Here is a 144,179-nt window from a genome sequence, read left to right as displayed (position 1 = left end):
CCTTCTTATATCTTTCAGTGTTGTGAATTGTCCTACTTCTGATTATATTTCCATCTGTGGGATGCCTACAGCAGACTCTGCAGTGGCCTCTCTGTATTCATGTTTGCTCCTTTAGTTCACCCTCCAAACAACATCCAAAACACCCATCTCCATGGTTATCTGCCTCCTAACCCCCCTCTGCTTCTCCAGTCTCAGAGAAACAGTCTCTTGTCTGTTTTCTGTGCTCCAGGCAGTGAACTTGATGATCCTCACAGTTAAACATGCAGCCATATCCCACCAGCATGCTGATCACTGCCCTACATTTCATGCTACCTCGAGTCTTTGTGGGACTGTATCTTGGCAAGAAAAGAAACTGTTATGTCTAACATTTCGAACGATTCCCAGCAAATTATGGCTCTTAGTAAAGGTGTTGAATATCACACTCTTTTAAAATAGACTTGTAAATAAGATCCCCTCTTCTCTTTGCTCAGACAAAAACGTGACTGAGTCTTCTGCCTTGGTTAATGCCCCCTTCACTAACTACTCCTTCCAGCAGAAAGCTGTTGTAATATGAGCACAGAATCATTGGCTCCTATCCTTTAGAGCACAGTAATGTGCCCTGGAAAACAATAACGGGAAACATCAGTAGAAACAAGAACTAGAAACAGCCACTGAAAATCCGTAGTTTTGTTACTGCTCTGGCTCTACAGACAATGATCCATTTTCAGAATGCTGCTGAATTTGATTCAAACATCTCCTTTTAGGAAAAGTGTCGCTACTATTGACAGTAAGTTAGCAACATACTCAGAGAAAGTAGGGATGGAAGATGCTTTTCCTAAGTGCCTCCAGACAGTTAGTATTATATACAAATACGTTGGGCGAATACTAACAAACACTAAATAATAAAATGTTTTATCATCTGGTCCACTAAAAATGGACCTCCCCTTCTAAAGTAACCTTACAGCAAGTACTTCATAATTATCTCATAAACATGATTTTATTATTCTCCATGGAATAAACCATCTGCCAGAAACTCTAAAGCTAGAAGATAGGCAAAGTGTGGGGTTTTATCTCAGAATCCACAGCCACTCTCCAGTATTGCATGATCTCCCAGTCCAGCATGTCATTGGGATGGTAGGCTGGTTCAGGAACTGTTACAGTAAGAAAGAAAAAAGGCTCAGGAACAGAACACAGTTTTTGTTGTTTTATATGCCATTATTTGACTTCAAGCTATAGTTAAGAGGTGGATAATACCAATTCCGGTTAGTAAGAAAGACAGATCTCTTGAACATTCTCTCTTCATAGTACATTCCACCTTCAATCTAAAATTTAAAGTTCAGCATATCATATGAATATTGCAGGATTTGCAACAAGAGTGTTTGTCTGTTTTCTGAAATGGTAATGCTGTTTTAGAGCACAACTCATCTATCTTTTATCTTAATCACAGTATTAATCAACATTGTATAATGGATTTGAGGGGCATCATGATCACAGTCAGTATTTATGGAAGCTTGAAACTCCTTCAAGTTAATCTTCACAATTGACATCACTTATTTTTAAAGAAAACATTGGATGTGTTAGCTACAATAGTTAAGCAATATCTAATAAATAAAGGAAAAAATGAGGAAAACATAAAATAAGATATGCAACAGATACCCTAAATTTTATAGCAAACAAAAATGAAACAACACACATCCTGTTTCACATGTATAATCACAATAATTGGGTACCATGTTATATTTTCAAAAATAATTACTAGAAATCAAAAATATTGCATTCATCTCAAATGAAGGTTTAAGCATGAGTCATGGAATGTTTTAATTTAAAAAGGAGCTACAAAATGTCATTAAATTGCGGCAATAAGAAAACCTTGTAAAGAATAGAAGTACATATCAGGATTTTAAAAAACATTCCTTGCATTGTCCTCAGTTGTTCTGCAGAGAATACTGGGTTTGGAAAACTTTCTACCACATGAAGTCAATGAATTTCAATATATGAAAAGTAAAGAGAATAGTGTTGTGTATTGGGGTCTATCAAAACAGCAGATGTTTAAAAATAGCAATTGGTGATGATATTGATGGAATGGCTTGTCCTCTGAGGGAATTCATAGGCAACTGCTTCCATAGTTACAACATCAAAGTCCATTAATAATGTTTTAGAGCGTAATTTTTAGAAAAATATCCAATAGCCATGAAGAAACAAAGAAATTTCTCAAAATTTTATTTTAAACATTTTTAAGTGTGAAACAAACATGCCATAAGATAGGTTGTATACTTAAAAGGATCTTTGATAAAATAAAATAGAATATCTTAACCTTTCATCAAGTCTCTTAGTTTAAAAAATGGTATTAAAATACAGTAGCATTTTTAGCAAAAAAAAATGAACATGTAGATGACTAAGAATTTCTGTATGATTGTCTTTATTCATTTGATAACTATTTTTATACATAATAACAAGATGACTTTAAAGTTAAGAAGATAGAAATGCAAACACACATACAGACACATATACATATAGATATATACATCTATTGCTGAGAATCAACCTCAGGGTCTCATGCAGTCCAGGCAAGAGCTCTGCCACTTATTTATTTATTTAAGAATAAATCAAAGTGGTGAAATAGTTGTTTTAAAAGTCAAGCTTCATGCTGGGTGGTGGTGGCAGTGCACGCCTTTAATCCCAGCAGTCAGAAGGCACAGGCAGATGGATCTATGTGAGTTCAAGGCCAGTCTGGTCTACAGAACAAGTTTTAGGACAGCCACAGATGTTATATAGAGAAGCCCTGTCTCATAAAACAAAAACAAAACAAAACAACGACAGCAAAATCAAGTTTCATAAAAGTAGTAACCTGCCCTAGCTTATATAACAAGGAAAAGATGTAGCCTGTTGTTTAGAGCATGCCCATCTGACTCTATTTTCTCCTTGCTCCAGCTCATAATTCTGTATGGTATCCCATTGCAAAGAGAATATGTCAACCGGCATTCTTATGTAATATTTCATCATATGTTTAGTGCCTACATTACAGTGTATTCTGCCAACTTGGCTCTCAGGTATGTTTTAATTTGCCAGAGGAGTTATATTCTTCACCTCAGTCATGTACCTCATCTTGACTGCAATTGAGGTGCAACCTCTGAGACAATACAGCCTATATTTAAAATAACGCTGAAAGTCTTTTCCTCCTTTTGAAAACCCAAATCATAAAAAAGAAAAAGCTTAGCAAGAAGTACAGTGTCTACTATAGGTGTAGAAGGATCCACAGGAAAGCCTAAAGAATTCACCAAGAAAGACAACACAGTGCATGGAAGAGCATCAGCTCTGACTTAGAATCCTATTCAGGTGCTCTGGGTAAGTAACTGCATTCTATGTTTTCTGAGCTGGGGAGAGATCTCGGTGGGTAAAGGGGTTGCTGTGCAAGTGTGAAGACCTTGGTTTCCTCTCACCACCCACATAAAATCTTAGTAGCAACACTAGTCTGTGTCTCCAGATCTGGAGGAAGCAGAGACAGGCAGAACCCAGGGACTCACCAGCTAGCCAGTCCATCTAAAAATAAGCTAAAAAATATGGTGGGTAAACAATCAAGTAAAGACATCCAGACATGAGCCTCTGGACTCCATATGTGCCTGCACGAGTGGGTGTACCTGTACATACAAGTCATACACATGCATAGCCCCCTACCCTCAACACACCCTTCCCAAGTTTTGTGCTTATAAACAAAAGAGATTAGGGGCTGGAGAGACAGAAAATTGTTTTTGAAAATTGGAATTGGCTGGCTGTTCACCTAGAGAACTGTCCATTTGCTGAGTCAAACAGGAAAGGTAGCATGAGAGCATAAATCCAGTACAAAAGGGGGGGGATCACAAGGATGACAGAGACTAGAGAAGGTACAGTATCTCTATAACAACCCACTTTCTCAAAATTAACCAGAGTCCTATAGGAAATGCATTAATCTTTTCCAAAGACCAGTAGGTCAAATGTCTTACTGATGTTATACTAGGCCCTACCTCTTAATGATCCCTCCACATTATCATCATCACACTAGGAACCACGATTCCCCTCAAATAAACCTTTAGGGGTACAAATCATACCTTAACCATAGCAACTCCTAAAGCTACCTGAGCCTAAGTTTCACAATCTAATAAGTGAATTATTACCATTCTTGACTGGTGTCATGGTATTTAAATTCTTCTGATAAATCCTGCTATATAGTACATGTCATTGAACAAAGTGTATTGGTTAGTTTTATGTCAACTTGACACAAGTTATAGTCACCTGAGAGATGGGAACCTCAGTTGAGAAAAATGCCTTCATAAATTTGGGATGTTAGGCATTTTCTTAATTAGTGATTGATACCAGAGTGTCCTGTCCATTCTGGGTGGGCCCATCCCTAAGTTGGTAGTCCTGGGTTCTATAAGAAAGCAGGCTGAACAAGCCACGGAAAGCAAACTACTAAGCAGCACTCTTTCATGGCCTCTGCATCAGCTCCTGCCTCCAGGTTCCTGCCCTGTTTGAGTTCCTGTTTCAACTTCCTTCAGTGATGAACAGTGATGCAGAACTATAAGCCAAATAAACCCTTTCCTCCCCAATTTGCTTTTGGTCAAGATGTTTCATCACAGCAATAGTATCCCTAACTAAGGCACAGAGTCTCAATAAAATTAAATTTTTATCATTAGCAATAGAGGATATAGTTGATAATATGTGAAGAAATGAGGTCAGTGGGTAAAGTAATAAAGATTCCTTCTCTTTGTCTAGGTTACAATGCTGCCCACAATTGTGAATAAAAATTAAGAGTTTAATTAAATTGAAGAGTAAGATCAGTACAGTTTTGAGTGCAATAAAAAGGAAATCAGTGTTTAACCATATTTTAATTATAAAAATGAATATAATGAGTAATAGAAATAACATTACACATCCCTTGACCCAAATTCCAATGACACCATAGAAATAATTGCTGCTGGTTATGGCTATGATCTTATCATTTTGGTTTAGAGTTTTATAATATATAAATGTATCAGTATTACCATTTTATGTATCAATTTACATAAAAAGATCAAGCCTATAATCTTTATTTACATAAACATAAGTAAATCTAAACAAAGGATACCACATATACCGTGGGAACTAATTAGAGGCAGACATCTTCTACATCGTTTTCTAGGACACAGAAATTTTATTTCTGTAGGTTCTGAATGGTTTTGTTATATTAAATTTGATAACTCTTCCTGTTATTTGTCCTTATGTGTTATCACACATTAATATTTTAATTGCATATAAAATTTTCAGACTGTGTAATAATTCAGGGCTTTGTTCTCTTGTGTCTTCTAGGTAGAATCAGAATATATAACAATAATGATAATTTTAGCTCCTTTTCCTAGTTTTAATGCTTATTTCCCTTATCTAATTATAATGATTAGTAGATAGACATATCCTTAACATAGAAGAAATTTTCTTTTCTAGTTTTTATATCTATTTTCCTTTTCTTCTAATCACATCTGATGTTTTGGGAAAACTTTGAATATGCTGCTCCCTACCTCCAAAAGCTGCCTTTCTTCCTGAGCTCAGTACTGGATGGGGAGGTGGAATATCCTGGGGACGGCTTCCTCAGAGCTCCTTGCTTTTCAGCCCATGCCACTGCTGTGTGATATGTGCTTCTTCTCACTGCCACAGCCACCACCCACAGTCCCACCACTGCTGGGACCAGCACAGGGAACACTAAGCCCCTCCTGCCACAGAAGTTGCAGCGCTAGAGTGCACAGTGGAAAGGACTCAATGGCAAGAGGAAACATTCTGCACACTTCATTCTCCTAGCACCCTTTCCATTACAAAGGAGCCATGGGCAGGCACCCTACCTGAAACTGCAGTGCACATCACATGCACTTGAGTTGCTAGATTTCACTGCCCTTACTTGGCCCTCAGAGAAAGATCTTACATGACCAGCACCATGGCAGAAACAATTGATTAAGCTGAAGCAGATATAGAGGGACTGCATTGTTGCTCACAAATGTAAGCAAAGACACTGGAGGCAAGTAAAGTGACACATGAAGATGTATCTTCAGAAGGGTTCTACAGCAGAGGCCGGCTTGTGAAACTGGTAGACAAGCTGCCCCATGTGCAGATATCAACACAAGGAATACTTAAAAAGGAAGGCATGATGCTTCATACTTATTCCTAGCATTTGGGAAGAAGAGGATAGAGGATTTCCCTGAGGTCAAGGACATCCTAGGCTACCTAGTGAATGCCCAGCCACCTTAGAGTGAGTGAGATCCTGCCTCAACAAACAAACAGCAAGGTAACATAATGTTTACTAAGGAACACAATACCCTCCTGCAGCAGACACTTAAAAGAAGATTGTGGAGTTGGGAATTGTAGCTCAGCTGGCAGACTTTGTCCAGCACCCAGGAAGCCCTGGGTTCAATTCCCAGGTTACGGTAGCAAGCATGCATTTCAGCATCCTGGAGGTGACAGTAGGAGGATCCAAAGTCAAGGTCTACCTCCAGCAAGCAGGTTTGAGGCAACCCTGGGTTACATGAGACCCTGTCTCAAAGACGCCCTTGGGGGCTGTGCTAGTTTAGGTCACTGTGGCAAATACAAGAAAGAGACAATGAAAAGGAGGGGAAAGGATTTAGTTTGACACAGTGTCTCAGAGTTTTCAATCGATCATTGATTGTTTCCGGGCCATGCTGAGGCAGAACAGCAGGGCAAGCTCATTTACTTCATACCAGGCCAAGAGAGTGAAAGAGTCGGGTAAGGAGGGGCAGGCCAAGATATGGTTCCAAGAACATATCCATTATAGACTATTTTCACCAGCTAGGTTGTGATGATATTGTATCCCCAATATATTATGCACTCTAATAAACTCATCTGGGGTCAGAGAACAGAACAGCCACTAGATAGACATAGAGGCCAGAAAATGGTGGCACTCACTTATTTAATCCTAGTATTCTAGAGGCAGAGATCCATCTCTGAGAGTTCAAAGCCACACTGGAAATAGCCAGGCATGGTGACACATGCTTTTAATCCCAGGAAGTGATAGCAGGAAGCAGAAAGGTATATTAAGGTGTGAAGACCAGGAACTACAGTCCTTTTTAAGCTTTTAAGCTTTTAGCAGCAGTATAGCTGAGATCCATTCAGATGAGGACTCAGAGGCTTTCAGTCTGAGGAAACAAGATCAGCTGAGAAGTAGGCAAGACTAGGTCTTGTCTCCTAAGCTTCCAGAAACTCAAAACAATGCCACAAGCTGTTTACCAAACCACGAATATATGAGCCTATGGGGGATGGTTCATATCCAGTCCATTACAAGAATATTAAAATGCCTGAAAGCAAGTTCAACAGATACCATGCTTTATTTTGTTTTCAAACACTGGAAGTAGATTTCTGTGCATGTATGTGGGGCACTAGAAAAGAAACAATAAGAGAGAAGACTCCTTCATTAGGAAGGTAGATAAGTAAGGAAAGAGAGGGCAATGGAATGCATGTGAATCAGAGCAGGGTAGGGGACACTACTGGGGGGAGGGGAGGAAGGGGAGCGGCACCGGGAAAATGTGGTGTCAGCGTGGGAGGGGCAAAGAACAAAGTACACATGAAAATTCTGTAACAGACACCACGACATGGCATGCAAAGATAGGGTGACTTAAATATTAAAATTCAAAAGAACAAGTACAGAGAAACTCAGTGAAAAGTAAATAAGATAGGTGACTCACTAGTATTAGGAAAAGGATTGGTGCTGTGGAGATGAAATCCAGGGAAGAGAATGTGATCATGAGAATGACTCATACAGAAGTGACTCGGCATGACACACGCGACATAACAGTTCAACGCATAAACAACAGACCTGCTCCAGGCAAAGAAAGAAGTTTGAAATTGGTCCTATCAATACAGGCCTGTAATTCCAGCTGTTCTTGAGACAGGCAGGAGGATCGCCAGTTCAAGCCCAGCCTGGGCTATAGAAAAAGCTTAAAGACAGCCTGGGTAATTTGATGAAATGCTGTCTCAAAAAAAAAAAAAAAAAAAAAAAAAAAAGTTTAGAAAAGATGAGGATTTAGCTCAGTGATAGAGCACTATCCAGCATGCACAAGGCAGTAGATACAACCCTGAGAAAAGAGGGAAGGGGAGAAAATTTAAAAAAATACGTCACATCATAAAAGAAGCACGTGCTTGAAATTTAGAACTCTAAGAGAAAGGAAAGGCGTGAATAAAACTGTTTTAATCAAGTAACAGCTGGAAACTTCCTGTTCTTAGGGAAAGATGAATATTCATGTATAGGAAGCTCACGTGATCCCAGATAAACCAGAAAAGATCCCTAATGTATCATATCATTATCAGGCAGACATAAATACAAAATAGAATTCTAAAATCTTTCTCCAGCAGGAAAAAAAAAATCCAACTTACTTTTTAAGGAACTCTATCAGATTAATGGCAGATTTTTTCAACAGAAATCTCTCAAGAAAAATCTCAAAATATTTCAACCAAAATCTTACCGAAGTTATGGAAGAAAATGACTACAAGTGAAGAAATGAAAGAGAGACAAAGAATCTTCAAGGCAAGGAAAACTCAAAGGAATTCATTATCAGCAGATTGCTCTTACAGAAGATGCTCAGGGAGCGCTAGATCTTGAACTGTAACACACATAGCCAACACCACATGAACATATGGAAGGATAAAGCCCACTAGGGATGCAGACCTGCAACTGCATGTACCCCTAACACAGAGGAACAGAGGCAGCAGAATTATAAGTCTGATCCTGGCTCCAGGGCAAGATCAAGAAGAGGAAAACAATGATGAGGATCAGGATGAGGAAGACAGGACCAAGAGAACAAGGAGGAGGAAATACTTAGAAAAGGAGGAGAAAATAGCAATATTTATTTATTATTACAGACCACCATTACCATGAATATAATCAATAAGAGAAAAGCAAACAAACAAAAAACAGTTTGTATTCCAAAGAGAAGAAACTAACAAAATGGCGGGTGTGAGATCTTTACAACTGAGTACTAACATTCAATAGAATCAAATTACATTCTGTCACTTAAAAGACTGGATTAAGAACAGGACCAAACAATATGCTGCCCACAAGAAACACAGTTGATCAGTAAAAAACACACATTAAATCAAAGTGAAATATGGAAATATGAAACAGAAAGTAAGCATGGGTGAGTTATATTGATACCAGAAAGTATAGACTTTAAGACAAATTCCATATAATTCTCAAGGAATAACTTAAACAGGAAAACACAAACAATGATAAATATATATGCACCTAATGCTGGAGCAATCCATTTTACTATTATTAGCATTTATTATTATTATTATTAAAACATTTTAAATTTAAATTTATGTTGATCATATTCTTCCCCTCTCCCATCTTTCCAGATCCTTGCCGCTTCTCCACCCTTCCAACTTTAAGTTCTTTCCCCAAAAGATAAACAAAACCACAATGTAACAATGAACACTCCCCCAAACCAAGAAAACAAAATAAAACATCACCCAAAATGAAACAAACACCACCACCAAACTGTAACCCAATAAAAGCATGCACAACAAAACTGAAGAGTCCATTTTATGCTGATCAAGTACTCCTGAACTTGAGGTCTGTCCTAGAGTGACTGATACTCCCAATGTCAGTCCATTGGAAAAAGTTGACTTTCCCTCTCTCAGCAGACATAAATGATAGTTCAGTTGTTAACCTTTACCCTAGTGGCTAGGTTTTCATCTATCCATTCATTTAAAAATATATGTAACAAAATAAGATAAAGCCAAAAAACCATCACATCAAAGTTGGACAAGACCAATCAAGAAAAGGAAAAGAACTATAAGAGATAACACAGGAATCAGAGACTCACTTGTTCGCATATTCAGGAATCCCACAAAACCATTAAAGCCAAAGTCATAATATATGCATAGAGGACCTGGTGCAGACCCATGGCCCTGTGTATACTGCTTCAGTGTCTGTGAGTTTATATGAGCTTTGTTTATGTTAATTAAGAGGGCCTTGTTTTCTTGGTGTCCTCCATTCCTGCTGTCTCATACACTCTTTCTGCCTCCTCTTCCCTGAGTGTGTGTTAGGGGACAGGAGAGTTAGGCCAGGAAGATCTGTGGGATCTACTAGAGATCCAATAAAGGAAAGGTTTTCTGCTTTGAAGCTAGAGATGAGACTAGGGGATTGGGTCTGAAGGAAAAGATCTGCAGTCAGCCTTCTGTGGGTTATCTCCCAGGAAAGACTGCTCAGACATGGGTTTAATTGAGCAGAGAGTCTTTATTAACCTGCCGTTGAACTACCCTGGGTGTCTGGGATCCCAGTGCAACCCCAAGCCTTTCTCAGGGTGAGCTTTTAAGCACAAAAAACCATATTCTGTATTGACATACTTTAATTAACAAGAACAGTTCGCCAGAGACAGAACTACAGAAGCCAAAAAAACAAAGTTAATATGTATGGAGACTTTGGACTTTGATAAATTAAGTCTTTGTTTTTATTTTGACATAAGGTGGTGTCAGCATGCTGAGTTTTACAGCCTCAATGGCACTTCCACGATGGAGTCAGTTGTGCTAAGGTCTGGGGCCTGTTACAAGCCTACATCCTTTCCTGGCTAGAGTGAAGCAATAAATTTTATAAAACAACTATGATTAAGGAAAAGATGGATTCAGTTAAAGGGCTTCAATACCTGACTTTTGGTAATGTGTGCATAATCAGCATTAAATGAATCAAATAGCTAAATATAAGACCTGAAACTCTAAAACAATAACCAAAAAACCAAAAAGCACTGATGTAGGATGAGATATTTTGAGTAAGACCCCAAAAGCAACATCAACAAAGGCAAAAACAGACATATGGGAATACTTCCAACTAGAATCTTCTGCATAGCAAAAAGAAACAATGAACAAAGTAAAGAGACCATCTACAGAAAGCAGTGGTCAAAATGAAAAGTCCACCAGTCAACATGAAAACAAAGACTTAATGCATTGAAGTTCAAAGTCTCTATATGTACTAACCTCGCTTTTTTGTTTCTGTAGTTCTGTCTCTGGCTAACTGTTCTTGTTAACTGAAGTGTGTCAAACCACGATATGGTTTCTGGAATTAAAAGCTCACCTTGAGAAAGGCTTGGGATTACACTGGAATCCCAGACACCAAGGGTGGTTCACTGGCTGGCTAATAAAGACTTTCTGTTGGCTTAAATCCAGGTCTGAGCTGCCTTCCCTGGTAGATACCCACAATAGGCTGACTACAGATTTTCACCTTTCCCTCTGTTCCTTCACATCCAACCCCCTCGTCTTATCCCCAGCTTCAAAGTGAAAACATTTTGCATCCCCTCTAATGGATCCCTAGTGGATCTCACAGAGGATGTTTGCCAATTATTTTGCCTTACAAAATATCGGTGTGCAAAATCATTACTCAAAAGCACAAAAAACACAACTCAGGAGTTGGCAAATGATGTAAACACACATTTCTAATAAGAACTACAAATAGCACACACAAATAATTAACATCATTATCAATCAAGGAAATGAAGGTCAAAATTACCAAGAAATATTGTCTCACCCTAGTAAGGTGGCTGTTATCAAAAACTAAAAAATAGTAAGTGTTAGAAAGGATGTCATAAAATGGAGTTCATGAACTTTTGGGGGGGATATATGTTTTTTTAAAAAAATAGGTATAATATAAGATCTACCTAATTCATATATATCCATCATATCTATCATATATATGTGATATACATATGATCCATCAAATATAATTCTAGTTATGTATGTAAAACTACTAAGCCTCATTGCAGTGAAATATCTGTAATCCCATTTGATTATGGGAGTACACCCATAATAATCAGAGTATGGAATCAACCTCTGTCTCCAACAATAAGATAGTAGGTAAAGAATATGAACATGGGGGCTAGAGAGATGGTTCAATGGGTAAGAGCAATGGTTGCTCCTCCAGAGGACTGAGGTTTAATCCCCGCCATCCACAGGTTGCATACAACTATCTATAACTCTAATTTCAGGGGATCCAGTGTCCTCTTCTGGCCTTTGAAGGCACCAGGCATGCATGTGGTAGAAGAGAATACATATGTTTGTGTGTACACATAAATACAATGGAATATCATTCTATTACACACACACACACACACACACACACACACACACACACACACAAATAGTAACCTTTCCTTCACAGAAAAATGGTTGGATATTACATCAAGTGAAATAAAACAGACAATGAAAGACAAATACCACATTTTCTTTTCACAAGGAAGCCAAAATACTTGATAAGAATATAGAATAATAATTAGCAGAGATTAGGAAAGGAGAAGGGGCAGTAGGAAGTTGGATAATATATGCCAATACACAAGATTTAGTGAATAAATCCTAGGTTGCTTTCTACACAATGTAGTGACTAGTTCACAGTAAGTTTTACATATTTTGTGAAGACTTGAAAGCAAGGAGCTCAGTTTCCAAAAATAAAATAGTAAGTAAATAAATGGACATGTTAAGTACCTGATCTGGTACACAAGCATTGTAAGCATGCACTGTAACGCATATATATTTTATCTCATAATTTGTACAATTATTATGTACTGCTTAGAAATCAAAAGAAAAATATCAAAAGAAATGGAAATACTAACTACTCTGTGTCAGAACACATCAAAAGAATGACCCATGGTGAACAATACCTTGGGGAGCTGTAAGAGGCACTCCAGGAAAAAGGGCAGAGGGCTTTTGGCCTAAGCTGCACTTTGTGCCTTGGATTGTTCTTGGATGTGATCTCATGCCTCCTGGGACAAACACTGATATTTAATTCATAAGACATGTTTATTATTGTTGGATGTCAGAGCATAGGCATAGAACCCAATCTGGTCAGTGTGCCCCAAGTCTAGATAAGGCCTTCTGCTTTGCTTTCATGTTTTCCCAGATATAATCTGTAGTACCAGGTAACTGTGTTTTAGCTGGTCCATCCAGAGAAAGTTCTGGGAAAGGGCTGCTCTGTTAATATTTAGTATGTCTTTATTGAACTTTATATACACATTTTTCTGGTCATTTTTTTTTATCTTAAGCAATGTTCCTTGAGCAATGTTCTTTGTTTCATTGCTGTTTAAAAGCACACTAAAACTGAAGCAAGATTGTCTACAGCATTAGGCTGTAGTCCACCCCATTCTTTCAAGTTCTTAGATCCCAGGTCCAGCAGACAAGATCTGCACAGGTCAACCAAAAAGTCAACAACCCTGATTTGATCATCACATACTGTACTGATATATTAAGTCATTACACAGTATCCCACAGTTATCACTTTATGAAACTAAACGTATTTTTAATTAAATACAGTAATTAGAATTGCTATATTCTGAAGCTCTGGTCCTCAATTCTCTCGCCCCTGCTGTTTCAGCATTGAGCATATGGACTTTAACTCGCTATACAATTTAAAATGTTATCATATTCACTATTTCTAGTTTAGTAAGAGTTTTTTCTTACAAGTAAGTGCCAAATTTTATCACATACATCTCACTGGTTTTTGTTAGTGCTAATGTTTTCTTCTTTGAATGTTAATGCCTGTATCTATATACAGATTTTGTATTAAACTATAATTCTATTCTACAAAATTCAATTTCCTTTTTTTATAGTTATTCTTCTCTCATGCATTACATCCTGACCACAGTTTCCCCTCCCTCCACTCCTCAAAGTCCAAACTCCCACCTCCTCCAGATCCAACCCTTCTCTCTTTCCCTTCAGAAAAATAGCAGGGTTTCCATGGGGATCAACTGAATACAACATAACAAATTACAATACGACTAGGTACAAACCCTAATATCGAGGCTGGACGAGGCAATCCAGTAAGAGAAAGAGGGCTCTAAGAGCAGGTGAAAGTATCAGAGATATCCCTCACTCCTATTGTTAGGAGTCCCACAAGAATACCAACCTACATAACCAAAATTTATATGCAGAGAACCTAGCAGAGTCAATGGCTGCCTCTCCAGTCTCTGTGAGCCCTTTTGAGCCCTGATTAAGTGATTCTGTGGCCTGTGTTTTTGTGATATTCTTGACCCCTCTGGCTCCTGCACTCCTTCCTCGCTGTCTCCCTTGGAGTTCCCCAAGCTCTGCTTAATGTTTGGCTGTGAGTCCCTGCACCTCCTCCCATCAGTTGCTGAATGAAGCCTCTCTGATGACAGTTGGGCTGCGCACCTGTCTATGAGTATAGTAGAAGATCATTAGGAATCATTTCATTGACCTTTTTTGGTCTTTGTCTTTATTTGTTTGCCAGTTGTGTTTGGTTCTGTCCCAGGTCTCTGGGATACCCAGTTTCTGGTTCCTGGTCACCCCAGCAGTGTTGGACATGGGCTCCCTCTTGTGGCACGGGCTTCAAGTTGGACCAGCCATTGGTTGGCCACTCCCACAATTTGTGAACCACCATTACTCAGAAAACTCTGCAGGTAGGGCAAATTGTAGGTTGAAGGCTGTGTGGCTAGGTTGGTGTCCCAGCCCCATCTCTAGGAGCCTTGCCTGGTTACAGAAGATGGCAGGTTCCGACTCCATATCTCTACTACTAGAAGTTTTCACTAGGGTCACCCTCTCAGATTCCAGGAAGTTTCTACTGAGCTAGGTTTCCACACTACCTCTCAAAGCCCCCCAATTCTGTCACCTCTCTGTACTCTCTCCCACCACCCCCATACCTCCTGTTCTCATCCCCACCTGCCCCCAGTCCAACTGCAAAGACTATCTCTATTTCCCTTTCCAGGGAGACTCATGAGTTTCCCCCCTTGAGCCCTCCTTTTGGTTTAGCTTCTCTGTGTCTGTGGATATAGTGTGATTATCTTTTACTTAAGAGCTAATATCCACAGTGAAGTGAGTACATACCATGTCTGTCTTTATGAGTTTTGGTTACCTCACTCAGGGTGGTTTTATTTTTTTTCTAGTTCCTTCCATTTGTCTGAAAATTTCATGATGTCCTTCATTTTAAAAGCTGACTAATACTCCGTAAATGTATCACATTTTCTTTATTCATTTTTTGGTTGAATGACATCTAAGTTGTCTCCAAGTTCTGGCTATTACAAATAAAGCTGTTATGAATATAATTCACCAAGTGACCTTATGATAGGATGGCGCTTCCTTTGGGTATGTGCCTAAGGGTGCTATAGTTGGGTCCTGAGGTAGATTCCTAATTTTCTAAAGAAACACCATATTGATTTCCATAGTGGCTGTACAAGTTTGCATTCCCATTAACAATAGAGGAAAGTTCTCCTTGCTCCACATCTTTGACAGCATGAGCTGTCACTTGTGTTTTTGATTTTAGTCGTTCAGATAGTTGTCAGATGGATTCTCAAAGTAGTTTTGATTTCCACTTCCCTGATGGTTAAGGATATTGACCATTTTTTCAAGTGTTTCTCAGACATTTGAGATTCCTGTATTAAGAATTCTTTGTTTAGATATGTACCCCACATTTTTAGTGGATTATTTGTTTTGTTGATGTCTAGTTTCTTTATTTATTTTGGCTATTAGCTCTATGTCAGATGTGGAGTAAGTGAAAATCTTTTCTCATTCAGTAGGCTGCCATTTTACTGACCAGTTTCCCTTATAGGCATACCTGCAAAAATACTCAATAAAATACTTGCAAACAAAATCCAAGAACACACCAAAAAGACCATCTACCATGATCAAGTAGGCTTTATCCCAGAGATGCAAGTATGGTTTAACATATAAAAATCAGTAAATGTAATCCACCAAATCAACAAACTGAAAGGAAAAAAGAAACACATGATCATCTCATTCGATGTTTAGAAAGACTTTGACAAAATCTAACATCCCTTCATGATAAAAGTATTGGAGAAATTAAGGACACAAGGGACATACCTAAACATAATAAAGACAATTTATGGTAAGCCTATAGTCAATATCAAAGTAAATAGAGAGAACCTCAAAGCAATTCCACTAAAATTATGAACAAGACAAGGCTGTTTACGCTCTCCATATCAATTAAATATAGTACTTGGAGTTCTAGCTACAGCAACAAGACAACTGAAGGAGAGCAAGGGGATACAAATTGGAAAAGAAGAAGTCAAAAGTATCATTATTTGCAAATGTGATAGTATGCAAAAGTGGCCCTAAAAATTCAACCAGGGAACTCCTACAGCTGATAAACACTTGTGGTTGGATACAAGATTAACTCAAAAAATCAGTAGCCCTCCTATATACAAAGACAAATGGGCTGAGAAAGAAATCAGGGAAACAACTCTCACAATAGCCACATACAATATAAAATATCTGTGGTAACTCTAACCAAGGAAATAAAACTTTTATGACAAAAACTTCCAGTCTTTGAAGAAATAAATTGAAGATATCAAAAGATTGAGCTATGTCCCATGCCCATATATCAGTAGTATTAATGTAGTAAGAATGGCCACCGTACCAAAAGCAGTCTACAGATTCAATATCCCCATCAAATTTCCAGCACAATTCTACCCAGATCTTGAAGGGAAAATACTGAACTTCATGTGGAAACAAAAAACCCAGGATAGCTAAAACAATCCTGTACACCATCCCTGATTTCAAGATGTACTACAGAGTTATAGTAATAAAAAACCATATGATTTTGGCATAAAAACAGACACACTGATCAATGGCATCAAATAAAAAAACCCAGACATAAATCCACACACCCATGGACACCTGGTTTTTGATAAAGAGTCCAGAAATACACAAAGGAAAAGAGAAAGTATCTTCAATAAATGGTGCTAGTCTAACTGAATGTCTGCTTGTAGAAAAAATGCAAATAGGTAGATATTTATCACCCGGCACAAAACTCAAGTCCAAGTGGATAAAAGACTTCAACATAAAGCCAGGTACACTGAACCTGATACGATAGAAAGAGGGAAATAGCTTTGAATGCATTAGCACAGGAGACAGCTTCCTGAACAGAACACTGATTAACCCAGGCATTAGTACCAACAATCAATAAATGGGACCTTATGAAACTGAAAAGCTTCTGTAAGGCAAAGACATTCATAATACAACAATTCATTATTTTTATTGAGAGATAATTAGAAAGAAGTGGAAAAAGGAGAGATATCAAAACTGTAGAAGCCAAAGGTATGTATATGTATTTCTTTCTTGATTTTTAAATAGACCTAGTCAATTTTATCTGTGCTGCATGGTATTATAGTTAAAACATAATTTTAAAAAGAAATGAAAAAATTTAAGTTGGAAAAAGAAAAGTAAAAAACCAAGAACAAACTTTTTTTCTTTAAATAATTAGCAATTTGATTAGGTTCGTGGTAAAAAATTTCAACCACTAATTTGTGAAGATAAATTCCATGTATTAGCTCAAACATGGAGTGTGGTAACCTCATTGCTGAAGAATACCTTGGCTTTTTCATGTGACCAAATCTTATTGTTCCAGCTTGTATTACTCTCTAATCCCTTGTTTCTTTCCTTGGGGTCAAAGTTATGACCCATTTTCTTGCTTTCCCATGAAGTTAAGAGTCAGTGAAGAGTTTGGGAAATTTTTCTATATCATTGGTATGAGGTTGGGTTTTTTGTTTGTTTGTTTGGTTGGTTTTTGGTTTTGTTTTTTTTTTTTTTTTTTTGAGATGGCAATGACAAATTTCTTATATTCTGTACAATGAAACTTGACAGAGCGTAGTGATTTGAATAAGATGTCTCTCATGTACTCAGGCATTTGAATTGTCCCTAGTTGGTGACACTGTTGGGAGGCTTAGGAGGTAGATGACCATGCTGGATGAAGTGTGTTAAATAGGGCACAGTTTGAGGTTTTGAAGTCACATGCCATGCCTAGTCCTCTTTCTTTGTGTCTTCCTTGTGGTTCAAGGTGTCAGCATGGACCAAGGACCTCAGCATAGTCTCCTGTGGCAGTACAGACCATGAATATCAACATGGCCCTCTGCTGCTGCACAGGCAACAAGACACCATCACAGCCCTCAGTGGTAATACTGGCCCTGAACATCACCATGACCTCAGATGGCAATGTAGGCCACCCACATCAACTTACCCCCTGGTGGCAACACAGCCCATGGACATCAACACAGTTTCAGGCAGCAATGCAGATGACTCACACTAATATGGCCCCTGGCTGCAAGGGTCATAGACATCAACATTGCTTCAGGCATCAGCTCAGACCAGGGATAGCTGCATAACCTTCTGTGGCAACACAGGCCACAGACATCAACACAGACCCTGGCTGCAGTAGGACCAGGAACAGATATGACCCTTGGGGGCAGTGTGGACACAGGCCTCTCCATGGCCTCAGGTGGCAATACAGTCTTCTGACATCTTTTAATAACCTTCAGGGGTAATGCAGCCCACAGACATCAACACACATCCTGGCTGCAGTAGGACCATGAACGAAGACATAGCCACAAATAAATTCTTAACAATACAGAAAGAAATAACAAAGGAGGAGGTGGAGAGATGGCTCAATGGTTAAGAGCATTTATTGTGCTTTCTTGAGGCCTGGATCCAATTTCTATGCCATATGTCATCATATAACCATCTGTAACTCCAGATCCAGGGGATCTCATGCCTTGTTCTGTTCCCTGTGAGCTCCTAAACACATGTGGTAGACATACACTCACACTAACACTCAGGAAGAAACATAAAAGAAATTTTTAAAAAGGGATAAGTTAGAATTTTCTTTCAAAAAAAAAAGAAAGAAAAAAAAGAAAATTAGTATACTTACTAGAGGCAAAATCAGAGTTAGAGAAAATAAGAGCCTGACATGGAAATCATACAGAATATATAAAATAATAACAAAAGAAGACAGAAAGTCTAATTTAAAATAAAAGTGAGGAAGATAATTGTTGTGATTTGGATTGGAATGGCACCCATAGAGTCATGTGTTTGAATGCTTGGCCCATAAGAAATGGCACTATTAGGAGGTATGGCCTTGTTGGACTAGGTATGGCCTTGTTAGAGGAAGTGTGTTATTGTGAAGGTGAGTTTTGAGTTCTCATGTGGCTCAATTAATGCCCAGTGTGACAGTTCACTACCCCTTGCATGCAGATCAAGATTTAGAACTCTCAGCTCCTTCTCCAGGACCATGTCTGCCTGCATAATACCACCATGCTCCCAAACATGGCAACAATGACTAAGCCTCTGAATCTGTAAGCCAGCCCCAATTACATATTTTATTTTATAAAAGTTGGTATGGTCATGGTATCTTTTCACAGCAATAAAACCCTAATTAAGACAATAATCAAATGGTCAATAAATTTAAAAACACATATAAAAGTCAATTAACCCACCCAACTTCATTTCCCTCTTTCCTATCCTCACTCCAAACCCTTCCATATACCCCTTCTTGCTCTCTTCCAAATCTATGGCCTCTATATAAACATACATTCCTAAATACATAAATAAAAATATTTTGCATTAAAATTAAATGTACATTGTACCTGATAAATATTTGAGGGTATCATAACAAAACAATGAAACTGAGGAAGGAACATTATATAAACACAATCATTTCACTTATGAAAAGCTGATATTTCAGTCTAATCAAAAAAGGAAAGACAATTGTATATAGGGGCTGAGGGAAATTAGCTATCCATTACATACTTAGACCATTACTTCTTATCACATCACAGGGAAAAATAGGCCCTAGGTTCATTAACTGACTGTGTATAAAACTAAAATTGTTAAAAAAAAATAAATTAAATTGATATTAACCTCAAAGAAAGCTTTCTTGTATAAAACAAAAGAAAAACTTACTGGGTTTTAAATTGAAACAAAAAAGAAAACTTTTAAATTTAAATTTAACTGGTTTCTACATAACATACAAAAGGGACAATTGGGAATATTGGTGACAGTCTTGAGTTCAGCACTTAGAAGGCCAAAGAAGAAGGGTTACAAATTGGATGCTGTCCTCTGCTATATTACGAACTGTCTCAAATAGGAGGAAGGGGAATGCTTCCTGGTTGCAGCCTTAATGGGTTGTTTCATGCTACCATGTCTTCCCACCATGATGCACTCAACATTTTTATCACCTCTTTTATCTTTTTGGGATTATAACATAACTACATTATTTCTCCCTTCCCTTTCCTCCCTCCAAACTCTTCCACATACCACTCTGTATGTTCTTTCAAATTCTTGGCCTCTTTTTTTCAATTAATCATTGTTACATGCATATATTTTTATAGGTATATACATCTATATTCCTAAATACAACCTGTTTAGTCTGTACATTACTCATATGTATGTTTTCAGGGCTGACCATTTGGTATTTGGTAAGCAATTGGTGTGCTCTTCTCTGGTGAAGACTGCATCCTTTCTTAAACTCTAAACAAAAATGAAATAGTTTTTCTCTTAAAAAATGGTGTGGGTAGAGTAAAGACAAATGACAGTCTAGAAAGAAAAGAAATTAATCTGTAACAGAGAACAATATCTATACTTCATGAAAAGGACTTGCTAAAAGTCCACAAAAATGACCCCACTTAAAATAGACAAAAAAAGAATAATAAATGATCAGAAAATGAAATTTAAATGAACTTTAAAATTATAAAAATGTGCTCAAATGTGTTAATAGTAGCAAAATGCATATTTAAGCATATAAAGATGCACAATTTGTTATTGATCATTTAGCAAATTTTAGAAGATACATGAGAGGGTAGGGAAGTGTTTCAGTTAATCGTGTTTGCTAAGCAAACATCCACACAGTGAGCAGGGCGCCATGTGTGGTTCTGTAATCCAGGTACTGGGGATGCTACCCAAGCCAGCTAATCAGTGAGTTCCAGGTTCAGTGAGAGACCTTTCCACAATAGAGTAAGGTGGAGAGCAGTTGAGAAAGAAAACTAATACCAGCTCCCACCTACACAGGCACACACACACACACACACACACACACACACACACTCAGGATGCATTCACCAGTACCTCACAGATCCAGTGACTTGATACATTTGGGAATTCAATACATTGATTTCAAATGACATGATCAATCAGAATTTTTAAATGTTTTACTATTTTGAATTTTAAGTTTCAGTTTCTGAATCTGGCCACAAGAAATACTGGCATGTGTACTAAAAGTGTATGATTGGCAATGACAAAATTAGAACAAACCCAACACATTAATAAATCATGTATAGCATTGTCATAGAATATCTCCATCCATTAAAAGTAATGATGAGGTAATATATATGGAGAGCTGACAGACACATTGTAATAGCCCATTTTGTGTTCCTATAACAAAATGCCTTAGAGCAGATAACTCACAAAGAACAGATGTTTTCCTTCCTCTGCTCTGACAGGAAAGAAATCCAAAACCAAGATGGTAGCACATGGTGAGGGCGTTCTTGCCATGGCCTCAGCTGGAAGAACGCAGACCAATAAAACAGGCCCAGTTCCCACTGCCAAGCCCCTTGAGAAAAAGCATACAATTCTATTCAAGGAGTGGTGTTCCCATGGCCTATTCAATGTTAAAGGCTCCAGTTCTTAGCTGGTAGCATCTAAATTTTGGAAAAGACATGATAAAACTACAGTATCTAAAACATGGTTGACATCAAAGAGCAAAGGCAATTAGCCACATTTCCAATTGTGAACTTTTACTGAAAAGAGCTGAGTAAATGCACATTAAATCAATCCTGGCTCTGTTTTAGCAATCTGTTTTAGGAATAGGAAAGAATGGGGGAAAATTTTTTTGAATTCTCATTACTTGACTGATTTATAGCTATCATGTAGTCACATAAAATAATTTGTCATTTAAAAACCGCAAAAGCTTCCTGTAATCACAGCTACATGGGAAGCAGAGGCTTTGATACATTTTGAGACATCTGAGCAACACAGTGAAGTCTCATCGCAAGCAAACAAACAACCAAACAAAAAGATTAAAGAACTTAATGTAGAAAATACGCAACTTGTCAAATGAAGTGATAGAAAGAAGCAAATCCTAGCAAGTAAAGACTTAGTGACCATGGTGTGACACATGCAGCCTTTCAGAAGAGCAAGAAGACATCCAGCAACCTCTGTGACTCAGTCTTCACCGTGTGTAGCCAACTTCTTCAAAAGGCACCACCCTACAGGCAACAAATTCATTTATTTACATGAATAAAGGGCCAAGAGCCATTAGAACTAGGTGGGTTTGAGGTTAAGTAGTATTTAAAATTCCAATAGCAGAAGAAAGAGCAATGGCAGTTGGAGGAAAGATTATGTTGTACCTAGAGGAAGTTTTGATAAAGGAAAAGGCTCCCGTTAAAGAGTCTGTAGAATACTGGACTACAGATTCACTCCAAACGTACCTGATATTTTTAGCTCCCAGGTTCAGAAAGGCCAGTGTGGAGCAGCTAGGCAGGTCATCAGCATTGAGACCCAGGTTTCTGTCTGGCAGCCTTGTCATGGGGTTTTCTGCAGGATTCCTCCACAAGTACCCCTCTGCTTTCAGTTAGTCCAAGCAAGCTTAAGTTGGCTTAAGAACATTGAGGCACAAAATGGCAAGAATGATAGGAAAAGGGTAGTGTTGATTTCTGGAGCACTACTTCAAGCACATAGTTCCCTCTCCAGTGGGCTGTCCTTAGTGACTAACACAAACAGCCACAAGCCAAGTCTCCAGTAATGGAAGACTGGCAGTGTTCGAAACTGTAACTCATTGAACATCCATGACATTTCCCCGAAATACCTGTGCTGCACATTCATAAGAAGTGTCAGTGGAATGCTTGCTGTGATAAACAACTTAAAAATCAAGTTTCCAAAGGATACTTCTGACATTCATTTCAGAGATGGATTCTAAATATCCAAGGGGTAAAATCTGATTTTAAATATGCTATAAAATTAAGCCAGAAATATATAAAATCAAACATACACAAAATTATTTAACCAACAGATATAACATTTCATTGTCTCCAGTAGAGAAAACTAAATGAGAAATTTTCCCTCCTGTGCCAGTCAATGAAAGCCAGCAGTAGCTTAATATAACCCTCTGTGTGAGGCCTTCATGAGCAAGGCCATTTTAACTTTCAAATTTTATCTTAATTATTTCCCCACCAGCCATGATCCTACACTTTAAAAATCACAATTATAATAGCCATGGCAGCCACCACATTGCCTCCTTTGGTGTGTGGCACTGTGAAAGCATGTGTCAAGTACAGCCATCACCACGGACCACTCCCTGGACTCTAGTAAAGCAAAGCTGAGAGCACAGAGTAAGCAGATCTTCCCGCAAACAGGGTAATTAGAGTCATAAAGGTGAGCCCAGACACAGAAGCAGCATTCAGCAGCTAACTCTTTAACCCTTAGCCTCCCCACCACTCTGCCTAACCAAATCACTTAAGGTTCCTTTATTGTGTTGTTAGTTCATTGTCAACCACCAGGACAGTGCACTTCTGTAACTTAGCTTGCATTTGGAAGCAGAATTAAAAATGCATGTTCTAAGAGGTAGGCATTACAGGCAGCCCATGGGAGTATGGGTGTTGAAATGAAACTGTCGGTTTCGACTCATACGTCTACCACATCTAGGTGTAGAATCTTTTGTACATGTTACTACAGCTCTTACCAGCCTTGATGACCAGGTTGATGCTGAACTAAGTAAGATAATATATGCTAAGAAATGAATCTAAAGTCTGGCTTTGGATTTCTGTCCTCTAGAGCAGATTCTGTCACTGGGATCTAACAGTTCTTGCCACAATGGTGATGCCACATGGACTATGGTAAAGTCATAACACCATGGAGAGATCAACTTTGAACTACAAACTGATCAGGACAATTCAAGATGACTGGCTGAGATGATCCAGCCTGACAGACTACTTGAACAAGGACTTGAAACAAGCCCTGCACTTTCTCATTATGCAGCGGCTGACAAATGATACAGGACTTGACAATTAACCCAAAAATAGAGTTGAGGTTTTTAAAAAAAAAAAAGAAAGAAAGAAAAAGAAGAATATAGATATGAGGTAGATCAGTGAATCTACTCTGAGAAAAAAGATAAAGAAATAATAGGATAAATGGGTAGATCATTGAATCTACTCTAAAAAGAGAAAGAGAAAGATGACAAAAGGTAGATTATTGAATCTATTATGAAAAGAGAGAATGTGGATATGATAAGATAAAAAGGGAGATTATGGAATCTACTTTTTAAAAAAGGAACTATTTGTTTTAAATAGCATAAGTAATGAAATTTTTTTGTCTGAGTTTATCAAATGTTACTGGTCTGGACATTGTTAATATATATAATGGAGTTTTTATCTGAATTTGTCAAATGTTAATGGACTAGACATTGTTAATGTAATTCTTGACTGTATATATTGTATATACTTATTGGATAGTTTTTCTTGTATTAGTTATAACCTTTTTTTAAATTTTAGACAAAAATGGGAAATGTGGTGGGTATTGTGTTCCCTGAAATATTATGTATTCCCTGAAATAAACATATCTGCATTCAGAGAACAGACAGCCACTAGAACAAAGCGAAAAATGGTGGCTAGAAAATGGAAAGAGTAAGTCATAACAGAAGTTGGGTGGTGGTGATGCACGCCTTTAATCCCAGCACTTGGGAGGCAGAGCTAGCTGGATCTCTGAGTTCAAGGCCACTTTAGAAACCGCTAAGCATGGTGATCCATGCCTTTAATCCCAGAAACCCAACCTTTAATCCCAGGGAGTTGGGGGCAGGAAGAGAAAGGTATATAAGGCCTGAGGACCAGGAACTAGAGGAGTAAAAGCATGTAGTTAGTTAAGCATTTGGTTGGTTAAGCATTCAGGCTTTGGAGCAACACAGTTCAGCTGAGATTCATGTGGAGGAGGACTCAGAAGCTTCCAGCCTGAGGAAAAAGGATCACCCGAGGAACTAGCAAGGTGAGGTAGCCGTGGCTTGTTCTGTGTCTCTGATCTTCCAGCATTCACCCCAATAACTGGCCTCAGGCTTGATTTCATTAATAAGACCTTTTAAGATTCCTACTACACATATACATCAAGTCACTATTCATTGTTCTTATATTAACACCAGAAAATCACAGGAAACTCAAGTATTATTCTATATAAGTGAAACACCATAACCCTTGGGGTGTAAATTAGAGCTAGTGAAGACTTTTGTATTCCAATGAATTTACAAAAGTAGATAGGAAGAGGAATACAAATTGTTATTCCTCATGGAGCCCCAGGGGACATTTAGTAAAGGAAACCCAGATCTGGGATCAAAATGAGGACAGATATGCAGTTCTATCTTGAGCTAATTTCATATGCAATCCTTCAAGTGTTAAATTGGTCCTTTAGACTTATTCCTAGAAAGCCAGAACACACTACTGTCTCTGTGTACTTGTCTCACATGTCTTTGAATCATTTAGTCAACCAGTGTAACATTCTGACGGTCACAGAGGTGAGACCTCAACAGGCAGTTGATATTTAGAGTACAACCCAGGATGCCACAGCCCCCAAACCACTGATTGCATTCCACACAGCCTAAAATCTGCAGCCTCTGCCCTGGTCATTAACTGCAATCCACCACCACCACCCACAATTTGGCACTCAGGGATATTCTATACCCTTCTTTATCTTCTGAGGTTTATCCAGCTGATCCCTCTCTTTCTCCTCAGCAGAGATTTTCAAACACTCAGAATGCAACCCTATCAAATCAAGTAAACCAAACTTCATACTTACATAAAGAGGTTTCTAAATTTGAGCATTCAATAAAATGGATGTTTCAAAAAAAATAATTCCCCCAAACATGACTTAAATTATCTTTAAACAGAACATAGCTTTAAAATATATAAACACATGGGTTGGCAGGATGGCTTAGTAGATTAAAGCACTTGCCTTGCCTAGTTACCTAGTTCTAAATCCCAGATCCCAGGGTGGAATGTGAGAGAGCTAACTTCTGAAAGTTGTCCTGTGACCACACACACACACACACACACACACACACACGCACACGCACACGCACATGCACACGCACATGCACACACTTTTAAAAATGCACAAACTTGGGCTGAAGAGGTAGTTAATTGGTTATGAGTGCTGGCTGCTTTTACAGAAGACCTGGGTTCAATTCCCAGAACCCACATGATGGTATGTATAATCAACCATCAGTAACTTCAGTTTCAGAGTCTACTACACCTTCTTCTGGTCTTTCACGGTCACCAAGCACAGATGTGATACATAACTATACATATAGACAAAATATCCATATACATAAAAAAATAATAATTAAAATATTTTAAAATTTACAAATGTGAAATTATGGGGAAGGTTATTTTATAAATCACTGCAACTACTCTTAAACATATATGAATGCAAATTATTTTACAAATTAAATAAAATTCATAAAAATCCATGTAGCTGGAGAGCTTCTCTCCAGGTGCCACCAAGCCCCTGCAGGCCCACAACCCATGTATAAAATAAACACACAAGATGTTTATATTATTTAAACTGCTTGGCCATTACCTCAGGCCTACCATTGTCTAGCTCTTACTCTTATATTTAGCCCATTTCTATTAATCTATACTTTGCCATGTGGCTCGTGACTTAGTGGTACCTTACATCTTCCTCATCCTGGAGGCCGCTGGCAGTGTCCCCTCCTCCCTTCCTGTTTTCTCAAATCCCCTCTCTGTTAGTCCTGCCTATACTTCCTGCTGGCTATTGGCCAATCAGTGTTTTATTTATGCATAGTGATATCCACAGCAAATCCAATTTAAATTAATATAATGGGGTAAATGTTATTTCCCTGAAAATAGGGTGTTTTCAGTGTGAAACACAGCACTGACTGCTTCAAAACTGGTGGCCTTAGAGACTTCCACACCCTAATCTTCACTGACAGCTGGATTCTGCCACCTCTCTAATTATGAAAACTTTTACATAGGGTATGACACTTTACTTCATTGATATAAGAAGGGTTTTTTTTTTTTTTAATCTTTAAGTGTGGAAGAAAGCACATCAAACAAAATCATAACAGGAAAAGTTAAATTTGGTGGGTGATGGGAAAACATATAGAAAAGGGATTATACCATTTTTGGAAAAATCATATTGGAAAAAACCTACTTCTGTAAGAATCTTATACACATACACATATATGAGACAAGTTTAATGGAGTAACCATCTAATGGGGCATAATACCCTTATTAGACACAGACTAACAAATAAAAAAAAAAACTAGCTCTAAGAGTTGCCTCTTTTTGAGTTTTTGGCTGAAGAGGCCACATAGACACCCAAACAATACAGGCTATTGACATTGCTCTTAGTTACTCTCTAGAACCTGTTGGTAAGACACAATTGCTGAAGACATCATGTGCTCAAGTCAGAGGACATGGAAAGATCAAGCTGGTATTGGTCTGGAAGTTTCATCTTCATTGGCTTGTTTTCACAGGGCTGGGAGTGCTACCCATACTACCAGAGGAGAAAGTTAATCATCAGTCTTCCTCAGCTGTGGATCTTGAGAACTACACTAATGACCTGCATGGAAAGATAGGCCCTCTCATACAATAGTGGCAAGAATGTCATGGGAGAATCCAAACACTTTCTGATTGGATTTAAGGTCCAAACCACAAGGTCACAAAAGTCAGTGGGGTCAAGGACCAGTGACTAGAAAAGTGATAGGCGCCAGAGAAGAACCTGCTATTACTTTTCTGCTAAATGGACATATTCTTAAACCCATTCCTAATGATTTATCACTATACCTATAACTTAGTATAACTCTTAACCTTCATCAGACAAATTAATTTTTGTGGTAGATGGTGATTAAAATAGACCCACAACTGTTTATAATGTAGAAAACAAGAGACTGTTGTGTTCTCAGTCCTAAACAGGGCACACATATCATACCTTCTTCTCTAAGACTCAGAGATCATCATGGAAAAGGAGGTAGAATAATTCTAAAAGCCAAAGGTGGTGGGTGGCTACAAGGAAACTATCCAGGACACAATGCAGCCATTGGAAGAGGAAGAGTCAGCGTTCTTTAACAGTGTGATGACTGGTGTGTCAATCACATACTAGAAAATAGTTCTATACCCAAGCATATTTGAGCAGCACAAGTTTTAGTAGGTAAATTAAAAAAGAAAAACAAAAACAAAAAAACAGAAGTTGTTAGTGAATAGAGAAGTGGGGGAGAACTTGGGAGGAGTTGGGGGAGGGAGTGAATGTGACCAAAATACACTGTATGAAAGTCTCAAAGAACAAAAGTATTACTTTGAATTTTTATTTTGTTTGGTGTGTGTGTGTAGACATGCAGGAATAAAGGTGTATTTCTCGAGGTCCGAGGATGATTTAAGGATTTAACTTTTTCCTTCTATCTCATTCCATCACATAGGTGCTGGAGCTCAAACTCAGGCCTAGTAGCTTTATCATCACACCAGCCTATTGTTTTTATATTGACTCAACAAATAAAACAGTTTGGCAATACTGAATTTATATTATAAGCCTCATCTGGATGGCTCATGACTAAACCGGCATATAGTTGTCACTGAATTAAAAGAAAAATAAAAACCAGAGCTTCCATCACTAATTCACACACCACTGAGAACAGTTCAATGGTTGAATTGAATCCACAGGCATCCACTTGATACCTTATAAACTGTCTTCAAAATATTGACAACTAAGCAAGAATCCTATACAGGCTTGAATATATATGAGGCCAAAGATAGTACCACAAGTTAACTAGCTCGGGAGCAATCCCTAGGAGTAGACCTGTGGAAAACTGGCAAGAATATGATATACCTAAAGGAATCAATGGCAACCCATGGTGGTACAGGGTGACCGTTTAAGAACTATGACATCTTCTGCTTTAGCAAAGAATTAGAAATTGGTCTAATATTTTATGTGAATTATTCTAACTTATAAACTTGTTTTTAAAAAAAATTAAATGTAGTTTTATGTGATTTGAGAGTCACACTTTCTAATGTCCAGAAAGTAACTGCTGCTAACTGTCTGCCATCCACAAACTATTCTTCCCACCCAGGGATACAGCTGACCCTGTGAACCACAAAGGAGAGGACCCCACAGGAAAGTTGTATCTTTAAAGTAATGGCTTTGGAATAAGTGGAACTAAAAGGAGGCACCCTGGGACTCAGACAAGTATGGGACATCAAGCTGGTGAGAACTTGAGCTGAGAAGAGCCTCTGGGAGCTGCTTCTATAAGTAGCCTTCTCAGGCAAAGGATAAGTGGCCAGTGCTGCCAGGAAAGACAATCTGCTGTTAGTAGTCACAGGTAGGAGGGGTAGGGAGGGAAATTACATCCCCAGACTGAGGATAGGTTGTCGGCCCCCTCGTGTGTTATACCCAGACTAGCTTCAGCATTTCAAAATGAGAAGCTCACACATGACTGCTAACAGCATTGTCATTTTCAATATATAACTCCCTGGAGTCAATCTACTTTTCACAGGAAAACAGATAGTATAAGGCTACTTGGACTTACAAAGAAGCCTTAATAACTAGACTTTCAGTTTGGTTAGCTTAGCCAAAGAGAAGGGAGCTATAATAAAATAATAAATTGTACTTTAAATAAAATCTTTTGCAAGTGGCCCAGCAGAACATTCCCCATAAGAAAGTAACACTATAATCCTCAAAGAAACGAAGAACAACCAACATTCCTAGATCTATTTATGGAACAAGGTTTAAGAAACGATCCATGGAATGAGATTTAAGAAATGCAACCCTCAGACACTTTGCTTGAGAAGTTTGCTGTAAGGGGTGTGTAGACTCCAGCTGTGTCCACCATTTGTGGACCAAGAAATACAGAATGTTACATATCATATTTCTGTGCTGTTATGAGAAAACACGACAAAAATTAAAATTTACCAATTCAGTGGTATATGTTGGAAAACTGTGTCACTGTTTCTATTCCCCAAATTAACATTCACTGTGAATGAGAATTAACTGATAATTATCCCATAAAGTTACAAAACTGAAAAAAATGCTTTATTAGCATTTTTATCAGATAATGATAGAACCAAGTCCTCTGGCCAGGGAGTACCAGGTAATCACTGCAATGAAGCTCTTACAAGCAGGTCTCAAAGGTTTTTAAATACTACCAGAGAACTCTAAGTTGTAAAATGACTCACTTTGTTCCCATATGATTTTAAGATTTAGGTTTCCTGACCTTGTAGCACACACTCTAAACTATGAATGAAAGGTATCCATTCTTGTCTTGACTAGAGATGATTTTTACTAGAATCTATTCATTCCCAAACATATCAAAATACATGTACATTTGTGTTTCACTGAAATTTATTTCATGACAAAAAACAGGTACTCAAGTAGAATGTAAAGTTAATGCTATGCTGACACCTTCTTCAGGACTGTCAAGGGTCAATGCACAGTTTAGGGGTTTTGGTTTGTTTTGTCTTGTCTCTCCAACAAAGGAACACTGTCTCTCAGCACCACAGAAAATAACAGGGCATGGGCAACTGGGGGAAGGTCCTCAGGGTCACGAGGGTAACTATTGACACTGATCTAATCTGATCAGCAATTGAATCATTTTCTTATTGATGTGATCTCTGACTTTTTTAAATGTAAATTTTTAATTTTTCTCCATTTAGGAGAAGTATTCTGTGTTGTCCAATAAAACAGCTTCAAAACTTTTGTTCTATCTCAATATCTAAATCAGAACAGTTATAAGCCATTTTTGAGGCTCCCTCAGAGAAAAATAATCCAAATAAAAAAGACCACTAGAGCTAAAATCTAAAATTATATTGGTCTGAGTTATTTATATTACAGGATAACTTAAAGGAAACCTATCTGAGTATCTGATAACTATTTACATTTTTATTTGTGTACACATTTAAGCTTGGAATCCCAAAGGTCTACTCTGGTACCCATTAATCTTTCTATAAATGCTATTATTAACTGTTTTTACTTTCTTCTCCAGAAAAAGAAACAAATGCAGTCCAGAATCTCCAGAGATAACTTTGATAATGCTCAAATGCAAGTGCCAGTCCATCCCGACAGCCCATCTCATCATTTTGCCATGTGTAAAAGCTCTGAAAAGAGAGAGAGAGAGAGGGAGGGAGGAAGGGAGGAAGGAAGGAAGGAAGGAAGGAAGGAAGGAAGGAAGGAAGGAAGGAAGGAAGGAAGGAAGGAAAGAAGGGAGATGTAACTGCTTATACCCCAGAGCTAATGTGCTTCTGTTTTTTAGGCTGAGTTCAAATTTCAAAATTCTCATTAAAAAACTTCAGACAATTGGCTTGGGGTGGGAGAAGAAACCTAATGTGTCTGCTGGCACCACTCCAGCCTCTGTGTCATTGGTCTACACTCCTAGAGCATCTCCATTAGCTAAAGGTAAAAAGCTAAAGCATAGCATAAACCAAAGTGATTAGAAAGGAAGAAAAACACTAGACATGCAAAATAACAGGGGAACATTAATCAGGATCACCAGTCATCCATTAGCACCACAAGTTCCATGTGTAGATCCAAAAGGAATTTAGATACCCTAATGAAAACCAGGGAAGAATGTTTTAAAAGGTAGAATCTCTCTCAACAATAGAATAATGTCCATTACTTTTCTTACAGAATCCAATGTATGTCTACAGATACCTTCCAAAATCAACTCTGAAAAGTTAAAAGTATGCTCTTCACTTTTCAATCTAGTGCAAAATGAAGACTAGAAGGAACTACAGGCATCTGAGGGTAACTGTAACCTTGCCAGGGAGAAGTATGCAATCTTAGTTTTCAAAATTGCTTTCTGATGTGTCCCTACAAATTTAAGTCCGAGCCGCCATCTCTTTGAGTGAAGATGACGACCACAGTGCTGAGTATCTATAAGCCATTATGAGGCACAGGAAAGAAATTAAAAGCATAGCAGTATGGTAAATTATTTGGGGCTCCTCCATGTCTCATCTAGTAACTGATTCTTCTATATTTTTGAGCAGGTCAGACTAGTCAATACAAAAAGAAACAGACACATTATAAACTTAAAAGAAAAAAATTCCTGAATAGCAATTCGTTGTCTAATTTTTAAAGGCTTTTCCATCTCTATCCCAAAGATATAACTCCAAATCACTTGAGAACAAATAAGCAAGCCTGACAACTTACATCTTAGGCACAATCCTTCCCCAGGCACCTTCCTCATAGGCACACTGTGTATACTCAGAAGCTCCTAGAAAAAGAATGAATTGATTTAATCAAATATTTAATGCCTCTATCAAATTTCCCAGAGAATCCACAGCCTTCTAATACTGCCAAACAGAGAAAGTGATTTTACTGAGCTTTTAGCCTCAAAGGTAGGGTGTGTACAGTAAAGGAGCCTATTAAGGGAAAGGGCTAGGCAGCACTTATCTGCTCTTTTGAATATGGTTCCTCCTCTGCTGCTATTAACTGCTGCATTGCATTTCTTTGTCAGACATCTCAGCAACTTGTAAGTGGAGGTCAAAGGACTTTACAAGAAATTTAATTACCAAGGGCATTCAGGAAAGATAAAGAGTGGGCGATACAGTTTTGACTGGCCCTCACCAATACATGCTTTTCAGAGTACTATCAAGACATCAGTGGAAAGAAAATGGTACACAAGTCTAGACATGCTACTTATACGTGAAATGAGAGAACTACTAAAATCGAGTGGCTAAATTAAGCATATCCTGTATGGACCCATTCAACTAACAATCATTTACAGAAAATCCAATTGATTTCTACAGAAAAAATGGGGGATGATTTCCTCAGATAAGTGGTCTGTAATTTACTTGCACTTTTTAAAAAACCTGCTGATTAAACACAATATAAAGAATTTACCCAGCAGGTTAATAAATATGGTCTCAAGGATAAGATTTTTGGGCATGATAATAGTTGCCTGACTGAGAGTAAGGAAGGGGCTCAGCCTGTAGGCTGACCTGGCAAATGTCACAAGCCACAAGATAGAAGGCACTTCACTTATTTGCCTGAAAGATTAAAGTCTTAAAGAAGAAAGGTGAAAAAGTGATGACATTTCTGATATAAAGCTAAAGAACTCTCAGACTGAGGTCTCGGGAAGATGAAAGGGGATGAAAATCATGCTTTCTAGAGCATACCCCACCCATAACCGAAACCTCACAAGGTACAGGGAGCATGGTACAAACGTTGTAAATAAGATGAACCCAGGAAACTCAGATGCAAGAATGAAACAAAAATGTCCATCAAGTCTCTTTAGAGGTCTCAGAAAGCCTCCAGACCCCAGATCCCTCCTGCTTGGTGAAAACAAAGCTGTCCAAAGGAAGTTTTTGCCTCAAACATCTAAGTTGAATACAAGGCAATCAAGAACTATTATCCTCTGCATGCTAAACCATCTTTTACACAGAAAATTCTAACATATTTCAAAGAACTATCTCAATTTTTCTACATAAAAGAAGAACTCATAGGTAGAATGAAGTGATTATACAGGTCTAGATGGAATTTGAACATTAATTAAAAATATCATTCATGCTAAAATATAAAAGGGAACTCCGACATAATAAAATGTTGTTTATGGGAGACCAACTCCCAGCTCCCGTTTGCCCCGGAACTCCCATCTGGACCAGAGGTGAGTGCCAGGGGTTATAGTCAGAGAGGCAACTGCCCCTGGGTACCACCGCAGGACACAGGCCAACCAGGGAGGACCTGACCAACTTGGCCCCAGTTTCCTGCCAATCTGCGGGCACTGCGGGAAGGCTCCCCTTTTCCAAGACTGCAGGCAGACCCTGCAGTCTCCACACCCTGCCCCCACACCCATCTGCCAGAGATCCCAGCCATTTCCTGAGAATCAGAGACCATTCCCAAGCTTCCATCCTGCCCTGGAACTCCCATCTGGACCAGAGACCAGAGGAACTCCCATCTGGACAAGATAAGAAGACCCCAGGGTCTTCCTGAGACTCAAAGTCCATCCCCCCAGCTCCTATCCGGCCAGCACTCTCATCTGGAACAGAGCTTCCATCTGGACCAGAGAGAGGCTCCCTAAATCTATCAGCTCTCTCTGGAACAAGTACACTGATAAGATGAAGAACGAATCCAAGAGGAGATGGGCAGACATCAAGGCAGAAGTACATACAACAAAATAAAGAGCAATACAGCATCACCAGAACCTAGCCCTTCTCCAGCAGCTAGACCTGAACATCACAGAATGGAAGAAGAAGAAGAAGAAGAAGAAGAAGAAGAAGAAGAAGAAGAAGAAGAAGAAGAAAACAACCTTATAAGTAACATCATGAAGAGGCTAGAGCCTTATATAGAAGAAATCAAAAATAAAGTAGAACAGACAAACAAAAGCAATGGGAAGAACGATATAAAAAAACTAGAGGAAAGGACAATTAAAGCAGAAGAAAACAATAAATCCTTCAAAGAAAATCATGAAAAAGCAAGGGAGACAATCCAAGACCTAAAGAGGGAAATAGAAAAAATGAAGAAGACACTAGCAGAAGGAATGTTGGAAATAGAAAATCTGAGTAAACAAACAGGAACTTCAGAGGCAAGTATAACCAACAGAATGCAAGAGATGGAAGAGAGGATCTCTGGTGTTGAAGATACGGTAGAAGAAATAGATTCATCAGTCAAAGAAAACGCTAAAACCAAGAAAGCCATGACCCAAATTGTCCAAGAAATTTGGGACACCATGAAAAGACCAAACCTATGAATAATAGGGAGAGGAAGGAGAAAAATACCAACTCAAAGGCGCAGAAAATATATTTAACAAGATCATAGAAGAAAACTTTCCCAACTTAAAGAAGGAAATGCCTATGAAGATACAAGAAGCCTATAGAACACCAAACAGACTAGACCCCCCAAAAAAGTCCCCTTGCCACATAATAAACATACAGAATAAAGAAAGAATATTAAGGGCATCAAAGGAAAGAAGCTGTAGTGGATAGCCATCCCAGCATTGGCCTGGAAGTTCCAACCTCCATTGAGGCTTCAGTAATGATCACGCCCACAAGGCGGGGCAGAGGAGGGAGCAGAAGACCTAGGAGCAGGAGGAGGTGGCTGTCTTGGTTCCGGGACGCGGGACGCAGGTAGAGACCGAGCAGAGTTCTCCAGAGAACACCGCCGGACTGCCCTATACCTTTGCCAGACCCTGCAACCTACCCCTTCATTTGTAAGTTACCCCACAAAATAAACCTCCCTTTTAACTACGTGGAGTGGCCTTAATAATTTCACCAATATCTGGCGCCCAACGTGGGGCAAATTCCAAAGACCCAGGTGGCCCCTCCCTCAGCCTCCTCCCGGCTGGCAGCTGGCGGGCACCTAAACCCACCTGCAAAGTTCCATTTAACCAGGGGACACCTACACGCTCCCATTCCCGAAAAAGGGAACAGCTAATCCGGTCTCAGTTCCCCAGCTTAGCCCCTAGACCAGCGAAAACCGCTGTGAGTGAGGCATTCCCACTCCTCCCTGAGTGCCGGCTCCCTGCCATCTTGGCTCCTGCCTTCAGCTGCCGCCAGCCAAGGTCGCTAGCAGGCCTTGCTTTGGAGCTATACCAACGCCTCCTGCTGGCTGAAAAGTGCTACTGCATCCCCCAAAACCACGGAAAGGTAAGCTTCTTTCAAGTAAAAGTACTTGATAATTTTACACCTTAAAACTGACTAACAAATTTTGAGTAATTCTTGTAATATGGCTGACAACATTACCTCACAAGAATTTAAAAACCTTTTTGCCTGTATGATGAATGACATTTTCCTGAAAATATACGACCTCCCTAAGACATATATGGCCTGTACCATTTTGACATTCATTGTAATAATTCACACAGTGTTCAAACACTGGTTTAATAGTAAGAACAAAGATGAGTCATTATTGGGACTGATACAGGCTTTAAAAGTAGCAATGAAGGCTTACAGAAAAAGATTCTGTCTATGGAATCTGCTGACCAGGACTTACATAAAAAGATTCTCTTTATGGAATCTGCTAACCAGGAATTACAGGTTTTAAAAGATAGCAATGAGGACTTACATAAAAAGATTCTCTCTCTGGAATCTGCTAACCAGAATTTACAAAACAAGCTTGTACCCAAAATTGCTTTTATTGATAATAAATATGAATATTTAATGGATAGAACACTAACTCTCCAGAATGAAGTTGTAGCTACTCAGACACTATATAAGAAAGAAAAATTATCATTACTTGATAAGATAAGGTCCATGGAATCATATGTTTCAGAAGAACATAAAAACTTCCATGATTCCATTAAAAAAAGTTCAAAAATAGATATACGAGGCAACCCTTTACTGGTGGGAAACGCCTCAGGGGGCCTCTTGCAGGCCCCCAAATCAAATGTGGTAAGAACATTCCCGGCCACTGTGGAAGACATTCCTCTCCAGGACAACTGAATAAACCAATGCCTATTGTAAAAACCAATACTGCAATGGATGATAAAACAGCTCTGATAGATGAATCACAGTTTACAAAGAACACAATAAAACAAATGTTTTGGCAGACTTCCATAAATAAACAAAGACCAAAGCTTAGAATTCGAATTAATGGCTTGGTTCTGGAGGGCCTGGTAGACACAGATACAGATGTGACTATAATTACACCAAAATCATGGCATCCAAATTGGCCTCTTCAAGAGGTAGATGTCCAACTTTTAGGAATTGGCACCCTATCTCAGATAAAACAGAGTTCGAGATGGGTTGAATGCATAGGGCCAGAAGAACAGAGAGGAAGGCTGAAGCCATATGTAGCAAATATAACAGTAAATCTATGGGGCCGAGATCTGTTACAACAATGGAATACCCAGATTAAAATTCCTACACTCTCAGAAAAGGAATACAGGCCAATGCATGTTTCTAGAAATAATATCATAACATGCTATAAAAACCAGTCACCAACCATTCAGGCTGTACACAAACAAAACACAACTGCTGTTAAACTCTCAGAAGTACCAACTGCCTTACCTTTAAAATGGCTAACTAATAAACCTGTCTGGGTTGGACAATGGCCTTTGACAAAAGAAAAGCTACAAGCTTTAGAACAGCTGATTCAAGAACAGTTAAATGCTCAACACATTTAAGAATCTACCAGCCCTTGGAATTCTCCTGTATTTGTTATTTTAAAAAGTCTGGTAATTGGAGAATGCTGACAGATCTGAGAGCTATTAATAAACTAATTCAGCCAATGGGCCCCCTACAGACTGGGATGCCCTTGCCCTCTCTGCTACCCAAAGAATGGCCTATAATAGTTATTGACTTAAAAGACTGTTTCTTTACCATACCATTACAAGAAAATGATAAAAAAAAATTTGCCTTCACAGTTCCTAATTATAACAATTCTCAGCCAGTCAAGAGATATCAATGGAAGGTCCTCCCACAGGGAATGTTAAACAGCCCTACCTTATGCCAATACTTTGTGCAAAAACCATTGGAGATAATTCGTATAAAGTTTCCACAATCCATAATTTATCACTATATGGATGATATCCTATTAGCTGATCCAAAGTTAGACACATTAGAAAGCATGTTTGAAGAAGTAAAAAAAGTTTTGCCTCGCTGGGGACTGCAAATTGCTCCTGAAAAAATACAAAGAGGAGATTCTATTAATTACTTAGGATATAAGATAGAGTTACAAAAAATTAGACCCCAAAAGGTACAACTGAGGAGAGATCGATTAAAGACTCTTAATGATTTTCAAAAGTTGTTAGGAAGCATTTCCAACTTATTGGGTATCATGGGAATACCCAAAGATGGACTACAAAATTTGGCTAATACTCTAGAAGGGGACAAAGAATTAAATAGTCCTAGAGAATTATCAGCCGAAGCTGAGAAGGAATTGGCTCTAGTAGAAAAGACAATTCGAGAAGCACATATGGATCGTGTGGATCCAGAACTTAAATGTATTTTTGTCATATTCCCTTCCAGACATTCCCCCACAGGTATTTTGATGCAGAGGGAAGATATTATATTGGAATGGATATTCCTACCACGTAAACCAAATAAGAAATTAAAGACTTATATAGAAAAGATCTCTGATTTGATTCAAAAAGGTAAATTAAGACTTCGTCAGTTGACAGGAATGGACCCAGCAGAAATTGTAGTACCTTTAACTAATGAAAAAATTTCATCACTATGAAAAGATAATAAATACTGACAGAGAGCCTACAATAACTTTTTGGGAGAGATTAACAACCATTATCCCAAAAGCAAGAGGATAGAATTCATAAAAAAGACTGAATGGGTCCTTCCTCACATTGTACGACATAAGCCAATTTCTGGAGTCCTCACATTCTATACTGATACAAATAAATCAGGGAAAGCAGGATACAAATCAGGAGACTTAAGTAAAGTGGTACAAAGTCCATACATCTCTGTACAAAAGACAGAACTGTATGCCATTCTTATGGTACTGATGGACTTCACAGAACCCCTCAATATAGTCACTGACTCTCAATATGCAGAGAGAGTTGTTTTACACATTGAAACTGCTAAATTTATTCCTGATAATACAGAATTAACTTCATTATTCATACAACTGCAGGAAATCATCAAAATAAGAGAACATCCTATATATATAACACATATCAGATCCCATACAGGTCTGCCAGGACCTCTAGCACAAGGTAATGATGAGATTGACCAGTTACTAATAGATAATGTGCTAAAAGCCTCAGAATTTCATAAGAAACACCATGTAAATAACAAAGGTTTAAAGAAGGATTTCTCCATTACTTGGCAACAAGCTAAGGATATTGTGAAAAAATGTCCTACTTGTTCCTTCTATAACCAAACTCCATTACCTGCAGGGAGCAATCCAAAAGGTATACAAAGAAATAAAATTTGGCAGATGGATGTGTTTCATTTTGCAGAATTTGGAAGATTAAAGTATGTACACCATACCATTGACACCTATTCAGGATTTCAGTGGGCAACTCCTATGAGTTCTGAAAAGGCTGATTCTGTGATTACACACCTATTAGAAGTTATGGCCATCATGTGAATACCTGTACAAATCAAGACAGATAATGCCCCAGCATATGTCTCCAATAAAATGAGACAGTTCTTTGCTTATTACAATATAAAGCATGTTACAGGTATACCACACAATCCCACAGGCCAAGCAGTCATAGAAAGATCTAATCAAACTTTAAAGGATATGCTAAATAAACAGCAACAGGTAACAATGACTCCTAGAAATAGACTGCATAGTGCTTTATTAACCTTGAATTTTCTCAATGCTGATGAGAAAGGAACAACAGCTGCGGAGAGACATTGGACGACAAACAAAACTCCTGAGCTAAACCAACCGGTTTATTACAAAGATGTGTTGACCTCAGAATGGAAACCTGGATATGTCCTACATTGGGGAAGGGGTTTTGCTTTTGTTTCCACAGGAGAAGAAAAGCTATGGATACCAACAAAATTAATAAAAATTCGATTTGAACAGGAGAAACCCCTTGATGAGGAGAAATAAAAGATCATCCACCAATGTGACATCTCCTCAGGTTGTAAGAAAAATTTAACAAAGGTTGGGGTAGGCTTCTGTTTTGTCTTTCCAGGATAATGGAAATACCCATCTTCCAGAAATCATAAGGCCTTGGATATCCGGATGTTTACAGCAGAAAGAAAGAATCTATTGGTACCAATCTACACAGGCAATCTCTAAAGTCTCCAGAAGGAAGATGGGGCCCCAACAACAACAACAACTCTACTCAATCCAGAATGATACCATGGTAATCATCATCATACTACACTTCTTGCCAGAATTTCAGACAATCTTACCCATTACTCTAAGAGTTGCTGCAGAATCTACAGTTAGTCTAACTGAGATTTAACTATCTGAGCTTTCTCACAATACCCAACAGAGATACCATCGCCCCCTAAACAGCAGGAAGCAATTCTAAGAAAACGACGCCCCTTATCCCTTAGGTTTCATATTTCTCAGGGTTATGGATAATGGTTCTAGGGTTGGGGGTAGAAAAAATGGTCAAACTCAGTGCTCTCCTTAAGGAAAGAAAATATGTCTCAAAAAAAAAAGGGAAAAGAAGAAATGGAATGGATATGTATAAGATATTATGGTAGACTATCACATACATTAGTAAACAAATTTAGTAATATAGCAGCCTTTGTACTGTTATGAATTCTTATATGTTGATACAAATATAAACTTTTTATATTCCTATTTAAGATAATTTGTATATTGATACAAATACAGAACTATGTTTGTTATATTGTACACATATTTTTAGTCTTATTTGAAATATTTGAATATTGATACAAATGTGAATTTATGTCTGTCATACTGTATGTATGTTCTACTTCTGTTTAAGATATTCTGTATACTGATATATATTTAGGATTATTATCATATTGCATATTGCACTATACATTCCTACCTCTGTTAAAGATATTTTGTGTATTGTCACAATTTGAAGTCATTGTCCTTTTACTGTACAATTGCTTACAGACTGTTTGCCTAATTTATAGGAAGCCTTAGTCCTTAGGTTGTTTAGGTAGATGAGACTTACAGAGTTATTGTCACCTATGCTTGTCACCTCTATAATTATGTTAGTTAGGTTATCCAGATTTATAAATACATAGGTCAGATGGACAGGTAATCTTCAACCACTTCATGGACCTAGAGAATATGGCATTTAAATAATTTAGAATTCTGTTGACGTGAGACACAATTGCTCCTGGCAGCACCAATTTGATCCCGAGAGAATGTTGGGCTTCTAAGACATTTCCATTTGGAAGTTTGTCTTCTTGGCACAAAATGGCCTACTGGGAAAGAACTGCCCTTGCCTCAACTGCTGACAGTACAAATGCTGTCCTTTCTGGACAAGCGGGACACAATGAAAGCAACTACCATATTTTGCCAAGACAGGGTAAGATGGTCTTTCAGAATTCCTGCTTCTAAAATGGTCTGTCAGATACTCTAGGCCTGTAGCCAATTTGAATGCACCAACGATACTGAGAAACGTTAGGTGACTGTCCAGCCTGCTAGCTGTCTCTGTCTACTCTTGCAAGACTCCTGAAAGTTACTTGCGTCCTTCTCCCATTTCTCAGGTATTATTATATTCCTTCTCAGGTCTTTGATGAGGTTGGAGATTAGCAGTTATAGTTACAACTTAGTATATATACATATATAATATCTTAGATAGAATATATTATGTATTAGACTCAGGTTCTTTAGGATAGGATACCTTTTGGAATGATCTTTGTAACATGCCACCTACCCACGCTCTAGACTTCCCTGGATTTTACTATGTGTTTTTTACTTGATATTGTTTGCACTTGTTGTAATTCCAATTTATCTAAGTCATTATCCCTCATTACTCCTGGACAATATTTGATAACCATCTCTTTGTGTATAGTCTTGTATTAGGTTAGAACTTTCTTATTTAGACAAAAGGGGGAGATGTAGTGGATAGTCATCCCAGCATTGGCCTGGAAGTTCCAACCTCCATTGAGGCTTCAGTAATGATCACGCCCACAAGGCGGGGCAGAGGAGGGAGCAGAAGACCTAGGAGCAGGAGGAGGTGGCTGTCTTGGTTCCGGGACGCGGGACGCAGGAAGAGACCGAGCAGAGTTCTCCAGAGAACACCGCCGGACTGCCCTATACCTTTGCCAGACATTGCAACCTACCCCTTCATTTGTAAGTTACCCCACAAAATAAACCTCCCTTTTAACTACGTGGAATGGCCTTAATAATTTCACCAATAAGAGGCCAAGTGACTTATAAAGGCAAACCCATCAGAATAACACCCAATTTCTCAATGGAGACTTTGAAAGCCAGAAGGACCTGGACAGATGTAATGCAGACACTAAGAGACAATGGATGCCAGCCTAGACTAATATACCCAGCAAAACTTTCAATCATCATAGAAGGAGTGAACAAGACCTTCCAAGACAAAACCAGATTTAAACAATAACAGCCCTACAGAAATCACTAGACAATTTCAACCTAAGGAAGGCAGATACACCCATGAAAACACAGGCAATAGATAACACCACAGCAGTAAACCCCAACAGAGACATAATGGACTTAACTGATGTTATGGCTCAAATGGAATTAATCGATATCTACAGAACATTCCACCCAAACAAAAAAGAATATACCTTCTTCTCAGCACCCCATGGAACCTTCTCTAAAATCTACCATATGCTTGGCCACAAAGCAAATCTCAACAGATACAAAACAATTGGAATAACCTCCTGTGTTCTATCAGACCACCATGGTTTGAAGTTAGATTTCAACAACAGAAAAAACTACAGAAATCTTACAATCTCATGGCAACTGAATAATGCTCAACTGAATCACCAAGGGGTTAAGGAAGAAATAAAGAAAGAAATTAAAGACTTCTTAGAGATCAATGAAAATGAATACACCACATACCCAAACTTATGGGATACTATGAAAGCAGTGATAAGAGGGAAATTCATAGCACTGAATGCACACATAAAGGAGCTGGAGAAATCTCACACTAGTGACTTGACAGAACACCTGAAAGCCCTTGAACAGGAAGAAGCAAAGTCTCCCAGGAGGAACAGATGACAGAAAATTATCAAATTGAGAGCTGAAATCAATAAAATAGAAATGAAGAGAACAATACAAAGGATTAATGAAACAAAGAGTTGGTTCTTTGAGACCATCAACAAAATAGACAAGCCCTTATCCAAACTAACCAAAAGACACAGAGAGAGCATCCAAATTAACAAAACCAGAAATGAAAAGGGGGACATAACAACAGACAATGAGGAAATCCAGAAAATCATCAGGTCATACTTCAAAAACCTCTACTCCACAAAACTGGAAAATCTAAAAGAAATGGATAATTTTCTGGGTAGGTACTACATACCTAAGTTAAATCAAGAACAGATAAACGATTTAAATAGTCCAATAACCCCTAAGGAAATAGAATCAGTCATTAAAAGTCTCCCAACCAAATAAAGCCCTGGACCTGATGGTTTCACTGCAGAATTCTACGAGATGTTCAAAGAAGACTTAATACCAATACTCTTTAAATTGTTCCACACAATAGAATCAGAAGGTATATTACTAAACTCCTTCTATGAGGCTACAATTATCCTGATTCCTAAACCAAACAAAGATGCAACAAAGAAAGAGAACTACAGACCAATCTCCCTCATGAACACTGATGCAAAAATACTCAATAAAATTCTGACAAACAGACTCCAAGAACACATCAAAACAATTATTCACCATGATCAAGTAGGCTTCATCCCAGGAATATAAGGGTGTTTCAACATATGAAAGTCCGTCAATGTAATAAAACATATAAACAAACTCAAAGAGAAAAACTACATGATTATCTCACTAGATGCAGAAAAGACATTTGACAAAATCCAACACCCCTTCATGATAAAGGTATTTGAGTGATCAGGAAACAGGAAACATACCTAAACATAATAGAGGCAATCTACAACAAGCCAACAGCCAACATCAAATTAAATGGAGAGAAACTCAAAGCAATACCACTAAAATCAGGAACAAGGCAAGGCTGTCCCCTCTCCCCATACTTATTCAATATAGTACTTGAAGTTCTAGCCAGAGCTATAAGACAACAAAAAGAAATTAAGGGGATACAAATTGGAAAGGAAGAACTCAAGCTCTCCCTATTTGCAGATGACATGTTAGTATACATGAGTGACCCCAAAAATTCAACCAAGGAACTGATACAGCTAATAAAAACCTTCAGCAACATTGCAGGATACAAGATCAACTCAAAAAAATCAGTAGCCCTCCTATATACAATAGACAAACAGGCTGAGAAGGAAATCAGAGATACATCACCCATTACAATAGCCACAAATGATATAAAATACCTTGGCGTTACTCTAACTAAGCATGTGAAGGACCTATATGATGAGAATTATAAGTCCCTGAAAAAAGAAATTGAAGAAGATGTCAGAAAATGGAAAGATCTCCCATGCTCATGGATAGGCAGGATTAACATAGTAAAAATGGCGATCTTACCAAAAGAAATCTACAGATTCAATACAATTCCCATCAAATTACCAACACAATTCTTCACAGATCAGGAAAGAATAATACTCAACTTCATATGAAAAAACAAAAAATCCAGGATAGCCAAAAGAATCCTGTACAATAAAACAACCTCTGGAGGCATCACCATCTCTGACTTCAAGCTCTATTATAGAGCTACAGTAATAAAAAACAGCTTGGTACTGGCATAAAAGCTGACATGTAGACCAATGGAGTAGAACTGAAGACCCTGACATTAGCCCGCACACCTATGAATATATATTTTTGACAAAGAAGCCAAAAATGTACAATGGAAAAAAGAAAGCATCTTCAACAAATGGTGCTGGCATAACTGGATGTCAATGTGTAGAAAGCTACAAATAGACCCACATCTGTCACCATGCGTAAAACTTAAGTCCAAGTGGATCAAAGACCTCAACATAAATCCAGTTACTCTGAACCTGATAGAAGACAAAGTAGGAAGTACTCTTGAATGCATTGGCACCAGAGATCACTTTCTAAATATAACACCAGTAGCACAGACACTGAGAGAAACAATCAATCAATGGGACCTGTTGAAACTGAGACTCTTTTGTAGAGCAAAGGACATGGTCAACAAGACAAAGCAACAGCCTACAGAATGGGAAAAGTTCTTCACCAACTCCACATCTGACAGAGGGCTGATATCCAGAATATATAAAGAACTCAAGAAATTAGACATCAAAATGCCTAACAGTCCAATTAAGAAATGAGCTATAGAACTAAACAGAGAATTCTCAACAGAGGAAGTTCAAATGGCTGAAAGACATTTAAGGAATGGCTCAACATCCCTAATTATCCAGGAAATGCAAATCAAAATGACTCTGAGATACCACATTACACCTGTCAGAATGGCTACGATCAAAAACACAGAAGACAGCTTATGCTGGAGAGGATGTGGAGCAAGGGGAACTCTCCTCCACTGCTGGTGGGAATGCAAGCTTGTACAGCCACTTTGGAAATCAATATGGCGCTTCCTTAGAAAATTGGGAATCCATCTCCCCCAAGACCCAGCTGGAGCATTCTTGGGCATATACCCAAGGAATGCTCAATCATACCACAAGGGGATTTGCTCAGCTATGTTCATATCAGCTTTGTTTGTAATAGCCAGAACATGGAAACAACCTAGATGCCCTTCAACTGAAGAATGGAAAATATGAAGAAAATATGGTACATATACACAATGGAATACTACTCAGCAGAGAAAAACAATGACATCATGAGGTTTGCAGGCAAATGGATGGATCTAGAAAAAAATCATCCTGAGTGAGGTAACCCAGACTCAGAAGGACAAACATGGTATGTACTCACTCATAGGAGGATACTAGATGTAAAACAAAGATGACTAGACTGCTACTCACAACTCCAGGGAAGCTACCTAGAAAACGGAACCCTAGGAAAGACACAGGGATCACCCAATGACAGAGAAATGGATGAGATCTACATGAACAACCCGGACGACAGTCGGAGTAATGAAGGGCAAGGTTTGAAGGAAAGAAAGCTTAGGGGAGCAGGAGATCCCAGCTGGATCAAGAACAGAAAGGGAGAATGAGGAATAACAGACCATGATAAATGAAGACCACATGAGAACAGGAATAGGCAGAGTGCTCAAGAGGTCCCCAGAAATCCACAATGATATATTCTCTGTAGACTGTTGGCAATGGTCGAGAGAAAGCCTGATCTGACCTAGTCTGGTGATCAGATGACTAAACACCCTAACAGTCGTCTTGGAACTCTCATCCAATAACTGATGGACGTGGATGCACAGATCCTCAGCCAGGCCCCAGGTGGAGCTCCAGGTGTCCAGGTGTCGAGAAAGAGGAGGGACTGCAAGAGTGTGAATTGTTGAATCCAAGATTGAAAAAAGCACAGGGACAAATAGCCAATCCAATGGAAGCACATGAATTATGAACCAATGGCTAAGGAGCCTCCAGCTAGATCAGGCCCTCTGGATAAGTGAGACAATTGAATAGCTTGATCTGTTTGGGAGGCACCTAGTCTGTGGGACCAGGACCTGTCCTTAGTGCATGAGCTGGCTGTTTGGAACCTTGGGCTTACACAGGGACACTTTGCTCAGTCTGGAAGGAGGGGACAGGACCTGCCTGTACTGAATCCACCAGGTTTAAATGAATCCCCAGGGGTGTCTTGGTCCTGGAGGTCATGGGAATGGAGGGGAGGGGCTGGGGTAAAGGTGGGGGTGGGGTTGGGAGGGGGGAGGACAGGGGAACTGATGGCTGATGTATAAAATTAAAACACATAATAATAAAAAAAATCCTCAAAAAAATACTGTTTATGTATTGTTTTTAGGCAGGGTGGTAGAAAACAAACGTATTTGCTTATTATCTAAGTGACTGACTTCAGCTCCCAGTAATTTAAAAATAAAGGTAAAACCCAAGTTTTTGCCCAAAATACAAATTTATATGTGAACATCTATGTTATTACAGAGCAGTTGATTCTTTGTTACTAGCTTAATAACATGCCATGCATTACCATGTACCACTAATCAAATCACAAATGTTTCTGCTGATATTTAAATATATATGCTTATATTCATATATATATATGAATATATATATATATATGAATATATATATATAAAGCATTTTTAAAAGACTGGGTAAGACTTTCATTAAAAGCAGGCTTATTAAATATATTTCCTTCTTGTTTCTTTTACTTAATCAAACTCTTTATTACAGTTCACATGAACTAGGGATGCTATTCTAAGTAATCAAACAAAAGATAATAAGATTTATAGTTTTAGAACATTATTATCTCAGTTATTTTCTGATGTACATGTTTGAGATAAATCTAGGATCCTCTTCCTGTTTTAAATTAGTTCCTTGGTGTGCTATGGTCATATTTACCTGTCAAACCAGTCTGTCCCCTTCCCTATCCACCCACCTTTGTGTTCTTTAAAATAGCAAGCTCACTTATGCTTTTGACATAGAAGCATACGTAATTGGGTTGAAGAGATTACTCAGCAGGGAAGAGCAATCACTGGCTGTACTTCCAAAGGACCTGGGTTTCATTCTGACCACCCATGTGGCAGATTAGGACTGTGGTTGCTTATGACTGTAACTCCAGATTCAGAGGATCTGATGCTTGATGCTTTATTCTGGTGCCTATCAGCACCAGGCACACATGTAAGAAGACATACAGACAAACACTCATACACAAAAGGAGATGGAGATGGAGATGGAGATGGAGAGGGAGAGGGAGGGAGGGAGAGAGAGAGAGAGAGAGAGAGAGAGAGAGAGAGAGAGAGAGAGAGAGAGAAGAAGAAGAAGAAGAAGAGGAGGAGGAGGAGGAGGAGGAGGAGGAGGAGGAGGAGGAGGAGGAGGAGGAGGACGAGGAGGAGGACGAGGAGGAGGACGAGGAGGAGGAGGAGGACGAGGAGGATGAGGAGGACAAGGACAAGGAGGACGAGGAGGACGAGGAGGACGAGGAGGAGGACGAGGAGGATGAGGACAAAGAGGAGGAAAAGGAAGATGAGGAGGAATTTCAAAGTTTACCAAAGTACAAGACGTATTTTTGTTTATTCCTCTTGTCTAGAATATGATCTTGCAGGTCACTTCCTCAAAGTTACTTCTTCAAAAACAGCTAGCATTTTAATAAATAAAGCATACAATTAAGATTATTTTTCCTGGCCTAGAATTCTACCAGAAACATACTCATACTTTCTATTTCCTTTTTGCATTCTATCCTTCAGCAACTCTAAGTTGCTCAGTATTCTGTTTTACATTACTGCCTGGGAACATTGCTAGGAATTATATAAACCACAGTGAACAACTTGAATGAGCAGTCTCTGTTGAAACCTTGTCATCCTATAACTGGCCATAATTATGCTTAGGCTATGTTTAGAAATAATGAATTTTAAATTTCTCAGGTTTTCAAATTATTTTACATGAGCCAACTAAATATGCACATTTATTTCAAGATTCCCTAATAAATCTGTCAGAATATAATATGTAGAAAATGGATCATGCAGAATTTTTCATCAACTTGTTTTAGATAAATCTCTACAAAGTCAGAACTATCTTTTATCATTGCCCTTAAATCCTACTAAATTCATAAAAAACTTGGATTTGAATATATCACATAACAGAAAGCTAAGTTTTTACCAAGTACAATAGAAGACATCTCAGCGGGAGGGCACAAGTTGTTACTATATTTAAGAGGGACTAGGTATGCCTGAACAAACATTAATAAAATAGCCATAATAAATACACCATGTCAACTCTCACCCACAATAACAACACTTTTGTCCATTCTTGGAATCATACTATGAGGCTGCTGAAATGATGTGATCAATTCACCCAAACCACCCTGTCTCCATTCCCTCAATTTGGGATTTTCATCTCCACTAAGCATTACAGCTTTAGATATTCCCCTACCAACATGAGTAACCACCTCCCTCTTTCTTCCCTCTACCAGGTTGGCACTACAAATTCCCCAGCACCTTCAACTTCTGCAACCAGATTTATCTATCAAGAAACCCAAGCAAGTGTTAAATAATCATTACTACCATGATGGATTTGAGAATTCAAAATTTTGATGGCCCATCCAAACTTTCATTCACATTTCCTTCTGGCAAATTCCAGTCTCAACAATCCCAGTGATGAACATTCCAAACTTTTACCACTTTTTTCAAGTACTTAATCCAATATTTTCAAATTTATGCCAGCCAATATCATGACCTGCTTTAAATAAATAAATAAATAGATAGATAGATAGATAAATAAATAAATAAATAAATAAATAAATAAATAAATAAATAAATAAATAAATAAATTTTAAAAAGCAGAAGTGATCTGCCAATTCAGGCTTGAAAATCTTCAATATATCCTAACCTGAGGTAAAACAGATGTCTGTCCATATTATTCCCTCTGACTACTCCCACTTGTGTCTCAGAATTCTTCACTGCTTCACACCAAGACCCCTCTTTTTAATCACATCTTAATTAGTTCAGTATGTTGCTACAATTAGTTAATTAGTACTTAACGCATCGCTATTAACTGAGTCCACGCTTCATTCAGTGTGCCGTAGTTTTTATGACCGCCCTCCTTTTCTGAGGACTAGGCTAATTGGTGATACCATCTTTCATTGAGTCATCATTGTTCCATAAGACCTACTCAACTATGACAATTTCAGACTTTTCTTGTCTTTTATGATTTTGGTAGTTTTTATAAGTGCTACTAAAGAACTGGGATTCATCTGATATTTTTCTCATGATTAGACTGGAATTATGAAGCAGAGGAAAGAAGATCAAAGGCAAAATGTCATTTTTACCAGATCATGTCAAGAACGACCACACTTAGCTGACCTGATTTCTCAGACTTCTCTAACTATAAAGTTGCTCTTTTATTCTATCGTCATATTTGGCAACAGGCCTTTACATAAATTCACGCTTAAGGAAGACAAACCTGTGGGGTTTTTTTTCTTCTTACATAGATTTTAGAATTAGATTGTTGGTATCTATGAAATACTGTGCTATGATTTTGATTAAGATTACACCAAATCTGGAGATCAAGATGAAAAACTATGATATCTTAACAATATTGAATTCACCAATCAGAGAAAATGGAACATTTTTCTGCTTGTTTTAATCTTTGATTTTTATAATTTGTATGTTATACTTTTCCCTATATTTGTCTTTTTTTTTTTTTTTTTTTTTTTTTGAGCTGAGGATCAAACCCAGGGCCTTGCGCTTGCTAGGCAAGTGCTCTACCACTGAGCTAAATCCCCAACCCCTACATTGGTCTTTTATTTTGCTTAATTTATATATAAGTATTTAAATTTTTGGTACTCTCAACAGATATTTGAAATTTCAAATGCCTTGTATTCTGATGTAGCAATCGTCATATCTTGGGTTACATTCTATGTCCTTACTATAATTGTTCATTACTCCCAGAGTTTTAGAGATTTGCTACACATGCAATTATATCTTCTTCAAATATCGTGCTGTTATTTCTTCCTCTCCTGTCCTCATAGTTTTCATTTGTTTTTCTGGTTTTATTGTATTATCTAGAACTTTCACTAAAACACTGAATAGGGGGAGTGGGAGACTAATTGAATGACTATCCCCAAGCTTAAACTGGTATGTCCCTCAAAACTAAGTATATTATCTTGGGGCATTTATAGTTGCTCGTAATCATGATGGCTTTTATTATTCCTACTCTTAGTGTGCTGTTTGACATGAATTTTGTGTTCTATTTTGTTAAATACTTTTTCTGTATCAATTGGTGAAATCATATATTTCATTGTTTAGTTTAAGAGGAGACTCTAGTGTGCACAGTCTGAAATGGGGTGGACACTTCACACTCTTCCCAAATGGAGCAGAACACTTTATGGAAGAGGGGCCTGAAAGATGGTAAGAACCAGAAGCGGAAAATGACTTCCAGAAAAGCATTTTCTGGATACCTCAGGGCAATTGCACATACAACAAACTCATAGCAATTTTGAGAGCTTACACAAGTCTTGTGCAAGCTCAAGTCAGAAAAAATCTTACCATGGGTTACACTGCTAGATTTGTGAGAGTTATGCCATTTGAATTTGTGAGATAAAACTCATTTATATATGATCTGTTATTCTTACTCATTGTTGGATTTGATTTTCTAATATCGTATGAGAAATATTGGTCTATAGCATTCCTCATACAATATCTTTTTCTTGTTTTTCTATTGATGGGATTCTGACACCATAGAATGAGTTAGAAAGTGTTCATCCCCTCATCCTCCACTTGCACAATGTGATTCCTGACAAATTTTATCCGTGAAACCAAATTGCCAACATTCTTTTTAAGAGAAAAAAATTGCTCCCTTTAATTGGTAAAGGGCTATTCAGGTTACCTAAAGGAGGTGTTTGAATGAAAATGTCCCCATAGGCTCAAATATTTGAGCACTTGGTGCCCAGTTAGTGGGGCAGTTGGGGAAGTTTTGGAAGTGTGGCCTTAATGGAGAAAGCGTAAAAACTTGGGTTGGATTTTGATTCTCTATGGTCTCGCCTCACATCCAGTCCATTTTCCTTCTACTTTGTGCTTGTGGTTAAAGACGTGAGTCCACAGCTTCGTGCTCCTGCTGTCAAGACTGCCTCTTGTTGCTATGCTTTCTGCCATAACGGATTCTTATCCCCTTGGAACCACAATCCCCAATAAACTTTTCCCTCTATAAGTTGCCTTGGCCATGGTGATTTATCACCACAACAGAAGAATACCTAATGCAATTAGCTCTGCTCATGTGGCTTTGAATAGTTTGTCTCCTTAAAAGAATTAGTATTATTTAAGTTATCAAACTACATCCGAACACTTTTTGTTTTGTTTTGGTTTGGTTTTGATTTTGTTTTGTTTTGTTTTGATTTTGAGACAGTGTTTCTCTGTGTAGTTTTGGTGCATGTCCTGGATCTCACTCAGTAGATCTGAACTCGAACTCACAGAGATCTGCCTGGCTCTGCCTCCCGAGTGCTGGGATTAAAGACATGCACTACCACTGCCTGGCCTCCAAATTTTTTTCTTGATATCTCTTTGTGTATATTGAACCTATTGTAATAATGTTTTGTTTTTATATGGAAAAATTTATGTTTCCTGATGTTTTTCCTGATTAATATAATTAACATTTAATCAACTTTACTCACAATTTAATAAAACAATTTTACTTTTCACAGTTTTCCTGTTTTTAATTTTATGATTTTGACCCTAGTACTTAATATTGTTTAATTATGCTTACTTGAAACCTACATTACTTCCATTTATGTTTCTCTATCTCCCTAAAGTAATTAGTAATTTTAGGTTCCTCTCTTTTATAAATGTATTTGCTGTCATAAATTTCCCTTCATCACTACTACATACTATACCATAGGTTTCACTACATAGTATTACAGCCATAACTTAAATTGCATCAATTAATATTTCGTTGGAAATATTATAAAATTTATTTTTAGACTCCTTCCTTTAAATGTATTTTGTTTAATTCTAGGAATGTAAGGGTCTTCTAGCCATCTTATTATTCTCTAGCTTTGTTACACTGGGGTCTGAATACGTACTTTGCTTGTTGCCTGCTCTAAAAGTGGTAAGGTGTATATGGTGCATTTTATGTCTAGAAAAAAATCTCTATGTCCTGAGGAAAATCTGTGTTTTGTTATTGTTAGGTAGGGTATCCTATGATGTCAGATAGATGAAACTGAATAGTAGTGATGGTTAAGTCATCTATAACCACGTTTTCTTTCCACTTCATCAATTACTAGTAAACTGGCAAAGGGCTTTTGAAGTATCCACATATAATAGTTGGTTTCTCTATTCAATTCTACACACATATCCATGCATGATATTTATATAAAAATAGTATTTCTAAGTCTTTTTATAATTTCCTATGATATTTGACTTACTATTGTTTTCAATTCACATTAATTTTCCTATTAAAATTAAAAAACTAAAGACCTCTACTTCATTTCCCCCCATTGCTCTGCTTTTACACATCCAGGCCCATTTTCTGACATGTTTTCTTTTTCTTTTCTTTCTTTTTTTCTGCCTGAATATCTTTCTCTCTCTCTCTTTTTCTTTTAACATTTCCTACAGGAAATGTACTTCAGTGAAAAATTCCCTTAGTTTCTCATTGCCTGGAGAAATCTTCATTTCTTCCACACTTTTGATGGTCAATTCAACTCCATGGGCCACTCTAGACTGCTATGTTTTGTTTTTTTAACACTTTCTATTTCCCTCTTCTTTTCCCATTTTTGAAGAACTTATAATTAAAAATCATCTTTAATTCTTTCCTTTGCACAGTTGTAGGTAGCACCTGTTTTCTGGTCCTTTCGGACTGTTTCCATGATCTTTTGTTCCCTGAAGCTGGAATACGACATACGTGGTTAAGTTTGGTGCAGTGTTTATCCTGCTCAGCGAGTCCAATGGATTGCTAAATCTGTGGTTTGCTGTGTATCACTAATTTTAGATATCTCTCTAAATGCTCCCTTTTAAAATGTAGTTTTACACTTACTTATATGTTTAGGGTGGATGGGGTGACACACACAGCACCCATGTGGAGACCAAGGGACAAGTCTCAGAAGTTAGTTCTTCCCCTCCACAATGCGAGTTGTGGCGATTAAACTTAGGTCTTCAGTCTTAGCAGCAAGTGTTTTTTCCCACTGAGCAACTTCATTAGGTATCAAGTCAGTTAGTTTTCAGTTCTACACAAATTATGTTTATTGATATTGCCCTTAAATTCTTGTGTTCTGTTTAGTCTTCATTCTTTTTCCCTTTGAATATGGACATTATTGCCACATCTTTCATCTCACTAATTCTTAACCCATATTAAGTCTACCCATTAGCGCAAATGCATTCTTTCTTATTTACAAACTGATTTCTCATATTTCTTTCTTTTTATATGGCTGAACTGATATACAGTCGCTGCTCTTTTATGACTTTTAGCACATTAATCATAGTATTTAAAATACTCTGATATTTTGTATATCGGTGCCACATTAGGACCTAGTTGTGAAGACCAGATTTTCTTTCATACTGTTTTTTCTTGCCTTTTGGAATGCTAAAAAAAAAATTGTTAAAAGACAGACATGTACTAAGAATAGGAAATACAAACTGAAATATATATCTTTACTTGAGAATTCATATAAATCTGGCTAGAATTTACTTTGTTTAATGTTTTCCAGAGTTTAAAATATCCCTTGTATTTTCTTTGGTCTCTTTTGGAATTTATATTTCCCTAAGTACTTTCACACACACACACACACACACACACACACACACACACACACACATACTTACTATTTGTAGCCTTTTCAGTATAATCTACTGTTTTCATGCCATTGATGTGTTAATGAGAAGGTGTGAGGGAGGTAAGCATTCTATAATCTAATTATAATTTAAATTTTTGTTGGTCCTGTGTCTCTGGGCTTTGGCCTTCTTATCTGTTTCCCAAGTGATCTAGTAATTTCTAGTAATGTGTGTTTCAGTGTACATAATGTACTTCCTCTTCCTGAAAGCCCACATTACTACTACCTTTTCCCCTTATTAGAGGGAGGGAAAGTAGAGGGGACCAGAATGGATAAAACCCTGCTGAAACCTTTTTTCCTGGGCAGCAGACCCTTGCTATAGAGGATGCTCCAGAATATGCCAGGGAGAATGCTCCAAAACACACCTCCCAGTAATAACTCATTCACAGTTATAATGCAGAGACACATGGGTGGCTTTTTCAGTCTTCTATGGGATTCTGGAGACAAAACCCATGGATATGTGGAATTTCTAAAACTGTGCTCCAAGAGATTTAAATCAACTGTCAAATGACCTGAAAGCTAGAGTGACCAAAGACCTTATTCCTGACTCATAAAGTTTTATAACAAATGGTCAGTTTTACTATTATGGTGTAAAGCAATGGTTCTCAACCTGTGGTTCACAACCCATTTGGGAGTCGCATACCAGATGTCCTGCATATCAGATATTTACAGAACGATTCATAACAGCAGCAAAGTACAGTTATAAAGTAGTAACAAACTAATTGTATGGTTGGGGAGTCACCACAACATGAGGAACTCTACTAAAAGGTAACAGTGTTAGGAAGGTTGAGAACCACTGGCTCAAAGTTCTAATTTATAGTTGAAGAATAAAAAAAGAATTTAACTGACCTTTAGTAGCCTACTGTTCAAAATAAAAGCTGATGTAACCGGATAATTAGTATGATATTTATTGTAACATTGACAATAGCTGCATCTAAATGACAAAGAAACTAAAGAGAATATTGGGGATTTATGATATACTATTTCATAATTAATTAACCAATGTTTTACTTAGCACTTATTTCTTACTTGGCTGGCACTGAGTTAAACCTTCCTTACTATTTAACCAAGGGCCTAACTTGATGTTTCAAACTTCAAAAGTGAAATGAAACACTTTTTTTTTATCTTAAGGATAAGAAAATTGGGGTTCCAGGAGGACAAGTGATTTCCCTAAATTATCAAAACAAATTAAGAACAAAGAGCAGAATTCAGGACATGATTTTCAGAGAAGCTGTTTGTCCTTTGTGCCACATTCAAAGCCATTAGTCTCACATAAGGAGGTAAGACTTGCTCTACTACTCCTCCAAATTCAGTAACCTCTAAGCCTAGAGCACTTTACCACAGGAAAGGGTGACAAAGTCTCCTTCAGATGATACTTTTTAAAATGGATTTGGTGTCTAGAACTTTCAACATCAGCTGAAAATTGACAGCTATAAAAGCTGATCTTGGAAAATAGTCATTCAAAGGCATTTCCTCCAATTCTAAACATCACCACACAGAAAGTAGATAAGTTTGCATGCCATAAAAAGAGTAGGTTATTTGATCTCCAGTAGTCAAAATATCAACACAGTCTCAAGTGGATACAGGCTGGGGAAATCAGTATTCATTTTGGCACTTAAGTCACCTGCAGTGTGGAAAAGGCAATTCTAAAATCTACAAGACAGCAGTGCTGCTGGGAAATGATGGATTGAACCTTCTCTGTATTTGTGGTCACAATACTCTTAACAGAGTGAAGAAATGACTTATGTACCTAGCATGACAGAGAAAAATTGATTGGGCTCCAAATAGAAGTCTCTCATTTCCTGCCAATAATCTTGGGTGTGTTCAACAAAAATGTCTTCTTCAAAACTGAATTTTAGGTTTTTGTAATAATCACACTAGCATGTCAAACCATAAGCTTCCTCCAAATATCTGGAAGAAAATTTAGAGGAAGAGACTAATGAATGTAAGGTAAATCTTGGACTGGATTGGATTGGATTTTTGCTTTTGAGATTTTTTTTTTATTCTTAACTATTCTATTGAGTGGTTGTCTCAGAATATGCCATAGTGATGAAATCTGATCAAAAGAGTCAACACTAAACAAAGATTGTCATATATTGAGTTACTGTACATGTCCAGAGTTATTTTTAAAAAGTGTCAATGCAGGCAGTGGGGATAGAGGGACTGACTGACCCTTAACCAATATTCAAAGTACTAAGTGAGTGGAAAGGTGGTATATAAGGAGAGAGAAGGTTCAAATAGGAAGAGAGGTGGAGGCAGGAGAAGATGAAAGAGATTAGGAAGGGTCAAATAAATGAAGGAATATGAATTATATATCAATAAGTGAGATTAGGCACCTTCAGAGTGGTATGGCCAGAAGGGTCAATGCAGGCTGTTGGAAATGGAAAGTCAACAACAGTCTTATCCAGCTAAGAGACCACCTAGTTACAATAATGCCTTACTCAGCATATATGCTCATTTGTGTAATAGTGGCATGACAGTGATAATCAACAGTTTTCTGATTAGATTTAAGTCCTGCATCACATCTACTACTGAAAGCCAAGCCAAGAATCTGTAGCTGAGGAGGACATAAGCTTTCAAGAAGAACCTACTAATATTTTTCTAAATGTACATAGTATCAAACTGCCTTCTAGTTACACTCATACTGAGAAATTAATGCAGCTTTCATGCCTTATCATAGAAGTTTCTTTATGCAAAGCATGGCAGTTAATACACAGACCCACAACCAGAAAAGCACAGAGAACAAGTATATATCACACTCACCATCAAAACTCAGGGGACACTGTGGAAGAGGCAACAAAAAGACTGTAGAGCCAGAGAACAGGGAAGACAGATGAGAAACATTATCTTTTAGACACAACAAGGCCATTGCACCCATGAAGTCATAGCAGTTGTGGTTGCTTGCACAAGACCTTCACAAGATCAAGACAATTAATATTTCAGTATAGATGGGGAAATGACACACAAGACCATGGAAATTGATGGCTACCAAGAAGAATCAGTTTTGCTTGGGGGTGTGGTCCTAATAGGCTACTCATGATCCAGTAGATGGCTCTACACCCATTAGTAATGGGATTATATCACTAATAATACACATAGTCTGCTAAATGGGCAAAGGAATTTATTTTGGAGATAAAACTCACAAGACAAAATAGAGGAATTTGTTACAGGATCCTGGAAGGGTGAGTCATGGTCCAATGCTGTTCTCTGTCAAGATCTGCCCTGGTCTGTCCCAGCATCCAAAACCACGAGGTAGTGAAGAGAGATAGCTCATACATGCATCCCAGGTCTTAAGGGTGCTGAGTGTCCACATCCCAGGGGCATGTAGTTCAAGGTCATAGGCAGATGTAACAGTTACCTGGTACCTCACTAAGGTGGTGCTTCAGGACATGGTGAGAACAGGTACCTACTACATCTCCCTCTTTTGTCTAAATAATAAAGTCCTAACCTAACACAAAACTATATACAATAGGAATGATTTTCAAGGTGAAATAAAGATTAATGACATCAACAAAAGGGAATTATAATGAACAAGAACAACATCAAACAAGAGACACATACTAAATCCAGAGATGTCCAGAACATAGGTAAATGGCATGTTATAGAGATTATTCCAAAAGCTGCCCTATCCTGAAGAATCTGAATCCAGTACTTAATATGATCTAGCTCAGATATGAGAAGATTGTAACTGTAACTATTAGTCTTCAATCCCATTAAAGACCTGAGAAGGAATATAATAATATTCAAGAAAATAAAGAACACATACAAGCAACTTTCAGAAATCTTGCAAGAATAGATAGAGACAGCTGGCAGTCTGGACTGTCACCTAAAGTTCTTCAGCATCATTGGGGCATCCAATTTGGCTACAGGCCTAGAATATTCAACAGACCATTTTCAGAAGCAGGAATTTTGAAAGACCATCTTACCCTATCTTGGCAGAGTTCAGTAGTTGCTTTTCCTTGTGTCACACTCATCCAGAAATGACAGCATTTGTACTGTCAGCAGTCAAGGCTAGGGCCATTGTTTGCCCAGCAGGACATGTTGTGCCAAGAAGAAGACAAACTTCAAAACAGAGTGTCTTAGAAGTCCAACATTCTCTTGGTATCAGATTGGTGCTGCCAGGAGCAATCGTGTCTCATGTCAACAGAATTCTAAGTTATTTAAATGCCATATTCTCTAGGTCTATGAAGTGTTTGAAGATTATCTGTCCATCTGACCTATGTATCTGTATATCTGGACAACCTTACTAATGTAACTATAGAAATGACAGGCATGGGTAACTATGAATCTGTAAGTATTATCTACCAAAATAATCTAAGGACTAAGGCTTCAAATACACGTGGTAAACAGTCTGTAAAAAATGTTCAGTAAAAAGACAATGACCTCAAAATTGTGACAATACACAAAACAGCTTAAACAGAGGTAGAAATGCATAGTACAATATGCAATATGACAACAATCCTAAATATTTATCAATATACAAAATATCCTAAACAGAGGTAAAACATACATACAGTATGACAAATATAATTTTACATTTGTATCAATATATATAAGGTATTTCAAATTGGAGTAGAAAAATATGTACAATACAACAAATACAGTTTTGTATTTATATCAATATACAAATTATCTTTTATTAAATAGGAATATAAAAATAGTTTACATTTGTATCAATATATAAGAATCCATAACCCTGCAAATTATCTAAGGCTGATATTTTACTAAATTAGTTTACTAGTATATAAAATAATCTACCTTAATATCTTATACCTACCCATTACCCTTTCCTTTAGTTAAGGAGAATATTGAGTCTAATTTTTATTGTTCTGCCCTGGCCCTATAACCATTATGCATAACCAAAGGAAAATTGAAACCTTTAGGAGAGAGGTGTTGTTTTTTTAGAATTGCTCATTGCTGTTTAGGGGGTGACAGTATCTCTGTGGGGTCCTGTAAGAAATGTCATATAGTTAGGTCTCAATGGAACTATCTGTAGAGTCTGTAGCCAGTTTAAGAGTAATGGGTAAGGTTGTCTGAGATTCTGGCTAGAAGTGTAGTATGATAGATCATCTCACCTTGGAAATTTCCCGCAGAGTTTACAGTCCAAAGTTAATCACTGCATAATGTTCATGGGTACCATGGCATCATTCTGCTGGGTAGAGTTGTTATTGTGGGACCACATCTTCCTTCTGAGGACTTCAGATGTTGTTATTGGAAAGACTTATTTTTCACTGTGGAAAACTTGAACATTATTAATATCAAATGGAAAGCTTGGATTCATTCTGGATAGAGAGAAAGAATCTTCCAAAAGCAAGGACAAGCATGGAAAGAAATAGAATCATGGTCCCTTTTTAATTGGTTTTCTTGTGTCCCCCATGTTAGGCACCAAATAATGGGATTATATAACTAGCAATCCTCAGAGTCTACTAAATGGGCAAATGAATTTAGTTTGGAAATAAAACTCACAAGACAAAATAGAGGAAATTGTTACAGGATGCTGGAAAGTTGTCACAATGATGTTCTCTGGTGAGATCTGCTCTGGTCTGTTCCAGCATCCAAAACCATGAGGTAGTGAGGAGAAAGAGCTAATATATGTATCCTAGGTCTTAAGTGTCCCAAGTAGTCATGCCCCATGGGTATGTACTTCAAGGTCATAGGCAGATATAACAGTTACCTGCTACCTTACTAGGGATGGTGCTTCACACAGCACGGTGAGAACAGTTCCCCACTACACATTATTATAGGAGCAGCACTAATTAGACTTAGTGGGTTGACATACAAAAAATAAAATAAAGTAGCAAATGAAGTGGGAGTGTATGTGGGGGAAGACAGGCCTGGGAGGAAGAGAAGAACAAAGGGTAAATATGATCAAAAACATTATATACATGAGGTAATATATTCATGTAACTTTATGAAACCATCAAATTACTATATGAAGCCCAGGCCAAGACATGACAAGAAAAGAAGTTTATAGACTCAATATTCTCCATGAACACTGACACAAATTTTCACAGTTTTAGCACTTGAACCCCATAACATATGCAAAGAATGACAACATATTACAGTAGGAATAATGTTGGGAATAAAAGAGTAGTTTAATATTGGCCAATTAATCTATGTAATTTATCATATTAAATAAACTAAAAGGGAAACCTACATAATAATCTGTGTGCAGGAAAGGAAATGAAAATGAACCAATATTCATTCCTGATAAAACTTTTTAGCAAAAAAAAAAAAAGTGCAATAGAGGAACCTCCTCACATGAATAAAAGACATTCACAAAAGGTCCACAAGTGCCAAGAGAGTTGGTATGCAGCTGTAATCCTAGCATTTAGAGGTAACAGTGATGAGGCAAGAAGATCAGATCTCAAATTTGAAGACAATCTGGCTACATTGTAACATCCTGACTCAAAAGATAAAAATAAGAAGTAAAAAGACTATTAACCTGACTTATTGGTGACAGACTGTGTTATCCAGGATTCTCTAGAGTAACAGAACTTATGGAATCAAGATAGATAGATAGATAGATAGATAGATAGATAGATAGATAGATAGAGATAGTGAAAGGTAGTTATTAGAATGACTTATAGGCTGTGGCCCAGCTAATCAAATAATGGCTGCCTATAAACAAAAGGTCCAAGAAACCATTAATTGTTCAGTCCATGTTGCTGGATATCTCAGCTGGTCTTCAGTGTATATTGGAATCCCAGAGAAGTAGGCCTTAATAGCAGTGGAGGAATGGACTTGCTGGTGAAAAGCTAGCAGGCAAAGAGAGGCACTTTCGTATTCCATGTCCTTTCAGCAGAAGGTGTGGTCCAGGTCTTCTCACCTAAAAAGATCTAAATTAAAGATGTGCCTTCCCATCTCAAAGATTCAGATAAGAAGTTTATGTTCCTACTTCAAATGATTTAACTAAGCAAATCTCTCACATGTGTGCCTACCATATTTGAGTTTTCATTAATTTTGGATGTAGTCAAGTTGACAACAAAAATATTCATCAGACTAAATTAATTCTTTCTAATACCAGGAATACTCCAATGCCTTTATTCAACTTTGTTCTGGAGATCCCAACTAGTGTAATATGATGAATAAAAGAAGCAAAAGGCATACATATATATATATATATATATAAAGGAAGAAATAAAGCAGTCCTTATCCTTCACAGATAACAAAAATGAGGACAAAATTGATGAGTACTTCAAAAACAGATAAAGAAAAACTATTACTGCTGATAAGTACATGCAGATAGGTTATAGTAAATAAGATAAATACAGAGAAAATAGTTATGTTCTTTTCTCTTTTTTCTTATTTTTTTTCAAGACAGAGTTTCTCTGCATAGGTTCTGGAGCCTATCCTGGACCTTGCTCTGTAGAACAGGCTGATGTTAAACTCAGAGAGGTCCACCTGCATCTGCCTCCCAAGTACTGGGACTAAAGGGATGTGCCACCACCACCCAGCAATTATGTTATTTTCAATTGACAAGCAACTTTCAAAATGAAAAATTGGAAATGCCACTTAAAACATTAGAAAAATATTGGTAGAAGAACTTAAACTACGACCTAAAGATAAGTACAAAGACATCATATGTTCATGGATTAAAAGGTTTTATATTACTAAGATGGCAGCACTGCCTAAATTGATCCATTGATGCAATATCATGCTATTAAAATTTCAGCAACTTTCATAAGGCAAATAACAAGATTAATAAATTCATGTATAAATTGAAAGTCTTAGAATGGCCAAAAGTCTTTAGAAAAATTGAAAAACAGAAAGCAAAAGCCATCTCAAGATTTTAAAAAGCTAAAAAAAAAATCAGTACACCAATAAAAGACAAATACATAACTTAAGCAAAACAGTTACACAATATACATACTTATGCATGGACTATACTAAGAGTGAATGTGTGTGTGATTTATTGGATAATGATAATCTTTGCATGGAACATTGTTGGAACAGTTTGATAATCCTAAGCAGACAGAAAGGAAATAAATTTAATCTCTACCCAGTTACATGTATAAAAATCAACTCATGAATCCTAGAAGTATATGTAAAACATAAAAATACAGGATTTCTCTAAGAAAAATATACAACATAATATTAGCTATTAAGAAAAATGAAATGTTCATGTAAATGAATGGAGCTGGAAATGATCAGAGTGAAATAACTAGATCCAGAAAGACAGATGTTACATGGGCTCTCTTACATGCTAATATTGCTTGCTTTGAATCCTAAGATGTGTTTAAATTGGAACACTCATAGATATCTGAAAACTAGTAGAGGTCCATGAGAAAGGGCTTTCAATGAAGACAGGTAGGACACAGGTGTTGTCAAGAGGGAATGAGGAATAATGTATCAGGAAGGATTGGACGGAATGGAGGATGGGGTGCAGGGTACAGGAGAGATTATAGGAAAGGATAACACTAAATATGTTTGAGAAAGTCTTATTGAAACAAAATACTGTGTAAGCTTTCTAAAATATACACAAATATAAAAGTAGTTTAAATGGAAGTACCTTATGGGGGGACATTGCCCCTTCTAGATACCAGAGGCTATCAAATATAATGCCCAGTGCCAGGAATGGGTTACCTCTTTTGGAGCTGTTGGTGACTTGTGTCCCACAAACCCCCAAAACATTGCAAGCTATTGGTATTGCTCTTCTTACCTTCCAGATCTTGATGGTAAGATATTATTGCTAAGGCATCACATACATGAGTCATAGAAAATGAACAAATCAAGCTGGTACAAAACTGGAAGCTTCATACCTATTGGCTAGATTTCACAGTGTTGGAAATTGTCATGCATGCTACTTTAGGAGAAAATGAATCATTAGTCTTACCCAGCTGTGAATCATGTGAGCTATAAGAATGACCAGCCCAGAAAGATATGCTCAATAGTACAGTAGTGCCCTGATTGTCATGGGAGTAATCAACCACATTCTGCTTAGATTTAGGGCCCTCTGAACAGGACAGAACTCATTTCTGCTGTTGTTTTGGGGGGACAAGAACCCCTGGCTAGACAGACTATAGGCTCTAAAGCAGAATTTACTACTAATATTCTGCTAAATAGACATGGCATTGACTTGACTCCTGATGACGTAGCATTTTATACAGATTAGTGTGTCTCTCAACCCTCATCAGAAAAGCTTCTTTTAGTCATAAATGGTGACTGACAAACAAACCTATAACCAATCAACATACTGAGAATATGAGACTACATAGAACTTTGTGGACTTTATGGACAATTGCAAAAGAGGAGGCAGAAGGATTATAAATCCAGAAGCAGTAGATGACAACAGTAGCACAGTGGTTTCTGGACACAATGGGAAAGTTGCACATACGACCCTCCCCCCAGTGTTTGTAGTAGTATGCACAAGATTGGCACAACATCAAGCCAGACAAAATACCAGCATGAAGGGGATGGTGGTCCCAAATAACTAAGCCTAGTTAAGGATCTGCTGGAAATTGATGAGTTCTTGGAGATGGAGGATTAATTTTTCTCCAAGAATATGGTCCCTGAGAAGCTATCCACTCTCTAGTAGATGCCTCTACATCCATGTGTATACTTGCAATGTTGAGTGGACTGAATTAGAAAACAAAATAGCAATATAAAATGCCACCAAACACATGAAAGTTGGAAGGGAGTAGTTGTGAGGATGTAGGGGAGTAATTGGAGCAAAAGAAATAGGGAATGGACCTGATCAAAACACGTTGTATACATATTTGAACTTAATAATAAAAAGACTGAAAACACTGTAGTTGGAAGTTTCCCTGTGTCTTGGCTGGCTAGTGGTTGGGACAAATCTCTTCCACTTGTGTCTTCCAAGTAAACACACAGAGGCTTATATTAATTATAACTTCTTGGCCATTAGCTCAGGCTTATTACTGACTAGTTCTTATACTTAAATTAACCCATAATTCTTACTTATGTTTAGCCATGTGGCTTGATACCTTTTCTCAGTTCTGCCTTCACATCTTGCCTCCTCTATGTCTGGCTGGTGACTCCTGACTCAGCCTTCCTCTTCCCAGAATTCTTTTAGTCTGCTTGCCCTGCCTATACTTCCTGTCTGGCTACTGGCCAGTCTGTGTTTTATTTATCAACTAATCAGAGCAACACACATTCACAGCATACAGAACATCTCACAGCACCTCCCTTTTTCTGTCGGAAGGTTTTTAACTTTAACATAGTAAAATTACATATAATAGAACATTTATCAAGCAAGAATTATAATTGCAATATTTGTATTTAGCAAAATTAAAGAAGACAACCTATCTATCCTATATTCGTGAGTCTAAGGTTTCATATCTACCTTAGCTCTTATAACCAAGGAAAACCATAATTATTATTGTCTAGTCTTCAGCTACATCAAAGACCTCAGAAGGATGCAATATTATCTAAGTAAACAGGGAGAGCATAGTAAGCAACTTCCAAATATCTAGAACAACAGAGATAGCTGTCTGCCTGGACAGTCATCCAAATTTCCTCTGCAACACTGGGGTATCTATGATCTTTCACAGGCCTAGAGTCTCTCAGTTGCTTCTTCCTGTGTCAGTTTCTTCTGCAAATCAAGAATCTGAAGGACCACCTTGCCTTGCAAAATTCAGTGGTCACCTTCCTACAGGTCCTGTATGTCCAGTTTATTAGCAAGCAGTGTACACAAGGGCACTTTTTTGCCCAGTGGCTAACTTTTGCCCCAAAGAAAGCAAACTCCATAATGAGTTTCTTGCCCATTATCTTCTCTGAAGTAGATTGGTATTGTCAGGAGAAGACATGTCTCAATGCCCAGAAAGTCAAGGTTCTTAAAACATTTTAAATGGCATATTCTGTACATCTTTGAAGCATTTGAAGATTATCAACCTAATTCAAATATATCTTTGTATACCTAGAAAACTTAACATGACTATATCTTTGACTATCACAGAAGATTACTTATTAATCTGAATTTCTTAATTAATTAATTTCTTAATTATCCCTTACAATTCAAATGTGCTGCACTAACATAATACCTTAAATAAGAGTAGAAATATACATAAAGCATTACAAAATTAATTTGAAATTTGTATCAATAAACTAAAATCTATATCAATGTAAAACATTTTAAACAAGTTTCTCTTTAAAAGTAAGTTCAACAATCCATCCTTTTATCCTATCATATCTATATCCTATATTTCCATATCAAACACCAGAGGGAAAGACATGCAACCTTAAGGCAGAAAATTGTTTCATACATTTTATGCAAAAGCATAATATTTAAAACAAAAACAGTAAATTTACTATTATCAAAATTAAAAACTTTCAGCTGAACATAATAGTACAAGTCTGTAATCTAACATTTGGTAGGTAGAAGCAGAAGGATCATGAGTTAGAAGTCAATCTGGACTACATAGAAAGACCCTATCTCATGACAACGGCGTCAATATAGTAAGAACTTTGACTTAATCAAAGACACAAAATGACTTATATGTATTAAAGTTACTTTTAGGCAAATAGTTAACAGGGTGATTCATTATGAACTCTTTAGACATCCTCATTGTTATTTTCCCCCATCATCTATCTATCTATATCTATATCTATATCTATATCTATCTATCTATCTATCTATCTATATATATATATATATATATATATCTCCCCCAGTCACTAATTACACTAATTAGAGCCCCTCCCCCATTTTTCTCATTTCCCCCTTCACATCCCTTTTGCCTTGCTCTTCTCCTCTCTAGTTCTCCCTAACCCCCAACCCTACCATGACCCCTTTTTCCTTTCCCAGTTTGTGCAGTCACTCCAGAGTATGTACTCACCTCTAAAGATTTGGATCTGAGAGCCTCAGATGAGACATGTGACATTCGTCTTTCTGGGTCTGGACTGACTCACTAAATATAATCTTTTATAGTTCCAAATATTTACCTGAAAATTTACTGTTCAGTAAGATCTAAAATAAACTATAATTAAGTGGTACATGTGAAATACCCACTGGATTAAAAGAATTCTGAAAAGATCACATATGAAATTTTTCCTAATGGAAAATTTTTCTAGATACATAGGAATTCATGTGTATTAACAGGAAATTAAATCTCCAAGCAGACTAGTGAAATAACAGAAAGAATGGTACAGAGAGTACCAGAGGACCCAGTTTAAACTCTAAACTTTCCTTTGTGTTCTTGGAAAAGAAACCTGATGTCACTCTCACCAGAGCCAAGTTTATGAGCATTTTCTAAGGGATCAATATGGATTTTGCAGGAATATTCCTGTTTATACAGGCCTATTCCTGTTTAGAAAGCCCTCATTTCTAATATTCTTACCTTCAGTTTCATGTTATTTCCAACAAATGAAGAAACTTTAGGGTGCTAGTTTTATTTATAAATTGCAATAAATTGATAAGGTATGGATTATTTGTTTTATAATGTGCCATATCATACCATATCATGCCATATCATGAGAATGTGTGAAAATAAGTATCATTCTTTTTATAATTGCATGCAGAAACTGATAAATGACAAAAGGTTAATTACAATGCTCACTTTTGGGGGATAGGTAAAACAATTGAATTTAGTAGAAAGGAACAAATGGACTAAAAGAAAATTTACCATTTGCCTCTGAAAATGTTTGATAGTAAATCATGTGGAGCAATTAAAACCAAGTGTGGGGGTGCAAGCCTTGAATTCCAGCACTCCAGAGGCAAAGACAAAATAGATCAGTGTGAGTTCAAGGCCATCTTGGTTTACATAGTGAGTTTCAGGCTAACCAGAGCTACATAATGAGACTCCATTTTTAAAAAAAAAAAATAATTAAAAAGAAAATAAATACACTTTAAAAATATAAGTTTTTTTAAAAAGCCATACTTAGATCTAGCATCAAGAAGGCAATTAAAATATTGATAGAAGGGAATAATATTTATTCTAAAATGAAAATATACTCACAAAATGTAAGCTTGGCGCTGTTCAGACACCCAATAACTTCCTGTAACTTTCAAAGATGTTTACAAACCAAAACCTCCCCCGGAGCACCCCTGTAACCAGACACTCAATTATCAAAGATTTAGAAACTAATTTTTCTAATCTAGCAGTTTTTAATTAAATGTGCTTCACACATCATTTCTGTCTTTCTATTAAATAATCAAACACTGTGTTATTATAAATATGCAAACTAATATTTTGAATAAATATTTAAAGTTTCATTTACTTAAAACATAAGACAATTTCATAGTATTAACTAGTTCTTATTTTTATTCTTATAGATGAGTGCATTGCTCATCCCTTATCATAGAAGCTACTTTTTTATAGTAGATGATTAATACAGAAACCCACAAGAGATAAACAAGCAGAAAATAAGACACTATGCTCAACTCTAAGTGAGACATCTCTCTCTCTCTCTCTCTCTCTCTCTCTCTCTATATATATATATATCTATCTATCTATCTATCTCTATCTCTATCTCTCTGTCTCTAATACAGACACACACACACACACACACACACACACACACACACACACACACACACACCACACACCCTGCCCTCCATTCAAGACTCAGAGATCATAACAGAAAAGGGAAGAAAGATTTACAGTGGAATAGTATTTACTATATGTGACAGGGCCCCTACACAGACTTAAAATTGAAGTTTAAAGAACTGAAAATTTTTGATCAAAATCATATAGCTGTAAATATAGATGGCCCTAGAAATCCATCTGAGTCATTCCCTAAGTCAGTTCGTTCAAACTGATCTTTCTTCCCTTCAAGTTCAAGGCAGTGTACATCTTTCTCCTCCCCTTGGCCCTTGCAGAAACTAGTATAATAAACACAATGCTGAGAGTCCATTTTTCATGACATTTATGGTTGAGAAGACTCATCAAACATCTATCCACTGATGTTTGCATAATAACCTACAGGTAATATCTCTTCTAGGACATACAGAGGTGGTTTTCTGGACCAGTTTAATAAAGAACATGTCTCCCTGCAGAGGAAATGTCAGGAAGGTTTTGCAAGCAGTTTCTTTGTAACTTTGGAAGGGTAGGGTATTCCTTGGAGTTTACACAGACCCACTCTATGTGAGCCGTCCTCTGGGTGCTCATTCCAACTGCCATGGGACTTGGGGAAGGAGTGGAGATTAAGTCAAGACAGACATAAACTTCTTGATTCCTGCTTTGCCTACTAATAAAGTCCCAGGGGTCATATATGTTAAACAAATTTGTCACCTTACAAATTCTGTAAAATCATAAATCTTTCAGTTATTGAGAAGATGGGAAGTATTAATACAATAAGCCCATTGGCTTATTCTAGTGCATTTAATTGCATAGTATTCAAACACTTTACAATTTTAGTGATCCTGAGTGTATAAAAAACACATTGTTGTGAATATTTCACCACAGAGTAATTTTCTCAGGCAGAAATCCAGTTTCTGAACTAGTAACACAACTTGCTATAGCCCAGTAAGAAATAATATAATTTTTGTCCCTTTCATAACATTAAAAATAAATATGTTGAGATAAATGAATAAAGTCCATTTTCTATTCTGAAAATCTAGCCTACTACATAAAATAATCATAGAAATTATTGACATTTAAAAAAAAATGCCTTGACTCCTATTGTCTTAAGTCAAAGATTTGACTTCAGATTCAATTCTGTTTAATTTTGCAAGGAAAGCTTAACATCTCTTACTCTAAAAAAAGTTTGTTACTATTATTTTAAATCTGTTACTTATCAAGTTAAATTTATAACCATAGCTGAGTTACAAATAACCTGTCAATTGTTTTTAAATAATGTAAATTGCAAATACACATAAAAAATTAAATTCTTTCTATTTCTTTTGCTAGTAGATTATTTTCCTAAAGTAGAGACTTCTGATCTTTAAAGCCTTTCCACTTAATTAATGAACAAAATGATGCAATATGCACAGGGAGGAGCATGTTGTACTTTGGAAGCCCATAGAGAATAATAATAAAAAAATATTAGACTATACAAGCTTTGGAACAAGGAGATGAAAAATCAAGGTTCTTGCATGAGATTTTAGAATTCCCATCTTCTCCCTTTTAGGTTAGGGCAGCAATTTGTAGAGGAGTGAGAAAGGATGGCTCTGAAGAAAGAAAAGGACAGTTCTATTAAATATAGCTAGTTTTTGAATATTCAATAGGTACTTAAGTATACTGGGTCTTAGTAAAAAGTGTGAGATAGAGCTCCTAGATTCTGAGAGCTCCTATTTTGATATACCCTTCTCTTGCTTCTGTAAATTCCACCTACTTTTTTTTCCAGAATTCCTTCTGCAAATAACATAGGAGAAGGAAAGGCAAGGAAACTTTTTTTTTTTTTTTATCATGCTACCTGCTATGTCCAACCTGTGCCTTTCTCTATGGTTCATACTTCAAGCAACAGCAACCTATTTTAGACCAACGGGGACAATCCCATCTCCTTTTAACACACCTTGTTTAACTCTTAGTTTCATGAAATGTAATAGCCTGCCTGTTGATCATACAACTGGTGACTCCAAACTTTAATAAGCATTGGGACCAGAACAGATTCCCCTTCTATGCATGGACTTATTATGCATGGTTGTGCATTGAATGTCCCCCATAGTTTCCTCTGTTGAACACTTGGTCACCAGATAGTAGTACCATTTAGGGAAGTGCTAGAAATTTCAGGAGGTGAGTATGGCTAGAGAAAATCAATCAATGGAGCAAAGAACGATGGGTGAAATGTGATATTCTGTGAGGTAAGCTGCTCTGCTCAGGTACTTGGTTACAGTTATACACAGGGATGCATGCTTTTAGACCACTAGTACTTCTAGATGCTACTGCTGATGTTTCTGACACCTTCCCTTAAGTTATCACTGAGGTATTCCATGTTACCAAGGGCATAGGGAAGGAACTGTCTGAGTCTGAAGCTTTTATTTTAAATCTCTCCTTTTCAATTTATTTTTTTTTGAGAATTCCACACATGAGTACTATATTTACATCATTTCCACCCCTCTTGCTTCCTGCCCCAATTCTTCTCATGCCTCTGACTCTCTCTCGGATTCATAATCTTCTTATTCTATAATGTGACAAATACCTTTATTTTTTTCTTTCTCATGAAGATTCATGTTAAGAGGAAAACAGCAAAACCATTACCTTATCACTATGATAGTCATAGATAAAAATGTTGCCATTTTTTGAATAAATCTTTAAAAGACTAGTTTATGTTACAATTACAAAAGCTATTCTAAAGCTGTTACATACATTTAAAATTCAATTTGCATAAAAATGATTATATAGTACATTGCTATGTAACTGAGAATAGATATATTATGTTTGGTCTTTCCTGAGTGGTCTGTGTGTGTGTGTGTGTGTGTGTGTGTGTATAATTTATGGTTTCAAAATATGGTATTTAAGCTTACTATAGTTTTACAAGCCAGAAACCCCAGAACTCAGGAGCCACAAAACACACATACACACATAAACACACTAACATGATTATTATAATTATGATCATAGGATTATTGATAGTTAAAACTTATCAAGCATTTTCTAAGAATAAAAGGCAAAATAACTGCTTTCATAAAAGTGTATAGTATGATATCACTAAACCCAAATATGGAAAACCAAATATTGATATTTTTCAGTTATTCAGCCTTTCACCAACTCATATAAAATTACCTACTAAGCTTAAAATTTTAGCTGTTCCTAGACAAATCTCTGAAAATCCTTCTGCTGACGTGATGAACCCTTGAACTGTGAGCCAAGATAAGCCTTTCCTTCCATAGATTGCTTTGGTTAGGTGGCTTGTCATAACAAAGAGGAAAGTAACTAACACACTCAAAGAGCAAAAAATATATTCTTGTACTTTGTACCAAAAATGAATAATTAGAAAAACATATCCTAAAAACATAAGAGGGCATGAAATAGTGATTTCAAGCTGAACATCTTTAGATTTTGAATTCTTACTATTGAAAAATATCAATGAGGGATTTACAGTAGATCCAAGAAAACGGAAACTGTGCATGAGAATATCAAGTGATTCAATGTCAATAAGGTGTCAATTTTTCCCAATTGACCAAGAGATTCTATGCAATTCTTACTAAAATCCACTGATGTTTTATCCAAAAACTTAAAAGCTGATCTTAAAATAACTTTTCTTTCTACCATACTAAAATGTCTTCAATCATCCTAGGTACCAAGAAGGGATAAAATGGCTTTGAAAAATAAGGTTGAAATTGGAAAGCCACAGCTGCTGCCTCATTTCAAGATTTGTCTTAAACGAAAATCATCAGAAAAGTATAGTGCTTGTCTCAAGACAGGCATATGAGCCAGTGGAATATATCTGAGTCCAGAGGCACATAATATGCAGTCAAATTTTACACAGGTACTGTTATAATCCAATAGTGAAAGACAGTCATTTCACAAGGTGTGCTGATGTGTTCTTAAAGAAAATGTGAAATAAATGAGCCTTTATCCTTATCTCAAACTACATAAAGCAAACAAAAACAAGTCATAAATGAATCTTTGATATTAATGCAAAAGCATAAAGTAATTTTAGAGGGAAAAAATATCCTGCAATTCACATATCAATGTATCACTTTATGCATAATAAAATCACTATGATTAAAAAGACTAAAAAGTATTACTGAAGAACCTAAAACCCTCTTAGTATTACTGGTGGACACACAAAATACAACTACTCTAGGAAATGGCTGGATAGTTAATTTAAAAATTGAATATATGTTTTTATAATCCAATTACATATATTGTTATGTATCCAAGAAAAATGAGAACTAATGAACATGTAAAAATCATATTCAAGTGTTTACAGAAACTTTACTCAGAATTGCTCAAGTCTGAAATCAGTTTAATTGCTAAACTAGATAAGCAAAGTGTGCTACCACCGTTGAGTGGAATATTACACACGTAGTATGAGGAGTAATTTAGTCATGTGCAACATCCTCAGCAAGTCTGAAAAATGCTATGCCAAGCAAAAGGATCCATCCAGGACAGGTATGAATAGCACTGGAAATTTCCAGTTACGTTTTTTATTCTGTATATTCTTTCTTGGACAAGGCAAAATTATAGGTACATCATTCAAACAGATCTGTCAAAGATGATTGATCACAAAGTTAAGGAAAGATTTCTAGAGCAACCAAAATTGTAATCATGATTGGAGCAGCAGTTGTTATTTAACATTGCAGAACTGTTTTAGCTCATTGACAATTACATTAAAATATGTGCTAAAATATATAACTTTTTTTAAAAAGCAAGATAGGCATGATATCATCTGCTTGTAATCCCAGCACTTAGGAAGTGGAAGCATGGGGATTGGGAGTTGAAAGTCTTCTCCAGTCACATAGAAGGTTCTGAGGCTAGCCTGGGCTATATGAGACTTGCCTTAAAATAGTACTACTACTTATAACTTATTTTCTCTTTCACCTATAGCCTATATTTTAGGAAAAGTCATAAACATTCCATTTTGATAGTGTCTAACTGATTGGTCATTTCCATCCTTTTATTATAAAACCTCTGCTCTTTGAAAAGAACCATGAAAATAAAATTGGGTGATAACTGCCCCTTTTTATTCTCCCTGAAGAATACAAGTTGCAGGCAACTCTTATTTATCTAGTCAAGCATTTGGATGAAACACTAAATAATAAGAGCAAAATTTTATCTGCGTTTTAGGAATGATACAAGCAATTATTTCAAAGAATTGACTCAATTCAAGAATTTTTTGTCTTATTTTATTTTATTTTTGGTTTTTCGAGACAGGGTTTCTCTGTGTAGCTTTGCACCTTTCCTGGAGCTCACTCTGTAGACCAGGCTGGCCTCGAACTCAGAGATCCGCATGGCTCTGCCTCCCGAGTGCTGGGATTAAAGGCGTGTGCCACCACCACCCGGCCTCAAGAATCTTAAGCCTAAAAATTAATAATAATATAAAGAATGTGTCCCCATCAGAGGACAGTTCTTAACCAAATCATTATTTTGAAGAGGGTAAATAAAGTAAGCATCGATCTTTTATCCTGCTTTTCTTAGAACTGTACTGTAGATCACCAAAAGTAGGTGCAAAGTTTCTCCATGAAGAACTATGACAGCTGGTAAACAAAGAAACAGTAGCACCAGAGAACCACCATTTAGTAATGAATTTAAAACCTCAGTAATTCATCACCAAATGTTGCCATCAGATAAAAAGAAAGACAATTGGGTGCATGGTTCTAAGGAAAGAAGCCACAGTTCCTTTTGGGTAGACTGCTTCTTCCATAAGGGAAAACACATTATAAATGCATAGATGCTTGTCCACAGAAATACGATCTGACCATGATTCTGATACTCACCCATGGACTATACTGAGGACTTCATAAAACACAACATGCAAAAGGAATCAGCATAACGTAGAATTTGAAAAACTCTAGAGAAAAATGCTCGCTTTGGTTCCAAGGCAGGGAAAGGCAGTGGGGATGAGAGTGATCTATAAATCAAGAAAGCCAGGAGAAACAAATGAGCCATCTGTATAGTTTAGACCTTACCTGGATCATGATTCAAACCAAACAAACTGACAGTGGTCAGACAGCAACGTAAATGATGGACAGCGTGAAACACTGTTAACATTTTCTGAGAATTGTATTGAATATGTGATGATAAAAAGCATCTGTATACTTTAGACACACATTCCAGATATTTAAAGGGTGGATGAAAAGTTACAAGCCAGGGGTATAGACTATAAATAGGAAAGGCTGTGAGTTTATATTTGAATCCGACTAGAAGGTGGGGGTTCATTAAGCTATTCTGACAAATGTAATGGCTTACAACATTTCATAGTAAAAATATGCTGAGGAAGGTACAGAAATTCATGTAAAATAAAATGGTTTTTGAGCTTTGTTGAGCTAGCTCCAGCAATCACATCCCAATTTCAGACTTAATACACTCAGTTCTTGAAGGTATGAATAGGTTTGACCTTTTTGATTCTTTCCACTCAGGTATGAATTTTCTTTGCCCTTTCTAATCTTGTATCTAATGAGCTCTTCAGCTTTACTTATCATTCAATATTTAAAAATCAAAGTTCCCTTTAGAAAGGCCCTTCAGAGTAACCTCTACCACCCCATATTTCCTTCTCTGTGCTATTCCAGCCCTGTTAGAACCTGTAACTAACCACACATATACAACCAGCTGGGAAAAATATTTGCTTTGAAAGATGAACTCTGGTGTCTAAACCCCACAGCAAAACCCTGAGCTCCATTCCCCATTGTTGGATTTGTGTCCTTGCCGGCACACAGCAGCATGCTCTGTAATTGGTCATTGCCTTGACTGACTAAAGAAATACAGGTATTTGTGAGGAGGAACCCAGTATTTTGTTTTCGTGTTTCACCTTTTTGTGTTCTCAGGAGGGTCTCACTCTGCAGTCCAGGCTGCCTTCCTCACTACAGGTCCCAGGCTAACCGGCCTTGAACTCTTGGTAGTCTTCCTCCTTCACCTTGCAGGAGAATTACAGGTATGAGCCACCATGCCCACCCAGATCCTTTTGTTGGTGAAATGAGTTCCCCAGAAGTTATACTCATGCCCAAGATGTAGTCAGGGCCTACCAAGATCTCTGAAGAGATGAGGCAATCATTATTTTTAATTTGATGGATAGCAGAAGAGAAAATTTTAAACAAAAGAATATAAACTTGTGATAGTTTTGATCAGGCATGTATGCCAGGACACTGTCTTATAGGTTACCACCAGGCCAGAATTTCAATCATTCTCTCAATTTTCTAAACTAGTTGGCCCCAAATTTCCTCCCATCTGATAAAAGGACAATGCCCCACTGATCCTGCTGCCCGTTTTACCCAAACTCAAGTGTCAGACAAAGAAGGGCTATCCATGGGAGATGGAAGGACAGGATTGAAGAGCACTTACTCACAGAACAGTGAAGTAATGTGCAGTGCAGTGAAAGCAAGCATAATTAAGCTTAAACCTTTACTTAATGATCTTACTAGGTGACTATAAAAGAACATGCACGTATTCCCTACATACTCACGCCTAAAAGTTCAGAAAACCTTTGGGGGGTAACTCAGTCTTACACATGACTCATTCAGTGGGGATAATACATCTTTCAGAGCAAGTGAAACAATATTGTTTTTAATTATTTCTTTTATTTTTGAGATTATAATTATATCTACCCCTTCCCTTTCCTCCCTCTTATATACCCTTCCTTTCTCTCTTTCAAATTCATGGCCTTTTTCATTATTTGTTGTTATGTGCATATATTCTGAAGTGTAAGCTGCTCAGTTTGGATGATGTTATATATATTACATATATGTTTTCAAGGATGATCCCTGATTGTCTGGCTCTTACAATCTTTCCAGACCCTCTACCACAATGTTCCCTGAGCCTTAGGTGCAGGAGTTATTCTGTAGATGTATCCCTTAGAAATGGGCTCTACATCTCTGCAGTTTGATTGATTGTGGTTTTCTGAAATGATTCTAGCTTCAGGCAAACAGCACTTTCCTTAATGAGAGGTGAGGACCCACTAATCTGTGGGTATACAGAAAAATAGTTAGAATGTTGTTAGAGGTAATTCTGGTTTAGTAAATTCATGACTGTAGGTTCTAATCCAAGATCTGTAACTTCACAAGCTCTGAGTAGTTAGTCAGGTTTCCAGTCCATACATGATTTCTTTCTTGTTGAGGAAGTCTTAAGTCCAATTAGAGAGCTGTTAGTTACTATCCAGGTATCAATGCCATCACTGTGCCCTTAGGGCTATTACATTATTCTGGTTGTTGTTGTGGTTCATGGACATCATAGTTGGGTAGGACTGTTAGATATTTCCATTCTTTGGAAGCCTGCACTGTGTTTTATTGTATCATGAAAGCTGGTCCCCAGAGAGGAGGCTTTCAGGTCAGTTGCAACTCAGGATCATCTGGGCCATGAGTCTGAAGTGCATGGTGTCAACAGCAATAGGGTTTCCTATCTCTGTGAGCTTAAAAATAGCCATCTTTGAGAGAGAATGTCTAGGATAAGAAAATAAACTAAAAATTTCTTAAGAATAATCTGCAACTGCATAGTATACTTTGTTGTGAAGAGCTAAGCAGCCTTCTTTCCTGATAGGTGAAGGTATTGGTGTATTATGGCACTCCTGTAACTTTTCTGTAGAACAGTAGAGAGAACAATGTCTTATACTTTCAAAGATGGGCAGGGGCAGCAAATCATGCAGAAGCAAGACAAATAAGTATGCAGCCAAAGATGGTTTCAAGCAATAATCTGGAGTGAATAGAGAATAGCAATAGAGCTAATAGTAAGGAGAAAATTCCAAATACGCATTTAACAGTCTGTGGGAATGGCCTAAAGTAACTGAAGAAGGAACCTCCAAGGGAAGTCTGTGTGTCTAAGTACCTGACATTATACTTTCTAGTATTAGAGACTGTTAAATCAGGAACATCTTGATTAGTTAACAAGAGACATGTTCAATAGGTGAATGTGTGATAAGCAAGTTACAGGTGTGTCATAATACACCAATACCTTCACTTATCAAGAAAGCAGACTTCACTCTTCACAAGACAAACATTTTTGCACTACCTTCTTTAGGATAAAGCTGATTTGTCTTCAAGAATGCACAACAACAAACAGCCAGAAGAGAGCTGCTGAGACTTTTCTAGGCACCGAGGAGAAAGCCTGAAATATGTGAGTAGACTAGAGGTCACAGGCACAGGGCAAGGCAGAGCCTGGAAATTACAGTTCCAGGTAAACAGTAGCAAATCTCCCTTAGTATGATAGTAGCATCCAGATATGAAAGAAATTGTGGTTTGTATTTTAAAATATCCTTCCAAACACTCTTATGTTGAACACTTGATCCCCAGAGCAACAGTGTTCAGGGGCATGTTTTTTTTTTGGGGGGGGGATTGAATCATAAACTCTAGATTAGTTGATTTATATGTCCCCCACTTAAGGAGTTTGAGGGCAATAGCTCTATTATAAATGCCCTCCCTCCCCCTCTTTCTGCCCATCCCTCCTTCTCTCTCCTACCTCTTCCCCTTTCTTTCCCAGCTGCCATGGAGGAACAAACTTTAACCCCACCAGGTACTCTCCCCTGTGACATTCCACCATGCCCCAGGTTTAAAGGCAGTGGAGCTAGCCTCCCAGAGACAGAAACTAGGAACCAAAGTAAGCCAGTCCTCCTGGAATTGATTTTCTCCAGCATTTTGTCACAGCAACAAGAAACCACTAATAAAGGGTTGTAATCAGGCAAATATAAATGTGATTTTCAAGAATTCTTTTCACCTACACAGGCTCAAACTCTCTTAAAATTTAAAAGGATTTTTTACCAAGGAAGCTCACACAAATATAATATCTCATTGTCCTAAATATCTGATTACTTTATATCGACTCTTCCTGCTATAGGGAGAAGTTGAAGGACCATGCTAAAGAAGGTTCTTCATAGCTGTGCTGACACAGTCAGAAGAACAGATGAGTATCTGTTGTCTCCTTACTTTAAGTACATTCATCATACAAATAGCTCTTGTTTACCTTTAGCCTGAGTTTCCTAAGTTACACATCAGATTTCTACTGCACCCTTTGACTAAAGTAGAGTAGTGCATAGACCCCTTGTGTCAACTGAGCTGATGGCTTCAAAGCACATTTATCTTTATTGCTCCACAATTAGCAAAGCCTGGCAGAGCCATTGAAAAAATCTGTTAATAAAATTACTTTGCTGTCAATACATTTCTTCTTCTATCAAAAGTACACATTCATTGCAGATGCTTGTACAAATGATGAAAGACAAAGAACTATTATGCGACACTCAGTGGCAACAGGATGTGGACACCAACTGTGAGCTAGATGCTGGGCTGCAGATTTCCTCAGCAGTGGGTGATTTTCCCTCTCATTCCAACCTCCAAAAATACAACTCCCGTCAAGAAGGGGAGGAGGGCTAGCTTGTACCATTACCTGCTCCGGATGACTATAACTGGAGTGCCTATATATTGCTCCCTACATCCACCCACCACCTGCTGCAGCCCAACATCCACGGCAAGCCCTTCTTTTCATGCTGGGGCTGAATTCATTGAGAAGAAAGGCCACACTCATGGCCCTCAGAACTGTCAGACAGCCAAGTCCTGTGGCTCATTCTCTTCCCTAGGTATATTCTTAAACATAAAAGTTCTTGTGCATTCTTTTCACACTCCATACTCCTATGGTACCCTCATACCACACTTGCTGTACTTCCTGCATGTTTTTTTTTTCCATTTTCACCTTACTTAGGTGAGTACTGAATTAACACATTCTACAGAGCCCTACCCCTGTCAGAGAATCCATCTAGCTTTCTTCATTGTGATAGTCTGCCATCTGATCTTGCCTCTATTTGGTTCATTACCTTGCTCTGAAGTTCTCCCACGTCTTGAGTGATGTCGATGTCCACATGGATAACACAGCCAGAATATAGACCTTACCTTTGTAGCCACCTCACTTCTGATGGCCTTCAGCTCTACTTTGGTATCATTATTTCTCACATCCCGACAACTATGCTGGTCAAAGGTGATGCCACCACAACATGAAGTGGATAATTTAGATGCCATACTCACCCTATCTTTGCCTCACCATAATGCCCTTTCATGGTTCTCTGACAATCTCATAGGCAGCTCCAGTCCCAAATAGCTGCCATCCTCTTTCAATAGCTTCATATGGTTTGGCCCCACATTCTTTTCATCCTTCCCATCTGGCAAACCCATCTAGAATTAATCCATCTCTACTCTCCCCAAGCCTGCACCCAAATCAAAGTGCAGCACAAATATCATTAGCTGGGGAGGAACCTGGCTAGTTTATAGAGTAGAATTTCTCATATTATAATGATATTACAAGAGAAAAAGTGGATTCAGAAAATTCAAAGCTTTTCTAAGGAATATATAAGAAAAACTAAAAACATAAAAAATCAATTTGTACCATGCTTATTAAAACAGGCGTAATTGTACGTAGGACCAGCTAAATTCTATTTTATTCCATTTTAAAATTAGCTAATTGGTGAAATTGTTTCCAAAAGTAAATATTTACTCTGACTGAAGGTGAAGTCCGAGAAATTCTATTCAGATCATTATAAAGTCACTGTATAGCTAAAGTGTGTTAAATGTGACTCTTATCATTACCAAATATACATTTACATGATTCTCAGGATGTAGCCTACTTTCTCCTTTCCAAGTTCCCTCAGTAATGTGACTAGGGGCACTTAAAAATAGCAAAACCAAATATTTAAAGTGATGCTAGAAGTCAATTTGTCATTGAAACAGACAGGTTTTCCTCCCAATTAGGTTAATTTAGCTCTCCCCCTTTTTTTTTTTTAACTACATTTGAAGATGATTTTAGAGCATCTACATTTTATTTTCCTTTTTGTGTAGGTATAATCAAGCACAGAGAATTTCACATTTCAAAGTAACTGAGGAACTCATTCAGCTTGATCACTTTCAAGAAAACATATTTCTATAGCAAAGAAACTGAAATTTGTGTATAACAAGAAATCAGAGGAATTACCAAATGTACCTGTCTTTCATGTCCAGACAGCAGGTACCAGTTCCAATTACATCACTGTTACATGAAATCTCCAGTTGAAACGCCTCGGGAGTTAATTCTTGTGCTTTTCAAAAGAAAATATAAGCCATGCTGCTTTTAATGTGATCAAAATCCACTTTATTATTTTAGCTTGTCAATCTTGGATGCTGAAGAAAATTGGATAATTCTACCCAAAAGTTGTCTACACAGTATGTAATTTAGCCTTATTAGTGATGTTCAAAATAATGCATTATTAATATTAATCTTAGTACTAGAGTATAAAATATTTTGAACATTTCAATGAATTTTAACCTCCCAATGAGACAGGAAGATTAATGCTCACTGAGAAGCCAAAGCCCCAATATGTGTGAAAATAAGTGTTATACCACTAAGTAGTAACAACCTTCATTCTTCTGACAAATATTGGCTACCTATTTTACGCCAGTGCTGTACTTCCTAGGATATAATTATATAGTTAACAAGGATGGTCTCCCATGGTAGTGAGAGAAACAGTGAAGAGGTGAATGAGCAACCAAATACATAGCTGTGTGCCACAAAAAGAAAGAATGTGTCTGAGAGGCAGAGAGATTTGGTGGTAAAATTTTAAAACAAAATAGTCTGAGAAAAGTTTGTGATGGAATTACATGGGAGCTGAGAGGATGGGGCTAAAGAGATGAGGCTTGGACTGTGAGAAAGGCTGCAGGAATACACAGTACTGGAATAATGTGTCTATGGTAGAAGTGCGTGGTGTAGGGAAACAGGAGGATTGGAGAGTGACTTGAGCCAGCAAGTAACGGGTGGACGGGCTGGATAGCCCATTGAAGCTCAGCTCAGAGGTCCTTGGCATCATGATGGCTGCTAACATGACAATGGTTACAAGAATCTGCGCATGCTGAGTAAGCTTGTGTTTTCAGTGCTAAAGAAGCACAGAAGCATACATTACTGGTGTTTAAGATGAAAAAACTAGTTATACTATTCTATTTGTTTCATGAATGTACTTTGTAATATTTATTGAGTAAACAATAACATGATTATATATATTTTTTAAAAAGTAAGTTGGTTGTAAGGAGCATTGTGTGACAAATCTTTTTCTAAGGGTACTCAACACATGTCTATTCACCCCAGATAGATCCCATGACATATCAAACCACCAAAGTTCAACTGGTTTCATTAGGCTTACTTACTTATTGGAATGGGGTGATGGGTAGCTTACAGGAGCAGAAATAATTCATAGACAGCTCCAACACTAAGCTACCTAAGTTCTTTACTGGAAGTCCTTCACTATGCCTACCTATATCACAAAGGCTTTTCCTTAAGCTTTCCTCCAGAAGTTTTACAGTTTTGAGTCTTACATTGATATTTGTTTAGTTCTGAGTTGATTTTTGTACAGGGGAAGATACTGGGACCTACTTTTATTCTTCAGCATGAAAATGCCCAGTCTCTGCAGTTCTGTTTGTTAAAGAGACTGTCAAGTTCTATTTGCAAAGAGAATATTCTCCAGTGTATGTTTTGTAGGGTAAAAAGTCCAAGCTCACTTCTAGGTTTTGAAAACGTATGAATCCTGGAGCTTCGAATCTCACCAATCCCTGAGTTTGGAGCCCCCCATTCAGTTCTCTGATGCTTCTCTTCTGAGCAGAAGCAGCCACCCTCTTGTGTCTTTCCCAATAAATCTTTTAGGTGAGGATTGTTGTGTGGTGTGATTTTGTGGTAGTGCTTGGCTCTCAACTACCATGATCCCGTTCTCTTCAGAGCTCCAACACTTGCTTGGGGAAACCTTTCCCCACAGAGCTATAACACTTAACATGTTTTGCATCCTGTATGAAATATTACGTGGGTGTAGCTACTGGGTTTTATTTTTGGATCTTTAATTTTATTCCATTGGTGTCATGGTGTTGTGACACCTGAGGAGATATAACACACACATCTACTCACTCCAAATAGGGATCCCAGGTAGGATTTAAAAAAAAAAAAAAAAAAAAAAAGTGGAGACAACCAAAGTACAACTCCATGAACCAATGAGTATGCTTTTTATTATGAAATTTTCTATTCATTTTACATACCAACCACAGATCCCCCTCTCCTCCCTCTTCCCACTCCCCAGTCTTCCTCACCAACCCATCCCCCACTCCCACCTCCTCCAAGGCAAGGACTTCCATGGGGAGTCAGCAGAGCCTGGTATATTCAGTTGAGGCAGGTCTAAGCCTCTCCCACTTCACTAAGGCTGTGTAAGGTGTCCCACCATAGGCACTGGACCCCAAAAATCCTGCCCATGCACCAGGGATGATCCCAATCCCACTGCCAGGGGGTCCCTTAAGCAGATAAATGAGTTTTATTGGGGTGATTTACAGGAATATATGTGAGTAGGTACAGGAACAGAAACAACTCAGAGATAGCCACATCACCAAAGCCTATCCCAGCATGGGTGACAGCTCACAAAGCCTCACACTGCACAGCCTGCAGGCAGCTCAACAGGTTGGAGAGTGTCCTTTCCTGGTGCCTCAGTTGATCTAAACCTTTTTCAGGTGGCTTGGCTGGTTTCTGCGTCTTCCACTCAACTGGTCCATTGCAGCTTGGCTTGTCTGAATGTGACTCTCAGCTTTTATTACCTACTCTGGGACCTAGTGAAGCTGGTCAATTTCAGGAGCTTCCTAAAGTTATTTTTCGTTGTTTATCTTCCTGTTTAAGGAGCTTCCCCGTGGGATGGAATGTTTCAATACCTGAGGGAGGAAACTGCTACACAACAAAGAGGAAAGAATTCAAATCTGTAAAATCTTGCCTGTGCCTTTTCTAGCTGTAGCAAACACTCATCCTCTGAGCCAACCTCAGATGCCTACCTTCCAAAGTCTGTATCTTCTACTGCTAACAGTGTACCATAGAAACCTTAGTTTTGCATATTAGTTTGCCTTTAAATAGTGGAGCTACCTGGTACCTGATGTTTAGTACCCTCCTGAACCCAGGTTCAGTTCATTTTCCTGAAAACAACCAACCGTGTGATGCATTGTGTACCCTAAACCCCAGAAGGTACCAGCCAGGCTGAGACTAGTTAAAAACATACCCTTGTGTGACTTGTGTGACTTGTGTGACCCTGTCTCCTTCCTGGATTCTCTTAGGAAATTCCCTCATGTGTCAAGAGAACCCAAATCCTCAAGTTCTTTTCCTGAGGTAACTGGATAACTATTCCTTTAATTATGTGTATGTGTGTGTTGTTATTCATTGGATATAAGCATTATTTTACTGCCATTTACTGAGAATTTATTAGGTGTTATGTGCCACACAAAGCCTTTAGTGTATGATGAAAAACATGTTTCAGATTAACACTATATTCCAGCCAGTAAAGTTGCTTAGCTCTTTGATTAATCGAATTGTTTCTTTATATTTGATTGGACAAATTAATTAAATGGGATATTTTTATATTTCATCCACTCATCAAATGAACAAAATATCAATAAAACTAATATTTTTAGAAATGTTAATGTTTTACATTTTGAAGTAAATGCCCCTAGAAAACAAGCAAAATATATACAGATTATTTAACAACTTTATAGTCTTAAAATGACTTTGTAACTGTAAGATAAAACATACTAAGAATAGCATAATTTACTTATGTATTTGCTACAAGTTCCTAGAGAATCACTCCATGTTATCTGATTATGTTAAAGAAATGCATTTGTATTACAGTAATTTGCAGGGAATATTTCCCCATATGAAAGGACACTAGCCCACTCAAACATATGGCTCTGGCAGGCCTTGCCCTCCTCTCCCATTCCCTTTGCCTTGCTAGAAGCCATTAGATTACATTCCTAAAGCTAGCCACCAAGGTCTATTTCCTTATTTGACCACTTCCTCCTCCTAGGCTGCCAACCAAGGTCCAGCTATTGAAGTTTTAAAGCCCAGAAATCAGAAGCCCCTCTGGCTCATCTAAATTAGCATGCCCAATAAAGTTAAACACCCCATCCTAATATGGGTTTCCCCTCTACCTTTAGAAACCACCATTTGCCTATATGCCACATCTGTCTCCTCTATCTAGAGACAGTTTTTCGTCCCTCCTGGACAAATACCCATGCCCCCTTTCTCTTGTCTCCTTCCCCTTCTCCCTCATCTCCTGTCTCCTTTACCACCACATTCTAGCCATTCTAACGCAGACCTCCTCTTAAAAATTACACCTGCAAGATCATTTGCTGATGTTTTCAGTCTGAGTCAGATAGCAGCCACTTTAACTTTTCTTCCTCACTTAATTAAGGATCTCTCTGTGAAAACAGATGTTTTGGTGTGGTTTATGCCTAATCCGGGGTCTGGGAGGAAGCCCCCACTGCTCAGGGGTTTCCTTCACCATACATTTAATGATGCTTATTTTCAGATTATCTAGTTCAGTGATTTTTCACCTCCTAATAACAGGTCACAACACTTTAATATAGTTCCTCATGTTGTGGTGACCCAGCCATAAAATTACTTCCACTGCTACTTCATAACTGAAAATTTGCTACTGTTATGAATCATAATGTAAATATTTTTGGAGGGAGAGGTCTGTCAAAGGGGTTACAACCCACAGCCTGATAATCACTGATCTAGGGCAACTCTTCATCAGTTATGTGATCTACACTATTTCTAAATATTTTAAAAGGAAAATATCAACAATTCCTGGTAGGGAAGTATGGTTCCTCAGTAAAAATAATTAATCAAAACTCAGTAGCAATAAAAGAGTCGTATCCACTCTTTTCTTGGTTGCTACACTGAGCAGCTCACACTCCTTGTGTGAGGATTTCCACTGCAGCCATGGCAGGCTAACATGTTTGTCCCATCTCTACTGCCCTATCCTAGTCTGCTTCTCTGCTGCAATATTAAAATACTCACCTTAACCTACATATGAAGGAAAGGGTTGATTTCAGCTTACAGGTCCATTGTCCAGGGAAGTCTGCTCAGGAACACCAGCAGTATGGGAACTTGAAACAAACCATGAAGGAGTATTGTGCAGGGCATCTTCCCTTTGGCTCCATCAGCTACTTCCTATGTACAGGGCAGGCCTTATTTTAAAAGCTGCTGTATCAATTTAGCTAAGCAGAGGTAAGTTTCCCTATATGGCCTATGTGCCTATGCCACCTCAGACATGGATTGTTAATTGGTTTACAGTACCAAGCATGGATTCCCTCTCTTCTAAATAGCTATGTTTATGCTCATAGACAAAAGACAAAAGCTGCTGTTAGCCTTAATCATACTAGAGTATCTCTTTACAGCGAACAGTAGTGTGATGGTTTGATTAGGCATGGCCCCCATAGACTTATGTGTTTGAATGGTTGGTCATGGGGAGTGGCACTATTAGAAGGTGTGGACTTATTGGAGTATGCATGGTCTTGGTGGGGGAATTATGTTACTGTGGAGGTGGGCTTTAAGGTCTCCTAAACTCAAGCTTTGCCCAGTGTGGCTCACAAGTCATTTCCTATTGCCTATGGGTCAAAATGTAGAACTCTCTGGTCCTTCTCCAATACCATGTCTGCCTGTATACTGCCATGTTTCCCACCATGATGATATTGAACTAAACCTCTGAATATATAAGTCAGTGCCAATTAAATATTTTCCTTTATAAGAGTTGCCATGTTCATGGCATCTCTTCACAGCAATAGAAACAAACCCTAAGACAAGTAGTGAATGCCGAGATTCATAATTTTCCAAGATCCTGGAATTTATTAACAGTTAAAATCTTCATCATAAACAAGACATTTTCACTACCTCCTCTAAGGACCAAAACAATATATATATATATAGGCAGATAGGGGCAGGCAAAGAATAAAGTGAAGGACTGCTAACTCTCTAGACTCAACACAACCAACACAGTCATGGAGTAATAACTATAGTTGGGTCTTCTGGGCCCACACAAAAACAGCCCTATCAGAAATCAGTCATGGAACTGAGAGGGGTATGTGGTGCCCTGCTCATTACTGAACTACTGGCTATTAGTACATTTGTGGAATCATTGTCTTCAGTTGGATACCTATTGCTGAGTCCATTGTGCTTCAACAGATAGCTCTAAACCCATGGTCACACAGATGTTCTGGTTAAACTCAGTGGTTGCAAGACAAAAAGAATAGACATGAATGAGAGAATGGTATTTGTAGGGACTAAGGAGAGTAGAAAGGAGTAGCGGTGAAATGACAGAGCGGGAAGTTAGAACTATAAGTATTCATTGCATGCACTATGAAACTGCCAAAGAACAAATTTAATTAACAAAAAATGAAAACCACAAAACAATTATTTTAAAACTTCACATACAGCAAACTTAAAATTTATTTATTTAGGAAAAAGGAGCTGTGTTACCTCCAGATAATCAAGTGAAGCTAAATTGTTCACTTACATATCTGGAACTTTTTTTTTTTCAGCAAAACAGAGGTCACCTACCCAGGTCCAAAAGACTCTCTTTACATGTACTTGATATTAGTTCAAATTATTACATATTCAATGCCTCTGATACCTGCAGATTCTATGGCCCATTGATTATTACAGCTACTTCCAGATTCCCTAACTGAATTTCCCTTGCCTATTCTGAAACTACAGAACTTTTTTTTCTTTATCACCAGAAGAACCTTTAATAAAACATGGAAGGTTGTATGACAGGAAAAGGGAGGAGTGCAATATGGCCATTTACAACCACAAAAACTAACAAAACAGCCATCTGTACATGTCTAGTACATGTCGAGGGGAAGCAGGCAGGGTTCAGCAAGCCACCTGGCCATATTTGTGAAGGATGTCAGAGTTTCCAAGCAGTTGAGAAGGAGATCTTGGGTTCCAATCCCTCAGGGAAGATGTGTGGAAAATAATCATTCTTTCTTAAGTCCCACTTAAACTGATTATTATAAAATACGTTTGAATGTGGTAGAACTATTGTTGAAGCCAAAGTTGTATAAGACACAGAAGAAAAAGTTAAGCAGCTATGTTTAACTCACATTTATTACATGTAAAAGAATTTCACGTTCATATAACGTGACATTTGAATTCTAAAGTCCAATAATAAGGGTCACTGAGAGCTGGGAGGCAGAAGAGAATTGCTGAAGTCAAAGACAGATGATACATATGTTATGTTCTTGGGCAAAGGTCACCTCAAAGACTGTTAGACATAGGTTGTACCAAGTTAGACATATAAACCTACAGACAAACACACAAAAACAGGTTGGTAGATACAAACACATCTGTTCTCAGGTGAATATTTATATAAAAGTGGAATTCTGCAAGGAATGGTTTTATGACAGATTTCTCTGGATTCCCTGATATCCAGTGTCTGTCATTAGCTAATACACAGTGCCCTAGACATCTAATGTTAGTCATCTTTGATCCATTTCCAATATCCTTGCCAGCTCCATGTTGTCTAATTTTAATTGGCAATATGGATTTTTGCTTCTCTCACATGAATTTTGTGTTGCAGAAAGATATGTAACAAAAACTCAAAATCCTAATATTTTAGTTTCTATTACTGTGATAAAACACCCCCAGAAAAAGCAAATTAGGGGGAAGGGGGATTTATTTCAGTTTACAATTACAGGTTATAGTCCGCCATTATGGAAAAGTCAATGAAGGAGTGTCAAAGAGCTCAAAGAATTCATCACATCACATCTGTAGTCAAGAGTAGGGAGACATTTATATACATGTTCACTTCCCCATTTCCTTGCTTGCTTACTTGTTCTATAATCTAGGACCCCTTGCCTAGGGTATAATGTTTCCCACAGTGGACTAGGTATTCCTACATCAGTTAACTTAAGATAATCACACAGACATGCACACAGATTACTAGAGAATTCCAGGGTGTGTAAATGTAACAATGAAAGCTAACCATCACACATATCATGTTTAAACCATAAGTCTCTGCTATTTGCTCCCAAATATCTAATTTTTTTCATAATGTAGAATACATACATTGAAACTTAATGTGTACAAATTCACCTAACTGTGAGATCCTGTAAAATTAAAAGTAATTCATATACTTCCAATATATTGTATCACCGAGTGACATTTTTGTTTCAAATAGGAAGAATTGGAGCACCATGAAATATAGTCAGACCAAACAGAAACAAAACCCCGCAAGACAAATACCAAATCTTATAACTCATTGTCCATCTGAGGATTGTGTAGCTCTACTCCCCGAGTTCTGCCACTTACAGCACACACAGCTTGAGTTTGTATAAGTTCCACCCTATACCTACAGCTTTCCCTAGGAACAATCTGTAGTATTAACATCTCCAGTAAGCTATGGTCTTTATTACAAGAGAAGTTTCACCTCTACTACTCCATGCATTGGCTCTCAGGGCCTCTCTACAGGAGTGTCAACCCTGCTGTATGATGCCAGATCTTATCTGCTCTCCTTGGCCCCTTCAGCCTTGCATCATTTATGCCTTCAGAACCAGTACCATGGAGACAACACTTACATTGTTAAATTTTCCCACCCCTCTTGGATCACAGCTGTATTGGCTTCTGTGTGCTGACACTGAGGAAATATTTCTGCTGTTCCAATCAACTATAGAAGGTTTCCACTCAGTGGTCATGATATCTTAAAATAAGGCAGCTGCTCTTTCAATCCCAACCTGATCACCCCACACAGATTCCTAGTAGATAAATAAATATAAACAAATAAAAATCACACAAATAGCTGCTGTCCAGACTCCTGAAAAAAGTCTTTGCTCATCTCAAAGAACCCATTACTGGGTCTCAATTTTCCAATCTTCTCTCAGCATTATTACCTACCAAGCTTCTACAAAACCATTCCATTAATTTGTGCTTCTGGCATTCAATATCTTTTTTAGCCTCAATACAACAAATGTGTCCACATTCCTTCCACACAAATGTTTCAAGGCCTAAATGCTATATGATTAAGTTCTCATAGCAACAGTGCTACTTTCTCCACACCAGTTTATGTTCTAGTTTCATGTCTGTTGATAAGACAAAACATCTAACATAAAACAAATTGAGGTACAGATAGATTTGCTCCAGCCCGTGAGTCTGTTTTACAGCCCATCGCTGAATGAAGGCTTCCTCTAGTATTGTGGGAAAATACACAGTGGAACACATTTAAACACACTTATAAAAATCCAATCACATCCACACTTATATCTCCCCTTATACTCACATTGGTTCTCCCTCTTACCATCTTGAATTATTTCTCACGGATAATTTCTCAAACTTCCCACTCTTCATCTTCACCACCTGTTTCCTTTCTCCCCATTTCTCTTTCTCTTGCTGTCTTCCTGTTTTCTCTCACATATCCTTTCATGCATGCTCACTTATACCTTTCTCCTCTCCTTCTCTCACCTCATATGCACTTTTAGTCTTGATTACATCCTTACATGCTCACATTCATATTTTAACTTCACACATTTTCTGTCACTTAATGTCTTATATACTCGTACATGCCAAACTCATTCAGACTCTCAAATACGATCTGATTTTCACAGACTTTTTCATTATTATTGCAAATACTCCTTTTACTTATTGCACTTTCATTATGTCTGTAACATATGAGTATTTTGTAAAAATAGTTAAAATGTAAGTAAAGGAAATGGTGAGAGTAACTTTGTAATTGGGATTTTATCAGTATCTAAATCTGCTCAAGTCCTGAATTATATCATACTCAGCAACATAGTATGAGGAGAAAATCTTGTGTTGTTCAAACATCTTCATTTATGATATGTATGTAATTATACATAAAATGACCACAATGCTCAACTGAGGTAAACAATTTCTAACAATTTTAATAGCTACATAAGCCACTTTGGAATCAATTTCAAGCGACTGTGCAGCTGTAGGTCACAGTGCTTATATGTGGTTGGTGGAATCAGATAGCCTACATCAGAACCCCAGCTAACCATTATCAACTCCCAGAAGACAAGTCACTTCTCAAAATTTCAATGTGTTTGTCTGTAAATTTAGTATGAGAAGAGTGTCTCCCCATAAAGGTGATAAAAAGGATAAAATAGATATAGAATGCCTACTTGCTGGGTCACACAAACTGTTCAATAATTGGTTACTCTATTACCTAACAATTTTAGATTATTGTAGGGTGTTGTTTTTGGTTATATCCCTCACAATCTGTAGCAGTCAAGAAATTGAGAAAAACATGCACTCTATCTAATGTTTCTATCTTTAAAATCTGTGAAAAATAAATGAACACTATTTCAGCAGGATAAAATGAACTCAGTCTTGGGAAGAAATGAAAACAACCAGAACTGTTTCAGGTTGAATTGTCATCTGCATTAATTTACAACATGAATCCTAAATGTTCTAAGAATGAATGTGTGACCATCCTTCCTAAAAGTATATGTTACATTCTTCCTGGCTCATAAAATAAACTCAAAACTGTCTTCAACTATGCATTAAAAGGAGACTCCTACAGTTGCATGGAACCAGAGCCTAGTGAACTCTGAAAAGGGAAATCAATAGTGATCCATATGACAAGAATAACACAAAATAAAATTGTTGGTTTTAAGACAAAAAAAAATAGGATATTACAACAGCATTCACATGGTAAATTTTTAAGGAGAAATCTCTTGAACATGCATCTTCAATTGTTTTTAATTAACTAGTCATAATTTAAATGTGACACATTTTCAAAATCAAATCAACACCTTATCCTTCACATCTATTCTGGGGTAGAGTGATGCAACATTCTGGGTTGTAATGGAAATGAAAACACCTTTTTGTAAACACTTAATCATAGTACTCTGAAATACTCATATATATATATATATATATATATATATATATATATATATATAATTTGTGAATGACAAGAGTCTAAGCAAATTACCCTCACTCTGAGCACACAGGTGGAGATAGTTCTAGAAGAGACAAGACATAGACACAAAGGACTATGGTAACCTTTGTTTGTTATGCCACCAATTTTATGTATGTCAATCTGAGTACTCAGGAATTTCTGCCACCAAACTTGTCCACAAAAGCACTGCACTATCATTCACCACTTCCTGGTGTTTTATTTTCTTCATTGTTTGTAATTTTCTACCATTTCAAGAAGAAACCTATAAGGACACACAAATAAGCCTGGAGAGGGGTAGAAGGACAATTAATGAAGAAGGCAGACACACCAGGCAGAATGTGTAAAAGAAAGACTAGTCTGGACCTTTGTAAAGAAAGGGTATAGATAAAGAGGCCATCCTGAATAATCAACAAAGTAATAATAAAAATATTTGGCATTTTTAAGTAATTTTAAAAGGAGGCTAAGATTTATAGCTTCAGATGCCAATTTGTTGGATGACCTAATAATCTGTGTACCACAGGAAGTAGACTATTTGGTGATGGTTAACATAGTAAGCTCACCTGGAGCCAACAGGTTGCTACCTGGTCCCCAGCTTGTAGGAAGTGTAAGATTGGTTGAAGCCACATTTGAATGATGGCTAACAGATGACAGTGTACATTAGGGAAAGATCTCAAGTCTTGTGGTTTACAATAAATTATATGCAGATTGTAAATCAAGTTAAGAAGTTGGTAGATAAAAAGATTGCAGAATTAGTCATGCTTCCTGCATGCATGTAAAGTAGTTTTGGAAAAAAGCATACTCTCAAGGAAGTCTTTGCATAAAAGCTTTCTACTAACTGTTGACATTAATCAGTTTAAAGACATAATCAATATGCCTCCAAGCCGTAATTACCAACTAAAAAGGAACAAGTCTCTGATAGAAGGAAGGAATTAAGGTGCAGATCAATATACCTCTTAGATTTTCTTTCCCTATCAGCTCTCCCTTTTGGGAGCATTGTCAAAATAGATGTGCAGCCCATTTTCTACCTTCATTCTATGGGATATCAATACTTAACCCAGCTGCGGGTGACAAGAGACCCACAAAGTAACAGGATCTGAGGTAATGACTCCTGCACCACATTTCAGGGCTTGCCACAGAAAACTCTTCAGAGAACAACACCCTCAAGAGTTGTAGGTGGTGAAAAGCAGATGTAGGGCCAGATGGAATTGAGTGATTCTGTCTAATCAATCAAATTAGGAGAATGGTAGATACTTTACCAATAGAAATAGAACTGTTCATTCTGAGAGGAATATTAGGAAGAATGTAATGGAAAGTTTTAGCTAACTCTTGTGTCCTGAGCCATAGGGAACATCACTGTACCACTAACATCAGAAAATAGTATCTTCTGGTCAACTTCAAGATTCCATTTTGCCTTTTTGTTGTATGGTATAATATCTATTTGTCTTTATCCATTCCCATTCCTACAGTAAAACATCTGAAACTAAAACCTCTCTAGAAAATAATGATTTATTTCTCACAGTTGTTGAGACTAGCACGTTCCTATCAAGGTATTGGTAGTTTCCATTGTCTGGTAAGCAAAGCTTTCCGCTTTCCAAATGATGCCTTGTTACCACCTCTTCCAGAGGGAAAGAATGCTTTGTCCTCACGTAGCACAAGATGGAAGGGAATAAAAGAGAACAATTCCCTCCATGAAACTTTTTTTTATAAGACTACTTAATTTCATTAATGAAGGCAGAGCCAACGTTCAATAACTTCCCAAAGGCAACATGCTCTTGAAATTTCAGCATGAGCTTTTGAGAAGCGAAAATAATCTCAGTCCTTCACAAAAAGTTCTCAGGAAGAAAATGCCCTAGCTTCCTCACCTTTAAAAACAAAGATGGCCAATGTTTTGACACTGTACCACAATATTGCCATCTATGATTGCTAATCTTGATTGTCAATTTGACTACATCTGAAATTAGCTAAAATCCAACCAGCTGGGCACACCTGTGAGGGATTTTCTTGGTGGGTTCATTTGAGCCCTGTCCTAGATCATTTGTTGGAAGATGCATCATAACTTTTGGTGGAAGCCTACATGAAAAGAAATGGAAAAGGGAACATTTTGTTTTTTACCTGATGGCCCTCACTCTCACTGGCAAGTTTATCTATCCTATTGCTCAGACATCCCTTCCCTGACATTAGAACCTACTTCTTCGGGAATCGAAGATAGTATGGAGATCAGCAGTTCAAGAGTTATATATCAATTCCAAAGTCCTCTTTAACTATTTCTTTAAGCCAGCATTACTCTGAGTGGTATCAAGCCAAATCCCTTTATGTAGAGCACCCTGTCCCTAAAAGTAGTCAAGTGTGTATTATAGGTCCATGTGTGGCTTGGTTATCAATGAATGTTCAGTAAAATGGGTGAAGATTTACATATTTGTTTGTCAAATATGTATATGAGAAGACTGATTCAGTTTTAGAGTGTTCATCTGATTATCATGGTACCTGAACAACTGTGTTAATCATTACCTGTTAATGCAATGTTACCTTAATGTTCAGATTATATGTTTTGCTCCTGCCTAACTTACAGTCCACCACAAAAAAAAAAAAAAAATGGTGGCAACCATGTTATTACTCAAGTGATACACTCTTCAGAACACAGTTATATTAACAGCATAGATCTTATTGCCTCTGAAACTTCCTAATACTATTATTTAAAACTGACTGAATTATTTCTGATCTATCATCACTCATGCACCCAAAAAATTATTGGATTTCAATCATTCAAAAGCTCTTACTGTGCTTCCACAACGATATTCATGAATAAAAGTTTTACCATGAGTATTCAGGAATTGTGAATGTATATTAACTCTAGCCAATAATGACTTGCTCTCCTCTACTTTTTATTATCCAAATGATTGAATTCTTCAGATTATATCCACATCATCCTGAGAATGTAATTGCACCCAGTATTAATGACACTGCAAGTCTTTCAGGCACTACCACCCATGTCTTTCACACACCACCACATTAGGAAAGATAGGCAAGAGGCCTGGGTGCAGCTATAAGTTTTCTCTGGTCTCGCCCGCCTCTCAAGGCCCCTTGGTACCATGGTCCCACAGCTGCTTGGACCCAAATAAATGCACACAGACATTATTTTTAAACTATGGCCATGGCATGCTTCTTGCTAGCTAGATCTTACATCTTAAATTAAGCCATTTCTATAAATCTATACTTTGCCATGCGGCTTGTGGCTTACCGGTATCTACATCTTGCTTCTCCTGGTGGAAGCTAGCAGTGTCTCCTCAGTTCCTTCTTTCTTCCTCTTTCTCTAATTAGAATGTCTTGCCTAACCTTATTCTGCCTCACCATTGGCCAAACAGCTTTATTTATCAACCAATCAGAGCAACACATATTCATAGCATATAGAACGACATTACCCATCACCTGGAAGCAGAACTAGGGAGGCATTTCCTATTTTTGGATAAATGTCTCCATATCTAGGAGATCCTAAGACCAGACCAGAGAAGTCAATGGCATCATAGGAAATATCAGTAACAGGATGGAATTAATACCTCTGCAGTTTACATCAGAGGCAGGCAATGTTCAGAATAGGCATAGGTGAGAGCTAATGTGTAGACCCACACAAGTATCTCACACTGAAGGCTAAATGGCTCCTTTTGATAGCCCAGAGCCACTCTTTTTTTCTTTTTTTCTTTTAACATGAAGAACAATCACCCAAAATCAAAATACCAACACCATTTTGATGTGTACTATATCAAGTATTCTCACGAAAGAAGTTCCAACTAAACAACAAATACAATCTACCTGCCAGGTTAAGGATCCTTGGGATATTGTCCCAGATGATCAATATTAAAACATCATGGATATAATACAATACAGATGCTCAATACCATTTTAACTGAATAAAGTTCTCCAGAGTTTCTTGAAGGAGAGAGATAGAGACAAAGCTGACAGAAAAGGCTATAGGAAGCCTATGTGGAAGCCATGGTAAGATCTGTTTGATCACAGGCATTAAGAAAGAACACAGAAATCTCTGATAAATGCTCTCAGGGACAGTGGCCAAGTTTGTCTAGAACAATGTGGTATTATTGGAAAGAATCTAGTCACATAAATACAATGCCGGACATCATCCTAAGTCTTTTTGGAAAGGTAAAATCTTCAATGACTCTAGCCTTGTTTCAGTATCCTTCAACTACTGTAGCCTTGCTTCAGTATTCTTTAGCTTAAAAGAAAAGCATGTTCATAGACATATTTGGATAAACTCTGAGAGATACTTAAAAATAAAAAATGGACTCCAGCCAGGAAATCAGGTAGGCAAACTGCCCTCACCTCCAACAGATCACTTAGAGCTTCTCCTCCAAACTTCCTCCTCCTATTCATCACTTAATACAAGCCCCCAACTACAACAGACATTCCCTGGGAAGTGAAAGCCAGGGGAGAAGATAGGCTAACTACAGATCTTTAACTCTCCTGACACTCCTCCAAATCCAATTCCAAGTCTCATCCACAGCTCTATAGCAGACTCCCCCTCCTCTATGACCTTCATCTTCAACACATTATGTAGAGACCTTCTCTTCCAAATTTCCTTCCCTACACTCACCCCATCATTCCAGCCCCCAACCCTAGCAGGGATTCCCTGGGATCACACCAGCCATGCCAGCCATGGAAACAGGTAGTCTAACTGCAGATTTACGCCTCTTCCCCCATTACCCCAAATCAAAACCTCGATCTCATTCCCAGCCCTTTGGCAGACCTCCATCCCTTTACCCATCTCCAAAGGATCACACAGATCTTCCCCTCCAAGTCCCCTCCCCACTCATCATGTTATCCTAGCCCTGACTCCAACAGGCATTTCCTAGATACTCACCACCAAAGCCTGCCAGAGAATCAAGTAGGCCAGCAAAGCAGGTAGGTGAACAGATCTTCACTCTCTCTTGTCTCTTCCAAATCAAGTCCCCCAGTCTCATCCACGGCTCTGTATGAGATGACCTGTTGTGATCTATTCTCACTCTATGTTCGCATTTCTGGGGGACTAGGCAAACTCTGGTGGAACATTTGCTTTCCATCCTCCTTTGGAGTCTCTCAGTACAACCCACCCCCAGCCTATCCCCATTCCCAAGTGTCAGCTCCCAATATCTAGAAATACATTTTTATTGGAGACCCCAGTGGCCATACCTAGTAGGATCTCAGCATTATCTTCAAGGCAATACATAGCCACCATATTCTTCTAAGACCCAAAGAAGGCAGCAGAAACCAAGGAACAAAACAACTGCTCAACAAAAACAAGTTATCAACACATAGAATCATAATCTCCCCCAATCCAGATACCTAGATACTAGTGTAAAAATGAAATCAATAACAGCCAGGATGATATGTTTCCACTAGAGCCCAGCAAGCCTACAACATAGGAAGACCTATGTATTGCAACATAGCTGAAGCACAAGAAAAAGACCTTAAAATATGAATATACTCAAGATCCTTAAGGAAGAAATGAATAAATTCCTTAAAGAAATCTATGAAAATATAAACAAACAGTAGAAGAAAATGAATAAAATAGTTCAAGACCTGAAAGTGAAAATAGGATCAATAAGGAAAATCCAAACTGAGAGAATGTGGAAGTGAAAAATTTAGGAACTCAAATAAGAACCTCAGAGGCAAGCCTTACCACTAGAATATAAGAAATGGAAGAGAGAATCTCAGGCATAGAAGACACGTAGAAGAAGCATGTTCAAAAACAATATTAAACCTAAAACATTCCTTCCATAAAACATTTAGTAAATCCCTGACAGTATGAAAAGATCAAATAGAAGAATAACAGAAATAGGAGAAGAAACACAGGTCAAAGGCACAGAAAATATTTTCAACAAAATCATAGAATTTTTTTCTAAAGAAAGAACTGCCTCTCAAAGTCCAAGAAGAATATAGAACACCAAATAGACAGGACCAGAGAAGAAAAATCCCCAGCAAAAATAATTAAAACACTAAACATAACAAACAAAGAATATTAAAAGCTGCAAGGGAAAGAGACCAGGTAACATATAAAGATAGACCTATTATAATAACACCTGACTTCTCTATAAAAGCCAGAGGGCCTGGACAGATATCCTGCAGACTCAAAGAGACCATAGCTGCCAATTCAGACTACTATACCCAGCAAAATTTTCAATCATAATAGATGAAAAAAAAAAGACATACCATGATAAAACTAAATTTAACCAGTATCTACCTACAAATGCAACCCTATAGAAGACCCTAGAAGGAAAACTCCAGCCTAAAGAGGTTAACTACAAAGAAAACAACACAAAGGATAAATAATCAAAACAGAGGAAATACATGGATACACACACACACACACACACACACACACACACACACACACCACACCACACCACACCACACACCACTACATCATTACAAAAAAAAACAATAACAGGAATTAATACACTCTCAACATGTGTGGTATCAAATCCCCAATAAAAGCACACATGTTAACAGAATTGATGGGAAAACAAGATACATTCTTCTGTTGCATCACATCAAGAATAGAAACCACCTCAGGATAAAAGGATGTAAAAGGATCTAGCCATTTGTATTTCTAATAAAATAGACTTCAAACTAAAACTAATCAGAAGAGAAAGGGAAGAACAACACAAACTCATCAGAGCAATAATCCACCAAGAGGGCATTGAAATGTTTATCATTTTTGCTCCAAACTCAAGGTCACCCAAGTTCATAAAAGAAACACCACTTAAACCTAAATCACATATTGACCTTCACAATACTGATAGTGAGAGACTTCAATACCCTACTCTCACCAATGGACAAATCATCTAGACAAAAACTAAGCAGAAAAATGCAGAGCTAACTGACATTATAAATCAAATGGAACTACCAGCTATTTACAGAACATTACACTGAAAAACAAAATAATATATGCTGTGGATATTGCTCTGTATAAATAAAGTTCTGATTGGCCAGTGGCCAGGCAGGAAGTATAGGCGGGACAAGAGAGAAGAGAATTCTGGAAGGTGGAAGGCTGGGTGGAGAGACACCGCCAGCTGCTGCCATGAAAAGCAACATGTAAAGACACTGGTAAGCCACAAGCTATGTGGCAAAGTATAGACTAACCGAAATGGGTTAATTTAAGATAGAAAAAGTAGATAACAAGCAGCCTGTCACAGCAATACAGTTTGTAAGCAATATAAGTTTCTGTGTGTTTACTTGTTTGGGTCTGAGAGACTGTGGGACTGGCGGGTAAGAGAGATTTGTCCTGACTGGGCCAGGCAGGAAAACTCTAACTACAAATATACCTTTTTCTCAGCACCTCATGGAACTTTCTCCAAAACTTTCCACATAATTGGATAGAAAGTAAGTCTCAATATATACAAGAAAATTGAAATAACACCCTATATCCTAACTGATAACCATGGATTAAACAACCGAAACAACAGGAAGCTTCCAAACTCATGGAAACTGAACAACTCACTACTAAATGAAAAATAGGTCAAGCCAAAAATAAATAAAGAATTTAAAGACCTTCTAGAATGAATGAAAATGAATACACAGTAGATTCAAACTTATGGGACACATTGAAGGCTATTCTAAGACGCAAGTTCATACCACTAAATACCTACATTAATACTGGTAATGTAATGACACACCCGAAAGTTATTTAAAAAAAAAAAAAAAACACCCAAAAGAAATAGACTGCAAGAAATAGTCAAACTTGGGGCTAAAATCAATAAAACATAAACAAAGAAAGAAAACAAGAAAATACAATGAATCAATGAAAGAAAGAGTTGGTTCTTTAAGAAACCCAATAAGATTGACAAGCCTTTGTTCATAATAACTAAAGGCTGAGAATGAATATCAAAATTACAGATGGAAAGGAGACACAGCAACAGATACCAAGGAAATCTGCAGAATGATAATGAAGTACTTAGAAAACCTGTACTGCCCTGAATGGGAAAATCTAAAAGAAATGGATTTTTTTCAATATATACAACTTATTAAAGTTAAATCAAGATCTGATAAGCAATTTAAACAGAGCTGTAAACCCGAGTGAAATAGAAGCAGTCATTAAAAATCTCCCAATCAACAAAGGCCCAGGGACAAGTTGGCTTTGGCACAGAATCTACCAGATTTTCAAAGAAGAGTTAATGCCAGTATTCCTCAAATAATTCCACAAAATAGAAACAGAAGGAAGATTGTCCAACTAATTTTAGGAAGCCACAATTACTTTGATACTCAAACCATATAAAGACCCAACAAAGAAAGAGAATTACAAGCCAATTTCCATTATGAACATACTTGTAAAAATTGTCAATAAAATACTTAGAAATCAAATACAAGAACACGTCAATAGGATCATCCACCATGATCAAGTAGGTTTCTCCTTAATGGTACAGAAATGTTTCAACATACTTAAATTGATAAACATAATTAATCATTTAAATCAACTGAAAGACAACAACCACATGTTAGTGTCATTAGATTCAGAAAAGGCCTTTATCAAAAGCTGACACCCATTCATGATAAAAGTTCTGGAGAGATTAGGGATACAAGGTCCATACATCAACATTAAAGGCCGTGCACAGCAAACCCATAGCCAGAATCAGCTTAAATGGAAATAAGCTCAAAGCAATTACACTGAAATCAGCAAAAAGACCAAGCTGCCCACTCTCTCCATATCTATTCAATATAGTGCTTTAAGTTCTAGCTACAGCAATAATACATCTGAAGCAGATGGGATACAAACTGAAAGGGAAGAGGCTAAAGTATCTTTATTTGAAGATGATACGAAAGTACAAATAAGTGACTCTTAAAATTCCACTAGAAAATGCTTACAGCTGATAAACACTTTCATCAAAGTAGCAGAATACAAAATTAACTCACAAAAATCAGTTCCCTCTTATATATAAAGGCTAAACAGACAGAAGAAGAAATCAGGGAAACAGACAACACAATAGCCTCCCTTAATGTAAAATATCCTGGTGTAACTCTAACCAAGCAAGTGAAAGGCTTATATGACAAGAACTTTAAGAGATTGAAGGAGGAGATTGAGGAAAACTTCAGAAGAGACGATCTCCCCAGCTAATGGATTGGTAAGATTAATATAGTAAAAATGGCCATCTGACCAAAAGCAATCAACGGATTCAGTGCAATCCCCATCAAAACTCAAACACAATTTTTCACAGACCTTAAAAGAACAACTTTCAGAGTCATATGGAAACACACATCAAAAAAAAAAAAAAGGTAGCTAACAATAGAGCTCCTGGAGTCACCACCATCTCAGATCTCAAATTGCATTAACAAGCTATAGTAATAAAACCAGTATGGTTCTAGCAAAAGAACAGTTGCATTGATTAATGGAATTAATTGAAAACCCAGACAGAAATCAACACATCTACAGACTCCTGATTTTTGAGGAAGATGCCAGAAATACTCACTGGGGGAAAAATGAAAGCATATTCAATAAATGGTGCTGGTCAAACTGGATGTCTGCATGTAGATGAATGCAAATAGATCCATATCTATCACTCTGCACAAAACTCAAGTCCAAGTGGATCAAAGACTTCAACATAAAACCAGAAACACTGAACTGATAGGAAAGAAAGTGGAGACTAGCCTTGAACACATTGGCACAGTAAAAGATTTCTGAACAGAATACTGTTAGCATGGGCACTAAGATCAAAAATTAATAAATTGGATCTCATGTAGCTTAGAAGCTTCCACATTGCAAAGAACACTGTCATTTGGACAACTAGCACCCTACAGAATGGGAAAAGATTTTTAACAAATACATATCTGAAAATGAACTAATATCCAAAATATAGATAACACAAAAAATATATAACAAAACACAAATAACTTAATTTAAAAATGGAATACAGAGCTACCATCCACCCTGGAACTCCCATCTGGACCAGAGGTGAGTGCCTGGGTTATAGTCAGAGAGGCAAATGGCCCTGGGTCCCACCACTGAACACAGGCCACTCCAGGAGGACCTGACCAACTTGGCCCCAGTTGCCTGCCAATCAGCTGACCCTGTGGGAAGGCTCCCTTTTTCCAAGACTGCAGGCAGACACTGCAGTCTCCACACCCTGCCTCCCACACCCAATTGTCTGAGACCCCAGCCACTTTCTGAGACTCAGAGACCAGCCCACAGCTTCCATCCTGCCCTGGAACTCCCATCTGGACCATAGACAAGAGGAACTCCCATCTGGACAAGAGGAGCTCCCATGTGGGCAAAATAAGGAGACATCAGGGACTTCCTGAGACTCAGAGTCCAGCCCCCCAGCTTCTATCCGGACAGCACTCTCACCTGGACCAGCATTCCCATCTGGCCCAGAGCTTCCATCTGGACCAGAGAGAGCCTCCCTAAATCTGTCAACTCTTTCTGGACCAACTACACTGATAAGACCAAGGACGAACACAAGAGGAGATGGGCAGACATCAAGGCAGACGTACATACAACAAAAGAAAGAGCAATACAGCATCATGAGAATCTAGCCCTTCTCCAAAAGCTAGACCTGAACATCACAGAATGGAAGAAGAAGAAAACAACCTTATAAGTAACATCATGAAGAGGCTAGAGCCTTATATAGAAGAAATTTAAAAAAAAGTAGAGGAACAGACAAAAAAAATGGGAAGAACACTATAAAAAACTAGAGGAAAGGACAATTAAAGCAGAAGAAAACAATAAATTCTTGAATGAAAATCATGAAAAAGGGAGACAATCCAAGACCTGAAGAGGGAAATAGAAAAAATGAAGAAGACACTAGCAGAAGGAATGTTGGAAATAGAAAATCTGAGTAAAAGAACAGGAACTTCAGAGGCAAGTATAACCAACAGACTGCAGGAGATGGAAGACAGGATCTCTGGTGTTGAAGATACAGTAGAAGAAATAGTTTCATCAGTCAAAGAAAACACTAAAACCAACAAAGTCATGACCCAAAATGTTCAAGAAATTTGGGACAGCTTGAAAAGACAAAACCTACAAATAATAGGGATAGAGGAAGGAGAAGAATACCAACTCAAAGGCACAGAAAATATATTTAACAAGATAATAGAAGAAAACTTTCCCAACTTAAAGAAGGAAATGCCTATGAAGATACAAGAAGCCTATAGAACACCAAACAGACTAGACCCCCAAAAAAAGTCCCCTCGCCACATAATAATTAAACAACTAAACGTACAGAATAAAGAAAGAATATTAAGGGCAGCAAAGGAAAAAGGCCAAGTGACTTATAAAGGCAAACCCATCAGAATAATACCCGATTTCTCAATGGAGACTTTGAAAGAGAGAAGGACCTGGACAGATATAATGTAGACACTAAGAGACCATGGATGCCAGCCTAGACTGACATACCCAGCAAAACTTTCAATCATCATAGATGGAGTGAACAAGACCTCCCAAGACAAAACCAGATTTAAACAATACTTATCCACAAACCCAGCCCTACAGAAAGCACTAGAAGGAAAATTCCAACCTAAGGAAGGCAGATACACCCATGAAAACACAGGCAATAGATAACACCACAGCAGTAAACCCCAAAGAGGAGAAGTACACACGCACTACCACCAAAAAATAAAAATAACAACAGGAATGAACAATCAGTGGTTATTAATATCCCTTAATATCAATGGACTTAATTCACCTATAAAAAGACACAGACTAACAGAATGGATACGAAAACAGGACCCATCTTTCTGCTGCATACAAGAAACACACCTCAAATTCAAAGACAGACACCTCCTAAGAATAAAAGGCTGGGAAAAGACTTTCCAATCAAATGGTCTTAAGAAGCAAGCTGGTGTAGCCATCCTAATATCCAGCAAAATAGACTTCATACTAAAATCAATCAAAAGAGATGATGAAGGACATTACATACTCATTGAAGGAAAGATCCACCAAGATGAAGTTTCAATTCTGAACATTTATGCCCCAAACACAAGGGCACCCACATATGTAAAAGAAACATTAATAAAGCTAAGATCACATATAAAACCCCACACATTAATAGTGGGAGACTTCAACACCCCACTTTCACCTCTGGACAGATCGGCCAAATTGAAACTTAACAGAGACATAATGGACTTAACTGATGTTATGGCACAAATGGACTTAATCGATATCTACAGATCATTCCACCCAAACAAAAAAGAATATACCTTTTTCTCAGCACCCCATGGAACCTTCTCTAAAATTGACCACAACCTTGGCCACAAAGCAAATCTCAACAGATACAAAACAATTGGAATAACCCACTGTGTTCTATCAGACCACCATGGTTTAAAGTTAGATTTCAACAACAACAACAACAAAAAAACTACAGATATTCTACAATTTCATGGAAACTGAACAATGCTCAACTGAATCACCAATGGGTTAAGGAAGAAAGAAAGAAAGAAATTAAAGACTTCCTAGAGATCAATGAAAATGAATACACCACATACCCAAACTTATGGAATACTATGAAAGCAGTGATAAGAGGGAAATTCATAGCAATGAATGCACACATAAAGAAGCTGGAGAAATCTCATGCTAGTGACTTGACAGCACACCTGAAAGCCCTTGAACAGGAAGAAGCAAAGTCTCCCAGGAGGAACAGACACCAGGAAATTATCAAATTGAGAGCTGAAATCAATAAAATAGAAATAAAGAGAACAATACAAAGGATTAATGAAACAAAGAGTTGGTTCTTTGAAAAGATCAACAAGATAGACAAGCCCTTATCCAAACTAACCAAAAGACAGAGGGAGAGCATCCAAATTAACAAACTCAGAAATGAATAGGGGGACATAACAACAGACAATGAGGAAATCGAGAGAATCATCAGGTCATACTTCAAAAACCTCTACTCCACAAAACTGGAAAATCTAAAAGAAATGGATAATTTTCTGGATAGGTACAACAAACCTAAGTTAAATCAAGACCAGATAAACCATTTAAATAGTCCAATAACCCCTAAGGAAATAGAATCAGTCATTAAAAGACTCCCAACCAAAAAAAGCCCTGGACCTGAAGGTTTCACTGCAGAATTCTACCAGATCTTCAAAGAAGACTTAATACCAATACTCTTTAAATTGTTCCACACAATAGAAGCAGAAGGCATATTACCAAACTCCTTCTATGAGGCTACAATTACCCTGATTCCTAAACCAAACAAAGATGCAACAAAGAAAGAGAACTACAGACCGATCTCCCTCATGAACATTGATGCAAAAATATTCCATAAAATTCTGGCAAACAGACTCCAAGAACACATCAAAACAATTATCCACCATGATCAAGTAGGCTTCATACCAGGGATGCTAGGGTGGTTAAACATATGAAAGTCTGTCAATGTAATACACCATATAAACAAACTCAAGGAAAAAAAACCACATGATCATCTCACTAGATGCAGAAAAGGCATTTGACAAAATCCAACACCCCTTCATGATAAAGGCCTTGGAGCGATCAGGAATACAGGGAACATACCTAAACATAATAAAGGCAATCTACAGCAAGCCAACAGCCAACATCAAATTAAATGGAGAGAAACTCAAAGCAATACCACTAAAATCAGGAACAAGGCAAGGCTGTCCCCTCTCCCCCTACTTATTCAATATAGTACTTGAAGTTCTAGCCAGAGCTATACAACGACATAAAGAGATTAAGGGGATACAAATTGGAAGGAAGAAGTCAAGCTCTCCCTATTTGCAGATGACATGATAGTACACATGAGTGACCCCAAAAATTCAACCAAGGAACTGATACAGCTAATAAAAACATTCAGCAACATTGCAGGATACAAGATCCACTTAAAAAAAATCAGAAGCCCTTTTATATACAGTAGACAAACAGGCTGAGAAGGAAATCAGAGATACATCACCCTTTACGATAGCCACAAATGTTATAAAATACCTTGGGGTTACTCTAACTAAGCATGTGAAGGGCCTATATGACAAGAACTTTAAGTCCCTGAAAAAAGAAATTGAAGAAGATGTCAGAAAATGGAAAGATCTCCCATGCTCATGGATAGGCAGGATTAACATAGTAAAAATGGCGATCTTACCAAAAGCAATCTACAGATTCAACGCAATTCCCATCAAATTACCAACACAATTCTTCACAGATCTGGAAAGAAAAATACTCAACTTCATATGGAAAAACAAAAAAAAACCAGGATAGCCAAAAGAATCCTATACAATAAAACAACCTCTGGAGGCATCACAATCCCCGACCTCAAGCTCTACTATAAAGCTACTGTACTAAAAACAGCTTGGTACTGGCATAAAAACCAACATGTGGACCAATGGAATCAAATTGAAGACCCTGACATTAACCCGCACACCTATAAACATATAATTTTTGACAAAGAAGCCGAAAATGTACAATGGAAAAAAGAAAGCATCTTCAACAAATGGTGCTGTCATAACTGGATGTCAGTGTGTAGAAGGCTGCAAATAGATCCATATCTGTCACTGTGCACAAAACTTAAGTCCAAGTGGATCAAAGACCTCAACATAAATCCAGCTACTCTGAACCTGATAATAGAGAATGTAGGAAGTACTCTTGAACAAATTGGCACCAGAGATCACTTTCTAAATATAACACCAGTAGCACAGACACTGAGAGAAACAATCAATCAATGGGACCTGTTGAAACTGAGAAGCTTTTGTAGAGCAAAGGACATGGTCAACAAGACAAAGCAACAGCCTACAGAATGGGAAAAGTTCTTCACCAACCCCACATCTGACAGAGGGCTGATATCCAGAATATATAAAGAACTTAAGAAATTAGACATCAAAATGCCGAACAGTCCAATTAAGAAATGGGCTATAGAACTAAACAGAGAATTCTCCACAGAGGAAGTTCAAATGGCTGAAATACATTTAAGGAATTGCTCAACATCGCTAATTATCCAGGAAATGCAAATCAAAAGGACTCTGAGATACCACCTTACATCTGTCAGAATGGCTAAGATCAAAAGCACAGAAGATAGCTTATGCTGGAGAGGATGTGGAGCAAGGGGAACTCTCCTCCACTGCTGGTGGGAATGCAAGCTTGTACAGCCACTTTGGAAATCAATATGGCGCCTCCTTAGATAATTGGGAATCCATCTCCCCCAAGACCCAGCTGTAGCACTCTTGGGGCATATACCCAAGGAATGCTCAATCATACCACAAGGGCATTTGCTCAGCTATGATTGTTTGTAGCTTTGTTTGTAATAGCCAGAACCTGGAAACAACCTAGATGCCATTCAACTGAAGAATGGATAAAGAAATTATGGTACATATACACAATGGAATACTACTCAGCAGAGAAAAACAATGACATCATGAGGTTTGCAGGCAAATGGATGGATCTAGGAAAAAATCATCCTGAGTGAGGTAACCCAGACTCAGAAGGACAAACAAGGTATGTACTCACTCATAGGAGGATACTAGATGTAAAACAAAGATGACTAGACTGTTACACAGCTCCAGGGAGGCTACCTTGAAAACGGAACCCTAGGAAAGACACAGGGATCACCCAATGACAGAGAAATGGATGAGATCTACATGAACAACCTGGACGACAGTGGGAGTAATGAAGGGCAAGATTTGAGGGAAAGAAAGCATACGGGAGCAGGAGATCCCAGCTGGATCAAGAACAGAAAGGGAGAATGAGGAATAAGAGACCATGATAAATGAAGACCACATGAGAACAGGAATAGGCAGAGTGCTGGAGATTTCCCCAGAAACCCACAATGATATATCCTCTGTAGTCTGCTGGCAATGGTCAAGAGAAAGCCTGATATTTTTAAAATTTTGAAATATATTTTTGAGAATTCTATGTATCAGTACTGTATTTACATCATTCTACCCTTTACTAGATAGACACCACAAGGTAACCAAAAGCCCAGTATTAGGAATGAGTTTCCTCTTTTTGAATTGTTGTGAGGTCCCATAGACAACCAAACATTACACGATATTGCCATTGTTTTTGGTTCCCATCTAGAGTTGATAGAAAGACCCTATTCCTGAAGACACTATATATTTGAATCATAGAATATGGATAAATCAAACTGATACTAACCTGGAATCTTCATCCCTACTGGCTAGTTTTCAGAGTGCTATCTAGTGCTATGTATGCTACCAAAGGAGAAAAGTAATCACCAATCTACCCAGCTGCAAACTCTAGGAGCTATAACAATCACCTGCCCTGCAAGGCATGTCCACTTGTGCAAGGTGGCATGAATGTTAATGGGATGACCAACCATTTTGTGATTTGATTTAAGACCCACTCCACAAAATGAATCCCATACCTGGCACTAATAATTGATACCATTAACCTTTGTTTACATAGGACATAGGCCCTAAGAAAGAACGTGTTACTATTACTCTGCTAAATGGACATAGTATTAAACCAACTCCTAATGGCTTATTGTCATATTCATACATAAATGTATCTGTCACCTTTCATGAGAAAAGCTTCTTTTTGCAATAGATGGTGATTAACACAGAGATCCACAACTGGAAAAAGTGCTAAGAATAAGACTGTACAGTACTCATCCTTAATGGGACATCTATGACACAGCCCTTCCTTGAAAAGTTCAGAGATCATTGTGGAAGAGGGGACGGAAAGATTGAAGATCCAAAGGTAGTGGATGATTATAGGGAAAGTGTGCTTTCCAGACTGTCCTAGTTACTCTTCTATTGCGGTGAAGAGACATCATGGTCAATGAAGTTTATAAAAGAAGGAATTTAACTGGAAGCTAATTAAAGTTTCAGAGTGTTAGTTCATGCTCATCATAGAAGGAAGTATGGAAGCAGGCGGGTGGGCATGGTGCTGTAGCTGTACCTGAGAGTAAGAAAGAGACTGGGCCTAGTGAGGCTTCCACCCCTCCTCCAACAAGGGCTTATCTCCTAATGTGTCCACCTGAACAGTCCACCAACTGGGAACCAACATGAGCCTACAGGTGGTCAAACCACCACACAGACATAGCAGAGCAGCGGCACCTCTAAACTTACAGTGACTATGACAGCTTGAATAAGACCTGCACAAGCTCAAGTCAAACAAAATCCTAAAATGGAGGGGGAGCAGAGTGGGCAGGAAGTTCTACCCCAGCTAATGAGCCATTGGCAATTAATAACTGCTAGAAGAATGAGACTCTGTTTTCTTTATGAGTGTATCCCCTGATGAGCTGGCCATGCTCTATGCATAGATGGGCAGCAGAAACTAACTATGCTTAATAGGCTTTTTTATTTTTTTTTATAAAAAAGGTGGGGGTGACACAAATGAGCAATGATGTTGTACACCTTTAATCCCAGCATTCAGGAGGCAGAGGCATGGGGATTTCTGTCAATTCAAGGCCAGCCTCATCTACATAGGACAGCCAAGACTATATACAGAGATCTTGTCTCAAAAATAAAAATAAAAAAGGAGAGGCAAAGTTGGGTGGGATGAAAAGACGGATTGAATCAGGAAAAGTGTATTTTAATGCTATTAAAATACTATTAAAATCTTAATACTATTAAAACACATTATGAGGAGGTGACTGGAGAGATAGCTCAGAGGTTATGAGCACTAGCTGCTTTTCCAGAGGTCCTGATTTTATTTTATTTTTTTAATAAATAATTTTTTTCTTTATTATTATATGGTTTAAATTTTATACATCAGCCATGGGATCCCCTGTCTTCCTCCCCTCCCGCACCTACCCCCACCTTCTCCCAGCCCCTCCCCTCCATTCCCATGTCTTCCAGGATCAGGGCACCCCTGGGGATTCAGTTTAAACCTGGTAGATTCAGTACAGGCAGGTCCTGTCACCTCCTTCCAGACTGAGCAAAGTGTCCCTGTGTAAGACCAAGGTTTTAAACAGCCACCTCATGCACTAAGGACAGATTCTGGTCCCACAGACTGAATGCCTCCCAAACAGATCAAGCTATTCAATGGTCTCACTTATCCAGAGGGCCTGATCCAGCTGGGGGCTCCACAGCCTTTGGTTCATAATTTATGTGCTTCCATTCGTTTGGCTATTTGTCCCTGTGCTTTTGGCAATCTTGGATTCAACAATTCACGCTCTTGCAGACCCTCCTCTTTCTCGACAGTTGGACACCTGGAGCTCCACCTGGGGCCTGGCTGAGGATCTCTGCATCCACTTCCATCAGTTATTGGATGAGAGTTCCAAGACGACTGTTAGGGTGTTTGGCCATCTGATCACCAGACTAGGTCAGATCAGGCTTTCTCTCAACCACTGAAAAAATCATCCTGAGTGAGGTAACCCAGACTCAGATTTACAAACAAGGTATGTACTCACTCATAGGAGGATACTAGATGTAAAACAAAGATGACTAGACTGCTACACAACTCCAGGGAGGCTACCTAGAAAATGGGACCCTAGGAAAGACACAGGGATCACCCAATGACAGAGAAATGGATGAGATCTACATGAACAACCTGGACGACAGTGGGAGTAATGAAGGGCAAGATTTGAGGGAAAGAAAGTTTAGAGGAGCAGGAGATCCCAGCGGGATCAAGAACAGAAAGGGAGAATGAGGAATAACAGACCATGATAAATGAAGACCACATGAGAACAGGAATAGGCAGAGTGCTCAAGAGGTCCCCAGAAATCCACAATGGTAGATCCTCTGTAGTCAGAGGTCCTGATTTTAATTCCCAGCAACCACATGGTGGCTCACAACTATCTGTAATGAGATCTGGTGCCCTCTTCTGGCACACAGGCAGAACACTAGATACATAATAAATACATCTTTTTAAAAAAAAAAAAAGAAAAAAGAATGTACTTAAAAAAAAAAAAACCCACTATGGTATTCTCAATGAACTATTGAAAAAAATGAGAAAATTGATAATACTAATTGACATGCAATCTGGATGTGAAAATCACATAAGGCTCCACCTCTAAATGACAAGTTATCGTCAATCAGCGGCTGCTGGGAGACTCTTTTACAGGGATAAGCTCCCAATAGGTTGTCCAATCCTATGTGGTTAGTCATGAATAGCTATACATGTATACTTATACATACCCAGTAATACTATATAGACAGTGTGTGTGTGTGTGTGTGTGTGTGTGTGTGTGTGTGTGTGTGTGTGTGTGTAACAATGATAAATAGGAGGTCATGAATGAATTTGAGAAGGAGGCAACAAGGAAAGGAGTTGGAGAAGAGGCTAGAAATGATACAAATACTATACTCATTTGGAAAATTCGCTAAAATATAAGAACAATAAATTAAAAAGATGAACAACTTAAAATTATACCTGAAAGTAAGAAGAAAAAGTCAAAAAACTAAGTCTAATCACTGTTAAAGGTACTTCAGGCAAGGCCTCAGACATAAATGACAAATGTGATCCTGGGGCCTGGAGGAAGGGTGAGCTATTATTAAGTGTCCAAGAACCCTGCTGAATTGAACATAACATATTGCTTGAGGTGCCCAAAGTGAATATTTACTTGAGGAAACATCCCTGCAAAATGATAAAGGCATAGCCTTGTTTCTTCTTTTCACTAATATCAAAATGCAAGAGAAAAGTAATATATTGAACAATGGAATATTAAGGAAAAGAATCTAGTGGTTGTACATTAAAAATTACAAATGTATATTATTAAAAATGTGCAGCAAATCTTAGCATATGCATAGTGTGAGAAATTAACAAAGTATGCCCTGGAGAAAAAAAACAATAGCATTACTGCGCAAGCTCTCATTCACAAGATTAGGCATGTGACTTGTTGCAATCCAATCATCTTGGCAGTAATAGTGCCAATTTGGACTGACAGAATCAGAAATTGTTCAAGATGGAAGAAGACTGTTGGATTCCTGGAACACACAGAAAGGAAGCTAACTAGCAAAGCTGACTGATGATCAGAATGTGTTATAGATAGCAAAAGGGAAGGTTGCCCCCAAATGTAGTTCAGAAACTATCAGGGCTGCTCTGTCAATGAGGTCTTGAAAGGCACAGACACATAGCACAGGAATCCTGTATTCTGTTTTGGAAAACAATAGGTGATGGTTCCACTTAGGAGCAAATGGGCAGAGCCATTGTCTAATAACAAGATCTTAATTTCAAGTCCATGAAGATTCCAAAACTTAAAATTTAATGAAATGTTTTATGCTAGGTTTACAACTTGCTGGAGTCCCATGGCCCCTATATTCCTTCCAGTTTTCTTTTTATGAGATGGGAATGTCTTGCTTTGTCTTGTGACAGGGTCTCCTTATGTAACCCATATTGGCTTTGAACTCACAATCTTCCTGCTTCTTTGCCTCCCAAATGCTCAAGCCATACAAGACTTGACCCACCATACCCAGAATCTATGGTTTGCTGGTTCCAACTTTGCATCTTAAAAGCAAAGAGTTTATCTAGTTTCAGGGTTCATCAAAGGAGAAGAATTTTCCCCCCAAGGATAAATATCATGTATGTACCTATAACAGATTTTAATGATTTGGATAGTTGAGTTTGGGACTTTGAGATGATACTGTTTAGGTAAGATTGGAACTTAAAAGGTTATTCTATAATCATTAAGATTGGGGAGAATGTTGCAATAGAGCAAATGTATTTTGTACATGGAGACATTAATTTGGATGGTTGGACTATTTTGCCATGAACTACGTCATCCTCTCCCCAAAAGAAGTACTCGTAATACCTCATAATAGAATCTAGTAAGTAATGTTGCTTCAGAAATAGGGCAGTTAAAATAAGATAGACACACAGAGGAAAGACCCCATGGAGACAGCCACAAGATGACAAAGCCAGAGCCTAGATGGGTCAATACCAGAAATGAGGAAGAGGTAAATAAGGCTTCTATCTACTGCATTTACAGCCTTCAGAATTATGAGACAATGAACTTTTACTATTTTGAACCACCCAGATTATGGCACAAAGTACTACAGCCCCATTACATAGCAATGTTGTAGTCAAACAAATCATTCTTCCAGTAAAGCTATTGTTCCTCTTAAATCAAATTCATGCACTGAACCCACAACTCAGAAAAGAGGCTCCGAATCAGAGACAAAAATAATTAGACAAACTGTTGTTCCAGTATCCGAACCCAACTCATGTAAGCCGGATTCACATATCTAGGTAGTGGAAACAAAATTGTACCTCAGCTGACCCTGAAGAACAGTGTGTCCTCTGTATTATTGGCAACGATGGCAAGGCTCTGCACTGGTATGTATTATAGGTATTAGGGGAGGTGCTTCTGGGAGTACAAGAGAGCTTATGTAATTTTATGGTGGAAGAATAAATGAGCACAAGGAACTCAGCTCTTTTCCTCTTATATACCCTAGCCCACACCAAACTCTCAAAAAGAGCCCAAAATTATCTAATCTTAAAACTTTGTCGTAGACTTTCTCCCAGTCCTAGACTTTCAACAACCTGACAGACCCAGACAAATGAATTTGATATCCATTCATTGTAACATCTAGGATGAGCCAGGTCCAGGTACTCCTCAACTCTGCTCTCTAGCTCACAACCTGCTCCAGGACAGCCAGGCATCTGTCTGGGCTAAGGCATAAAATATGTCCCTGTCTGGAGAACATACTTGTTCCTGGTCTTCCAAGAAGGAAAACATCATCATGTGGTTCTTGATAAAGAGATCTAGCTAGTGTGGCTTCTGTTTGAAATTCTATGCATATCATCTGCTATGTTCCTAGTATCTCTAGTACACAATGCATGACTTGCAATTTCTAGAGGACTTAAGTGAAGCTCATAGAGTTTAGATAATCTACCTTATTCTGCAGTTAGTAAACAATAAGAGTCAGAACCCTCTTCCAATGATTGAAGGAAGCAGATGCAGAGATCCACAGCAGTGTCCGAGGTGGAGCTCCAGGAATCTGGTCGATGAGAGAGAGGAGGGATTCCATGAGCAAGGGATATCAAGACCATAACTGGAAAAAGTAGAGACAACTAGCCAAACTAGTGAAATGCATGGACTGTGGACCAATGGCTGAGGAGCCCCCACAGATGAACTGGGATTGGTGCCTAGCCTAGTCATCTTTAGAGAAGCTTCACCCAGCAACTGATGGAAACAGATGCAGAGACCCACAGCCAAACATTATGCCCCGTTCAGGGAATTTGGTGGAAGAGAGGGAGGAAGGATTGTACAAGCCACATATAACCAGTATGAACTGATACTAAACTAAAACTCTGATTCCATTCCTAGACTTTCTACTTAGTAGCAATTAATTTTGAGTTTATGTTTTTAAGACATTTCCTTATGTTTATCTCTCTCAAGATTATACAGTTTCCTATTCCTGTGACCACTCTCGTTCAGAATAATCATGTTTCTTTTTTTCCTGTTTGTGAAAAAAAAGATTAAAACCAAGAACTGTCTACAACAATATCTAAGAAATACAAAAAATGTATAGAGGTCATTTTATGTACTCCCTATTCTGTTCAGTGTCCACTAGAACTGTAAGAGGCTTAAAGTATGTTTCATTTGGTACAGGAAAAATAAAAGTATCTTTTGCATACCAAGTGCCCTTGGACAGCATATTTGGCTTTAACAAGCCATTTTCCCTTACCTCCTGGTCCCTGGTGACCTGGCTTGTACCTATACAACTTGAGGTCACAGCCTGATCTCCTATCATTCTGGCAAAGGCTCTGGTGTGATGCCTATTGCCCTAGATCCACCTTGTCCTCAGTGATGCCATATGTGCTGACTGAATTGCAAGTGGCATGCTCATAAATCCTGAGAGATGAGGGTCATTTTTCCCACTGCAGTCTACCTTTTGGCAAGCTCAAACTAAACACCTTGACTCTATTTCATCTGGTTCCTGGAATATATATTCACAAGAAGAGGAAAATGGGTGGTTTAGAGAATCTGCACTAACCATACATTTGCCAAATACTCAACTGAGTTCTGTTGTTAGATATTATTCCTGCTATGACACCTGCAGTGTTGGCAGTTGGCATGTGGTTGCCAACTGGCTAAGGATAGCAGAACCAAAAGATGTAAGGATACTTATATAATTGAACATGCAAATCTGCACAGGCCCAGCTTTAAGAAAAATCTAGTCAGGCAGGCCTAAAAAGAGGCTGTGAATTTGGAGAGTGGGGAGAGGTACATAAAAGGGTTTGGAGGGAGGAAAGGGAAGGAAGAGATGTTGTAATTATATTATAATTTCAAAAATTAAAAAAAAAAACTATGATATAAGTAAGTGCTTCTGTTAATTACAACATGACCATTTAGACTGTAGAATTGTTTCCATAGTTAAAGGACAGCCCTTCATCTTTAAGGCGACATGGGAAAAGTTGACATGAGGAGGAGAGCACACATACAAAAGAAGACACATTTCTCTGTTGCAAGGTAATGTAGGGAAGTGTGGCAGACGAGACTACACACTCTTGAATGACTAGACAGATTGGAGTGTAGTAAACATGCAAAACAGCATACGCTTTGTTCTTCATAGCTGCCTAAGTGAGACTGTTCCAGGGCAGAAAGTTATAGCAAAGGAAGAGACTGCAGGTTCTCTAAATCCCCTATTGTCTCCATCTAGTAAAGATGTATTTCAGGATCCACCTGAAATGGAGACAAGGTATTTGGCTTGATCTTGCCAGAAAAGATAGACTACAGTTGGGGGGCAGGGGGTATGATCCTGTATCTCAGAATCCTGAGATACAATCATTGAATCGCTATGTGCCAATCAGTCAGCACACATGGCATCATTGAAGACAAGGAGGATCTAGGGCAGAAGGCATCACAAAAGGGTTCTTGCCAAGTGATGGGGGGTAGGCCATGGACCTACTAGGTGTCAGCCAGGTCATTTATATCCTGAATTTACCTCTTAACTCTACAACTGAAGATGATGTTGAACTGATCTTCCTCTACCTCCCACATGCTGGGATGTGCCAGCATCCCTCATTTTTATGATGGCACTGATCCCAGGGATTCATCATGCTATGTAAGCAGTCTACCAAGTAATCTACAGCCCTCATTCTGGTGTGGATCTATTATTGCTTGCAGTTCCTTTTCTTGTTGTTTGTTTTTTGTTTTGTTTTTGTTTTGTTTTGAGGTGTTTGTAAATATTTTTCTAGATCTGTACAGAGTGGCACTTGCATATAATTCCAGCACTCTGGATCATCTTCAGGAGATATGCAACTTTCAGGCCGGCCTGGGCTACACAGCTAAGGCCTATTTTTAAACGAAAACAACAAAACAAAACAAAAATGAAAACCATTATGAAGAGTTACTGTCATTTAATTTAAATAAGAGTTACTATTATACCACATTCTTGTCAGTGATTGAGTTATTTACTCTTCTGAGTATCTCAATATAGTTTTTGTGTTCTTAAATAACTACTTGATGCTAATTAGATTAATACAATACTTATATGTAATTGTTTTATAAAGCTCCACTTTATATACAGTATTTGCTTTTAAATGAATTGTCACTAATAACTTAGGGGATGCAAGTCTTTAATCAATTCATAGTTCAGTTAACTGTCAAACAACCTCCCAGTGTTTTCCCATGGCATTGGCAACTCTATCAACAGACAACCCATCTGTATCTCACTTTTCATAAGTACATCAGGCTTATACCTAAACTGAGCATTGCAAGGAAAGAGACCAACCATGCTAAGACAATTCATTCCTACACAAGTGCAGGAGTCTATCTTAAAATGCATGGCCCAGGTGAACAATGAAATGAAGTCAGTCCCATTCAGAAGGACACAGAAAAACCTTTGGTACACTAATGAAAGTGTAACCTAGAAATCCTAAAAGAATAGGAAAACTCATTTTATTTCTTGATAAATACTTCAATAATTATTTCTTGAAGTCAAAACCTTTCTGTGTTCATCAAAAGCTAAATGACTACTGTACAAATGGATGAATCAGACTAGTCAAAATAAGACCATACATATGGAAATGCAAAAGGGAAATAGATTTCAATAATCATTTCACCACTAAATGAAAATTAGTCTGTCACCAAAATATAATAGTCTGAATTTCAAATGAGGCAACACTTTTTAGCTAACATCAACTTTAGTTGTTTCAGTGGGCTGATGGCCAACATGCATTTGGAAGTCAGTGAGTCTGTGTTTATCCATCTAATGCATCATTTGGCTATTAGCGATCTTATTTGGCTTACAATAAGAGATTTTCTTTTTCTGGATGACATTTTGGTTCTTAGCCAGATGTTTAAATCAATTAAAAATGTTGTTGTGTATTGTCAAAAAACCACCTGTTCAGACATCAGCTGTAACATATTTGTTTGCATAACTATATACATATTTATTTTAGGAGGTTCAAAGAAATTCAGGTCAAAATTTACATTCCCCGATAAATAATAAAATCTCTTAAATCTCAACAACATATGATTCTCTTTTAAAAGATTATTTTAGAAAAGCAATTGGAACTTCTAATGAAGTTGATTTTCTCTTTGATATATACATATGTCAAGCAAAAGGAATTTACTTATATATAGAAATATCATGGAGTGGAGAAAGTTAGGAATAATTTATTCTATTCTATCATCTCCTTTTAACCTTATTACAATGGTGTATTATTTAAATAAAACATGCTAGATACAAGGTTTAAACCATCAATTTCCTAACCACTCCCCACTACATTTAGTAGGATTTTGTAAATTAGATAACAGTTGTAATTATCCATACAAGCTAATCAAATTGACTTTATTTGAGCATTAAAATTAGCTGGTTAGAAATAAACATGATAGTTAAGCCTAATTTTGGATAAGAATATTTATATAAATTCTTTTCTAGCTAGCGGTAAAAGTACACATGCTGATGAGGTCAAGGACCAACTCCTTTCAAATTTCCATTTCCCCACATGTCAGCACACAACTATATGCCAATAATAGCAGAGACTGTCCATTGGACTGAGAAGTTTCAGAAATCAGCGGGTTACAGATTTAAATCCTTGAGAAGTTGTCTCAGTCTTACTCCAGTCACCTGTAACTGTGTCTTCCCCTGGGGAGGTCAGCTGCAGTGCACTGTAACCCAGTCCTGGTCCAGTGTTTCCTTAAGTACCTGACCTACCCATCTCATCTACACAGAACCCCGGACCTTACTAAGATTAGCCTTCTGCTCTGGACAACTGGGACCTCACCTGCTCTCCTAAGTCAGATAGAGCATTTTCCTTCAAGGAGGGAGCCATGCCTTTAGATCCTGTACTGTACTTCAGTGGGGCCTTTCACCTCCATTTGCTAAATGTAAAATACAGTCTAGAATACAGCCACCTTCAACCTCCCATTGTCACAAAAGCCATCCACCTAGATCAGAAACCTCTCAAACTTCAGTTGTACTTAAATCCAACCTAACTTTGACATGACCACATACTATATTTTAGACTCTTTGCACACACAAGACACCCAAGCAGTTTTCTTCAGCCTCCACAAATTAATTACTCATTCAATCAGATCTCGAGGTAAATCCTTTTGTCCTAGAAGGTAGTTTTATTATGCCATGCAGCTTCTTGATAGGGCTGCCAGTGGCAAAGGATGTTTGCATATCTTGCTAGCCATCCATATATAATCACTCACCTCACAAGCTGGTGCCAAGAAAGGAACTGACTACATAAGATGCAAAAATCCCTTTCCCCCTTCATTAACATGACTAGGCTTTAAAACTGTGTCTCCAGCTCTGTTGCTAGAGAGCAAACAGCTGGTCGAGGGACTATAACAAGGGAAAGATTTAAAGAAAGCTGCAATTTTTACAGCTCTTCTAACAAGTGTGTGATGCAGCCAATCTGGAAGCACAGGAAAAGAAAAACTGAAAGTGTATGAAATCCAACTTCATGTGTAGGAGTTCTCCTCCTCAGCGATATGACCAAGCTTTCTTCCCAGATGCACAGTGGCAAGAGTAAAAGTAGGTTAGGTCGGGTTTACTAAGATAGTGTATTGACATACTAATTACTTCTCTCAACAACCACAGGTGTGTGTGTGTGTGTGTGTGTGTGTGTGTGTGTGTGTGTGTGTGTGTTTGATAGAAGGAAATATGGTCACAGATACTTTAAGAAAGTTATTAAAGAACACAGCCAACTAAATGACAGAATAAATATAGTATTATAAACTATATGCATACTTGAAGTTGCTAAGATACTAAGAGAGCAGATTTTTAAACACCATGATGTTTACTTTGTATACAAAGAACTGTTATTTGTTGATTATACCTTAATACACATGGGAAAAAATCAAAATTTTTAAGTTTAAAAAATGACAAATTAAAGAATGACAAAGATAAACTCAAGTCATCTGAGTTAGGTGGTCTTAATTCAAATAAGTCAAACTTAATCTGGGGTGGTAGTACATTTTTTATACCAGCACTTGGGAAGCAGAGGCATGAATATTACTGTGATTTGAGGCCAATGTGGCATACATAGAAAGTTCCTGTCCAGCCAAGGTTCCATAGTGAGACTCTTACAGCATACTTTCTCCCAAATCATGACATGGAGACTTATTATTAGTTGTGAATGCTCAGCCTTAGCTCAGGCTCATTTCTTTCTAGCTCTTATAACTTAGCCTGTTTCTCTTCATCTGTGCTTTGCCTCATGACTTACTTTATTTGTTTGCTTGTTTGTTTGTTTATTTATGTCTTACTTTCACTTGCTGGCTGATGGCTGGCTGGCTTCTGGCCCCAGATGTGTCCCTGTCTTTCTCCCTCATTCTCTCCTCCTTCTTCTCTCCCAAGCCTAGATTTCTTTTCCTACTTATTCTTTCTGCCTGCCATTTCCCCATCTATCTCTTTTCTACCTACCTACTGCTTTTTTTGGACCAATTAGTTTCCTTACTTACGCAGGCAATGTGAAACAAATGCAGCACATCTTTACATAACTAAACAGATACAGCATAAACAAATGTAATATATCTTTGTATTGTTAACAAAGGCAGCAGAAACAAATGTAACATATCTTTACATAGTTAAATTTTCCACAACAGACTCTGTCTCAAAAAAATAAATAAAACACAAAGATGTCAAAGTTAGGTAAAAATGTAGAAATTAATGCACAAAGTTGAATTTAAACTATATAATTTATACTATTAGGAATAGTTGATAGCACAAATTCTAGAAATGTCTTTCCTTAAATGAACAAGTTAAAGTAACATTTGCTTGAAGCCTGTTCTCCTGCCTTTTTCTTCTACATTAAATATTTGAATACTATAAGTTGTATTCTAGTCATCTTCACAATGAGAGAGATGTCAAGAGTCTATAATCCACTAAATCCTTGATGGAGTTCTTATCATGGTTCAATTCTGGGGAGTCTTAGACTATTCTTGGGAAAGAAATGATGTTCATTACTAGTTAAGATTTGATTTTTCAGCCTGCTGGTAAATTTGGCTGTGACAAGTAACATCTTAGGTAAGGGGTAGACCAAATAGTTCTCTGGCTTTTTCCCTATTGACCTTGTTGTTTGCAAATTTTCTCCTATGATGACAAGGAAGCAAAAGCTCAGCCTGAGCAATAGCCATTTCCTGAAACTGGAGCTTTCTTTCTTCCTCCCTCCTGCTTGGACTTTGTCCTAATCTCTAAAGGACTTTCCAGAAACTATCCCTAAGTCTAGCAAGCTCCAGACTGGTTTTCACTGGGCCCCACTTCTGAAAGAGATGGAAGCAAAATATTGTGTGAAGTAATCAGGGAAGGACAATTACACAGGGGAATCCATCTACCCAGTAAAAACAACAACAACATAACTTCTGCACAGCAACTTGCTCCATGTGACTTGATAGAATTGCTCCTTGCAGGCAAAACGCTAGAACTAGATTGTGCTGTTGGTAACAAAAAGGAAAGCTGCCATGTTGTTTCCTTCCCAACTGATGTCAGGCACAGACTGGTAGAGAGAAAAGGGAGAAGCCCAGTGAGTGTCAAGCTGGCTTACAAAATGCCTGCTTTTCCCTCTCGTTCTCTGACCTTAGGCAAATCAGGTGGTCATTCCTGAGTTTAAGGGAAAGAAGTAGGGTCCTTCTCAAGGGATGATGCAACATACTTATAATGCCAAACTGGAGTAAAATTGGCCCCCAAAGGACAGTGAACACTTTGAGCAAACCCCCATCATCCCAGAGGTTGTTTTACCTAACAGCAGAACATTGGTGTCTATGGACCAACACCATCCCCAAAATTTTAGCAGTTGAATGCGAGCCATATTTGCTCTGTCATCGTTTCTGGGATCTCAGTACAGCCTGTCTCCATTCCTTCCTTCAATGTCTCATAAGATGCTCTAGTTTAATTTCTCTTGCTCTGACAAAAAATAGGATTGGGAAGGAAAGGATTTATTTGGCTTTTAATTCTAAGTTACAGGCCTTGTTTTGGGAGAGTCAAAGCAGTTAGTTGTTTCGTCTCTATAAAGTCAGGAACAAAAGATTTAGTAATATCCTTGCTTGCTCTCAAGCGGCTTGCTCTCTCTTACACTGCTCAGGGCTGCCTGCCTAGAGAACAGTGCTCCCCAAATGGTCTAGGTTTTCTTATACCAATTAAAACTCAAGACAGTTTTGTAGTAAGGACCTGTTCCAGCGTTGACCTTGAAGTACCACCTTGGTGAGGCAGCTGGTAACTGCCACCCCTACCTATGACCTGCCCCTGGGGCATGGCCGAGATGAGAGCCCTTAAGACCTGAGATCCCTCTGTGCTGGCCCTCTTGGTTCCTCTTTGTGATCCTGGATGCTGGATGGCAGACCAAGTCAGAGTTCTCCAGAGAACCCTGCTGGACTGCACCTCACCTCTCCCGGATTCTGTGACCAATTCCTTTACTGGCTGCAAGTTACCCCCAAATAAACCTCCTTTTAACTACTTGGAGTTGCCTTGTTAAATTCCCACATTACAGTTTCTCACCACTAAAATTAACGAGACTCAAAGTGTATATAACTTAACGAACTTATATATGGCAAGAATTGGCATTCAAACCCTAAACTGTAAGTCATCACATTAAATTTTACACTTAAAGTATCAAGTATATTTTATGCACTTATCCACCACCCAATACACATACATAAATATTCATGACATAATTAGAACTAGAAAAACAATTAGCTTTATATTCTCTTTCATAGCTCATGTGATGTTTTGTTTGAAAGGGTTTTTTTAGTGATGTTTATTAAAAAAAAAAAAAAAAAAAAGAAGACAATCCCCCATAGACTTGCTCACAGGCCAACTTGACCTAGACAATTCCTCATAAAGACTCCCTTTAAAGTGATTCTATGTTGTGTCAAATTGACAGTTAAAACTAACCAGCACTCAAGAATACCGAGTAATGATCTCATCTGAGCATTGGGTCCTATTCAAGCTCCTGGGGCTGATGGAACAATTCAGTTCCTTTTTAGCATAGGTCCTCAGCTTCCCAGGAACGTTGACTCTCTTACCATGAGAGGCTCCTCACATACAAATCCCACACTGTGCAGTTTGCTTTTGAAAATCTGTGATGAGAACCTCTGAGGCAAACCTGCTGGGAGAGAAGCCTTCTGTAATGTAAAGAAGAATGGGGGTTACATTTCCTCATCTTTGTTGTTGCCCATATGTTAGAAACAAAGCAATAATTCCAACCACATTTCATGGTCAGGTGGTTTATGGAAGGCCATGAACTATAGGATGCTACCTGAGGATCTGTCTGATATATAAAGTATTTCAGTCTAATCTAGAGATTAGAGCCACAGTTATCAACCTGTGAGCCGAGACCCCTCTGAGGTTTGAAGGACCCTCTCACATGGTCACATATCAGAGATTTACATTGTGATTCATAACAATAGCAAAATTACAGTTTATAGTTGGGGTCACCACACCATGAGGAAGGTTAGAAACTACTAGATTAGAATATGTTACAAATATAGTCTCCAATATCATGGCCAGAAATGTCCCATTGTTATAATACTCTATTAAAACACTGGGATTTTGCTATTCATTTTATTTTACTGTCCTTGTGTTTATTTTCTCTGGAGTTGCTGTTCCTCACTTGGTAGGAAAACAGTTGAAGGATATGTTTAGACAACCTGAGGTATAGCTCAGTGGTAGAGAACTTACCTACCATGGGTGATGTCCTAGGATTCAATTCCGTCTTACCTTACCCCACCAAGGGAAAAAAATGCCCACAAGGTTGACAAAAACATCTTTTCTTCTCTACTTTTGTTTGTCTCCGCTTGCTTGAATAGGGCTGTATTTCTTTGAACCAACCCTAAATAGACTCACATTGCAAAGCCTCTTCTTGTGGTCTTGTAAACTCTCACTTAGCACTTCCACATTAGTCACAGACAATGTGAGTCACTGAAATAGCTAATAAATACAACCTATGCAAAGCAGCTCACATTTCTATCAAGTAAAAGAAGCTCCGGGTTTCTACAATTAGTGCATATTATGTGTTTGTAAGCCAAGCATCCCAAATGAAAGCGGTTGCCAGAGAACAGACTGAATGAAAATGTTTGCTTACCAAAACGATACTTTTAAATGTTAATTATGACCAATTTGCTTCTTCATAAGACTAAAATAATGCTGCAAGACTTTCAAACACAAGTTGGCAAAAATAATTCTGGCTGTTTGTAACCGTTTATGGTATATGTATTTCAAGGAATATTTTGACTTAAGGAGTAAAGGAATAAATCAATTTTAAAGGAAAACAAATATTCACCAAGTGAAGACTATCCCACTGAAGTACTAATCAAGGAAGTGTAAGAGGAGATATTTGTGCTTTATTTCCTACAATAATGAAAGAATGAAAGAATCCTTGTCCTCCAACAACATTTTATAATAAAATAATACTATATTTACCTACTCACTAAGTATCATTGGAAATATCAATGACAATATGAATCCTACCCCAAAGGCTGTATGTTGTTATTGTCCATAAAGGCAGCTTAACAATCTAAATGAAAACACAAAAGGAATTATACTGAGCTTACAAGCAGGTCAGACGACAGACATGTTACCTCATCACTAAACACATACTCAAATATGTCTTTTTAAACTCACATATGTCACAGATCAAAGGGTTTGTAAGTGCTACATGGGACACAGTATAGAGAAACACTCTCCTGGGAGTCAAAATAAAGGACAACCTTAGCAAGCAATTTGGTAGTGTCCAACACAAAATTAAAATACACAAAACAAGGAGTTGTTTTAAAAAAAAATGAGCACAGAGTTTGATTATGTAAAATGACTACGTTCCGAGACCTACAGTAGAGCAGCTGTAATAGACAATATGGTATTGTGCATATTAAAATACATTGAGAATCAGTCTTATATTGTTGTCTGAGCAAACAACCCATAAAAGAACACAGGGAAATTTGGGGAGATGATAGCTCTGCATAATACTTTGCTATGGTGGTTGATGGACACAGGTGTGTGCATATATCCAAATGCACCCAAATGTGTACATTAACTGTATATACATCCTCATATGTCAATTATACTTCAAAAGAGCTAATTTAATTAAGATATAAATCAACATAGACCTAGTATTTCTGCATATACATGTACATTCACATTACTCTAAGGACATTTTCTCAAATCTTCACAAAATTTCACAGAAACTATAATATGTACTATATTTGTATATACTGGTTATAACATAAGATGAAAAGGCCAACACAGAGATATGTGTATCCAATGCTCCCACCTGCATAAACTGGTACTTAGGTGTGTTTTTCCATACTCTCCTCTCTGGAAGAATAAACAAGAGCCTCTTAGATATGGTTATCTCTAGATAGGAAAGTGGGAATTGTGTTGCATGAATCCTAATTGGTCTTATAATAAAAACTCAGAGCCAGATATTGGGATAAATGTTGAAAGATCAGAGGAAACAAACCACAGCCACTTTTCACCTCACCAACTCTTCAGCCAAAAGGGGAAGATCCTATCTCTAGGAATCCTCAGACTGAATGCTCCTGAGTCCTCAACCAAAAGGACTGGGTTCCTCTCTCCTCCTGCTTTATATGCCTTTCTCCACCCAGCTGTATCACTACCTGTCTCAACCTTCCTAGTGCTGGGATTAAGGGCATGAGCCATCTCCACCTAGCTCTGTTTCTCTTTTAGACTGGATTAATCTTGTGTAGTCTAGGGTGGCCTTGAACTCACAGAGATTCAGATGGATCTCTGACTCCCAGGTGCTAGTATTAAAGGTATATGCCACTGTTGCCTGGCTTCTGTGTTTAATCTAGTGGCTGGCTCTGTCCTCTGATTATCAGGCAAATTTTATTTGTTAGAGTACAAATTATCACCACAAAATGGAGACACACGAGTGACTTTTTCACCATGACAACCTTAGGTGCTATCTGAAATTTTTACCATTTCCTTTATTATTGAAAAAAAGTAGTAAATATAAATAAAAATACAAATAAACTTTTGTATTATATGATACAAATAAAATTAATACAAATAAAAAATTAAACTGATTTTGTCTGAATCTGTCAGATACCCTGAAAGTCATACTTTAATTATAATTATGGAATTGCTTTGGCTTCTCAGCCTGACCACACTTTAAATCATGTCCTTAGGATACAAAGTGAATCGTGGAACAGTTGCTACTCAGAATGTTAATTGCTTGCTCTGGCAGTCCTAGTGGTAATGATGCTTTGGAGGTTTCTTCCAGTCTACAGTGTCCTCAAGAAAAGTAGCCGCCAGGCTCAGGGTTGACCTCCAGGTGAAAACACTGAGATGCTCAAGTTGAGAGGAGACAAAGATGGATACAAGATCTGAATCACATTGTTGTTTAGAAGTCACTTAACAGGGGTGAATGCAAACTATGATGAGAGACACATCCTTCTTTGGAGTCCAGCCCTGTAATTTGAGTTCTCACCCCCCATCAAGGAAACTTCTCTTTGAAACTGACAGAAACCATCACAGAAAACCACAACCAATCAAAATGCCGAGTTGTGGAACCCAGTCCCAACTGATACATCTGCTACACAGCTCTTTCATCTCAGGCTCAGCAATGCCGAAGAGGGGATGTAAACATTGTAAGAGCCAGAGGAAGAGGAAGTTTGTTGTGAGGTTGTGTCTCCTAATAATGTCAGAAGCTAGACCAATAAAGTCTCACCAGCACGGCTGCCTAAACATGAGCTGCATTAGGAAGACAGCTGCAGACACACTAACATGGGAGGGGAAAGCTCCTGAGGCCTCAGTCCTGACAAAGAACTACAGGCAGCAAAGGATGGTTGAAACTGGGGAAAATGGTCCATTCCAGGAAGAACACACCAACTGGTCACCTAACACCAAATGGTCAGCTTTGAAAAAAAAAAAAAAAACATATACACATGACATTATATGGGTGGAGCAGATTCTACTTATATACTTAAGAATATATAAGTGTATGTATATCACAATTAAAGAAAAAGAAGCCATGAATTTGAAACAGAGTAGGAGTTGGACATGGAAGGGTTTGGAGGGAGGGGAAAGGAGGGGAAATTATAGGATTATATTCTCAAAAGATTAAGAACACACGATTCTAGATGCTACCCTGCATCTCTACTCACAAGTGCAGCCGCCGCAAATCAGGACCCAGCACTCAAACGTCCAGAATGAGCCGAAGCCCAGCCCAGATTGCCTCACATCCCCTCCTAGTTAGGTTTATTTATCTACTGGAAAATCAGATTCAGACTACCCCCTGGTGGTAGTTACAAAAGATATTTCTTTGTATATCATTGTGGGCCTTGAACAAACAAAAGGTTTATTATGAACATAGTCAGATTTCCCAGGGGTTATAAGTAGTCCATTTTGAATCCTGGCCCAGCATGGATCTCAGAATTGCAGCAAGAATGAGGCTTGCATGGAGGAGACAATAATTGGTATGAGTTTATTTTTTTGATGAAACTATCCCTGCAGACAAATCCCTTTTGTCTCACTTCCATTTAAATACCAAAATACTATTCTGGTCAGTGCTACCTGGCCCAGCATGTCAGCTGAAACTGATTTTGTGGATTGATGTCATTCCTCATACTCAAAGTCACCAAAAGCACAGAGCATTGCTTCATTTCCTAAATCCCATAAGTCTTTAGGAAGAATTTGAACCTCGTGGTAGGAAGGGGTTGACTCATATGCTCACATTCTCACTGGACGTGATGGTTTTCTGAATTTTGGGCACCGGCTGTGGAGTCTGAGGTTTCAGCTAGAATATAAATGTTAAAGTTCTTGCAGTAAAGACAGCTTGGTGGGCAAGAATGCTTGCTGTGCATACCTGAAGACCTGAGTATGAATCCCAGCATCCAAGTAAAGAGCTGGGCACGGCTGTGTATGCTTCAGAGACAAGTAGCTAGTCAGTTTAGCTGAAATGTTGAGTTTCAGGTTATATAGAGAGATCATGTCTCAAAAGGATAAAACAGAGATCAATAGAGGAAGACACACGAGATCCTCCTTTGCTGCATGGGTGTGTATATCTACATATTTATGGTGTATTCACCACACCTGGACACATTACACACACTTTTTTTAACTTCTATGTAGTATATGCAGATAGCAAGATGAGTAAGTTTATTCTTCTGAGTGTTCAACTGTCTGTTCCGTTTGTGTGTTTGTGGTGAAAAGGTGACTCTCAGGGGCTGACTTCTTGAAGCTCCCTTTTGTATCTAAGGTCAGAGTGAGAAATGTGTTTCATGATCATCAAGAAGCTCTGTAGAGTGAGGAAACAGAAACGGAGGCATCTGTAGTTACGATAGCAAAGCTTTCTGTCGCTATAACAAAACCAGAGATGACCAAGTTAGAACTGGAAAAAGCTGTATTCTGGAGGTGTGGTAGGCCATTGCAGACCATACCCTGGAGGTGTGCTGGACTGAAGATCATGAGTGTAGCACCTGGGTTTCCAGAATTTGAGGTAAGCTTCTCAGAACCTCCTCCTCATGCCTGTGCTTCTGCTCCTGTTCTTCCCTCACTATAAGAACAAAGAATTAAAATTTAATTGTAATTTTTATTAACAGATCAATTAAACTACTCTTAAACAAAAGATAGGAATCTTGATTAGTATTCACACACATTCAAACACTGTCATTTAAAACTGACCCAAGATAAAGAAATTCCTCTTTGGATGTATTTAAATGGCTAGACTGTAGCTGGTACCAGTCACATTGTGAATTTAGGATGCGCTGATTGATTGACAGAAGCTGAAGTCTCTCTAGGAGGTCCAGGGATGGGAGGCCCTGCACTCATCACTGCTCAGCAAGACAGGTACATTCTACTTTCCAATTTCACATCACTAAGCAAATCACCACCAATCAATCTTAGCCTCTGTCCAACCAATCACCAGCTCATGGAGACTGAAAACCACCTTCTCCAACAATTCCTTCCATCATTTTAGAGAGGTAAGCACCACAAACAGACCCTACCTAGGAACTGAAATAATAGATGAAATTAATTGATGGTTGCAAAGACTCAAGGTCTCCAGCCATTTGAGGTAAAAGTGGAAATTGACAAGTCTTAGAGGATTTACAACTCCTGTAACATCTGAGTCCAGCCCTCTCTAACCTCCTTGGCTGATTTCTTCTGTCTTGTTCTGCTACAGCCTCTTGCCTTACCGATGATCTTACACAGCAGGCAAATATTTTAAAATGACCCAAGATAAAGAAATGGCCCTATGTCAAACATCTGCGCTTGTTTTCTCCTTTTGAAAGCCCTTTTTCCAATATTATTGTCTCATGGTTACTCTCTTTCTTTAAATCTGACTCAAACATCACTGTAATGTCACTGTCTTATTTAAGCTGCCTCCCCAAGCTCAATCATGATTGTAATCTACATTTCACATTGCTGTTTCTTATACACTTTAAAAAATATAATATATATTAATTATGTTTATATGTTTATCTTGCCTTAGAATATTTACAAAGGCTGGGAATTCAGTATGTTTTTGTTTATTTTACTCATGGGACATTATATAGCTAAATATTCAGTAAGTTCAGTGCTGCTAATAAAGGGAACAATTAAGGCATCAACATGTTTGGGTAAGTCTGTTCTTTTACTGTGCAACATACAAATAAGCCTAGGTCAAAGAGCCAGAGCATAGGCCAGAGGTAGCACATGTGTGTAGGTCAGCAGGACTGAACAAAGTCAGAGAGTTAATACAGCAGAATCTGCTGACATTATCAGTAGGAATTGTTGGAATATCTAGCAGAGACATGGTTCCAACAGGTATTTAAATGTTATTTCCTGTAGAGTATCTCTAGTCCATCTGCTAATCTAGCCATCCTTGCCATGCGTAAACATTACCTCTGGTTTAAATCTCCCATTTTCCGTTTCTTCTTGACATGATACAATCCCTGAAAGGGCAAAGTCTGAAGATGAGTCCAAACAACTCAATGACTAGAAGTGTGGCTCCTCTCATTCTTACAGGAACAGTCAACACAGGTAGATGGTGGTAAATGAATACCTGTAATCCCAATACCTGAGCAGAGGAGATAAGTGAAGAGTTCAAGGACAGCCTCAGCTGCAATACTTGGCTGCCTGAAAATAAACGAGTAAAAAATATTTAAGGGCAACATCTAAATGAATGAGAAGAGCTTCATAGTCACTCCAATCTACTCCCTAAGAATCATCCACATGTCTCTTTCAACGCCTGCAGTTGTCTGGCAGTTCCTTCCAAACTGAAACATTCCTTCCAGGATGGAGCATGGATGAGTGAGGGGTGGGAATCATAAGCCTCAGAAGGTCAAAGGTCACATGTCTGGGAGAATAGAAACTTGGAAGATTTCTGAGGACTCCTATCAAGCACTATGAAAAGGTGTGAACAACTGCTTGAGGAGGAGTCTCTGACCAGACAAACTGCAATGGGAGAGATTTTTGAACTATCAGTCTGCCTGGAGGGAACTCCAAATTTCCAGCTTTTGTGAAGTGGGATTTTCAGTGATACAGCTACTTATGAGTTATTTCTGTTCTTTGTAAATACCCCTCACTAATACTCCTGTTAATAGCTGCACTAAAACTTACTGGTTCAGCAAGTTGGACATTGGTATAATTGTTACTTCAGTCTTCCATCATCTCCTATTAAATTTGACATGGAGTGTTCAGTAAAAACATCCATTATTTCAAATGCCATGCTGACCTGTTTTTAAATGGCTCACTGAAGCAACCTCAGATGAAGCAACCAGGAGGACAGAGAGCACTGTTTTCATAAATATCTCATGCTCTGAACCTGTGGATGTTCCTCATGACACAGTTATCAAGTTATAGGTCACTGGAGCAGCACAGCAGTTTACAATTCATTTTAATTCCCATCATCCCATTAGGTATAAATTAGAAAACAAATTTGCACCTGTTTCTCGTCTCAAATTCTCTCATCCTTGAATTATAGGATTTTCTTTTCACACAGTTGACTACTAGGAATATACTAATTTCTTGTGGATAGGCATGACTATTTATGGGTGACATTCTGTCACTAAGGCATGATTTTTCATTTATTCACTATAAACTACTTAAAACTAAAAACAAAATCAACTACAACTCCACTAATTATTTAAAATAACTGAGTGCTGTATGGTTGTAGAGACTTTGATAGTAACATGATTAAAAAACATTAAACTCTTTAAGCAGTGTTTCATAGGAAACATGTTAAAATATTGAGCTGGAGAGATTTCAGTGGTTAAGAGCACCTACTACTCTTGCAGAAGACCTGGATTCAGTTCTCAGCATCCAACTGTCAGCTCACAACCACCTATAACTCTAGTTTCAGGGGATTTAATTCCTTCTTCTGAATGAGGGCTCTCCTACAAGCACATGGTACACACAAATTTATGCAGGCACACACATATATACATCAATTAAAAAATCCATTTTTAGGAAAGAAAACATACCAAAATTTGTTATTTTAATATATTGTTAATAAAACGCTAGCAACACTTAGAATTGCATAAAATTAGTCCAACAAAGACATGACATTAATCACTTGAGTTAGGAAAAACTAATTTGTACATGAATTTTATAAAGAAGATAGTTAAGATTTGTTAGTAAAAACAAACAATTTATAAAATCTTCACTAATATCAGCAACTACACAGACTTTCCTCATTTTCCTTTCTCAACATAATCTTAGCTATTTTCATGAACTCTCTCTACTGTAGAGCTTAACCATCAAGTAGCATACAAGCATCACTGGAGACCTAATGATTGCAGTGAAGTTCTGTTTTTATTAATAAACAACAACAACAAAAAAAAACAAAACAAAAAAACAAACATGCTTAACATATTGGGTCAGCTAAACCAGAAACATGCTATGCCTCTCTTTTTAGTGTTTTCTATATCCTCTAAGATAGGTTTTGATTCTCTTAAAAATATGTACCATGAATGTCTATTTCATAGAAAACAAATTTACTTCTATTTTTTGAAGTTTTGAATACCATAGTGAAGAAGCTCTTTCTATAAATGTATAATGATACAAGAAACCAAGTACATTATACTTGAAGTCTATGGTTTCTGAACCCAGTCACCAATGTGGTTCATCAGGTCAACTGTAGTCCACAAGTTTCTTAAGATCATTTTTTAAATTGTATTATAAGATGGTGATTTTCAACAATAATTCAAAGACTGTCTGATCAAATCACTTGAAGACTAAAAATGTTTAAATTGAAATAATCAATTTCCAGACAGAAATTGATACATTTTAGAACAGAAAATGTAATTAGATAACCCCACAGCATCCAGTCGCACAAAGTCCTTTGCAGACTAGTTTGCTCAGAGCTTAGTCAAAAGGGTGGAATGGATGAGCTGCCAAAAATGGCATGAAGCACATGCAAAAATATGGCTTTGAAATTTCAGTTTTATCACCTTCCCAAATCCTGTGCTAAACACTTGTGGCATGCTGAGTTTATCATTGCAAATGCTCAAATGCAACTAAAATTTCAAAAAGATTATTAAAGAACAGGTAAGTTCTATTTAAAATAAGGTGTGTGGTTGTTGATAAGGTGGAGCTAACAGTTTAAAAAAACAACAGTAGCCACAGCTGTCTGAGCTTTCAGTGAAACAAATGCCTGAAAAACATGTCTTCATCAAATGCCTGTCTCCATTTCCTTCTCATTTAACTTTAAAAGTTGCATCTTCGCCCTGTAGAGTTCACTGAGAAGCCCAGTCGCTTCCAACTCTTGTGGAATGGAACAGACACTTCACAAAACTCCAAGAATAGTGTGTCCTATTTAAGAAACACCAGCTGGAACAGTTAATGCCGTGCCTTGCCTCGCCTCATCTGCACTGACAATGCAGCACAGCTCTTACTTTGTATCAAGACCAGAAAAGTCTTTACCTCCACGCAACAGAAAAACAGTCACTAAATCTTTATACTCTAGCACAGCTGCATCCTGCCCAGAGCCCTGACCTAGGATTAGTTTCTAAAACAGTGGTGTAATAGAGATTAATAACTATGAGAGATGCATTTTGAGAAAGGATTAGGAAATGGTATTAGGACTCTATCTAGATTTCAAAGATAAGTAAGTAATCTATATACCCAGAGAAGGAAGAAGTGGAACATAGAAACTACTCAGAGTTGCTGTCATTGGGCTTCCTGATAGCAACAATCTCATAAGGGGGAAATGAAAACTCAAATATTTATTGTTTACCAAAAATCACCTTCTTTCTCCTTCTAATTATTTGTGTGTAAGAATAAAGCACAAAACATGGAATATACTGTATTAACAGCTAAAATTTAAGTTGATGTAGTGGGTGAGATGAATTAGCTTGAACAAGTTAGGGTATGCTGGCCTAACAAATTCCATGGGCTTAAGGAAACAAAGGTTAATGTTTTGTTCATATGATAAACAAATGTATTGAAGAACCTTGCTTCTGGTCCTCCTGGACTGTGATTCAGACAGAGTTTTTCCATACTGAAACAACAGCCTAAAAACATGCCAACTGTGCAGTTCTAGTGAGAGAAAGGAAAGCAAGGATGAGAAGTGTTAGTTATTAATGGCTTTAGCCCAGATGTCACATGTGATTTCAGTTCCCAATGAGCCACTCACACATCTCCCATAGTATAAAAAACTAGATGTGCAATCTTTCTGATGCTCACAAAAAGAAAGCGAGCTAAAAAACAAAACAGAAACTTTCTCTGCCACAGGCAACATGGGCTTTCATCTCCACAGAGTATCTGGACCAAAGTAAATGTTAGTATATAGTAACTATAGTAACTGCTACTTAAATAGTGCATGGTTATCATGATTTGCCCTAAGGCTAATATAGATTTCAAGTTCACAATGATCAGATCCTAAGTCTGTCTTATAAAATCAAATGTGTAGGTCTGAGTTTGTGCAAGGTCAAAGGTAATGCTCCAGGTCAAATTCTCTACACACACAGATCTGTCTTGAATTTATCATAGCAGTCTTCTCTGCTTTCTAAGGGAAGTTTCAACTGCAAACTGGTTATCGCAATAACTGGTTCTTCAATACCAAATGGTCAACACTGACAAATTTACAAGTAACTCTAGACAGACTGAGTGTATAGTACTCACGGATTTAGAAATATGTATGTGTATACATATACACGCACATACCCATACACAGACAAATATGTATACATGCACATATATGCATGCAACAACAATTAACAAAAAAAAGAGGCCATGAATTTGAAAGAGAGCAAGGAATATCTGAGAGGTTTGGAGAGAGGGAGGGGAAGAGAGAGATGTTGTAATTATATTAAAATCTCAAAATAATAAAATATTTTTTTCTAAAAATCTGACTAGTGTTTGCTTATACAGCTTCCTTTCTGTTGTTTTCTCTTATTTTTGTTTTGTAAGCACAGTATAGAAAGCATTTGAAATAACATTCTGTTGGGCAAATATTTCTTTCTAAAGGCTTACCTATTTTTACAAAAACTAATTTGAAAAAATCCAGAATGTCTGGCTGTTTCAATAAGCAATGGCATCTAGTTGACAGCCCAGTTATTCGACCCCTTCTAACTTCCACACCTCACTAAAGAGCTTGGTTTACCACATGGAAAATGAATAGACTGTGCACACTGAGCATTGCTGGATGTAGACTCAGAACTGACTGAGCTCTGCCTTCCATCGTCCAAATTTCTTTCTTGAAACAACTAAATAAGAGCCTTGCCAAAAAAAAAAAAAAAAAAAAGAAAAATAGATGAGAATGCTTGTATTGCTTTTTTTGTTTTATTGCGCCTTTAAGATTTGTTTCTCACAACAAAGATCTGTCAACACAATCATTCAGGTGGCAAGAGAGACAGCAGCTGCCACTAACTAGGAGCACAATATTGCTCCTGGAATGCGTGTCCCCCTGCAGGGCTTGGATTCGCTGAAGACAGATACTTTCTCTCAGGTGCTTTGTTAGAAATCACTTCTGGTGGTACCACCGGTACTGCAAAGAAGCATTTGGCACCCACAAAGGAGTTATTAAATGATGAAATATGAAGCATTCTGGCTGCTTCTGACTTATCTTTGCTGGTTTTCTTAATGAGTTTTTAAAAGGAAAGTAGCAGCCTTTCTATTTGCATTCCCCGAAATGAGCTTTTGCATATATCAATCTTAATCAAACAAACTTGAAATATTATCTTAGAAAACAGAAATGTATATGCTAGATGTATCTTTTCCTATATATTCAGTTAATGCTTTACCATAGCTCAAAGCCACTTCTGGCTCCTCAATGTTTGGCACCCCTAGAGCTACCTGGACCCCAAAAGATTTGCCGGATCACTGCGTTCCTAGCTACTGCTGCTCCTGTCTCACCCCTTCTCAGTCACATTTTGTTTCCTCTAGAAAAAGGGTTCAACATATGCTAGGCTTTCTGTTACAAGACAGTGAAGATATTGATTTTCCATGGAACAGGGGCAATGAGACAATACCCTGCTTGCCAGTAAATTCATCATATTAGCAGCCAGAGTTCCTGAAGTAATTTTGCTTTTGGATTTTGTCTTACACACGCTGGCTTACCTGTGTCCCTGCAGACACCTCTACGTGTAGCCCCTAGCTGCTGGAATGATTTGAAGAAAATTTGAGGACCCTCTCTCGCAGTTCTCCGGATCCTGGCAAACAGAGTTGCATCAGTTTCCAGCAACTTTTGGTTCTCTTCCTCTCTGGTTGATCTTTGTACTCATCTGAACAAGAGAGAAACATGATTTCAATCAAAAGGCATCAAGTTTCCTATACGGCACTTGCTTAAAAGGCACGTTGCAGATGAGTTTGAGTCCTGAACAGATTTTGTTTGTTACCCCTGCCTCCTCTAAGGATGAACGTTGACAGCCAGTTCTGACCACATTCTGTCAGGTCACAGCTCATGGACAGCTTCCATCAGGATCAGACCCTAGAACCGAAAGTCATAAACATCGCAGGGAGGAACCAGATTCATTTTGTACAAGTATCCCTTATGACGCAGAAGGGAGAAGGGTCTGTGTAGAGATGTTTCTAGGGCAACTCCTTTCTCCTCTCTGGGTCTGTTTCTCATCTCCAAAATGAAGTCGAAATAGTACAGATAAAAGAAGGGAGAGTATCACCAAGTTCACTACAGTTTTAAGATGAAAAATAAAATTAGTTGATAAAGGCACATAAAAAACAAACAAAAAACTCCAGGGGAGGCCCTGTCCACTGTGCTGTAATTCACACTAACAAATAGCTAGAAGGCTCTGAGAGCAAGGGTTCTCCAAGTGCAGATGATATTGAGTCTGACCCACTGAGTTTTAAGACGCAGTGAGAAAGAATGAAGTTGTATGTTAATAGCTTGGAGTGGCTGAACTGTATCCACAGACCACCAAGAGAGTTGGAGAGATGGCTTTGAAAATTTAAGGTCAGATCAGTTAATGGATTAGGTGCAGAATACTGTTCTTAATGTTCAGATTTCCCCATCTCAGTGCACATATGTCCACAATGGATCAAGTTTCAGCTCTAAGCATTAACTTTTTACACATTCCAAGTTTAGAGTAACTGCACTGGGAGCCATCTGCCACCAAGCATCTAGTTAGATTTGGACCTGATCCATCTCTGCCAGGTGCTTGGTAGTCACACACTCTAGAAGCCTCAGTGCCAAAATTATATGCGAGTCACGGACCTGTGGCTGCACAATGATCCAATTAAGAAATATTTTTAGAACTCAGTTTAACTGTTAATGCTGAAACATAAAGGTTTATTACTATTATATAATCAGCAATCTGAAACCAAATTCAACTACATATGTGTGTGCATATGTGTACATATATATGTATGTGTGTGTGTGTGTGTGTGTGTGTATATATATATATATATAGATATATATATATATATCTGAAACATTGTGATTTGAGACCATTGCAATATAATTAAAATTTATAAATATATAGGTATATTCATAATTAATATAAATGTTAAGCATATTTTAGCACTATGGTATCATAAGAATTTGTTAAAATTAGATAACTGGGAAATTTACTGTTTTTTTTTTTTTTGTTCTGCTGATCAAATACACGAACTATTATGTCCTATATACTGCCTTTCAAAGCTCTCAAATCTAAGAAGCATAGATCATTGTCAATCATGGTGGCATATACCTGTAATTCCAGTATTCAGAAGGCTGAAGCAGGAGAATAAAAAGATTTCAGGCTAGCTGGCTCCATAGTCAAACATTCTGTCTCTTAAATAATTTTTAAAACATGGAGGAAGGACAGGAAGGAGAAAGAGAAATAACCTTCAAAAAAACCTTCAATCTGTACATCTATTGCAGCATGAGAATAGATGACATATATTTATAAGATTTTATGTTTCTAGTCATAAAATTGAACTCCTACCTTGTTTATATGTATGTGACACTAAAATATAATTTCCAATAATTACAAGGTAATTTCAAACATACCCATTTTAAAGTAAAGAAATAAAGATAAAATATATTAATATTTTCTTAGGGCCTAAGACTGGAAACTGGCAAGTTGAGTCAGAAACTCAAATCTCTCAGACAGTATAATATACTGCAGTGATGACTGTCTGTCCCAGCCACAGACATTTCCTCCTTTGATCTCCTACTAGCACTAAGCATTATGGGAAAAGATGGCTACCGATCACAAATTACAAACAGGGAACTAGCATCTTAAGGTGAGTATGCAGACTAGTGACAGACACTTTCTTGTACAATGAATACCTTGGAACCTTAAGGGTTCAGTTACCTAAAAAAAGAAAAAATAAAGCAAATTTCTGGAGGTTTCTAAAGTATCAGAGGAGCCATTTGCCTGATGACACATGAGGACCCACAACTTAGTGGAAACTCAGAATACGGCACATAAGCAAAGCACATTTTACACATTGTCCCCAAACCATTTTCTAGAGCGCCAAGTCCCATCTTCTACCTCTTCATGCACATGCAGCTGACTTGAATTTCATTGACTTACACAGCTGATGGGGGAAAGCCAGGGCTAGAACACCATTCTCTCCATTAGGGCCTGTTTCCACAACACCACATTCTTTTACCCTGAACTACTCCATGATGAACAAAGTTTACTCCTTTATACAGAATGACCCAAGGATTTTTCCAATGACCCTTCTTTCCATGGAGCTTTCTAAAAATGGAGAAAGTGTTTATTTATAGCTCTTATTTCAAGGTGCTTTTCAAATGTCTAATTATCCAATGACCCACACAAGAGCTAGAGGTGGCAAAGGACAGTGGACTTGGCTGCAAATTTTGTAAGCACTCATGTGATGACCGAAATTCTGCTACAGACAATGAATGCTCAGGGTGGAGGATGCTACAAAGTGAAGGCAAACATCTGTGCCTGTCATTTAAAGATGTGCTGAGGGCAGGGGAAAAATTGAAACTCTTTTAACCCTTTGAAGGTAGGTAACGAATTGTTTCATTCTTAAATAATAACAGAAAACATTACGAGTTATATGGAGTACATTTTATTCATATTCTGATATTCATATTCTGATATTCTCTCTCTCTCTCTCTCTCTCTCTCTCTCTCTCTCTCTCTCTCTCTCTTTCTCTCTCCATCTTTTTTCCCACTTTTTAAGACATGGTTTCTCTGTGTATCCCTGGCTATCCTAGAACTCACTCTGTAGACCAGGCTGGCCTCAAACTCAGAGATCTACCTGCCCCTGCTTCGCAAATGCTGGGATTAAAGGCGTGCACTACCACTGCCCAACTAATGTCTCTGTTTTTTAAGTGATATTTTTGTTTTTTGAGCTTTCTAACTGACATAGTACATAATAATACAATTCTGAACTGTACTAAATACTTCAACCAAAAGCATTTGTAATCCTATCCCCGAGTCTTAGAAATGTGCCCATCCATCATATTGGACTATCTCTATCTGGAACACTTAGCTACATGAGTTAGAAGATAATTAGTCCCCAAACACTTACGGCTAATTTTCAAAGTTTCAGTCCAATATAGGGAGCATTCTCATATTCAGTTCTAGCTTGGTTTTACTTCACTGTCATGAAAGTAAAACAGTTATTATTAAAGACCAAAAAGCAAGATAACCTTCTATAGGAGACAAGACAAAGTTATAATCATTTCTCTTAGGGTCTGGCTTTAAGTGTTAATAGACATGAGCCATAGAGTTCTTCTAAATGAATGGATTGAAGGAATATTTTTAAAAGCACATATAATATTACATAGAAAAAAATTTCAGGGGTATGATTGCAGTTCGCTATATGAGGTCCTTGATTCAGTCCCCAGCATGTAAATTGTCAGTCTATACATGTATCTATTTATCTACGTACTTATCTTTCTGTCCATTTTTCTCTATATTTAATTCATATTTTAAAACAAATAATACCACTAGAAAACTATGTATTTGATCTGCTTCATGCTTTAAAAATTAGAGCTGTAAAAGTAGGAGTTATGGGCTGGGACACTCTCCCAGCTATCATCTGAAAAGACCAACCAGTTCTCCGGGTCCCTCATTTGCTGGTGTGTCTCTGGGGCAACTCAATTGGATTATTCTTTAACCACTCAAGTTTCCTTTTAACATTGCTGAAATTAACTCTATGTTCATATCTCTGAAGCTCTCCTTTGTTGCCCTGTTCTTTATGTTCACTGATTAACATCAATTAGTTTTCTCTTTGGAAAATTATAGCCTTTCCTAAGCCACTGATTCACAGGCTGCAAAACTAGGTAGCTATAATGAGTCACCATATTAAAACCATCCCTCCCAAGCCTGTGTGGTCTTCTAGGATACATTGCACTCTCTGTTTTCCAGCTTTTCTTACTTCTAACGGCATGCATTCAACAAAACAAAGCTTTGGGCTTTGACCTTGTTACTTTCTTTTCATAGGAATCTTTGTCAATCTTTCAGTTTCCATACAAAAGTAAGAAAGAAAAAGCAAGCAAGGAAGGAAAGAAGGAAGAAAGCAAAGAAGGAAGGGAGGAAAGAAGGAAGGAAGGAAGGAAGGAAGGAAGGAAGGAAGGAAAGAAGGAAGGAAGGAAGGAAGGAAAGATGGAAGGAAGGAAGGAAGGAAAGAAGGAAGGAAGGAAGGAAAGATGGAAGGAAGGAAGGAAGGAAGGAAGGAAGGAAGGAAGGAAGGAAGGAAGGAAGGAAGGAAGGAAGGAAGGAAGGAAGGAAGGAAGGAAGTTCTTTAGAACTTCTGCTGCTTTTCCTTCTCTTCTCTTTCTCCTCCCCTCCATCCTCTCTCTTTTCAAAAATCTGTTTTTTAAAGCTCTGGGAGCATATTCTTCCCAGATGTTAAACTAAAACTTATACCTCACAGCCCAGTTCAGCTCATCAGTCATCAGTCCCAGTTGAGCCTTTGAACGCGTTGCCATTTGAAGGTAATTCCCTCGCCTGTTAGACTTACATTACTGTTCAGAATATGTCCTTTCTCCCTCCTTTCCTCTAGGCACTTATCACCCTCAATTGCTTACAGCAATACAACTGAGCACTTTCACTTATGCTAACAAAATCTCCAGTGGCTTTCTCAAGCATACCCCAGGGATCCAGAATTCAAAGAACGTTAGCATTAATTCGCCACTTTCCCTTAAGGGTTCGGTTCTGAGTGTGAAGCCTCCAAGCAAATCATCTTTCACAATAAATTAATTTAAGGATCATTTACAGTGGTGGGTCTTTGGACCTGATAAATTGTCATGAATAGTATCTTGGTCATAAAGACTAATAGTCTTCACGCAAAAAATTCTACAGTTTATAAGGAATGTGGTTCCTTTTATCCCATAATAGCAAATAATGTTTCAATATATCTCTTTCCATTGTTACTTGGCATATTCTCATTTGGAAACTTCTTTAATAGATTTTATTATTTGACATTTTGAGTTCACTAATTTATTCAATAAACTTTATTAGCCACATACACAACAAGTTACTGTTTCAAGTGTCTGGTTCAAATAAACTTAAGAATTTTAAAGACTAAATCCACAACTAGATGATTTCTGGAATGGAACTATAAAGAACAAAAGTAAACAACCCAGAAGAGGAAGAACAAACCACTTCCTCTCTAAGCCTAGCTTAGGACAGTGAAAATTCTACTCTAGAAAGATGTACCCTAGAGGATGTTTCAATCCTGTAGCTCCCAGTTTCTAGTTGAGAGGGTCACAGTATTAGGAGGAGCCAACTGTCACCACACCATTTGCCATGGTTCTTCCCCACGCTAATTGCAGAGGTTCTGTTGCAGGCAAGAATAGCAGGAGACCAGGGTTCTCTTCTCTGCCTGCACCCATAAAGTGAAAGCCAAGCCCAGCTCTCCAGACCCTTAGTCTGGGTCTATATGACCCTCACCTTACTCCATTCCAACTAATGGTATTAACACAAAACCACAGCTCTCATCTTAAATGGAATAAGAACGTTTATTCTAGAGTCATTCTGAGTGACAATGTCCCAGGAACACAGATTTAAGTTACCCCAAATTCCATGTTCCAACATGGAAGGAGTTTCATAAAGTTTTATAGTTTCACAGAACAAAGAAAATCATCAATCAAGACAAGTTTAAAATGTGTTGGTGGAGAGAAGTAGTTACAGCAACATGGGGGAAGCGTTTCCATAGGTCAAAGATGCTATCTGATGACATTCTCAACTTTTGAGTTAGTGGAAGCTAACGGTCTGCTAAATTAATATATTCTGAAAGGTTTCCATCTGTTAGTTACATTATGATAGTTCAGACCAAGAGGTGGACAAGGAGGGCTAAAACTAGGTCAAGATAAGGTAATTAGCTTCCGGACATGCAATGCTACAAGTTTTCCACAGTACTGTAGTTCTAATTAGTCTCTGCACACACAGCTTCTTTTAAAAAATTCTCATTCTCAGAAAGCCCTGTTGGTCAAGAATCACATTTTATACAGCTGGGGGCAACATATTACTTATTAAATATTGAAAGTTAGCTCATTTTTGGGATCTGGAGGCTGAGTAGTATGCAGGACAGTAGTCCTGAGGAACTCATAAAGGCCAGGAAGAAAGAAACTCCTAGATCGTACAAAAACGATTGACCATTATGATCCAGATCTGAATTGTTTTACTCCCTCTGTATCTGACATAACATTTACATGTGACATAGGATTACTATATCTAGAATAAAGTAATTAAGAACACAGTTTAGTCTAATGGCATGAAGGTAAAATATGAAGGAAAGATGTGTTTAATTAAAATCTGTATATTTTTTAAAACTAGGTTGGCTATGTTTCTCCTATTTATGTGTAATCTATGAACTATCTTACTTACATATAATTGGTTAGAAATGGGACTTTGGAAGGAGTGACTGTAATATTGTCACCTTTCTGATTTGTATGATACAAATATTACTTAATTAAATGTTTAATCCTAGATAATTATACTATGAGATACTCTAGATACTAATTAAAGAAACATCAATATTTAAGGTATGGAATATGAAGAATGTTGTTATTCCTCTAGACAGATTTTTTTTTTAATTTAGATAACTTAAAGAGTTAACCCAAATCTTTGGGTATTTCCTGCTAGAGTAAATGGAGATAAATTAAAAACTAGATTTTTTTTTGTTTTATCCAAATTATACTGAATAATGAGAATATATATGTGTGTATATACCTACACACACATACATACATACACACACACACATACATACATACACACATACACACACATATATATGTTTATAAGACAATGAAAAAACTTTTATCTGTTAAACATTAGTTGTAAATAAAGTAGGAGTTTAGGATAAGCAAACTATCACAACAAAAAGATATGATAAAATGAAAGGACATACTATTTTAATTTGTGACTTCATTAAAATGAACATAAATATTATTTCAACATTTAGAAATATATCAGGTAGAATATGAGGTATCATTCACAATTTTGAAAATCTAAGTACAAAAATATTGAAGAAACATAAATAGTGGGAGAAACGTTAGTTACTCTGGGTACTCCATTATCAGTAGGAATGACTAGAAGTGCCTGATCTTTTCAAGTAATGTCTTTTTAAAATTTATTTTGATTATGTGCTAAAATTATTTTTTGGCATGCACAATTAAAATGAATGTGCAAGTTCAAATTGATATATTATGATCATATGTTGGAGTAAGTTCATACTATTATTTTTAATTTAAAAGTTTTCTTTTTCATTATACATACCAACCACAGTTCCCCCTACCTCCCCTCCTCCTGCTCCCTTCACCTCCCCCTACCCTGACTCTATCTCCTCCTCAGAGAGGGTAAAGTCCATACTATTTTATCAGCTAAAGTACTCTAAATACCTTAATACCAGTTAGAATGATGTCTTTGGGAATATTGAATGTTTTATAAATCTTTAACATTCTCTACATAAATTTTTGGAAAGACTTCCTTTAAAACAGATTCCAAAATATACTTATATAAATTTTATCTTGTTATATAATGGGTAAAATAAAATTCATATTGTGTTTTCAAAATATTCTTAGTAAAAACTTTTAACTGTAAGGTTTTGAAATTAAGGTTGGATTGCATATAAATTGATAGATATGTATATTGAAGATCTCTGTGGTTTCCTTTTCACAATGAGAATTACAGAAAATATATCCCAACAAATAATAATGCTTAAAATCTTAGTTTACTAAAACATATCTTATACAAGATTATGTACTAAAAAACTATCTATCTACCTGTGATTATGTTTTCTTTTTAATGTACTTAGTACAAAATTGCCTTATAAGTTCATGTAAACTAAAGTTGCTAACTTGGCCCAGCTTTGTCTCGACTCATAGTAAAATTTAAGTTTTAAGGAACAAAATAATGATAAAAGACAAAGCATTTTTAATCTATGTGAGTACATAGATAAAACACATAGAAATGGCTAAAAGTCCTAATATTTCCTTGGGGCAATTAATATATGAGATCAGTGGTCACTGTCCCATCCCAGAACCCTACTTATGAGTCCATTCCAAGACGAGTGGCCACTATCTATCCTCAAGTTTGCAATAGCACTACAGTGAATTTTATCAGACATGGAGCCATAGTGTCTGAAGCCTTCTTCATAATTGGAGCACAACAATTAAAAAATTCCTATATTATTTTAATTGCAATATTTGATAAAACTTGTGATATAAGCATATAAATGAAGTGTGACCAAACAAATAAAATAAAATTAAGATACATGACTAAATCTGCCATTGAAAGTCTTGTGCGTCAGACAGTGCAGACTTAAAGTTGCTATTATAAGTGTGTTTGAGGAACTAAAGGATGTACAGGAAGATGTGATAACAATTCCTCATCAACAAGACACATCAGAAAGAGAAAATAAAGAGGAAAAGGTTTCAGAAAAAGAGGTGGATTGCCATGGACATTTTGTAACTGAAAAGAATAGTAATTAATAAAAAAAATTTCTGTAGAGGTGATCAACACTTACTTTGTCCAGGCATAAGAAAGAATCAAAGAACATATAAGTAGGTGGATGGAAATTATGCTATATAAATAAAGAAGGTGAAAGGAAGAAAAATTAATTAGCAAGAAGTCATAAATTTGAGAGGAAGAGAAGGAGGGGTTGGAGTGGGAAAAGGGATGGGGGAGATAAAGTACAGTACTCAGGTATGAAATACTTTTTAAAGGGTACATTTTTAAAATAAAATGAGTGGAGCCTCAGGGAAATAGAGCACAAAATGAACTGTGTCAGTGTACATATAGGGGAGAGGAGGGAGTGAGGGAAAGAGGCAAGGAAAAAAATCAGAGAAACAACAGTCAAAATTTTTTTTCTCCTTTTTTTGTTTATTATATTTGCGTTTTAATTTTACACATCAGCCATGGGTTCCCCTGTCCTCCCCCCTCCCGCCCCTGCCCCCACCTTTCCCCCAGTTCCTCCCCCCATTCCAATCTCCTCCAGGGCCAATACTCCCTCCCCTAGGGATTCAATTCAACCTGGTGGATTCAGTACAGGCAGGTCCAGTCCCCTCCTTCCAGGCTGAGCAGTGTCCTGCATAAGCCCAAGGTTCCAAACAGCCAGCTCATGCACTAAGGACAAGTCTGGGTCCCACTGCCTGGGTGCCTCCCAAACATTACAAGCTATTCTATTGTCTCACTTATCCAGAGGACCTGATCCAGCTGGGGGATCCACAGCCTTTGGTTCATAATTCATGTGCTTCCATTTGTTTGGCTATTTGTCCCTGTGCTTTTCCAATCTTGGTCTCAACAATTCACACCCTTACAGTCCCTCCCCTTTCTCGACAATTGGACTCCAGGAGCTCCACCTGGGGCCTGGCTGAGGATCTCTGCATCCATTTCCATCAGTTATTGGATGAGAGTTCCAGCTGGACTGTTAGGGTGTCTGGCCATCTGATCACCAGACTAGGTCAGATCAGGCTTTCTCTCAACCCTTACCAGCAGTCTACAGAGGATATATCATTGTGGATTTCTAGGGACCCCTCTAGCACTCTGCCTATTCCTGTTCTCATGTGGTCTTCATTTATCATAGTCTGTTATTCCTTGTTCTCCCTCTCTGTTCTTGATCCAGCTGGGATCTCCTGATCCCCTAAGCTTTCTTTCCCTTCAAACCTTGCCCTTCATTACTCCCACTGTTGTCCAGGTTGTTCATGTAGATCTCACCCATTTCTCTGTCATTTGGTGATCCCTGTGTCTTTCCTAGGGTCCCAATTTCTAGGTAGCCTCCCTGGAGTTGTGAGTAGCAGTCTAGTCATCTTTGTTTTACATCTAATATCCTACTATGAGTGAGTACATATCATGTTCATCCTTCTGAGTCTGGGTTACCTCACTCAGAATGATTTTTTTCTAGATCCATCCATTTGCCTGCAAACCTCATGATGCCATTGTTTTTCTCTGCTGAGTAGTACTCCATTGTGTATATGTACCATATTTTCTTTATCCATTCTTCAGTTGAATGGCATCTAGGTTGTTTCCAGGTTCTGGCTATAACAAACAATGCTGATATGAACATAGCTGAGCAAATACCCTTGAGGTATGATTAAGCATTCCTTGGGGATATGCCAAAGAGTGCTACAGCTGGGTCTTGGGGGAGATGGATTCCCAATTTTCTAAGGAAGCACTATATTGATTTCCAAAGTGGCTGTACAAGCTTGCATTCCCACCAGCAGTGGAGGAGAGTTCCCCTTGCTCCACATCCTCTCAGGCATAAGTTGTCTTCTGTGTTTTTGATCTTAGCTACTCTGACAGGTGTAAGGTGGTATCTCAGAGTCATTTTGTTTTGCCTTTCCTGGATAATTAGGGATGTTGAGCAATTCCTTAAATGTCTTTCAGCCATTTGAACTTCCTCTGTTGAGAATTCACTGTTTAGTTCTATAGCCCATTTCTATTTTTTAATAAATAATTTTTTTCTTTATTATTATGTGTTTTAAATTTTATACATCGGCCATGGGTTCCCCTGTCCTCCCCCCTCCCGCCCCCACTCCCGCCTTCCCCCCAGCCCCTCCCCTCCATTCCCATGTCCTCCAGGATCAAGGCACCCCTGGGGATTCATTTAAACCTGGTAGATTCAGTACAGGCACAATGCCCAACAGTCCAATTAAGAAATGGGCTATATATGAAACTGTATAGCCCATTTCTTAATTGGACTGTTGGGCATTTTGATGTCTAATTTCTTGTGCTCTTTATATATTTTGGATATCAGCCCTCTATCAGATGTGGGGTTGATGAAGACCTTTTCTAATTCTGTAGACTGTCGCTTTATCTTGTTGACCATGTCCTTTGCTCTACAAGAGATTCTCAGTTTCAACAGGTCCCATTGATTGATTGTTTCTCTCAGTGTCTGTGCTACTGGTGTTATATTTAGGAAGTTATCTCCTATGCCAATGCGTTCAAGAGTACTTCCTACTTTCTCTTCTGTCAGGTTCAGAGTAACTGGATTTATGTTGAGGTCTTTGATCCACTTAGACTTAAGTTTTGTGCATGGTGACAGATATGAATCTATTTGTAGCCTTCTACACATTGACATCCAGTTATACCAGCACCATTTGTTGAACATGCTTTCTTTTTTCCATTGTATATTTTTGGCTTCTTTACTTTTTATTTTATTCTAATTTTTTTGACTCTTGTATTCACAATAGAGTCCTAAAGTATCTTTTGTGGAAGATGTTTTAATACTTTTTCTATTCTGAATTCACTGCACTATCTTTGCAACTTTCTAGATCCGTATTCTTATTTCATGACAATAAAACATGTCCTTTCTCAG

The sequence above is a fragment of the Onychomys torridus genome, chromosome 4 (assembly GCF_903995425.1).
Source record: "Onychomys torridus chromosome 4, mOncTor1.1, whole genome shotgun sequence".
In the NCBI taxonomy this organism is placed as follows: domain Eukaryota; kingdom Metazoa; phylum Chordata; class Mammalia; order Rodentia; family Cricetidae; genus Onychomys; species Onychomys torridus.
The sequence above is the reverse complement of the archived record's forward strand: the minus strand, read 5'-3'. Positions refer to the sequence as shown.